General features: G+C 47.7%; 4 protein-coding genes and 1 non-coding gene across 6 annotated transcripts in view; 4 read left to right on the top strand and 1 right to left on the bottom strand.

The window, feature by feature from the left end:
• Positions 1 to 16,468, bottom strand: part of LMOD1 (leiomodin 1) — a 50,208-nt gene extending 33,740 nt beyond the window's left edge. Inside the window, exon 1 of the mRNA XM_054462166.2 lies at positions 15,962 to 16,468. Within this exon, the coding sequence (XP_054318141.1) occupies positions 15,962 to 16,222 (261 nt within the window). The 5' untranslated portion in view covers positions 16,223 to 16,468. The remainder of the gene's footprint in view (positions 1 to 15,961) is intronic.
• Positions 16,469 to 25,114: 8,646 nt separating this feature from the next.
• On the top strand, positions 25,115 to 40,100 carry TIMM17A (translocase of inner mitochondrial membrane 17A). Its single transcript, XM_054462444.2, has 6 exons — positions 25,115 to 25,380; positions 27,124 to 27,223; positions 27,354 to 27,417; positions 33,469 to 33,597; positions 35,281 to 35,391; positions 39,218 to 40,100. Exons 1-6 carry the CDS (start codon positions 25,355 to 25,357, stop codon positions 39,301 to 39,303), a joined length of 516 nt encoding a protein of 171 aa, XP_054318419.1. The 5' UTR covers positions 25,115 to 25,354; the 3' UTR covers positions 39,304 to 40,100.
• Positions 40,101 to 50,387: 10,287 nt separating this feature from the next.
• LOC129023619 (small nucleolar RNA SNORA70) lies at positions 50,388 to 50,522 on the top strand. The gene has a single exon (XR_008496865.1). It is a non-coding gene; the product is annotated as a small nucleolar RNA SNORA70 (small nucleolar RNA).
• A 4,008-nt stretch (positions 50,523 to 54,530) lies between these two features.
• On the top strand, positions 54,531 to 76,987 carry RNPEP (arginyl aminopeptidase). Of its 2 annotated transcripts, XM_054462146.2 has the most exons (11): positions 54,531 to 55,043; positions 60,877 to 61,017; positions 61,356 to 61,504; positions 67,102 to 67,218; positions 68,237 to 68,472; positions 70,785 to 70,898; positions 72,264 to 72,376; positions 72,547 to 72,655; positions 74,148 to 74,372; positions 75,195 to 75,337; positions 76,399 to 76,987. In XM_054462146.2, exons 1-11 carry the CDS (start codon positions 54,597 to 54,599, stop codon positions 76,555 to 76,557), a joined length of 1,953 nt encoding a protein of 650 aa, XP_054318121.1. In that variant the 5' UTR covers positions 54,531 to 54,596; the 3' UTR covers positions 76,558 to 76,987. The 2 variants fall into 2 exon arrangements, with proteins under 2 accessions (XP_054318121.1, XP_054318129.1); XM_054462154.2 differs by lacking the exons at positions 54,531 to 55,043; positions 60,877 to 61,017; positions 61,356 to 61,504 and adding an exon at positions 63,806 to 63,829.
• Positions 76,988 to 81,412: 4,425 nt separating this feature from the next.
• On the top strand, positions 81,413 to 87,391 carry ELF3 (E74 like ETS transcription factor 3). The gene is made up of 9 exons (XM_054462320.2): positions 81,413 to 81,567; positions 81,990 to 82,160; positions 82,812 to 83,033; positions 83,199 to 83,291; positions 83,495 to 83,614; positions 83,798 to 83,887; positions 84,032 to 84,148; positions 84,680 to 84,875; positions 86,016 to 87,391. The coding sequence occupies exons 2-9, from the start codon at positions 81,998 to 82,000 to the stop codon at positions 86,128 to 86,130; spliced, it is 1,116 nt and encodes a 371-aa protein (XP_054318295.1). The 5' UTR covers positions 81,413 to 81,567; positions 81,990 to 81,997; the 3' UTR covers positions 86,131 to 87,391.
• The last annotated feature ends 54,411 nt before the right edge of the window (positions 87,392 to 141,802 follow it).

Below are 141,802 nucleotides of genomic sequence, written 5' to 3'. Positions count from 1 at the left end.
TGAGTAATTGAAAGCTTTTACACAGGGAAGGTCAACTGTGGGGAGGATGGATTCCAATGGCACGAGAAGAGAGGTTGGGAGATTAGTTAGGAGGCTGTGACGTTCTTCTAGTTGATAAGTGATATGCGTGGGAGTAATAGAAGTTTTTTGTTTTGTTTTTTTTTTCCTCTGGTAGAAAACGTGGTTTTATTCTGGGGGAGGCCAATGTTCCCACCCCAGCCTTCTTCCCTGGAGGAAGGCCCCAGCCCAGGTCTCCAGCCTCCCTCCCTCTGACCTGCCCTTCGGGACCTTGGGGCTGGTGATCCCCCAGCCTTCTTCTCTGGGCCACATCCACTCCAGGAAGCAGGGCTGGGCCCTGCCTAGGTGCTCCTCTGCCAGGAGGGCCTTGTCCTGGCTCCTGCCAAGGCACCCCACCCAGCCCATGGCCCCACTGGATCCCTCCTCTCCTTGCACCTCCCCAGCCCTGGGCTGGCCTCTGCAGGTTCCACCCCAACCAGTACACTCCTCTGCGAGGAGGGGCACAGTCCAGAGAGATCATAGAGGCAGAAACAACAGGATCCTATCACTAGGAAAGTCTGGAGACACTGGGAGAGGGATTGGAGCAGGACAGCCCAGGGTTATGATGTAGGTGTCTGATTAAATGGTACTTCCATTTACCAAAGTGCGGAATACAGGAGGAAAAGCAGGTTTAGGGGTGGGGTGGGGTGACGATGATTAATTTATTTGCAGACCAGTTGAATTTGAGACACTTGAGGTGTCCAAGAGGCAACTGAATGATCTAGAACTCAAAATAGAGATCTAGGCCAGAGATAGAAAGAGAGCATATGGGGATAGCTGAATCCATGAGGTTGGATGAAGGTAGCTATGAAGACTGCATAGGAAGGGCAGAGCCCTAAACAATATTTAGGCAATAGAGTATGAGCTGCTCACAGAGGAGATTAAGAAGGAACAGCTAGAGAAATGAAAGGAAAACAAGGAGAATGTGCTGTATTGACACCGAGGGAAATGAGTGTTTTAAAGAATGACAGAGTGGTTAAATTCCACAAAGTAAACAAATAGAATAAAGACTAAAAAGTGTGCTCAGATAAAGCAACAAGGAGGTCCCCAGATACCTCATCAAGGCTGATGTCTGTGCAGTGGGGGGGCAGAGACGTCCAGGGTGATAGTGAGCATAGATGCCATTTCCTACAGCTTAGCTAAGAAGGAAAGGAGAGAATGTGGGAACTGGGGAGAAAGAGCCAGTAAAAGGGAATGTTGAAGAGAGAGAGAGAGAGATGTTTAAAGGAGCAAAGGTCCTGTGGAGGCAGGAGAGAAAAGATTCTAAAAAGTGGGTTTGGGTAATAGTCTGGGACAGAAGAGGGATATCCTTTCCATGGGATAAAAGAGAAAGGGAAGGCCGGGTTCGGTGACTCACGCCTGTAATTCCAACACTTGGGGAGGCCAAGACAGATGGCTCACTTGAGGGCAAGAGTTCGAGACCGGCCTGGCCAACATGGCGAAACCTCATCTCTACTAAAAATACAAAAATTAGCTGGGCGTGGCGGTGCATGCCTGTAATCCCAGCTACTCAGGAGGCTGAGGCATGAGAATCGCTTGACCCCTGGAAGCAGAGGAGGTTGCAGTGAGCTGAGATTGTGCCACTGCACTCCAGCCTGGGCAACATAATGAGACTCTGTCCAAAAAAAAAAAAAAAGAAAAAAAAAGGGAGAGAAAGCTTGCATATAAAAAGGGAGAGAAAGGCGAAAGCTTGCATACATGGATGCTTACAAGTTTTCAGGTGACAGAAGAGGAATTTGAAGACATTTTCATCTGATGGCTTCAAGTGTCTCCACGAAATATGAGGCTAGATCATCTGTTGAGGGTGAAAAGAGAGATGGGACAAGAGAGTTTGTAAAGAAAGGCTGGCTGGGCACGGTGGGACACACCTGTAATCCCAGCATTTTGGGAGGCTGAGGTGGGATGATCACTTGAGCTCAGGAGGCAGGGTTGCAGTGAGCCATAATCATGCCACTGCACTCCAACCCAGGTGACAGGGCCAGACCCTGTATCAAAAAAAAAAACTAATTTTTAGAATAGTGTCCCAGAGGAGTGAGAAGAAGGAGTCTAGATGTTTTCTGGGCAGCTTTGAGGGCTTGGCTGAGGTTATAGGGTTTTAATCCACAGAGGCACCAATATAGTGCTATTTGAGGCTGCTGGGTATGTTCAGTAGCTTGGATGCACAATAGAACTGCTAAATGGTTACTTTCACTCAGGCTAGGGGTGATGGAAGGTTGGGGAGGACTGAGCATGAGAATTGAGGATAATGTTCAGAATAACCATAGTAACATATAAGTTAAAGAGGAAAATTACAAGTAAAGCCTGAAAATTGAGTGGAAGAGAAGTCAGTCCATACTGAGAGTAGGTAAGGCTAGGAATGAGAAGAGGCCATGAAGTGGGATATGCCTCTAAGTCATCATCTTTAGAACAGATGAATCCTGAGGTAGAGGGATCTGACCTGGGCTTTAGTGAAGTGTCCAAATCTCGATAGAGAGGGTCAGGAGGACAGGAGGCAGAACATGCTGAAAAGGTTATACAGCATCTAGTTGCTCTCAAAGATGTACTCCATTAGAAATGATGTGCCGGGAGTGGTGGTTCAGGCCTGTAATCCCAGCACTTTGGGAGGTTGAGGCTGGTGAATCGCTTGAGCCCAGGAATTCAAGACCAGCCTGGGCAACATGGCAAAACCCTGTCTCTACTCAAAATAAAAAAATTAGCCAGGTATGGTGGTACACACCTGTAGTCGGGAGGCTGAGGTGGAAGGATCACTTGAGCCCAGGAGGCAGAGGTTGCAGTGAGCCAAGATTGCACCACTGCACTTTGGCCTGGGCGACAAAGACCTTGTCTCAAAAAGAAAAAGCAAAAAGAAATGATGTTGATGACTGTCACTTAACTTAGTGCCTACTGTTTGGAAAGCACTACCTTAAACCTTCTTCAAATTTTTGTATCTTTTCCTTATGGAGATCTTCAAATTAGGTGGTATCGTCCTTATTGACAGAAGAAGAAATTAAAGTTCACTATGCATTCTCTATGACCCAGAAATTCCACTCTTAGGTACATACCCAACAGAAATGAAGTCAGAAGTGCACTAAAAATGTCCAAAAATGTTCATAACAGCATTGTTTGTAATAGCCCCAGACTGGAAACAACCCAAATGTCCATTAACAGTGAAATGAATAAATAAACTGTGATATATTCACATAGTAAAATGCTGCATAGCAATGAAGGTTTAAAAATGCTACAGATGGTGTGGTGGCTCATGCTTGTAATCCCAGCACTTTGGGAGGCTGAGGCGAGTGGATCACCTGAGGTCGGGAGTTCGGGACCAGCCTGGCCAACATGGTGAAACCCCATCTCTACTAAAAATACAAAAATTAGCCAGGCTTGGTGGTGGGTGCCTGTAATCACAGCTACTTTGGAGGCTAAGGCAGGAGAATCGCTTGAACCCGGAAGGCAGAGGTTGCAGTGAGCCAAGATCGCGCCATTGCACTCCAGCCTGGGCAACAGGAGCAAAACTCTGTCTCAAAAAAAAAAATGCTACAGACAACAACATGGTTGCATGTCGCAAACATAAAGTTGAGTGAAAGAAGCCAGATACAAAAAATACATACTCCATGAGCCTTTCTCTCTATATATATATGTATCATACATATAACATATATATTATATGTGTATATATGTTATATATCATATAATATATATGATATATAATATATATATACAACATATATATAAAAATATATGTATATATATGGCAAGACTAACCTAGGGGATTAGAAATCAGGATAGGGGCTATCTTTGGAGAGGAAGCTTGGGCAGGGACAGTACTGTGGTGCTGACAACGTTCAGTTTCTTGTTCATTTTGTGATAATTCATGAAACTCCACACTTTTGTTTTGTGCACATTTCTGTAAATATTTTATATTCCAATAAAAATGTTATAAAAACATTGTTGTCAAGTAAAAATGAAATATAGACAAGGCATTAAAGAATAAAAATAAAATAAAGTGAAGCTTAGAAATATTAAATGCTTGTCTGAGACCACCCAGCTGATAAATAGTCAAGTTGGGAATTAGCCCCAGGTCCCCCTGGTTTGGCTTGCAAGTCCAGTTCTTGTCCCAACACGCCAGCTGTCAGTCATATGCTGGGAAGGGACCAGTGTGCTCCCTCCTTCTCCTTGGGCATGGGTGACTTAAGGGACAGAAGATCGATGCACTGGAGGTGAAAATCTACTGGATTTTCAAGCAGCTCTGGCAGCTGGCTGTTGTCTGCTGACTATTCTCATGCCAGATTTCATATCCGGAAGTACTTTCATGTTTTCTCTGCCCTCATCCAGGGAGCACTGAGCATTTTTCTTGTGACCTGAGGCTTAACCTCTGACTATTGTCATAGCCTCCTTGGTTTCTCCTCCCTTCAGACCAGTCTATGGCCGCCAGTGCTGTCCTTCCAGAGCAGCACATTGCACGTATGAGGCAAACCTCATCCTCCCGTCACCACACTTATCAACCTGGCTGCATCTTGGCCCATCTCTGCTGCCTTCTCTCATAAGTGATTACCTGCTGCTGAGATGTGACCCCTCAACTGCATTCTATCCCTTTTTGCCCCCTTTACTGGTGTTATCAAAGTCTCCCTGTCTACTGAATTATCCCCATCAGCCATGCTATAATATTCCCTGTCTTTCAAAAATATCCTCCCTGATTCCACATTTATCTCCAGCTGCCACCCTACTATTCTGCTTCCCACTAGAACAAAACTGAGGAAAAACGAGACTTATCTAGATGCTCCATCTCCAATCCTTATCCATATTCTCTCTTTTGAGTCCACTATTCACCACAGTGAAATCATTCTTGCCAAGGTTCCAACAGCTTCCATCTTACCAATTACTGTGATTGATTCTCTGTCTCACCTTATTAAACCTCTCAGCAAGAATGGATGTGGTGCAGTACTCTTTCCTTCTGGAAGTCCTTTCTCACCTGATTTGGTGAAACCACTCTGAATTTCCTCTACCTCTCAGTCCCTTCACTGGCTCCTTCTCCTCTGCCAACACCTAAATGTGGGTATAACGAAGGGCTGGCGCCTCAGCCCTCTGCTCTCCTCCATTCACATTTATTCCCTAAGTGATCTCTTCTAGGCTCATGGCTTTCAGTATTATCCACAGACTGATGAATCCCAAATTTAATCTCCCATCCCCTCTTCCCACTGAGCCCCAGACTTATACAACCCCTGTCAACCCAACATTTCCCCTTGGGGGTCTACTAAGCACAACAAACTTAACTTGTTCAAATCAGAATTCTTCACCTCCCAAAACCACTCCTCCTCTGCTGTTTCCCATGGCAGTAAAGGACATCAAATTTGGCCAGTCATGGTAGTTCACACCTGTACACCTGTAATCCCAGCACTTTAGTTTTATTTATTTATTTATTTATTTTTGACTGTCTCGCTCTGTCACCCAGGCTGGAGTGCAGTGGCATGATCTTGGCTCACTGCAACCTCTGCCTCCTGGGTTCAAGCGATTCTCCTGTCTCAGCCTCCCGAGTACCTGGGATTACAGGCGCCTGCCACCACGCCCGGCTAATTTTTGTATTTTTAGTAGAGACTGGGTTTCGCCATGTTGGCCAGGCTGGTCTTGAACTCCTGACCTCAGGCGATCTGCCTGCCTCGGCCTCCCAAAGTGCTGGGATTACAGGCATGAGCCACCACACCTGGCCAATCCTAGGACTTTGGGAGGCCGAGTTGGGCAGATTGCCTGAGGTCAGGAGTGCAAGACCATCCTGGCCAACATGGTGAAACCCCTGTCGCTACTGAAAATACAAAAAATTAGCCGGGCGTGGTGGCGGCTGCCTGTAATCCCAGCTACTCAGGAGGCTGAGGCAGGAGAATCGCTTGAACCCAGGAGGCGGAGGCTGCAGTGAGCCGAGATCACACCATTGCACTCCAGACCTTGTCTGAAAAAAAAAAAAAGGACATCAAATTCACCCAATAGCTTAGGCAGTACTGATCACCCCGACTCTTCTCTCTCCCCTAATGCATCAGCCAGTTTCCATTTCTCATCAAACCATCTTTGAGCTCTCACCTGAGCAACAGAAACACCCTTCTAACTGGTCTCATTTCTGCACTCTTGCCCTCCTACAGTCTGTTTATCTGAAAGCTGGAAGAATGAGCCTTTTAAAGGCATAAATTAGATCACATCTCTCCCCGACTCAAAACACTCCAATGACTTCTCATGGCATTTAGAATAAAAAGTCAAACTCTGCTGCCCTAAAAGTCCCCACATGATCGGAACCCTGCTTACTTCCAAGGCCTCGTCTCCTCCAGCCTCCTTCCCCACTCCTCCTGCTCTAGTTTTGGGGCCTGGCTTTTCCTCTGACACGCTAACCCTGCCCCCACCACAGGGCCTGTGTCTTTGATGTTCCCTCTGCTTGGAAAACTTTTCCCCACATCTTCCCAAGGCTAGTTCGTTCGGTCCATTTAGAATCTGCTCAAATGGGCCAGTTGTGGTGGCTCACACCTGTAATCCCAACACTTTGGGAGACCGAGGCAGGTGGATCACTCAAAGTCAGGAGTTCGAGATCAGCCTGGCCAACATGGTGAAACCCCCTCTCTACTGAAAAATACAAAAAAATTAGCTGGGTGTGGTGGCAGGCACCTGTAATCCCAGCTACTCGGGAGGCTGAGGCAGGAGAATCGCTTAAATCTGAGAGGCAGAGGTTGCAGTGAGCCAAGATTGCGCCACTGCATTCCAGACTGGGCAACAGAGTGAGACTCCGTCTCAAAAAAAAAGAATCTGCTCACATGTCACCTCTTTTGGTGGTGAAGACCCTGACTACTTTGTCGGAAGTGGTCTCCCATTGATATGTCATATACTCTTCCCTTAAATGGCATTACTCTTTTTTAGAAGATATATGTCATATGTTACATGTTATGTGTACACATGCTACATATGATCTGCATATGGAAATATATATATTGTCTGTCTCACCCATTAGAATGCAACCTTGGCCAGGTGTGGTGGCTCATGCCTGTATCCCAGCACTTGGGAGGCCAAGGCAGGAGGATCACTTGAGCCCAGGAGTTCAAGACCAGCCTTGGCAACATAGGGAGACCCCAGTATCTACAAATAATTTAAAAATTATCTGGGCATGGTGGGACACACCTGTAGTCCTAACTACTTGGGAGGCTGAGGCAGGAGGATCCCTTGAGCTCAGGAGTTTGAAGCTGCAGTGAGCTGAGATTGCACCACTCTACTCTAGCCTGGGCAACAGAGTAAGATCCTGTCTCAAACAAACAAACAAACAAACAAACAAAAAAACACACACAGTGGCTCATGCCTGTAATTTCAGCACTTTGGGAGATCGAGGTGGGCAGATCATTTGAGCCCAGGAGTTCGAAACCAGCCTGGGCAACATGGTGAAACCCCATCTCTACTAAAAATACAAAAAAATTAGCTGGGAATGGTGGTGCACAACTGTAGTCCCAGCTACTCTGGAGGCTGAGGCAGGAGGATCGCTTGAGCCCATGAGATGGAAGTTGCAGTGAGCCAAGATCATGCTACTGCACTCCATCTTGGGGAACAGAGTGAGACCCTGTCTCAAAAACAAACAAACAAACATAGACTGTAACCTCTATGAGGGAAAGAACCTTGTCTCTCTTGTTCACTACTCGATCCTGGCATTTAGAAAGTACATAATAGGAACTCATTAAAGAGCTGGCAAATTAATGATTTAATGGAGTCCTCCTCCCTCCTTGTAAACATAAAGCATGATTCATGAATTCTGTGTATAAAAAGAATGAAGAGAATGGGAATGGGAGGAGCAGATAGGAGTGAAGAGAAGTGAGGAAACTAATGTTCATGGGCCTTTACTACTAGGTTTCCAACCCAGCACTCTGCTTAGTGCTTTATGTGGATTATTTTGCTGAAACCTCATAACTATCCTATGACTAAGCATTGTAATTTCTTTTTTTTTTTTTTTTTTCTTTTTGAGACGGAGTTTCGCTCTTGTTGCCGAGGCTGGAGTGCAATGGCGCCATCTCGGCTCACCACAACCTCTGCCTCCTGGGTTCAAGCAATTCTCCTGCCTCAGCCTCCCGAGTAGCTGGGATTACAGGCACGTGCCACCATGCCTGGCTAATTTTGTATTTTTAGTAGAGACGGGGTTTCTCTATGGTGGTCAGGCTGGTCTCAAACTCCCCACCTCAGGTGATCTGCCCGCCTCGGCCTCCCAAAGTGCTGGGATTACAGGCATGAGACACCGCGCCTGGCCATAATTTCCATTTTATAGGTGAGGAAACTCAGGCTCCAAGAGCTGAAGTCACTTGTTTGGGTCATACAGCCAGCAACCAGCAGAGCTGGATCTGCACCCAGGTCTAGCTGGCCCCTGACAAGACTATTCTAACCACTAGACTCATATAGTCTGCACTCAGAGCTTTGCTAGGAATTTCTGCCTGAGGATGTAGCACCTTTCACCTGCCAGTCTTGGGGACAGGGGTCCTGCCAGCCCTGCTGACTTCATCTCAAAGGAAGGCCTATTGAAGTAACAATCAGAAGGAGCCTGTGGGCTGTCCATGAAAGGGTGGTGGAGGGGTGTGGGAACAAGAGGTGCTTCTATTCCTAGCTGTTTGTAAACAGCATCCCGACAACCCGGCTTGTTCTTTCTGCAGTAGGCCCCAGGGACAGCTGAAGCCAAGTTCTCCCAAAGCAGCCTTGGCTTTTCTGAGCTTGTGCTGGGGTGGAAGCCTGCAGACAAGGAGAATCCACCTCAAAATCTTCTCCTAATCTCCTTTCACTCTGTCTTTTTCCAACCCAGCAACTCAGTTTGGGCCCCTGAGCCTGTGACATAAAATAAATTAGGCAGAGGCTCAAAGAAATCAGGCGACTGGGGCCAGGCAGCGAGTAATTACATAAGCCCTTCCTCCCTGCTTTCCTTCCTCCCCTTCCCCTCTCTCTTCATCATTCCTTCACACTCACTGATGGTTTTTTTTTTTTAATTTCTTGAGAGATAAAGTAATGTTGATTTGGCAGATATACAGGTACAAACTCTGAAGAATTTAGAGTGAGGAAAGAAGGTCTCTCATGATGTGCCAAACACTTTCAACGCCTCATCCTATTTAATCTTCACTATAACCCTTCAAGGGTGATTTTATCATCCCCACTTGACAGGTAAAGTAATTGGGCCTCAAGAAGTTATGTTAATGAGATAGCATCGATAAAGCCTTTGGCTCCAGAAGGCACTCAATCAAGTTAATGTTCTTTCTTCCTTGGGTAACTTATTCCAAGTCACTGGATCAGTAAGGGGCAGGAGCAGAATTCAAATCTGGACCTATCTGATTCCAGACACCCATGGGCTTTCTGTCTCACCACACTGCCCAGACACTAACAAGCCATTGGGAGAACTGATGAACCGAATGGAGACCACTGCTCTTTTGCTGGTTATACAAAAGTGGTCCAATAAATAAGGAAGGGCCTGATCTGGAAAGGCCTGCGTTCCACGGCTCAGGATATTCCTGTTTATCCAACTTGGCAGGCATGTAAATATCAGCGTCGCCTCTCCTGTCCCCCATGCATGGTGCTGTGTGTTGTTCCTCTGTTCCTGGTGTGTGTGCGTGTGTGTGTGTGTGTGTTTATACACATGTGTGTAGACTGCCTATCTCTTGGTGTGCTTCATTCAGGCTCTGCACACTCTGGGCCCAGCTGTAGATATGCTGACACAGTCTGACAAAGATACTCTAAAGTCTCCTGGGGGAGAGAAAGAGAGACTGAAGGAGGATAGACAGATAAGACCGGGGCTTTGTCCTCACCTTCTTGTCCCAGCCTGGGGACCATGAAGCTCCCAGAATCCCTGAAGCCTCCAGCCTTCTTTGATGCTGGGAGCAACCTCCCCTTGGTTAGTGGGACTCAGATCCCACTTCTTAACCATCTATATCCCGCTCTCACTGGTGAGCCATCTTATTTTACAAGTGCTCCTTGGTCCTGTCCATCTGTCTTGCCTCCCTCTTGCATTTTGCATCCAGCCAAGCTCTTTTTTTTTTTTTTTTTTTTTGAGATGGAGTCTTGCTCTGTTGCCAGGCTGGAGTACAGTGGCACAATCTCGGCTCACTGCAACCTCCACCTCCTGGGTTCAAGGGATTCTCCTGAATCAGCCTCCCGAGCAGCTGGGACTACAGGCATGCGCCACCACACCCAGTTAATTTTTGTATTTTTAGTAGAGATGGGGTTTTACCATGTTGGTCAGGCTGGTCTCGATCTCTTGATCTTGTGATCTGCCTGCCTCGGCCTCCCAAAGCACTGGGATTACAGGCGTGAGCCACCGTACCTGGCCCAGCCAAGCTCTTATAACTATTGTCCCAGTAAGGAGAAGGCAGGCACTCAGAGGGCAGCACTGAGGGTGGGAGCAGGCACTAATGCCTCACTTGCTCAAAATTCCTTTTTTTTTTTTTTTTTTTGAGACGGAGTCTTGCTCTGTCAGCCAGACTGGAGAGGAGTGGCTCGATCTCAGCTCACTGCAACCTCCTCCTCCCGGGTTCAAATGATTCTCCTGCCTCAGCCTCCCAAGTAGCTGGACTACAGGCATGCACCACCACGCCCGGCTTTTTTTTTTTTTTTTTTTTTTTTGAGACGGAGTTTTGCTCTTGTTGCTCAGGCTGGAGTGCAATGGCACGATCTCGGCGCACTGTAACCTCTGCCTCCCGGGTTCAAGCAATTCTCCTGCTGGGGAGAATTGTAGTAGCTGGGATTACAGACGTGCCGCTACGCCTGGCTAATTTTGTATTTTAATACAGAAGGGGTTTCTCCATGTTGGTCAGGCTGGTCTTGAACTCCCAGCCTCAGGTGATCCACCCACCTCGGCCTCCCAAAGCGCTGGGATTACAGGTGTGAGCCACCGTGCCCGGCTATTTTTTTTTTTTTTTTTTTTTTGTATTATTAGTAGAGATGGGGTTTTCCCATGTTGGCCAGGCTGGTAAAATTCTTTTTTTTAATTTAATTTTTAATTTTTTAGAGATGGGGTCTCGCTATGTTGCCCAGGCTGGTCTCGAGCTCCTGAGCTCAAGTGATCCTCCTGTCTCAGCCTCCCAAAGTGCTGAGATTACAGGTATTAGCCATCCCACCTACCCTAAAAATTCTTTAAATATTATATACATACAGAAGAAAACGTATAAGAACAATATTTAAAACAAACACCTGTGGATTGTACCACCTAGTTTAAGAAACAAGCAGTTGCTTTTTCAAACTCTGGATGGAGGCAGTTTCAAATTTCAGGGAGAGATTTTAACAGAGTCTAACCCTCTCTGGTGCCTGCTTTTCCCTCCCTGGGTCAACAGGCCCCCATCACCTCTTCTGCCCTCTCCACCCTAGCCTCCAGGGCTATTTTGGGTGTGTACCAGTTGGGGTTAATCTCCTTAAGCGTTGAGCCGTGCTGCTCAGTGCACTCCTGATAGGTCCCAGCCCTCTGCAAAGGGCATTCTGAGGGTTAGGCCGCCGGCCTCGGGCCTTCCCGGCCCTGCAGAGATACCATGGTCACTGAGCTGTGAACTAGAACCGATGGGGGAGGGGGCTGCTGAGGCTGTGCAGGCAGTGGGAGGGAAAGGTCAGGAGGGCTCAGGCCCAGCAGCCGCTATTAGTGGGGTGCTTCGGATTTGCTTCTCGAGTTTACCTCTAGGGAGAGCTTTCCTCCACCCCCGCCAGCTCAGCTGCCCCTGCCCCTGGCTGGGTACAGGCGCTAATCCCCAGCCCTTGGTAACACCAGGGAGAAGGGAGGGGGAGGCAGGCTGGAGATTTTCTTTCCCACTTGGGAAGGAAAGAGGACACACAAGTTGACCGGTTGGGATCCGGTTCCTGAAACCTGAGACAAGGACAAGAGTTTCACTGAGCCGTTGGCTACACGCTTGCCCAGGGGCTTTGTCTTCTACCTGGGCTGAAGGAGAGTTCCCGGATGATCAGGGCGGAGCTACACTGGCTGACAGGTCTGGCCCTTTAAAGGGAGGGAGAGAAGCTGGGGTCAATTCTTCCAAGTCCCACCTCTATCCTCCCCAACCCCCTGCTAACATTCACTCAACAAGCAGAGGCTGAAGGCCTGCTGTGTGCTGGGCCCTGCATTTGCATTTTGCCCTCCAAGTCCCACAAGCTGGTGAGCGAGACAGCCCAAGAAAACAGATGATTGTACAAAAGTCATGTCCCAAGGGCTTTGGTACAGACTGGTATTGGAGCGCTCAGACGAGGTGCCTGACCTTGCCTGGGGGTCCTGGAAGACTACCTGGAGGAAGTGGTACCTGAGACAGGCAGGACAAATAGGAGTTGACCTGGAAGAGGCATGGGTGGAATATTCATGAAAAAGATGGTAAACAATCAGGAGGATCTCTGGAATATCCCATCCCATGGAGGGAGCCCCTGGAGGGAGAAGCAGGCCAAGGGCCCTCTCGCAGCCTAGACTCACTTTGCACAATAGCCAGAGTATGCATCTTGGGGCTCTCCTTCTGCGGAAAAGACAGACCTTAAGACTGTCTTAAGGCCGACCTCCCGATGTTGGTTTCTTTCTTTCTTTTTTTTTTTTTTTTAATTTTATTATGAAAATTTTTAAACATACATACAAAAGTAGAAAAAATAATATAATGAACACCCATGTAGACCCATCACCCAGCTGCAACAATTGTCAACTGGTGGCCAATCTTGTTTCATCTATACCCCCACTCAGATTATTTTAAGGCTAATTCCCAAAGCCAAAAATTTTTCCCATAAATATTTATGTATTTATGTCTAAAAGAGAAGAATCCTTTAAAAAGTATATCTGCAACACCATTATCACACCTAAAAGAAATTAACAGAAATTCCTTAACAGCATCCAGTATCTAGTCAGGATTTACTTTCCCTAATCCACACTTAGTTTCAATAGGTATGTTCCTACTCATGGGGGTGGGGAGATGAACATTTGACAGAAGACTATTATATCAGCCAATATAAGAATTTGTGGTCTCTGCTCTGTAACACTCTCTGATGGTTCTATACATGTGTGTTTTTCATAGAATCTAATTAGATTACAAATTCTTCAGGGCAGGGACTGACATTACTGTCTTTTTTGCACCCTAGTATGGCAGAGAGGAAGAAGCACTGATCTCAACTAATTAGCTGTGTGACTTTGGGAAGGTTATTCAACCTCTCTAAGATAATAGGAATAAAAATATCCATCTCCCAAGAATCGTGAGGCTTAAAGAAAAGGTGAACGTGCTCGGCATGTAGAAGTTTCTTAGTAAATGCTCATCTTGCTTTATTCTGTGTTTCGACCACTTTTTAGTTCCTCACATGGAGTGAAGGCCACCGTCAGTGAGGGCTACAGCCAGGCCAGCAGGCTGGAGTCCACCTGCCCCCAGCACTGTGCTGTGCCTGTGGTGTTGGTGGTCCCCACCCTGAGCACCCAGGGGTTGCTTGTTTACTCGGGCCACTCATTAAACTGATAGGTGAGGCTTGCACAGCCCTCAGGAGACTGAGGGAAGAGAGGGGCTGGGCAGGAGTAGAAATTTGCTTTTGGCCCCCTTCACCAGTTTGTGGGTTCCTTGACTCAAATGAAGTAATAATTTCATAGCTGGCCTTGACTGAGTGTTTATGACACGCCAAGCTCTGTGCTAAGTGCTCTACCACAGCACCCCTTTTAGTGTTCACAACCCTGTGAGATGGGTACTACTATCCGTATTTTGTAGGTGATGAAACTGAGACTTAGATTAGGTAACTTGTGACTTACACAGAGACACCGTTACTCAAACCAGGTTTTTCTAATACTTAAATCCAAGTTCTTGGCCACACACTCACTATTTTGTTAATGGTGCCAAAGAAGCCACCTTCTAGGGTTCATTCTCACCCAGATTTACAGAGATGACTTCTGCCCAGGCTCAGCATGCACCCTGAACTCCAGCCAGCCATTATGCCAATGTACGTCCTCGGACAGGGTGAGGAAGAGTGAGGGGATCAGAACAGCCTACATCCACAAGGGAAAACCAGACCTAAAGTCATCTCCTTACATCAAGGATGTACACACAAACACACACACCACTTCTACTCCTTGACTCGGGCTCTGTCCGCAGAACCAAGTGTGGGCCTGGCAGGGGTGAGAGAGGTGAGGCAGGGGAGGAGACACTTGTCACAGTATTAACTGGCTGAAGAAAAAGTCTATGATAGTGAAATTTCCAGGAACAGGAGAATCCTTCACACTCTTGCTTGTGATTAGACTGCTTTGTTTGACTTCAGCCTCGGGAGTACCTTTCTGAGCACCGGAAACTACTGGACACAAGGTAGTCATGGGCCCAGAGCCTGCGACTGGGAGCAGGGAAGAGCAGAGTCAACGATTTCCAAGGGTGCCAAAGCCTTTGGCTGCATTTCATTTCTTTCTGTATGATTCCTGATAGCTGTGTTGGGGTACCGGGCCCTCACAGTAAGTGCTACCACTTTTTCTGTAAATGTTTTGGTTTTATTCATCATTATCATAGCTGCATCCGGGGCAACCACTGTGCATACAGGACAATACATTCCTGAGCCTCCTGGCTTCCCTCCCTCCTCTCTCCTTCTCCCTCTTCTTGGCAAAGGCTTAAACATAGGTGGTGAAGTGGGGGTGGTAGGGACAGAGACAGAGTTCCAGCTCCTCTTTGCCTCACCCCCTTCCCTCCTCCTCCCTTCTTTCCCATTGCTACACTAAAGGTCAGGCTGTGTCCACCAATATGCTCTGTGACTAGCAGTCAACACAATTTCATACCCATCCAGTCATTCTGCAGGCATTTTAGATGATAATGTTCCCATTCTCAGTTCCTCTGTGAGAATGTGCGTGTCATTTGAAGCTCTGTGCCTCAGTTTCCATAGAAGTAAAACAAAAAGCAAGAATTGAGACTGATCTTTTTCTTGCAAGAATTCACAAGTAATGGATAATGTACAAGAGATGTGGCTGAATAAGAGAACTAGAACAAAGACTTGAACAATTTTCCTATGCAACACTCTTTCCCATGGACAAAGGTATCCCACAAAGTCATACTCCATCAGAGGCTAGTTTGCCCAAAGAAAACTCACATACAAATGCAACAGTGACAAAAAAAAAAATTCCTCCATGCCAACTCAGGAAAACAGAAAGCAAGTTGTGCTTAAGCCCATTGTAGGTGTGGGCAGATGCTTCCAAAACCGTCACCCCTTTTCCCTCCTCTGTGAATATCTTCATCCCCTAGCAAAGCGGCCTCGCTAGCTGGTAAAAGGGTTAATTACCAAAAAGAGGGCATGCTCCCTCCAGAGGCTCCTCTGGAGAGTGCAAAAACAAAACCAAACCAAAAACCAACTAACCACAACAAAAAACATCTTCCCTGGGAATAAATTTGAAGCTATCAGGTCTTTAAGCCACATTTCCCAGCCCACAGACTCCTGGTCCCTGTCTCCCTTTGCTTTGGGAAACTCATTTACCCCCAAGCCTCCTGAAATGATCCATGTGCCGTGAGATGCCCACAGGGTTGGGAATTGAAAATGAGTTTTTCTCCCACAAAAAAATGGCTTAGCTTTTTCTTTTTGGGTGGCTGACAGGAGACATAAAGTATCATTCTATCTTTTTACCCCTCCTCACAATAGGATGGAATGAGTGTGGGGAAAAACAAAGGTAGTGGGACCAGGATAGAGTCAACTTGACAATGGACTCTTCAAGGACACCTTCCAGCTCCCATTCTGCTAGTAGCTCTATTTGATTTTGTGGGATGTTGTGTTCCTCCAACATATCCAACTTCTGCTTATAAAACAGAAATTAGGAGTAAGAGATTCGCACCGCTAGTTCAGTGGATAATCATCAGTTCTGAAGCATTAAAATCCTTTGCCAACAAGAACGTTTCTTCTAAGGAAGGAAGCATCCTAATCATGAAGCCAGGGTCTCCAGCCCTCCCCTGTCTCCCTCCTCCCCTCCAGGGCTGTGCTCACTCACATCCATGGACATCTCCCTCTGCATAAGTTTCTTGGTCTCCTTTTCACAGAAGTTGAGCATGGCCTCCCGGTTGTACACACCCGTGGACTGTTTCTCCGTCTGGTTTCTCTGCCGCAGCCCCACGGGAACACTCCCGTCTGGGTCCACCACGTCCAGCTCCTTCTCCAGCTCCTCCATCTCCTCGGGAGACAGGGTCTCCAGCAGGCTGTCTATGTCGGGGTCTTCACTCACCTGCCGGCGATATTTGGCTACCCTAGACATCTTGGCAAAATGGGCTGTGGCTGCCAGGGGCTATCAGAGTCCTGGTGGGCAGGGAAGGGAGAGGGGTGAGCTGATCTGGATGCAGCGAGTGGGCTGAGGAGCAAACCTCCTGCTGGTCGAGGACTGCAGCTCCTTGGCCCTTCTGTGCTACAGGTGCTGAAGTGTTCACTGGACGCAGCAGCCTCCCTGCAGCCCAGGGCTAGTGGACCCCGGCAGGTCTAATCAGCGGCCAATAAGACCCGACAACTGCCGGGCCCGGAGAGGAGAAGCCAATCCCCAAGCTGGGGGCGGGCCTACCTCGCTGTCAGAGCTGTTTGAAACTTGAGGACATTCCAGGGAATCTTGGAGCGCTGCGTGACCAAATTTAGTACAGAGCAGTTTAGCCTTTTAAAGACAAGGGGCCACGCAATGAGAAAAAGATACAAAAATGCGTAGGCTGGCAGAAGCAGATCACAGCCACGGAGAGCCAGACAAGCAGGGACGAGGCCATGAGGGCCGGTGAACTGGCCAGCCCGCGGCACGTTCAAGAGCGTATTTTACGACTCCATCACCGGGTGGACGGATCACTGTGGTCAATGTGTGGTTCATGGACTTCCTTCTACAGTATTTGGTAATGTGCTGGGGGGCTCCCAGGTGTGTATACAGCTCCAGGAAAGGCTAGATTCGAGATGAGGAGCTGTTGCTCCTAACCCCCTGCCTACCTATTTTCTTTCTACCCAGGTTCTGCCAAGGAGGACCTGAAGGCTGAGCATCAGAGGCTCCAGGCTCCTCTGGCCACTTCTTAAGAGAGAGACAGGAGCCAGAAAGACAAACTTAGAGATAGAGATAGCTAGGCAGGAGGGGGGTGGGGAGAGAGAGAGAGAATAAATCCTTACTGTATACCAAAACTGAAAACTGGCAGGCTGTTTGGGAAAGAGAGAAGGATCTGCAGAAGTCAGGAAACTCTTAAAGGGCTGTCACTTTCCATGAAGTTCCAAGGCTCTTGGGAAGAGGGTTCAAACCTCCCCCTGTTGTCATCTGTTTCTTCCTCTGCTGGGCATCTGTAGACAGACCTCCTTTGGGAGCACAGAGGCAGGTCACCACCCACATATAAATCCAGAGCACGATTTAGTATGTCTTCAGGGAAACATAATTCAGGGCCGTTGGGAGAGATACGATTGCAACAGGTCTGGCATGTTTCATAGAAGGGCTTTCCACTGCTCATCCATCATGCTGCCCTGCACAAGTCACAGAGACATTCAATCCCCTGCCCGCCTCCCTCCTGCCACAAAATCCCTTCTAGAAGCCCTGGTGTAACCCATCAGGGTAGATGCTTCGATCTTTCCTGGCGTCTTTCCATCCTAAGCCAGAGAGAGACAGTCACTTGATCAGCATTTGCTGAGTCCAGGGATCGTCTGGGACTAAAACTTGGCCGTGCCATTTAATGTCCACTAGTCCAACTTTAGGTTAAGGCTGAAGAGGGGAATGGTGTCCACTGGGGGGACTGAAGGACAGAAGGAAGTCTGGCAGACTTGATAGGAAGAGTGGAAGAAGACTTTAGGGAAACCTGGGGGTTGTCATTTTAAGAGTCAGTAGCCAATTTATTGGTCAGACCGTAGGTATATATTTATTGAGTGATTTATTGAGTGCCTATTATATATCAGGCATTGTTCTAAGAGCAAGAGATATCACTAAAGATACAAAATCAGGCCAGGTGCAGTGGCTCATGCCTGTAATCCCAGCACTTTGGGAGCCCAAGGCAGGAGGATTGCTTGAGTCCAGGAGTTCAAGAACAGGCTGGGCAACATAATGAGAGCCCCCCATCTCTCCAAAAAAAAAAAAAAAATTAGCCTGATGTGGTGGTGAGCATCTGTTGTCCCAGCTACTCAGGGTTGAGGTGGGAGGATTGCTTGAGGCCAGAAGGTTGAGGCTGCAGTGAGCTGTGATCATGCTACTGTACTCCAGCCTGGGCAACAGTGCAAGACCCTATCTCAAAAAAGAAAGAAAGAAAGAAAGAGCAAGCAAGCAAGCACAGGGGCTATGGGAAAACAGAACAAGAGGAGGCTGAATAGAAGTATGATTTAACAGTGAAGAGCTTGGGCCTTTGAGGCCAATAGACCTGTATTTGGTCCTGGTATTGCTACTTACAGGCCATGTGACTTGGGCAAGCTACCTTCTTTTCTGAGACTTGAGTTCATCATCTATAAAATAAGGACAACCATTATACTAACCTTGTACAATTGTTGTGAATATTAAATTAGGTCCTACACATGAAAACATTTCATTGATATACCCAGTACATGGTAAACACCATATTTATTATTAATTATTATAATTATTTATTTATTTTGAAACAGAGTTTCACTCTTATTGCCCAGGATGGAGTGCAATGGTGCCATCTCAGCTCACTGCAACCTCCGCCTCCCGGGTTCAAGCAATTCTCCTGCCTCAGCCTCCCAAGTAGCTGGGATTACAGGCATGCAGCACCATGCCTGGCTAATTTTATATTTTTAGTAGAGATGGGGTTTCTCCATGTTGGTCAGGCTGGTCTCGAACTCCCGACCTCAGGTGATCCACCTGTCTCGGTCTCCCAAAGTGCTGGGATTACAGGTGTGAGCCACCGCGCCTGGCTATAATTATTTATTTACTCTTGTCCTGGGTTCTTTTCTTCCCATCCCACCTTTTCTCTCATCTTTTTCTTTCTTTCTCTCAAGAGTAAACACCTTCTAAACACACACACACACACTTTCTCACCTGGTTCTCATTCATTCATTCATTCAAACATTTATTCAGATACTGCTATTTATATATAGCATCCTGCCAGGCACTGCAACATTGTCATTACAACATTGTTATTCTCTTAAACATGTATAATTCAATGGAGTAAAAAAAAAAATAACTACACTGTAAGGCAAAGTGAAGCAAGCTAGAGAGGTACAAGGAGTCTTGTAGAGAGGTACAACTGTTAAAAACCCAGTGGAAGACACATTAATTTTGTGGGGAGGAGTCAGGGTGGTCATCTCAGAGGGCAAAACAAAGGGTTTGAGCTGTGCTGAAGTGGGCTTTTAGTTAGGTATGCTGGGTGGACATGGCACTCCCTATGCCCATCCCCCCCCGTACCCCCTTTGGGTCAGCTGGACTTCACCCTCAGTGTTGTCCATAAACAAGCATCATCTTCTGGGGTCCCTGGCTCTAGGACCTCAGCCAACCTCTAGTCTCCCAGTCAGCTGAAAGCAATTCTCTTTCTGGTTTCCAAGGACTCTTTCTCAGGCTTTTTGCCAAAAATATTCACTGCTCCTTGAGGAGTAGTCAGGGCCTAAAAGCAAATCAGTACCTTTAGCCCCAGGGTTAGCCCTGTACCATCTGGTTTCAGTGGTTTTCTTTTTTGGGCCCAGTGGTCTCTGCTCCAGGAAGACACTCAAAAAAAATAAATCCATAGCTTTCAAATGTAAAGGGCAGGACTCATGCCTCCTAACCAAAGGTTTCTACACATTAACCCCAGTATCTTCTCTGTGTCAGGCCTCCCAATTCCAAATCGCTGGTTCTTCTGACATGACTCAGTCAGAAGCTTTTTACTCCCTGGAGCCCCAAGGGCTCCCTGACACTGCTCACAGACTCCAAAAGTCTTCCCTTTAAGGCATCACGGCTGGACTGGAGGATTTGGGAACCCAGAGGCCAGGGAGTACAGCCACCTCCAGCCCCTACAATGAGAGGCCACTGCCCAACCCACTCTGTAGGGAGCACTGGTTGTTCCAGCTCAGAATCGACTTCCACCTGAAACAAATCCATCCTGGGTATCAGGACCCTGGCGTCATCTATTCCCCAGAGGAAAACAAGCACTGTTGTCGCTAGAGGGATGAGGAGAGAAAAGGAAAACAGACTCAAAGCTCCAATCAAAATATGTGGTGCAGGGTAGGAGGGAAGAATGAGGATCTAGAACCAATTTAATTAATGCTTAGGTGGCTCTCAGTTGGGCTGAATGACCCCAGGAAAGTCACATTTTCAGGAATATAGGGTGGCAGTATAGTATAGCAGTTAAGACTACAGGCTCTGGAGTCAAATGACATGGGCTCAAATCTAGGATGTGTGACCTTAAGTAAGTTATTTAACCTCTCTGAGCCTTAGCCAATGGAAAATGAGGATATTAAGAGCATGAACAAGCTGGGTGCAGTGATGTGTGCCTGTAGTCCCAACTACTTAGGGTGCTGAGGCGGGAGGGTTGCTTAAGCCCAGGAGTTTGAGTCTAGCCTAGAGAAAATAGTGAGACTCGTCTCTTAAACAAAAAAAAAAAAAAAAAAAACCAGACTGGGCATGATGGCTTATGCTTGTAATCCCCACATTTTGGGAGGCCGAGGAGGTGGGATGAATGTTTGAGGCCAGGAGTCAAGATGAGCCCAGGCAACAGAGTGAGACCCCATCTCTTAAAAAAAAAACCTTGTCCAGGCACAGTGGCTCACGTCTGTAATCCCAACACTTTGGGAGGCCAAGGTGGGCTGATCACTTGAGGCCAGGATTTTGAAACCAGCCTGGCCGACATGGCAAAACCCCATCTCTAGTAAAAATACAAAAATTAGCCGGGCGTGGTGGCACACACCTGTAATTCCAGCTACTTGGGAGGCTGAGGCACAAGAATCACCTGAAGCTGGGAGGCAAAGGTTGCAGTGAACCAAGATCATGCCACTGCACTCCAGCTTGTGACACAGCGAAACTGTCTCAAAAAATAATAACAAAAATAAAATAATCTAAAAATTAAAAAAAAACCCTAATTCACAGAGTTATGGAATTATTCAGCATATTAAATAAGATAATGCATGCAAAGTACTTAACAGCATCAGACATATTTTAAGCACTCACTAATGCTTGCTATATAGTTAAATTATATAGCTATATGTATGTGTATATACATGCAAAGATCAATAGATATGCTGACATAGAATGACTATGGCAGGGTCCTGAAAGAGACCACAAAAGAGAGAAGTTTTCACACTGGTTCTTTCCTTTTGGGGGATGCTGACAGTTTCCCTAGAAGGCAGCAGACTTTGCCTCTGGAAGCAAGCCACTGGCCTGGCCCAACACTCCTGAGATGAGCAGAAACGGGCAGAGGAGAGCTCGAGACAGAACATAGGCCAGACTAATGTCTTCCTGAGAGGAGAGCAGTGGGAGGAAAAAGGGGGCAGCAAAGAGACAAGAGAGTGCCTCCTTCACTTCCACCAATGTTACCTAAGCTAAAACCCCTCTGTCTACCAAATCAGCCCTGGTCACAAACTAAAACCCCAAACCCAACAGGAGGCTTACTTATCCATGCCAATCTGAATTTCTCCATGACATGGACCAGGTGGGACTGTGGGTTTGGTGCCATGTACATGACCTATGACTTGGTGGATGGAGTTCCTTAGGCCACAGCAGCCTCTGGCTCAATGAAGCTTGATCTACTAAGTACCTGGACCACATGGGGCTCTAGCAGTAGTCCTATCTTGAGCCCAGAACAGTAACTTTCAATAGAATATACACTGGTATGTTGAATCAGAAGTTCGAACGTCCTTCACCTCTATGGTGAGTTTTCTCTCAAGGACCTCCACTGCTTTCTTCTATTATGCCTTCGTATCGTTGACCATTCCATCAGTGAGGGCCACCATAGTCCCTCAGAATTCTTTAAGACTAACTAGGGGGAGATTAGAGTACCAATCCTTCTAAACCTTTCAAAAGGTTTCTTTTGAACCCTTTTCAAAAGATTTCTTCACTTAGCACCCTGGAACCAAATGGAAGTGAATATTTTTGGGGAGACGTGACATCTTCCTCCTGGGCCTTGCCCAGCCAAAAATGTTCTGTTATCTGTTGCAATTAAAAGAGAGCAAAGAGTGAGAAGTCTCTTTGCTTAAAGTTTCTTTGGCCACTTGAGCGGGGCTTCCCAGAGCAGTAAACTCCTTTAGGATAGGGACTGTTGGAATTAAATGAGCTGGGGAACCACAACCTGGAAACTGGACTTCAGCTTTGTAAACTCGGAAACTCATTATCACTGTGATGGTTAATTTGATGTGTCAACTTGAGTAGGCCATAGGGTGCCCAGATTAAATGCTGTTCTGGATGTGTCCATGAGGATGTTTCCAGATGAGAATAGCATTTGAATTGGTAGACTCAGCAAAGTAGATTGCCCTCCTCAGTGTGGCTGGGCATTGAAAAGGCAGAGGAAAGAATTTGCCCCTCTTTTCCTGCCTCACTATTGAGCTGGGATATCTCATTTCACCTTCTCTTCAAACTGGGATTTACATCATCAGCTCCCCTGGCTCTCAGGCCTTTGGACTTGGACCGAACTGCATCACTGACTTTCCTCCATCTCCAGCTTGCAGACACAGATTATTGGACTTCTCAACCTCCATAATCATGTGAGCCAACTACTCATAATAAATAAATAAATAGGCTGGGTGTGGTGGCTCATGCCTGTAATCCCAGCACTTTGGGAGGCCCAGGCGGGCAGTTCACGAGGTCAGGAGTTTGAGACAAGCCTGGACAATATGGCGAAACCCCCGTCTCTACTAAAATATAAAAATTAGCCGGGCGTGGTGGTGCGCACCTGTAGTCCCAGCTACTCGGGAGGCTGAGGCAGAAGAATCACTTGAACCTGGGAGGTGGAGGTTGCAGTGAGCCGAGATCATGTCACTGCACTCCAGCCTGGCCAACAGTGAGACTCCATCTCAAAAATAAATAAATAAATGTTAATTTTATGTATGTATGTATATATATATATATAGAGAGAGAGAGAGAGAGAGAGAGAAAGAGATAGAAACAGAACCAGAAGGATATATACATATTTGCACACAATAAGATATATATGTGTGTATATCTATATCCTCTTGGTTCTGTTTCTCTGGAGACTATTCCTGGTGATTTAGTCAAAATAACTGATCTTACAAGAGGCAGATACATAAGCCAGTATTAACTACCAAGTGGAGAAAAACAGTTATAAACATAGGCCAGGGTATTCTCTTCTATATCGAAATCTATTCAGAAGCCAAATAATAAGAAGAAGATTGCATAATAAATATGGAATAAGAACAAACAGAGGTAGCTAGAGCTAAGAGATATTTTATCTGGGTCCTGGTGAAACCAGAAAAAATATCCTTGCCCCATGAGAGTGCAAATCTCTAGTTACTAAAATATTTATACCCACCAGGTCTTCAGTGCTGACTAAACATCAGATTCCTGCCCTCTGAATTCCTCCATGTCCCCTCTCCCACATTCTCTCTTTGGCCTGTACAATTAAATAGAGTTAACTATTCTTAATTACAGTCACATTCCAAACACGTCTTCTCCAACTTACACACCCAAATCAGATAACTAGTATGAACCATTCTCACACGCCAAGACACATTTATTGATAATCTTTAGTTCCATGGAGGGTTCGATTCATCTGCTCACTTTATTTCCAAGCTTTTGGAGAGACCCTCACTCCTCTTTGCGGTCTTTATTTATTTATTTATTTGAGATGGAGTTTCGCTCTGTCACCCAGGCACAATCTCAGCTCACTGCAACCTCCACCTCCCACCTTCAAGTGATTCTCCTGCCTCAGCCTCCTGAGTAGCTGGGATTACAGGGAACACGCCGGGCTAAATTTTGTATTTTTAGTAGAGACGGGGTTTCACCATGTTGGTCAGGCTGGTCTCAAACTCCTGACCTCGTGATCCGCCCGCCTTGGCCTCCCAAAGTGCTGGGATTACAGGCATATGCCACTGCACCCAGCCTCTTCCATTATTTATGACATTGACTTTTCCGTAAAATAAATATATACATATTTTAAAGTTAATTACAAACGTACAGAATGGAGAGGAGCACTTTAACAGCCATCACATGATTGGGATTTTGTTAACAGTAAACTAAAAGCTCCATGGGTCCCCGCCTTTTTTTTTTTTTTTTGACAGTGTCTCACTGTGTCAGTAGAGTGCAGTGGCATGATCACAGCTCCCTGCGGGCTAGATCTCCTGGGCTCAAGCTATCTTCCCGCCTCAGTCTCCCGAATAGTCAGGGCTACAGGCGCGTGCCACCACGTCCGGCCTGGTCCCCATAAGTCGCCTCTTCTCCAAGCCAAACATCTTCACACCTTCTGGTGATCATTAGTGGAGAGGCCTGTGAGAGGCTCTGGTGTCAATGTCCCTGAAATCGAGGGCTCCAAATTGGTCATGGCTCTCCAGATGGCCCAAACAGTTCCATTTCACAAACATTTATTGAGCATCTACTACATTCCAGGCACTGTGGTTATTATAAATCACTGAGACATTGTTTGCCCTAAAGGAGCTACGTGTATTTGGTACCAGCTTCACAATAAGTGACGAATAAGATAGCATTAATCCACATTTGACAGCAAAAGTACCAAAAAAGAAAGAAAGAAAAAGAAGAGAGAGAAAGGAAAGAAAAGAAAAGAGAAAGAAAGAGGCCGGGTGCGGTGGCTCACGCCTGTAATTCTAGCACTCTGGGAGGCCGAGGTGGGCGGATCACGAGGTCAGGAGTTCGAGTCCAGCCTGATCAACATGGCGAAACCTCGTCTCTACTAAAAAAATACAAAAATTAGCCGGACCTGGTGGCGCCCCCCTGTAATCCCAGCTACTCAGGAGGCTAAGGCAGGAGAATCGCTTGAACTCGGGAGGCGGAGGTCGCAGTGAGCCGAGATCTCGCCGCTGCACTCCAGCCTGGGCGACAGAGCCAAACTCCGTCTCAAAAAAAAAAAAAAGAAAAGAAAAAGAAAGAAAGAAAGAAAGAAAAAGGAAGGAAGGAAGGAGAGAAGAAAAGGAAAGGGGGAAGGGAAGGGGGAAGGGAAGGCGGAACGGAAGGGAAAGAAAGAAGCGTATTTAAGAAGTATCGCGTTGATCTCAGTCCACGGAACCTCTGGTAACCGCGTAGTGTGACTCCGTCATTGGCAGCTCCCCACCCACACAGCCGGGACTCGCGGCCTTTGAGGACGTGGGCAGGGCCAGTCTCGCCTCGCCGGGGCCAATGCCCCAACCACACGCTGTCCACAGGAGTCCTGGCTCCCATTGGCTGTAGCGAGAAACGGTGAACCAATGCTTATAGACCTTAACGCCCTCCTCTCGGGATCACTTCCGCCTCTGGGGTCAGGCTCCGCCCAGCTTGCCCGGCATCACTCGCGGCGTTGGAGTCAAGATGGAAGAGTACGCGCGAGAGCCTTGGTGAGCCTCACCGCTGTCTTTGCATTTTTCTTACCCCCCTGCCCACTGCCCTCCTTCTCCCTTGTCCAGGCTCCCAAGGTGCAAGCCAGACTCAACCGCAGCCTCGTCGACTTGGGCCTGGTAACTGTGGGCAGTGCGGTCTTTCGCGGCCAGTCGGCTTCTTAGCTCTGTATTCAGTACCTCCCCGGCCGCGTGAGCCTCCCTCTCCCAACCCAGCACCCATGTGACCTTGTGATGGATGGTAAAGAGGTCCAGACTTGAGTTTGATAGAACCTCGGAACCTCCTCCCAACGCAGGGCGTAATCGACTTTATGCGGGGCCAGTTATAATCCCCTCTGTTCGCCGAGGTGACCTTGGGCGCGTCCCTCTTTCTCGCCTTGCTCAGTTCCTGCGTTGAGGAACTGAAGAATAGGCATTTGAGGGAGTGTCATTCTTGAGGTTTTACTTGGATCATGATATGTGTCCACAGAGTGAAGCATTTTAAATGAATGGAACATAGATTTTAGCCAAGGGGTCTAGATAAACTTCTTTATTGCGTGGGGCCTTGTTTTTCTCCTTGGAATTCTTTCTTGAGGGTAGAGGGGGACAAAAATTACCTGGGAAATAGGAAGAGGTAATAGCATGTGTTCTCTGAAAAGCCATGGACAGAAATTCATTCTTTCATCCAGCGTTTATTGAGTATGAATAAACCAGACACATAGATAATTATAAAATGATGTAATTGCTGTCGGAAGTCTCAGGTTGCCAGAGTTTAAAGTTTCTAGGGTCATAGGTAAAAAATCAAATCTTGATATTTCGGTTAATCATTTGTTTTATTGTGTAAGAGCAACAACCAAGATGTCCTCAATTTGTGAAAGTGCCCAGGACCTTGAATTATTACTCTGCTATCCTAGCCTTGTTGCATGTTTTGTGTTCCCCTCTCCCACAGATAGCATACAAAATATAAGTTTTAGGGTCTCCTGGCTCTTCAAACTTATTTTCTTCAAAGCAGTTATCCTCCATTCTGGATTGTGCTCAGATACGTAGGACTCAGCACACTGTAAATAGCTGTTTGATGTACTATAATGACACAGGTTAGCAGAGGGTTAAAATATTTAACTATGTTAAGTTAAATATCTTAGTAAAATAAGGCCGGGCTTGGTGGTTCACGCCTGTAATCCCAGCACTTTGGAAGGCTGAGGCAGATCACGAGGTCAGGAGTTCAAGATCAGCCTGGCCAATATGGTGAAACCCCGTCTCTACTAAAAATACAAGTATTTGCCAGGCGTGGTGGCACGCGCCTGTAGTCCCAGCTACTTGGGAGGCTGAGGCAGGAGAACCACTTGAACCCAGGAGACGGAGGTTGCAGTGAGCCAAGATTGCGCCATTGCACTCCAGCCTGGGTGACAGAGTGAGACTCCATCTCAAAAAAACAAAAAAACAAACAAAAAAAAACTTAGAAAAATAATGGGTTTTCATTTACCAAATCATTAGGTAGCCCCTTTGCTTTCTCTTAGTACATATGCCCTGAAACAATATAATCAGTTACCTGGTTATCTTTGTAGTCAAAACTGCTTTGATTTTTTTGACTGCCCTGTTTGATTACAGCATTTCCTCAAGTCATTTTATAGGCCAAATATTTATTGGTTGCAGTGGGTCCTGCAGTATAATCTGTTCCATTATAATCCTTACTATATTGGCAAAGAAGGTTTTATGGTTTGTGAATGAGAAATATGGTCATCTTTTTTTCCCCCCTGTTCTTAGCCCATGGCGAATTGTGGATGACTGTGGTGGGGCCTTTACGATGGGTACCATTGGTGGTGGTATCTTTCAAGCAATCAAAGGTTTTCGCAATTCTCCAGTGGTAAGTGGGTGAATGGTCTTATTTTATCATCACTTGCAACTTGGGTTTGATGATATTACTGGTGGTCCCATCAGTGGCTTAGAAATGTACTTCTAATATATTTTTTGTTGCTTCCTTTTTTTTGTTATAGGGAGTAAACCACAGACTACGAGGGAGTTTGACAGCTATTAAAACCAGGGCTCCACAGTTAGGAGGTAAGCAGAATTTTCATTTTAACTGACCTATTTTTTTCTGTTTATTTGAAGATAGAGCTATTTTTATATTTAGATTACAACAATTAGTGACTTTAGTTTGGTCTAACAGTTTGTCATAAACATATATCCCTATAGTTTCTTCTTGATTTGTAGTTTGTTTGAAAAATTAACCTGAATTATGATACCCATTTGAAAATCTTGTCTCTGTCCTTCAGATACTCAGTGATTTTTTTTTTTCCTTCTCCAAAAGAAAGACAGTTATTTAAAGCTCAGGTTTGAGGCCGGGCGTGGGGCTCACGCCTGTAATCCCAGCACTTTGGGAGGCCAAGGTGGGCAGATCACCTGAAGTCGGGAGTTTGAGACCAGCCTGGCCAACATGGAGAAACCCCATCTCTACTAAAAATACAAAATTAACCCAGCATGGTGGCGCATGCCTGTAATCCCAGCTACTCAGGAGGCTGAGGCAGGAGAATCACTTGAACCCGGGAGGCGGAGGTTGCAGTGAGCCAAGATCACGCCATTGCACTCCAGCCTGGGCAACAAGAGCAAAACTCAGTCTCAAAAAAAAAAAAAACCTCAGGTTTGTGAGTCAGGACCGATAGCTTCTGAGGTAACATAAAGCTGAAGAGAACGTGATCTGAAGGATTGGAGTTTCATGCAGGAGAAACCCATCAAGCCAATTGGGCTCTTCTCCAAGGTTAGCTTTGGGACATTGTGCAGAGGTCATTGCAAAATTTGAAAAGATTCTATTCATTGTACTTTGTAAACTTGGTTATTCAGAAGCTGGGAAAAGGGAGGTGACAAAAAATGTTTGTAGGTTATATTCACTTACAAAGGTATAGTCAGGGTTGGGCGCAATGGCTCACGCCAATAATCCCAGCAGTTTGGGAGGCTGAGTTAGGCAGATAGCTTGAGCTCAGGAGTTCGAGACCAGCCTGGGCAGCACGGCTGCCCATTTCCCCAGAAAAATGCAAAAATTAGCCAGGTGTTGGGGTATGTGCCTGTGGTCCCAGCTACTAGGGAGGCTGACGTGGACGGATCACTTGAACCCATGAGGTTGAGGCTGCAGTGAGATTGCACCACTGCACTCCAGCCTGGGTGACAGAGACCCTGTCTCAAACAGCAACAAAAACAAACAACACAAGGGTATAGTTAGATTGGAGAGACCGTATATAAGACATGAAAAAATCTTAATACTTCAGTCGTTCCTTAGAAGTTTTGGGTATCAAAATAATCTTCTCTTTGCTTTTCTTAACTCTCACAGTAATGAAGAAGTTAGTACTATTATTATCTCCCATTTTCCAGATGAGGAAATTTAGGCCCTGAGGGTTGAGGTAATGTTGTATCTTTTTCCTTTTTTCCCTGTGTAATAATTATCTGCCCTGGAAAGTAATTAGTAACTAATTTCTCTTTGTTTTGGTGTTGGTGATTATTGTGTTATTCAAGAATGTTGAGTGGTATTAAAAAGTTCACACCAAACCCAGAACCTCTAGTATATGCAGAAGCCATATAGGATTTTGCTTGTTTTTTGAGAGGCTGCTTCTATCACCTTATGCATTTTCAGTGAGTTAAAATACCATCAGATAACTGTCACTGCCAAAAGAAGCCTGTGAAGACATAGCAACTAAATTATTAGCTGGACCTGGTGGTGCATGCCTGTAGTCCCACCTACTCGGGAGGCTGACGCAGGAGAATCTCTTGAACCCAGGAGGTGGAGATTGCAGTGAGCCGAGATTGCGCCACTACACTCCAGCCGGGGTGACAGAGCAAGACTCTGTCTCTAAAAAATAAAATAAAAGGGCTGGGCGCAGTGGCTCACGCCTGTAATCCCAACACTTTGAGAGGCCAAGGCGGGTGGATCACGAGGTCAGGAGTTTGAGACCAGCCTGGCCAACATGGTGAAACCCCATGTCTACTAAAAATACAAAAATTAGCTGGGCATGGTGGCACGTGCCTGTAATCCCAGCTACTCAGGAGGCTGAGGCAGGAGAATCGCTTGAACCCAGGAGGTGGAGGTTGCAGTGAGCCAAGATTGTGCCATTGGACTCCAGCCTGGGTGACAGAGTGAGACTCTGTCTCAATAAATAAATAAATAAATAAATAAAATTAAAAACTAAATGTAGGCCGGGCGCGGTGGCTCACAACTGTAGTCCCAGCACTTTTGGAGGCCGAGGCAGGTGGATCACAAGGTGAGGAGAGCGAGACCATCCTGGCTAACATGGTGAAACCCCATCTCTACTAAAAATACTAAAAATACAAAAAAAATTAGCTGGACATGGTGACGGGCGCCTGTAGTCCCAGCTCCTCGGGAGGCTGAGGCACGAGAATGGCTGAACCCGGGAGGCGGAACTTGCAGTGAGCCCAGATCGCGCCACTGTACTCCAGCCAGGGTGACAGCGAGACTCTGTCTCAAAATAAATAAATAAATAAAAATAAATGTAATGTGGTACTGTGGAACAGAAAAAGGACATTAACAAACTAAGGAAATCTGAATTAAGTATGGACTTCAGTTAATAGTAATGTGTCGGCCGGGCACAGTGGCTCACACCTGTAATCCCAGCACTTTGGGAGGCTGAGGCAGTAGATTACCTAAGGTCGGGAGTTTGAGACCATCCTGGCCAACGTGGTGAAACCCGCATCTGTACTAAAAATACACCAATTAGCCGGGTGTGGTGGCAGGCACCTGTAATCCTAGCTACTCGGGAGACTGAGGGAGAAGAATTGCTTGAGCCTGGGAGGCAGAGTTTGTAGTGAGCCGAGATTGTGCCATTGCACTCTAGCCTGGGCAACAGAGCAAGACTCTGTCTCAAAAAAAAAAAAAAAATGATAGTAATGTGTCAATATTGGGTCATTAGTTGTGACAGATGCTCCATGCTAATGTAGATGTTGGTAATAGGGAAAAACTGGAAGAGTTTATTTTTTCTTACAAAGCACGGTGAAATAGAGGAAGAGCGAGTGGTGATATGAGTGAATTGGAATTATCCATTTCAAATCCTTGAGGTTAGCCTTTTTTAGGAAGCTATTGAGAAGTTTTTATGGTATTTTAAATTCTAAAAATACTAGGATGATGATTTTATTCATTTGGTGAGCATTTACTAAGGTATTCAGATCAAGTTGCAGGGAGGGACAGGCAGTATGGGAAAATCATAGTTGTGTTCTGAAAGGTGTTATATTTTCTTTATTTTTTTTTTTTTTGAGATAGGGTCACCCAGGCTGGAGTGTGGTGGCACAATCTTGGCTCACTGCAACCTCCGCCTCCCAGGTTCAAGTGATTCTCCCGCCTCAGCCTCCTGAGTAGCTGGGATTATAGGCATGCGCCACCATAGCCGGGATAACTTTTGTATTTTTAGTAAAGACGAGGTTTTACCATATTGGTCAGGCAGGTCTTGAACTCCCTACCTCAGGTGATCTGCCTACCTCAGCATCCCAAAGTGCTGAGATTACAGGCATGAGCCACCACGCCCGGACTTAGGTCTTATATTTTCTTTTCTTTTTTTTTTTTTTTTTTTGAAACGGAATTTCACTCTTGTTGCCCAGGCTAGAATGCAATGGCGCAGTCTTGGCTCACGTCAACTTCCGCCTCTCCGGTTCAAGCGATTCTCTATCCTCAGCCTCCCAAGTAGCTGGGATTACAGGCGCATGCCGCTGCTCCTGGCTAAGGTTTTTGTATTTTAGTGGAGGTGGGGTTTCACCATGTTGCCCAGGCTGGTCTCGAACTCTTGAGCTCAGGCAGTCCACCCGTCTTGGTCTCCCGAAGTGCTAGGATTACAGGTGTGAGCCATCCTGCCCAGCCCAGGTCTTATATTTTCATAGAAAAAATAAGATAGGATTTTGACATGTCCCTTTTATTCTTTGACCACTTTCTTGCATTTTGGAAGAAGACATTTCAGGCTCATCTTGTACTTTTCATGCCCTAGCTGTGGGCAGGGCAGCTTTTCCTGTTGTAGCCATTTCTCCAAAGAGCCCCAGTTCCTTTTAGTTGAGAATGGTATTTAGGGCCAGAAGTGGTAGCTCACACCTGTAATCCCAGCACTTTGGGAGGCCAAGGCAGGAGAATGGCTTGAGCCCAGGAGTTCAACACCCTTGACAACTTAAGAGAGAATGCCTCTCTACAAAAAAATTTTTTAAAAGAAAAGAAAAATCAAGAATGGTATACAATCTATATTTCTGTTTATCTATACATATTGAAAATCACAACTTTATATTGATATCTCATATTTCCAATTCAGCCCCACAGCATTCATTGTTTTCTTCCTTTTCATATGTATACCTGCCTTCTTAACCTGCTTGGGCTATGGTACCCCACAACAGGCTGCCCTTTGTCAGGGTATACTCTGACACTCCATGCCAGGCTGCCTTCCTTGAGAATCTCTCTCTTGTTTAGGCTCTAAAACCTTGTTCTAGGGTGTCCAGGTGTATAGACATTCGCCTCATCTGGCTCTGGATCCTCACACCAGGCTACCCTTTATGGATCTCCTCATCCTGCTTAGACTCAAACTCTCCATTTCATCAGTAGCCAAAACTTATTCTGGCAGTGATTCTCAGGGGAAGGGTCTCCTGAGATTTTAGGCTCTCATGAGGAAATGGGAGGGTCTTGTCAGAAAATTTTAGTGAGGTAATTCTAATATAACTAGATGTCATAGCTCTCTCCCAAGGCATAGAATTACTGAGTTAGAAGAAATAACTGGTTTATTTTTACATAGGATGTGATGTCTAATATTGGACTAAAAATGAGGATGCTTATGCTATACTCCATTGGTACTATCCACTGGATTTATTTATTTATTTTTTGAGACGGAGTCTCGCTCTGTCACCCAGGCTGGAGCGCAGTGGTGCGAACTTGGCTCACTGCAAGTTCTGCCTCCTGGGTTCACACTATTCTCCTGCCTCAGCCTCCAGAGTAGCTGGGACTACAGGTGCCCGCCATCACACCTGGCTAATTTTTTTTGTATTTTTTAGTAGAGACGGGGGTTTCATCGTGTTGGCCAGGATGGTCTCGATCTTCTGACCTCATGATCTGCCTGCCTCGGCCTCCCAAAGTGCTGGGGGATTGTAGGCGTGAGCTACCACACCTGGCTGTTTTTGTATTTAGATAGAGTTTAAGTGCAAAATAATCTGCTGATTTAAGACTGTTTTAAATTCATATCTGAGGAATAAAGGATGGACAGGCAATTTCCATCCCTTTGATGTTCCATAATTCTAGCTATTTATATCATTCATTTGCCCCTTCAGCATGTATTGGCTTACACCTGTAATACATTCCAGAATAGCTGGATTTCTTTTGTTTTCCCATCGGTGATTTTCATAGAGTAGATGCTCAATGACATATAATGAAGAAAGGCCAAAAATAGAGGTAAGTAAAGCTATGAAAGAAAAGGAGAACGAAAGAGGAAGCAGAGTAGTTTGATTTTGTTTATTGCTGCTTAAACCAGAGAGATATGTTGTTCTGGAAGGATGATTTGCTTGTTTTTACACACATGCAGCCTGACTCTTTTAGGCTTGGCTTATTTCTTTTTTGTTTGTTTGAGATAGAGTGTCGCTCTTGTTGTCCAGGCTGGAGTGCAGTGGCACGATCTCAGCTCACTGCAACCTCTGTCTCCTGGGTTCAAGTGATTCTCCTGCCTCAGCCTCACCAGTAGCTGGGATTACAGGTGCTCGCCACCACACCCGGCTAATTTTTACATTTTTAGTAGAGGCGGGGTTTCGCCATGTTAGCCAGGCTGGTCTTGAACTCCTGGCCTCAGGTGATCCACCCACTGCAGCCTCCCAAAGTGCTGGGATTACAGGTGTGAGCCATGGTACCCGGCTGGCTTATTTCTCTTAGGCTTTGGGCCATTGCTAATTTTCCAGCTGATATATGATACAATCCAGCTTTATTCAAAAGATAAGTATTCTAACTCTTGTTCAGTGTTTATTCAAATTTGTGTTTGCATGTATTTGTTTGGACTATAAGTTTTGAGACTGTAGTGAGTGTTGTTTTTGACTATAATATTTTAAATAGAATATGAAATTTAAATTAGTGTTTGCTTGTTTCTTTTTACAATAAAATAGGTAGCTTTGCAGTTTGGGGAGGGCTGTTTTCCATGATTGACTGTAGTATGGTTCAAGTCAGAGGAAAGGAAGATCCCTGGAACTCCATCACAAGTGGTGCCTTAACGGGAGCCATATTGGCAGCAAGAAGTAAGTAGTCATTATAGACACACTAGTAGAAGCCACACTTTTAGGAAAATCTCATCTGCCTTAATTGAATGACATCAGTAATATATATAACAGATTATTGACCAGGCACATTGGCTCATGACTATAATTCCATCACTTGGGAGGCTGAGGCAGGTAGATTGCATGAGCCCAGGAGCTCTTAAGATCAGATATAGGGAGACCTGGTTTCTACAAAAAAAAGTTTTAATTAGCTGGGTGTGTGGGTGCATGCCTATAGTCCCAGCTACTCATGAGGCAGAGGCAGGAGGATCACTTGAGCCACCGCACTCTGGCCTGGGCAACAGAGTGAGACCTTGCTTCAAAAATGATAATAATTATAAAACTAAGCATTGTTTAATTTGGCGTAGCACAAATATACAAATATACAGTATATGGTGATTTGAAAAAAAAGTAAGGGGATCTATTTATTTGGAATATTTGAGAATGAAAGAGCATGGAATTCTAACCCATATATTACAGTGGTTGAGAGCACTTCAGGTCCCAGTTCTGCCATTAGCTGTATGACTGGTCAGTTTACCAAACTTTTTATGCTATAATTTCTTCACCAATAATCTGGAGTTAATTAATAATTATACCTGCCATATAGAGTTGTTATGAATAAGGAACTTAGAACCATCTTCTGGATCCTCAGGACAGAGAGCAAACCAGAATTCCATTGAGCTTACTGGTTTAGACCAAGGGATTTGCAAACTATTTCTGTAAAGGCCAGATAGTGAATATTTTAGGCTTTGTGGGCTGTGTGGTCTTTGTCATAGCTACCTAAATCTGCTGTCATAGCATGAAAGCAGCCATGGATAATACATAAACGAAACAGTATGGCTGTGTTTCAGTAAAACTTTATTTATTTATTTATTTTATTTCATTTTATTTATTTTTTTGAGACGGAGTCTTACTCTGTCACCCAAGCTGGAATGCAGTGGTGCGATCTCCGCTCACTGCAAGCTCTGCCTCCCGGGTTCAAGCAATTCTCCTGCCTCAGCCTCCTGAGTAGCTGGGACTACAGGTGTGTACCACCATGCCTGGCTAATTTTTTGTATTTTTAGTGGAGACGGGGTTTCACCGTGTTAGCCAGGATGGTCTCGATCTCCTGATCTCATGATCCACCCACCTCGGCCTCCCAAAGTGCTGGGATTACGGGCGTGAGCCACTGCACCCGGCCCTGTTTATTTATTTATTTTCTTGAGACGGAGTCTTACTCTGTCACCCAGGCTAGAGTGCAGTGGCACAATCTCGGCTCACTGCAACCTCTGCTTCCTGGGTTCAAGCAATTCTCCTGCCTCAGCCTCCTGAGAAACTGGGACTACAGGTGCCCACCACCACGTCAGGCTAATTTTTGTATTTTTGGTAGAGACGGGGTTTCACCATGTTGGCCAGGCTGGTCTCGAACTCCTGACCTCGTGATCTGCCCGCCTCAGCCTCCCAAAGTGCTGGGATTTACGGCCTTTCAGTAAAACTTTATTTACAAAAATAGGCAGTGGGTGGCCTGTGGGCGGCTGTAGTTTACTGACTCTGGGTCTTAGGCAATAAGAAAGAGTTTGGGAGTTGGGGGAGCATGTCGCCATATGGACAGTTCTCTTCTTTACTATCTCTTACAGTAAACTCGATTTCTGTAAAAAATAATCTCTTTGTTATTAATGTCTTCAGATGGACCAGTGGCCATGGTTGGGTCAGCCGCAATGGGTGGCATTCTCCTAGCTTTAATTGAAGGAGCTGGTATCTTGTTGACAAGATTTGCCTCTGCACAGTTTCCCAATGGTGAGTGTTTTTGCTTGAAACTATAGCTCAAACATTTTGGAATGGTTTTCTGATGTTAAGAAAGAACATACTTTGTCTGATAAAATGTATGGTATGTATTAACATGCTGTGGTTCATGAGGACTGTGATAATAGGTAAAAAATGAACATGTTATATTTAGCCACAATAACAAAAATTTTTTGTATAAATTTGCTGTTGATCTTTATCGTACTTAGGGTTTATCAGTGCTCATGTATTGCAAGAAATGTCTGATCATTTTAAAGGGACTTGAAGAATGGTTCTGCAGATGTGTAACAATCATGATGGTCAATTGACAATTTAGTATTGTACATCTACATGCCAGACACTGTTTCAGGTAGTGAACAGGACAGTCCCTGCCCTCAAGGAGTTACATTCTAGTAGGGGGAGACAGACTAACACATTAACAGATAAATTAGCTTATTTTAGATAATGTTGCTTGTTTTGAAGAAGAGAGTAGTGGAAAGTGACTCATATTTGGGAAGGTCACTTTAGGGTTCACAGTAGAAGTATCTTAGGAAATGTGTTAGCCCGGCTAATTTTTATATTGGTTTAATTTGTTGCCTGTTGTTCCTCCTATCTGATACATAGGGTAATAATTAAATTGTGGGCTGAATGATGATTACATGGTTATAAAATGTGCTCTCAGCTGATTAGCCAGGCATAATGGCTCACACCTATAGTCCTAGCTACTCAGGAGGCACGAGAATCAGTTGAACCTGGGAGGTGGAGGTTGCAGTGAGCCAAGATCACACCACTGCACTCTAGGCTGGTCGATGGAGCGAGATTCTGTCTCAAAATGAAACAAACAGAAAACTTCTATCAAGATGGTGCATTCCTGTAGTTCCAGCTACTCAGGAGGCAACTCACTTGAACCCAGGAGTTTAAGGCCAGCCTGGGCAACAGAGCAAGATCCCATCTCTTAAAAAAAAATTTCAGTGTCTAAATGAAAATATCCCTTGACAGTGGAAGGATGCAGAAAGATATTGTGAGGTGGCCAGGCACGGTGGCTCATACCTGTAATCCCAGCATTTTGGGAGACTGAGGCAGGTGGATCACTTGAGGTCAGGAGTTTTGAGAGCAGCCTGGCCAACGTGGTGAAACCCCGTCTCTACTAAAAATACAAATTAGCAGGGCATGGTGGCACACGCCTGTAATCCCAGCTACTCGGGAGGCTGAGGTACAAGAGTCACTTGAACCTGGGAGGCGGAGATTGCAGTGAGCTGAGGTTACGCCTTTGCACTCCAGCCTGGGCAACAGAGCAAGACTTGGTCTCAAAATATATATATATATGTGTGTATATATATATATATATATGTGTGTGTGTGTATATATATATATATATGTATATATATATGTATATATATATAATATATACATATATATATACATATATATAGTGAGGATAATAGTAGTGAAAATTTGACCTGGCATTTGGGAAAGAAATACGTAGAATAGTGAGACATGTTGAAAATTATTTTTGGAGCTTGGAAAAGATTCAGCATAAAGTTAGGAATAGATCATACATCCCAATTTGCTTTGATTTCCCTGAGGCACCTAGCAAGAGATTCAGTATCTTTTTGGCACAATTTTCAAGTGCACTGCTCGTTAAATGGCAGTGAGTAATCTAGATGACCCTGCAGACCCTCTCACCTTCTGTTTGTTTTTCATTCCTTACTTCTGAGTTAGCACTCTGTTGTGATGGTCACTTTCCAATTTTGTTTTGACTGCTTCAGTGTGAAAGACTTTACATAAAACATCAAAACAGTTCCATATTCGCAGAAATTCAGAAGTGGATATAGCAAAAACTTAAATAGTTACATTGTCTCATAGAAATTAGCCTTGAGTACTTTGTTTTAGGCTTTTTTCCTCAGAGGGAATCTGCTTTTTATTTTATTTATTTATTTTAATTTTTTTTGAAACAGAATCTCTGTGACCCAGGCTGGAGTGTAGTGGTGCAATCTTAGCTCACTGCAGCCTTGACCTCCTGGGCTCAGGCGATCCTCCCACCTCAGCCTCTTGAGCAGCTGGGACTATAGGTGTGCACCGCCATGCCCGGCTAATTTTTATATTTTTTGTAGAGATGAGGTCTCTGCCCAGGCTGATCCTGAACTCCTGGGCTCAAGTGATCCTCCTGCCTCGGCCTCCCAAAGTGCTGGGATTACAGGGGTGAGCCACCGCGCCCAGCTGGAATCTCCTTTTGAGTAATTAAAACTCAGCATTTATATAGAAGCAGCCTAAAAGAGGTGCATTTATTTTTAGACAGGAGATGTGTTTCTGAAAAGCTGTGTAGAGGGGAAATCTTTGAAAACTTAATCATATTTTTCCAGTGAACTTACATGAAAAAGTTTGTCTTGTTTTGTTTTTGAGACAGAGTCTCGCTCTGTCGCCCAGGCTGGATTGCAGTGGCGCATTCTCAGCTTACTGCACCCTCCGCCTCCGGGGTGCAAGCAATTCTTCTGTCTCAGCCTCCTGAGTAGCTGGGACTACAGGTACGCAACATCACGCCTGGCTAATTTTTTTTTGCATTTTTTAGTAGAGACGCAGTTTCACCGTATTGGCCAGGCTGGTCTCGAATTCCTGACCTCGTGATCCGCCCGCCTTGACCTCCCAAAGTGCTGGGAATGTGAGCCATCGTGCCCAGTGAAAAAGTTTTTAAAACAGTGGAAAAAGATTAGACAGAACTGTATTTAAATGGCAACAGTGGTTTTCATTGGCTTATCTTTTTTTGTAGTTTTTTTTTTTTAAACAGAGTCTTGCTCTGTCTCGCAGGCTGGAGTGCAATGGCGCGATCTCTTCTCACTGCAACCTCCACCTCCCAGGTTCAAGTGATTCTCCTGCCTCAGCTCCTGAGTAATTGGGATTACAGACACTCACCACCATGCCTGGCTAATTTTCATATTTTCAGTAGAGACGGGGTTTCACCATGTTGTCCTGACCTCAGGTGATCTGCCCGCCTCAGCCTTCCAAAGTGCTGAGATTACAGGCGAGAGCCACTGCGCCCGGCCCCGGCTTATCTTTTTTACCTAGTATCTTCTCAAGTTTTCTGTAATTAACAGATAGTTGCATTTATAGTGAAGTAAAAATATATGAGTGAAACACTTTGAAAACTTCAGAGAATTCTACCACTGCCCTCTTTCTCTCTTCCTTCCAGATATTTGTTAGTCTACTTCAGTTTTTCTTAAAGGAGAAAAGATTGATTCATCCCCTAAAAGTCTTTTTTTTGTTGTTTTTTAAAGCCACTTTGTTTTTCTTAGTTCACAGGCTCTCCTATCCTTTGAAAATGAAAACTGCAAGACTTTGTTCTACAGCAAGCTAGGGGGTATCTTCCCATTTCAGAGCTCATTCCCTACTTAATTGGTTATATGAATTGGATTACCAAGTTCTCTTAAAACATGACTAAGCTACTTATACTTTGTGAAAATAATTTTAAATAGCTACTGAAAAATATGACAAGAAGTGGGAGAAACTCTTCTAATCTTGATATATGGCAGCTTGTTACAGCAATTGCTTTAAAAAGTTGAAGTTTGCTTCTTGCTATAATTAATCCGTCTGACTTTCCTAGCATAGTGTTTGAGAACTGTTCATTCTGGAGCATAGCAAGCCAGTCTGTCATATGTTATACCAAATTTGAAGGTTCTCTAGTACTTTTATGGGAATTAGGCAGATCTAGAAAGAAATTAGGGTTATAGCTTTAATTTAGCACATTTTTTTTTGTTGTTGATTGATCTACTCTCTATAGAGACTTGTTCTTTTTAATAATATAATATTCAGGTGATTTTTAATCCTTTTTATTTCTCACTTGCAGGACCTCAATTTGCAGATGACCCCTCCCAGTTGCCTTCAACTCAGTTACCTTCCTCACCTTTTGGAGACTATCGACAATATCAGTAGGACTTCTTTCCTAGGATTTCTTTAACAGAACGAGTTGTAGTTCGAGAAGGATTTCAGAAGATCAAGTTACAGTCTGTTTGTAAAACCATAGGTGGGACAGCTATGGCCAATAGGCTATAAAGAGACATTTAGCACTTTTTTCTATTTAAAGGAACAAGCGGGGAGGGGTGCTAAAAGATAATACATTTATTTATTCACACTTGAATTGCATTTGTGATCAAAATAAATGTTTAAATCGCTAAAGGAAAATACAGTAAGTGCTTGAAAGATGAAGGACCAAAGGGCCAAAAAACAGTGAAATATGATCATCATCTCCTTGGGGACTTCTCTGCCTGGTTTTCTGTGTTCTGTTATTCAAACAATAAAAAGCTGGTGGAACTTACTCTTTCTTTTAAGATAAGTTGTAGACTTCGACGTTTCATGCTTATGTACTTCAAATAATGCATGTTTTATAGTTAGTCCCTCATCACTTGAAGTGACTTCTGAGAATTATGCAGAGTCAACATGGATCATTTCACAGTGAGATGCTTTACGGATTGAAGGATATGGTAAAATATTTATACTTTTACTTTGAAAGTAAAATATACTATGTCTTGGTTTTGAGGATATTGGATACAAAACTCTCTTCCTTTAGGGCCACTGAGTCTTGATTCCTGATCATCAGAAATTTCACCAGAAACAACTTGCTTCCAATATACCCAATTCTATATGAAGAATTCATGGAGAGTGTACTGTCACTGGAAGAGTTTAGTGTTTCTTGTATGCTTGAAAATAAAGTATGTACTGTTTTGAATGTGTTCCAAGTCCTCTGCATAAACGATGTATTTTGGGGTCTGGAAAATGGATGAGCACTTCAGAACAGGTCATTTTCCTGATATTGGAAGTGACATGTGGCCCTATAGGAGGCATGATGTTAGTTAATTACACATTTGCCTACATCTGTGGGAAATGGAGAACAAAGCCATGTAGGTACTGTAAACACACGTTTATCTTTTGGCCCAATGGCATACATACGGTAGGCATTTAATTACTGATTGTGTTTGGATAATTTGGGAATTTTTTACTGTGGTAAAATATACATAAAATAATATGTATTAACCATTTGTAAGTATAATTCAGTGGCATTGAAATACAGTCACAATGGCTCCCTCTCCCTCTCCCCACTTCTTTCTTCGGTCTCCCTCTGTTGCCGAGGCTGGACTGTACTGCCGTGATCTCAGGTCGCTGCAACCTCCCTGCCTCGGGCTCCTGTGATTCTGCCTCGGCCTGCCGAGTGCCTGGGATTGCAGGCGCGTGCCGCCACGCCTGACTGGTTTTTGTATTTTTGGTGGAGATGGGGTTTCGCCGTGTTGACTGGGCTGGTCTCCAGCTCCTGGCCTCGAGTGATCTGCCCGCCTCGGCCTCCCGAGGTGCTGGGATTGCAGACGGAATCTCGCTCACTCGATGCTCAATGTTGCCCAGGCTGGAGTGCAGTGGCGTGATCTCGGCTCGCTACAACCTCCACCTCCCAGCCGCCTGCCTTGGCCTCCCAAAGTGCTGAGATTACAGCCTCTGCCCGGCTGCCACCCCGTCTAGGAAGTGAGGAGCGTCTCTGCCTGGCCGCCCATCGTCTGGGATGTGAGGAGCCCCTCTGCCGGGCCGCCCCGTCTGGGAAGTGAGGAGCGCCTCTGCACGGCTACCCCGTCTGGGAAGTGAGGAGCGCCTCTGCCCGGCCGCCCCGTCTGGGAGGTGAGGAGCGCCTCTGCCCGGCCGCCCATCGTCTGGGAAGTGAGGAGCGCCTCTGCCCGGCCGCCCACCGTCTGGGATGTGAGGAGCACCTCTACCCGGCCGCCCCGTCTGGGAGGTGAGGAGCGCCTCTGCCCCGCCACCCATCGTCTGGGAAGTGAGGAGCGTCTGGGAAGTGAGGAGCGCCTCTGCCCGGCCGCCCCGTCTGGGAAGTGAGGAGCGCCTCTGCCCGGCCGCCCCGTCTGGGAGGTGAGGAGCGCCTCTGCCCGGCCGCCCCGTCTGGGAGGTGAGGAGCGCCTCTGCCCGGCCGCCCCGTCTGGGAGGTGAGGAGCGCCTCTGCCCGGCCGCCCCGTCTGGGAGGTGAGGAGCGCCTCTGCCCGGCCGCCCCGTCTGGGAGGTGAGGAGCGCCTCTGCCCGGCCGCCCCGTCTGGGAGGTGAGGAGCGCCTCTGCCCGGCCGCCCCGTCTGGGAGGTGAGGGCCTCTGCCCGGCCGCCCCGTCTGGGAGGTGAGGAGCGCCTCTGCCCGGCCGCCCCGTCTGGGAGGTGAGGAGCGCCTCTGCCCGGCCGCCCCGTCTGGGAGGTGAGGAGCGCCTCTGCCCGGCCGCCCCGTCTGGGAGGTGAGGAGCGCCTCTGCCCGGCCGCCCCGTCTGGGAGGTGAGGAGCGCCTCTGCCCGGCCGCCCCGTCTGGGAGGTGAGGAGCGCCTCTGCCCGGCCGCCCCGTCTGGGAGGTGAGGAGCGCCTCTGCCCGGCCGCCCCGTCTGGGAGGTGAGGAGCGCCTCTGCCCGGCCGCCCCGTCTGGGAGGTGAGGAGCGCCTCTGCCCGGCCGCCCCGTCTGGGAGGTGAGGAGCGCCTCTGCCCGGCCGCCCCGTCTGGGAGGTGAGGAGCGCCTCTGCCCGGCCGCCCCGTCTGGGAGGTGAGGAGCGCCTCTGCCCGGCCGCCCCGTCTGGGAGGTGAGGAGCGCCTCTGCCCGGCCGCCCCGTCTGGGAGGTGAGGAGCGCCTCTGCCCGGCCGCCCCGTCTGGGAGGTGAGGAGCGCCTCTGCCCGGCCGCCCCGTCTGGGAGGTGAGGAGCGCCTCTGCCCGGCCGCCCCGTCTGGGAGGTGTACCCAACAGCTCCGAAGAGACAGCGACCATCGAAAACGGGCCATGATGACGATGGTGGTTTTGTTGAAAAGAAAAGGGGGAAATTTGGGGAAAAGATCAGATTGTTACTGTGTCTGTGTAGAAAGAAGTAGGCATAGGAGACTCCATTTTGTTCTGTACTAGGAGTAATTCTGCCTTGGGATGCTGTTGATTTATGGCCTTGCCCCCAGCCCCGTGCTCTCTGAAACATGTGCTGTGTCAACTCAGGGTTAAACAGATTAAGGGCGGTGCAAGATGGGCTTTGTTAAACAGATGCTTGAAGGCAGCATGCTCTTTAAGAGTCATCACCACTCCCTAATCTCAAGTACCCAGGGACACAAACACTGCAGAAGGCCGCAGGGACCTCTGCCTAGGAAAACCAGAGACCTTTGTTCATGTGTTTATCTGCTGACCTTCTCTCCACTATTATCCTATGACCCTGCCACATCCCCCTCTCTGAGGAACACCCAAGAATGATCAATAAATACTTAAAATAAAAATAAAATCTGAGGAGAATTGTAAAAAAAAAAAAATGGAATACAGTCACAATGTTGTATAACAGCCACCATTATGTATACCCAAAATGTTCTCGTTATCATCAACATAAACTCTTGTTTTTAGAGACAGGGTCTTACTCTGTCACCCAGGCTGGAATGCAGTGGCACAGTCATAGCTTACTGCAGCCTCGAACTCCTGGCCTTGAGCCATCCTCCTGCCTCAGCCTCCCACACCCCATGCTGGGATTACAGGCATGAGCCACCATGTCCAGCCTTTACCAACATAAACTCTGTACCTGTTAAATAATAACTTCCCATTCTTTCCTCGCCGCAATCACTAGTAACCACAATTCTGCTTTCTGTCTGTGAATTCGCCTTTTCTGGGTACCTTATATAAGTGGAATCATAAAATATTTGTTTTTGTGTGTCCATCTTAATGCACTTAGCATGTTTTAAAGTCCATGTAGTAGCATGTAGCAAAATTAATTTTTATGGCTGAATAATATTCCACAGTGTGCGTATACCACATTTTATTTAATGATCAGTTAGGTGGTTTCTACCTTTTGGCTATTGTGAATTATGCTGCTATGAACATTGGTGTACAACTATCTGTTTCAACTCCTATTTTTGGTTCTTTGGGATATATACATAAGAGTGAGATTACTGAGTCATATGGTAGTTCTAGGTTTAAATTTTTTTTTTTTTTTTTTTTTTTAAAGACACAAGAGTCTGGCCAGGTGCAGTGGCTCACGTCTGTAATCCCAGCACTTTGGGAGGCCGAGGCGGGCAGATCACAAGGTCAGGAGTTCGAGGCCATCCTGGCTAACACAGTGAAACCCCGTCTCTACTAAAAATACAAAAAATTAGCCGGGCATGGTGGCGGGCACCTGTGGTCCCAGCTACTTTGGAGGCTGAGGCAGGAGAATGGCGTGAACCCGGGAGGCGGAGCTTGCAGTGAGCCGAGATCGCGCCACTGCACTCCAGCCTGGGCGACAGAGCAAGACTCCGTCTCAAAAATAAAAAAATGCTGCGCGCAGTGGCACACACCTGTAATCCCAGCACTTTGGGAGGCCAAGGAGGGTGAATCACGAGGTCAGGAGTTCGAGACCAGCCTGGCCAACATGGTGAAACCCGGTGGGTACTAAAAATACAAAAAATTAGCTGGGCATGGTGCCGGGCACCTATAATCCCAGCTATTTGGGAGGATGAGGCAGGAGAATCACTTGAACCTGGGAGGCAGAGGTTGCAGTGAGCCAAAATCACACCACTACACTCCAGCCTGGGCAACAGTGCGAGACTGTCTCAAAACAAAAAGAAAAATAATCCACTATTGCATGCCAATTTGGCAGAAGGTGTCAGATACAAAGCAAAACAGATGGGGTACTTCTGATGGGCATTTCAACCTTAAAAGTGAGAAGCTATCTTCACTATTCCAGTAAAGACCTAGGGAAAACCTCCTTCCTAATCTGCTTGTTTCTCCAGTTATTTATTTCAGTTACTAAAACAATTTAGTTTTTTTACTTTTTATCTTGAGCTCTACTGTAGTATACCAAGTTTAGTTTTAGAATATTTATTAAACAATTCGGCTGGGGATGGTGGCTCATACCCATAATCCCAGCATTTTGGGAGGCTGAAGCAGGAAGATCGCTTGAGGTCAGGAGTTGGAGACTAGCCTGGGCACCATAGTGAGACGCTAGCTACAAAATGTAAATTTAGCCAGAGATAGGGTGCACATCTGTAGTACCGGCTGCTTGGGAGGCTGAGGTGGGAGGATCCCTTGAGTCTAGGTGGTCAAGCCTGTAGTGACCTATGATTACGCCACTGCACTTCAGCCTGGGCAACAGAACAAGACTCTTGTCTTTTTTTGTTTGTTTGAGATGGAGTGCTAGGATTACAGGCGTGAGCCACTGCACCCGGCCAGCACTTTCTTCTTTAAATAGAGACAGGGTTTTGCCACATTGTCCAGGCTGGTCTTGAACTCCTGGACTCAATCCTCCCACCTCAGCCTCCCAAAGTGCTGGGATTACAGGCGTGAGCCACTGTGCCTGGCCGAAATAGTGGATTTCTGAATCAGGATTTGGAAGACATGGGTACAGCTGCACCTGCTATTGAAAGTGCATCTGTTTTCACATAGGAAATGTCTGCAAATTATGAAAGCATGGTCATAGCTCCACCCTGTGGCATGTTACTTTTAGTTAAAATTAATTGTCCAAATTCTATTCAGGCTGGGTCCAGTGGCTCATGCCTGTAATGCCAGCACTTTGGGAGGCTAAGGCAGGCGAATCACTTGGGGTCGAGACTTGAGGTTTCACCATGTTGGTCGGGCTGATCTCGAACTCCTAACCTCAGTTGATCTGCCCACCTCAGCCTCCCAAAGTGCTAGGATTACAGGCATGAGCCACCGCATCTGGCCTCAAATAATAATAATAATAAATTCTATTCAATCTGTTAGATCATGGGTGAGACCTTGTCTCTACTAAAATTCAAAAAATTTAGCTGGGCATGGTGGCATATGTTTGTAGCCCCAGCTACTCAAGGGGCTGAGGCAGGAGGATTCCTTGATCCTGGGAAATGGAGGGGGCAGTAAGCCGAGATCGCACCACTGCACTCCGGCCTGGGCAACAGAGCAAGACCCTGTCTCAAAAACAAGAAAATTGAGGGCCGGGCACAGTGGCTCACACCTGTAATCCCAGCACTTTGGGAGGCCAAGCCGGGTGGATCACGAGGTCAGGAGATTGAGATCATCCTGGCTAACATGGTGAAACCCCATCTCTACTAAAAATACAAAAAATTAGCCGGGTGTGGTGGCGGGCGCCCGTAGTCCCAGCTACTTGGGAGGCTGAGGCAGGAGAATGGCGTGAACCTGGGAGGTGGAGCTTGCAGTGAGCTGAGATCGCGCCACTGCACTCCAGCTTGGGCGACAGAGCGAGAGACTCTGTCTCAAAAACAAAAACAAAACAAGAAAATTGACAATGGCTAACATCTTTAGCTAATAAGACAAATAATTATTGGATATTTTCCCTCCTTTTTCCCATGTTTTACATATTCTAGTCCTTTTCAGTGCATAAAGCTAGGAAATATGTAGTATGTATAATCCATGCACATAAACTCCTGTTTTATTTCTGTATCTGTCCTTGTGTTATAAAACAAACTAAGTCCCTCCAACTCCAATCTGGCACCACAGGATTCATTCTAGCTGTCTGTCTTAGTTGTAACAGCAAGAAACCTGGCTTCTCATAATAATTTGCTCATTTGTTCAATCCTGGTTACATATATTTTGGACTTAGTAAACCATAGCTCTGAGAAATGGATTTGCCAGCTAGAATAGTGTTTGTACACAGTTGTTTTCAGTCTTCAGTATCTATTCAAAACATGTTCCAAAGCTATTTAATTATACTCCTTTCTCCCCCACTCTCTTCAAGTGTGGTTATGCAATTCATTTGCAATGCAATTGTATTCATTTCCCCAGCCTTCATTCCATCTTTCTCTCCACATCTTGGTTGATTTTTAAATTACATTCAGCAAAATTCACTATGGGGTACAGTTCAGTTAATTTTGATAAATGCTTAGAGATGGCTACCCACCACCAAAGCTTCACACAGATAATCTTAAACTACAATCACGTCACTCCCAAAATGTCTTCATGCTGCCTTTTTCTTTTCTTTTCTTTCTGAGACAGGGTCTTGCTCTGTTGCCCAAGCTGGCATGCAGTGGTGTGATCAGGGCTCACTGTAGCCTTGACATCCCAGATTTGAGCAATCCTCCCGCCTCAGCCCCTTGAGTAGCTGGGACTACAAGTATGTGCCACCATGCCCAGCTAATTTTTTTTTTTTATTTTAGTAGAGACCAGGTCTCACTATATTGCCCAGACTGGTCTCGAACTCCTGAGCTCAAGCAATCCTCCTACCCTGGGCTCCCAAAGGGCTGGTATTACTGGTGTGAGCCACTGTTCCCGGCCCATGCTGCCTTTTTATAGCCAACCCCTCTCCCTACTCCTTCCAACCCGTGGCAACTACTGGTGTGTTTTTTGTCTGTAGTTTTATCTTTTCAGTAGATAAATGGAATCTTACAATATGTAGTATTTGGATCTAGTTTCTATCATTTAGCAAAGTACATTTAATTCATTCATGATGGTATGTGAATCAATCGTTTGTTCCTTTTTATTCCATTGTGCAGATGTACCCTTGTTCATTCATCTCTTCACCAGTTGAAGGACATTGGAGTTATTTCCAATTTTTCATGATTATTCATAAAGTTGCTATAAACATTTACTTACTGGTTTTTGTGTGAGCATGTTTTCATTTATCTTGGGTAAAATAAATAGGATCACTAGGTGGTAAGGCAAGTATATGTTTAATTTTATAAGAAAATGCCAAATTGTTTCCCAAATTGTATCATTTTACACTCTCACCAGCAACCGATGAGAGTTCTGGCTGCTGTGCATCCTTGGCGCTTGGTAGTGCCATTTTTTTTTTTTTATGTTAGCAATTCCGATAGGTGCATAGTGGTTATAATTTTCATTTCTCTAATGACTAATGATGTCCATCCTTTCATATATCTGCCATCTGTGTGTCTTTTTTAGTGATATATCTGTTCAAATCTTTCATGCTTTTGTTTTTGTTTTGTTTTGTTTTGAGACAGGGTCTGGCTCTATCACCCATGCTGGAGCATTGGTGCAGTGGTGTAATCTTGGCTCCTGCCTGCAACTTCCACCTCCTGGGCTCAAGCAATCCTTCCCACTCAGCCTCCTGAGTAGCTGGGACTACAGACACATGCCACCAAGCTTGGCTAATTTTTGTATTTTTTGTAGAGACAGGTTTTCACCATGTTGCCTAGGCTTGTCTCGAACTCCTAAACTCAAGCCGTCTGCCCACCTCAGCCTCCCAAAATGCTGGGATCACAGGCCGGGCATGGTGGCTCACACCTTTAATCCTAGCACTTTGGGAGGCCGAGATGGGCAGATCACTTGAGGTCAGGAGTTTGAAACCAGCCTGGCCAACATGGTGAAACACCGTCTCTACTAAAAATACAAAAAAATTAGCCAGGCGTGGTGGTGGGCACCTGTAATCCTAGCTACTTGGGAGGCTGAGGCAGGAGAATCACTTGAACCCGGGAGGCGGAGGTTGCAGTGAGCCAAGATGGCACCACTGCACTCCAGCCTGGGTGATAGAGTGAAACCCCATCTCAAAAAAAAAAAAAAAGTGCTGGGATTACAGGCATGAGCCACCACACCCAGCCACATTTTAAAATTGTTTTTCTTACTGTTTAGTTCTGGGAGTTCTTTATATATTGTGATATAAGTCCATTGTAAGACATGTGACCCACAATTATTTTTTGTACCTTTGTCAAAAGTCTGTTCCTTGAATCTCTATTCTGTCCCATTGATATATGTGTCTACCTTTCATCAGGGTCACACTAATGCTTTATAGGAAGTTTTGAAATGAGTATGAGTCTTCCAATTTTGTTTATTTTTTCAATGTTGTTTTGGCTATTCTAGTTTCTTTGCCTGTCCCTATAAATTTTATAATGAAATTGTTGTTATCTACAAAAAAGCCTGCTGGGGTTTTTATTGGGATTGAGTTTTATCTGTGTTTTGCAATTTTAGCATATAGTCCTGCATATAATTTGTTATATTTAAACCTCAATATTTCATTTTAGGAAATGCTTTGTAAATGGTATTGGGTTTTTTGGTGGTGTTTTTTTGTTGTTTTTGTGGGTTTTTTTTTTAATTTTTTTTTTTAGACCTAGTCTCGCTCTTCGCTCAGACTGGGGTGTGTAGTAGTGTGATCTTGGCTCACTGCAACCGCCACCTCCTGGGTTCAAGCAATTCTCCTGTCTCATGAATAGCTGAGATTACAGGCACCTGCTACTGCACCTGGGTAATTTTTGTAATTTAGTAAAGATGGGGGTTCACCATGTTGGCCAGGCTGGTCTCAAACTCCTGACCTCAGGTGATCCACCCACCTCGGCCTCCCAAAGTGCTGGGATTACAGGCATGAACCACTGTGCCCAGCCTGGTATTGGTTTTTAAATTTCAAATTTCATTGTTCATTACTAGTAAATAGAAATACAGGCTAGGTGCAGTGGCTCACGCCTGTAATCCTAACACTTTAGGAGGCTGAGATGGGTGGATCACTTGAGGCCAGGAGTTAGACATGCACCCAGCCTGGCCAACATGGTGAAACCCCATCTTTACTAAAAAATACAAAAATTAGCTAGGCATGGTGGCACATGCCTGTAGTCCCAGTTACTCTGAAGGCTGAGGCACAGGAATTGCTTGAACCCTGGAGGTGTAGATTGCAGTGAGCTGAGATCATGCCCCTGCACTCCAGCCTGGACAACAGAGCAAGACTCTGTCTCAAAAAAAAAAAAAAAAAAAAGGCCAGGTGCAGTGATTCACACCTGTAATCTCAGCACTTTGGGAGGCCAAGGAATGTGGATCACCTGAGGTCAGGAGTTTGAGACCAGCCTGGCCAACATGGTGAAACCCCATCTCTACTAAAAATACAAAAATTAGCTGGGCATGGTGGCACGCACCTGTAATCCCAGCTACTTGGGAGGCTGAGGCAGGAGAATGGCTTGAGGCAGGAGAATGGCTTGAACCTGGGAGGTAGAGGTTGCAGTGAGCCAAGATTGTGCCACTGTACTCCATCTTGGGTGACAGAGCAAGATTCCATCTCTAAAAAAAAAAAAAAAGGTATTCTCTGATCTGTTAATTACTTTAATTACTGGGAGAGGTGTGTAACATTTCTTACGCTGTTGGTGAATTTGTCCATTTTCCCTTGTATTCTGTTGATTTTTTTATTTTTTGATACACGGTCTTGCTCTGTTGCCCAGGCTGGAGTGCAGTGGCCCGATCTCGGCTCACTGCAGCCTTGACCTCCTGGGCTCAAGTGATCCTCCCACCTCAGCCTCCCAAGTAACTGGGACTACGTGTATGCACCACCATGCCCAGCTAATTTTTGTATTTTTCTTAGAGACAGGGTTTCACCACATTGGCCAGGCTGGTCTCAAAATCCTGAGTTTAAGCAATCCACCTGCCTCGGCCTCTCAAAGTGCTGGGATTACAGGCATGAGCCATTGCGCCCAGCCAATTTTTATTTTATTTGTTTTGAGACTGTATTATTAGACAGATAATACTGCAACATGTGAGCTAGAACACTAACAAGCAATTTATACCTAGGTATTTGTGAACTACTTACCATCCCAGTTTCTGCCTCCTCGATTTGAAGTAATAATATCCTGACTTACTCTTTCTTTTCCTTGTATTTTTTTTTTTTTTTTTTAAGACACAGTCTCACTCTGTTGCCCAGGCTGGAGTGCAGTGGCACAGTCTCAGCTCACTGCAACCTCCGCCTCCTGGGTTCATGTGATTCTCCTGCCTCAGCCTCCCGAGTAGCTGGGATTACCGCCACCACGCCGGGCTAATTTTTATATTTTTAGTAAAGATGGGTTTCACCATGTTGGCCAGGCTGGTCTCAAACTCCTGATCTCAGGTGATCTGCCCACATCAGCTTCCCAAAGTGCTGGGATTACAGGTGTGAGCCACTGTGCCTGGCCAAGTTTTTTGCTTTTTTTTTTAAACTACATATTTCCCCATTTATTGGCTTATGAGTTATATACTGTCTTCAATTTATACTACTTAAGTGGTTTCCTTTAAAACTTTAATACAGATACTTAAGATCTCACATTTATCCCTACTCTCCATCTAATAATACAAGGAGCTTAGAGTGCTTTAACTTCCTGCAGCCAATTAAGCCGACTGAGTTCCTTTCCTCATGGGGGCCCAGTGTGCAATGGCTGTAAACAGCAGCTTCCTTGGTAGTGTATGCAGCCTGTTTGTTGTATGGGTTGCTCTAAGGGACCTTGGAGACAGCCTTTCAGATGGATGTTCATGTTTCTGACCTTACACTACCCCAATGTAGGCTCCAAACTGGCATGCGACGTGCCTTTGGAAAGCCCCAGGGCACTGTGGCCAGGGTTCACATTGGCCAAGTTATGTCCATCCACACCAAGCTGCAGAACAAGGAGCATGTGATTGAGGCCCTGCACAGGGCCAAGTTCAAGTTTCCTGGCCGCCAGAACATCCACATCTCAAAGAAGTGGGGCTTCACCAAGTTCAATGCCAATTAATTTGAAGACATGGTGGCTGAGAAGCGGCTCATCCCAGATGGATCAAGTACATTCCCAATCATGGCCCTCCGGACAAGTGGCGGGTCCTGCACTCATGAGGACTTCCACTGTGCTGCCCCCTCTTAATACTCACCAATAAATTCTACTTCCTGTCCACCTAAAAAAAAAAAAAGAATGCTTTAACTTCAGTTACCCCTCTCTCTTACATACTTTTAGTCTGTTATTTTAGTTTTATCCTGATTCCCTCACATAAACATTATTAGTATATTATTAGCGTTGTTTTATACAGTTGTTTAAATTTATCTACTTTATTTGCTCACTGTTCCTTTTTGCATCTCATTCCTTCCTTCAGTGATTCCTTTCCTTCTTGAAATAATTCCTGGCCTGGCACAATGGCTCACGCCTGTAATCCCAGCACTTTGGGAGGTCGAGGCGGGCGGATCACCTGAGGTCAGGAATTCGAGACCAGCCTGGCCAACATGGTGAAACCCCGTCTCTACTTAAAATACAAAAATTAGCCAGGCATGGTGGCAGGTGCCTGTAATCCTAGCTACTCGGGAGGCTGAGGCAGGAGAATCGCTTGAACCCGGGAGGTGGAGGTTGCAGTGAGCCAAGATCGCACCACTGCACTCCAGCCTGGGGAACAAGAGGAAGACTTCATTTCAAAAAAAAAAAAGAAAAAAAGAATTCCTTTAGAATTTCTTTGTTAGGAGTCTATGGATGGTAAATACTCTCAATTTTTATCTAAAAATCTGTTTTCCCTTACTTTTTAATAGTAGTTCATTTTTAATTTTATTTATTTTTCTAAAGACAGGGTCTCCCTCTGTTGCCCAGGCTGGTCTGGAACTCCTTGGCTAAAGAGATCTTCCTGCCTCAGCCTCCTAAAGTGCTGGGATTACAGGCTTGAGTCACTGCACATGACCAAATAATAGTTTGGTTGGGTATACAATTCCAATTTGACAGTTGGCTTTTTTTTCTCAGTATTTTGAAGATAATGTCTCCAGCTTGTATGTTGCTAATGAGAGGTCTGCCCTTGGTCCAATTTCTTATGTTGAGATGGAGTTTTGCTCTTGTTGCCGAAGCTGGAGTACAATGGCGTGATCTCGGCTCACCACAACCTCCGCCTCCCAGGTTCAAGTGATTCTCCTGCCTCAGCTTCCGGAGTACCTGGGATTACAGGCATGCGCCACCATGCCTGGCTAATTTTGTATTTTTAGTAGAGACAGGGTTTCTCCATGTTGGTCAGGCTGGTCTCGAACTCCCAACCTCCAATCCGCCCGCCTCAGCCTCCCAAAGTGCTGGGATTATAGGTGTGAGCCACCACACCTGGCCCCTTGGTCCAATTTCTAATTGCCATTCTTTTGTAGATAATCTGTCTTTCTTTCACTGCTGTAAGATCTTTATGTCTTGGTTTTCTTCAATTTAACTAAAACATGTCTATAGGTAGCTTTATTTTCATTTTTGCTTATAATTTATTGTAACTTTTTACTGCTTTTTTTTTGAGACAGGGTCTCACTCTGTCATGCAGGCTGGAGTGCTGTGGCGTAATGTTGGCTCACTCCAACCTCTGCCTCCTAGGCTCAAGCAATTCTCCTGCCGCAGCCTCCCGAGTAGCTGAGATTACAGGCGTGTGCCACTACTGCCCGGCTAATTTTTTGTATTTTTAGTAGAGACGGTGTTTCACCATGTTGGCCAGGCTGATCTTGAACTCCTGAGTTCAAATGATTCACCAGCCTCAGCCTCCCAAAGTGTTGGGATTACAGGCGTAAGCCACTGCACTCGGCCCTGTAACTTTTAAATCTATAGAATCATGCCTTTCTATAGAATGGAAAATTTGTGGCCATTATTTTGAAATGTCCAACATATGTTACATTCTAAGCATTCACAAATAAATAATAAATAATGAAAATGAATTGGGGGAGAGGTAGGTTGTGCCCACAGTGTCCCCGTTCTACAATCCTGAATTCTCTGAATTCCTGAGTCTCTCCACTGTAAGTTATTACAGTACCATCTACAGGCCAGTTCTGAGGCAAATTAGACACTGTGGGAGCCATGCAGGGAAGCAGAAGTGGAAATGAGGTTCCTGGTATTCCCAGGAAGAAGTAAGGCTATAAAGGGAAATAATATAATTCCTAAAATCTTTTTTTTTTGAGACAGGGTCTTGCTCTGTTGCCCCAGCTGGAGTGCAGTGGTATGACCATGGTTCACTGCAGCCTTGACCTCCCAGGCCCAAGCAATACCCCTACCTCATCCTCTGAGTAGCCAGGACCACAGGTGTGCATCACCACACCCAGCTAATTTTTTAAAATTTTTTTGTAGGGGGGGGGTCTCCCTCTGTTGCCTAGCCTCATCTTGAACTCCTGGGCTCAAGCGATCCTCCCGCCTCAGCTTCCCAAAGTGTTGGGATTACAGGCGTGAGCCACCACACCCAGCCTAAAATCTTTTACCCTTTAGCTAAGGATGACATCCTCTTCCCTCTGTCAATATTTAACTAGAAGGATCAGGCTAGGCATCTCTCCGTTGTGCTCCCCAGCATCCTTTTCTTCCAATATCAAGCACAGCACGTGGAAGTGTCGTGACCTGTTTTCTTGTGCGTGTGCTAAAATGTGAGTTAGGCTATAAACACCACAGGAAGAAGAATTGTGCCTGACTTATTCAAACTGTACCCCAGGCACTTACCTTAACAACTGGTGTCTAGTAGATACTCAACAAAAGTGCACTACATCGAAAACTGAATAATTTCAAGGTAGGAGTATTCAATGTCTAATATGTACCAAGCGCTGTTCTCAATGCTACAGAAAAGCAGGTTTCTAAGGTTTCTGGAGTTAAACAAACAAAAAACCCTGGCATTGAATTTACATGGAATATTAAAATAATTATCTACCATAAGCATTATTTCATGAAATAAAATAATTTCAACTCTATAAAACTAGGAAGCACAGAACAGAATACTATTTCCCTTAATGAAAAACTCCCTACGTTGTTCTTTTTAAAAATCTCATTTCCTAACTGAACGGTAAACACATCATCGTTGATTAGCTCCTATTCATAGAAGGCCCATTGCAACCCACTGGTACAGAAGAGAAACAAAGTATTCAGTGGAGAATACCCTAGCTCAATAAGCGGTACAATACAGTAAGGGAAATAGAAGTGACATGCGATGGACAGCCAGGCCTTAAATTGCGCGGTGCTGATTCCTGTCCCTTAACCCAAGAATAGAAAGATAGGCGTGCCTGGAGTTGCTGGGGGACGAGGCTCTATCCAGTGTGAATTCCGTGAAGTTGTGCAGGGTTTTACTGTTCGCCGAGTGTGTTAGACAGGTTACCTGGTAGAGTTCTCACATTACCTCGTGAGATACACAGATATTATGACTCTATTTTACTGGTGCAGAAAGCGGTTCGGGAAGATTCATGTTTCTTGCGCGACTTGCCCAAGGTGACACACAGTCCTAACAACTGGCCCATCGCAGGGTGTGAGATCTGGAACTCAGACCTTCCCAGCCAGGGCTCAGTCCTCGCCGCTGCCTAGATGAGGAAGCAGGAAGGGTCAGCAGAAAAGCGTGCCCCACCCGAACGACTGGAACACCTCAGTAGGATACGGGTGGGCAAACGTGGGCCACACGATCCCACCGGCCTCTTTTGTCCCAAGTCCCGAGGCACCGGTGCAGCTAGAAGAGTGGGCGGTAGAGCGCAGGGAGGGGATGCGGTCGGGAGCAGATTTCGGGGGCGGGGCCCGCGCGGCGGGGGCGGGCCCGCGGCACTCGGGGCGGGGCTCCCCTCGGGTTCGCGGCCCGGCCGGTGAGCAACGGCGCTGCGGACCATGGCGAGCGGCGAGCCTTCCCCCGGCAGCGGCGCGGCCCGGCGGCCGCTGCACTCGGCGCAGGCGGTGGACGTGGCCTCGGCCTCCAACTTCCGGGCCTTTGAGCTGCTGCACTTGCATCTGGACCTGCGGGCTGAGTTCGGGCCTCCAGGGCCCGGCGCAGGGAGCCGGGGGCTGAGCGGCACCGCGGTCCTGGACCTGCGCTGCCTGGAGCCCGAGGGCGCCGCCGAGCTGCGGCTGGACTCGCACCAGTGCCTGGAGGTGACGGCGGCGGCGCTGCGGCGGGAGCGGCCCGGCTCGGAGGAGCCGCCCGCGGAGCCCGTGAGCTTCTACACGCAGCCCTTCTCGCACTATGGCCAGGCCCTGTGCGTGTCCTTCCCGCAGCCCTGCCGCGCCGCCGAGCGCCTCCAGGTGCTGCTCACCTACCGCGTCGGGGAGGGACCCGGGGTGAGTGCGCCCCGGACTGCGCCCGCCGCTGCCTGCCCGCCCCTCCGGCCCCAAGCCGCCCTGCACCCGCACCTACCCCACCCGGGAGGAGGGACAGGGAGGATCTTCCAGAGCGTCCCCCTAGAGGGGCCTACTCCGCGCGCGCCGCCTCTAGGCCTCCTCCCCTTGCTTTCTCTTTTCCTCCCCGGCTGCCTGGTTTCCTTCTTCTGGACTCCTCCAGCCACTCGGCGGCGCATCATTCGCCCTTTCCGTCCTTCCGCGTCTCCTCCCTGGCCCTGGAGGCTTGTCTAGATTGCGCCGCATTCCCGCTCATCGCACACTGCCGTTTCTAACATTTTCCGTGGCTTTCTAGATGACCTATTGTTCATGCACTTCACTTAGTGTTGTCTTGGACTTTTGGGCCGAGGTCCCTGATTATCAGCCACCTTATCTCTGCTTTATGGTGGCTCTGGAATTAGCCAGATGCTGATCTAGCTCTTTGTTCTGTGTTGCCTTGTAGTTCCACGGCTAAAGCTCATATCTTTGTTTTTGTTCCTCCTGTGAAGTCCTGGATTTGATTAACGAAAGAATTTGAGTAAAAGTGAGAACTGGAATTAGGGTGCTATAAGCATTATAATCATTTGGCCTTCTCACTGTTGGTTTACTCTTTAATTTTTTTTCGGGACGGGGCAAATATTGGAAATAAGAGGATGGAGTTACGTGGTTTATGTCTGTAAGAGTCAGAAAATCCTTCCTGGAGAGTCCTTAGGCTGTGGCTGCCAGTTATCTCTCAGGTAGAGTTGGTTGCAAGTTTCATAGTAAACTACGTGCTTACAGTTTAGTCTTTCTTTTATTCATTTATTTGAGGCAGAGTCTCACTCTTGTCCAGGCTGGGGTGCAGTGGCAAGATCTCGGCTCACTGCAGCCTCTGCCTCCTGGGTTCAAGCGATTCTCGTACCTCACTCTCCCTAGTAGCTGGGACTACAGGCGTGCGCCACCATACCCGGCTAATTTTTGTATTGTTTAGTAGAGACAAAATTTCACCATGTTGGTCAGGCTGGTCTCGAACTCCTGACCTCGTGATCCGCCTGCCTCGGCGGCCTCCCAAAGTGCTGGGATGACAGGCGTGAGCCACCGCGCCCCACCCACAGCTTGGTTTTATACATTAGGGAGACATGATATATCAATCAGTATATGTAAGAAGTACATTGGTTGGGTCTGAAAAGGCGAGACAACTTGAAGCAAAGGCAGGAAGACTTGAAGCAAAGGCAGGAAGACTTGAAGCGGCTTCCGGGTCACAGATAGGTGATACACAAATGGTTACATTCTTTTGAGTTTCTGATGAGCCTTTCCAAAGGAAGCAAATCAGATATGCATCCATCTCAGTGAGCAGAGTAGTGGCTTTGAATAGAATGGGAGGCAGGTGTGCCCTAAGTGGTTCCCAGCTTGAGTTTTCCTTAGTGATTTTGGGGGCCCAAGAGATTTTCCTTTCACAGCCTGATAACACCACTACATTCCAGTCTGAGCAACAGAGTGCGACCCTGTTTTAACAAAAAAAAAAGCAAAGGTGATGAGTAAGCAATTTTGGTGGAGGGGGAATGATGGCTAATATTTAATAAGATGAACCAGGCACTAGTCTAAAGTGCTTGACATATGTTAAATGAGTTGTCTTTCCATAAGTGGCTAATATGTTGGGTGGTACATGGTAAGTAAGCTGTGTTAGCTCTTACTTCTAACTTTTGTGTTTCTTTTTTTTTTTTTTTTTTTTTGAGAAGGGGTCAAAAAGCTCCCTACATTGTTCTTTTTAAAAATCTCATTTCCAGGCTGGGTGCGGTGGCTCACATCTGTAATCCCAGCACTTTGGGAGGCCAGGGCTGGCAGATCACCTGAGGTCAGGAGTTTGAGACCAGCCTGGCCAACATGGTGAAACCCCATCTCCACTAAAAATACAAAAATTAGCTGGTTGTGGTAGCTCACACCTGTAAACCCAGCTACTTGGGAGGCTGAGGCAGGAGGATCGCTTGAATCTGGGACACAGAGGTTGCAGTGAGCTGAGATCATGCCATTGCATTCCAGCCTGGGTGACAGAGTGAGGCGCCTTCTTAAAAAAAAAAAAAAAATTCTCATTTCCTAGCTGATCAGTAAAAACATCACTGACTGATGGCATTCAATGATCAGTCAATTGATCAGTTCTTATTGACTGGTATAGTGGCACCATCTCAGCTCACTGCAGCCTTGACCTCCCTGGCTCAAGTGATCCTTCCACCTTAGCCTCCTGAGTAGCTGGGACCGACCACAGACCTGCCACCTCCACACTTGGCTAATTTTTGTTATTTTTTGTAGAGATGGGGTTTTGCCATGTTGCCCACGCTGGTCTTGAACTCCTGGGTTCAGTCTGCCCACTTTGGTGTCCCAAAGTGCTGGGACTACAAGCATGAGCCAACATGCCTGGCTTAATTTTTTTTTTAATAGACTTTATATTTTAAAACATTAAAGCAGAATTGAGCGGCTAGTTCAGAGAGTTCCCGTATACAGTTCAGTACTCCCTACATACACATATACACACAGATTCCCCTCTTGCTACCATTTTGCATTAGTATGACACATTTGTTACAATTAACCAATGCTGATATATTATTAACCAAGATTGAATCATTTTACATTAGTATAATAATATATTTGTTATAATTAATAAACCAGTACTGATACTGGAGTCCACAGTTTTTTCAGATTCCCTTAGTTTTTACTTAATGTCTTTTTCTGTTCCAGGAAGCCATCCAGAATTCCACATTATATTTAGCTGTCATGTATCCTCTTGGGACTGTGACAGTTTCTCAAACTTTCCTTGTTTTTGATATAACTTTGACAGTCTGTTTGTTTTTTGAGACAGGGTCTTGCTCTGTCACCCAGGCCATAGTGTAGTGAGTGGCACAATCATGGCTCACTGCAGCCTTGATCCCCCTGGTTCGAGTGATCCTCCTGCCTCAGCCTAAGTAGCTGGGACTACAGGTGCATACAACTGCGCCCAGCTAATTTTTTGAATTTATTATTTGTAGAGATGAGGTCTCACTGTGTTATCCAGGCTTGTCTCAAACGCTTGGGCTCAAACAAACAATCCTCCCACCTTGGCCTCCCAAAGAAAGTGCTAGAATTACAGGCATGAGCCACTGCTCCCAGCCAGTTTTTTGTTTTTTATTTTTTTTATTTTTATTATTTCTGTAGAGACAGGGTCCCCCTGTGTTGCCCAGGCTGGTCTCAAACTCCTGGCCTCAAGCGATCCTCCTGCCTTGACCTCCCAAAGTGCTGGCATTACAGATGTGAGCCACTGAGCCCAGCCAACCTTGACAGTTGTGAGGAGCGTTGGCCAGGTATAGTGTAGGATGCCCCTGTATTGGAACTTATCTGATGTTTTCTCATGATTAGATTGGGATTATGGGTTTTGAGGGGCAATTCACAGAGGTAAAGTGCCATTTTCTTTTCTTTTTTTTTTTTTTTTTTCTTGAAATGGAGTTTCACTCTCGTTACCCAGGCTGGACTGCAGTGGTGCGATCTTGGCTCACTGCAACCTCCACCTCCCTGGTTCAAGCGATTCTCCTCCCTCAGCCTCTGAAGTAGCTGGGACTACAGGCACATGCCACCACCCTGGTTAATTTTTGTATTTTTAGTAGACACAGGGTTTCACTGTGTTGGCTAGGCTGGTCTTGAACTCCTGCCCTCAGGTGATCCATCCACCTCGGCCTCCCAAAGTGCTGGGATTACAGGTATGAGCCACCACGCCTGGCCAAAGTGCCATTTTCATCAGGTATTGAGGGCGCATAGTATCCACATGATTTATGACTGTCAGCATTGACCTCAGTCCCCTGGCTGAAGTAGTGTTTATCAACTTTCTCCACTGTGACGTTATTCTCTCATCCCTTTCTATACTGCACTGTACCTGTCATAAGGAGACTAATTAAATTTTTCACGCACAAAAACTCAAAGAAAAACCCAGCATCCCAACGTAGCTTCCTTATGCCTCTTAAAATAGGTCTCAGACACCGCTGTGTTCAGAACCCTTCATTAGACTTGCCCAGGCCTGCCTCCCCCACTCTGCATCCGGAGCCTGCATCTGTTTATGCCTCTGCTCATGTTGCTGCTCATCTCCTTGTGAATGTCTCCTCCCTTCCTTTCCTTGCCAGCCATCTCAATCCTGCGTGTCTTTGAAGGTCCAGCCAGAGTTTTCTTCCCCTATGCAATCATCCTGGAGTAATTGAATCCATTTCTAAATTCTGAATGGTATTTGTTACTGACCTATGCTCCACCCTGCCCGGCTTCCAGGTAAATGAATGCCTGTTTGCTATAGGCAAAAACTGGGTTTTGTTATAAATCATTAAGATTTGACCTTTTTTTTTTGAGGCAGAGTCTTGCTCTGTCACCCAGGCTGGAGTGCAGTGGCATGATCTCAGCTCACTGCAGCCTCTGCCTCCTGGGTTCAAGCAATTCTCCTGCCTCAGCCTCCTGAGTAGCTGGAATTACAGGTGCATGCCATCACGCCCGGCTAATTTTTGTATTTTTAGTAGCAACGGAGTTTTACCATGTTAGCCAGGCTGATCACGAACCCCTGACCTCAAGTGATCCACCTGCATCGGACTCCCAAAGTGCTGGGATTACAGGCGTGAGCCACTGCACCCAACCCAGATTTGCCTTTTGTTTAAGAGCTAACAGAACACAGATAAAGAATCATATAACCAGTGCCTATCATATAAAATACAATTCTTATGAAAAGGTAAATTTTAGGAATAGAAAACACACATTAGGCCAGGTGCAGTGGCTCACACCTGTAATCCCAGCACTTTGGGAGGCTAAGGCGGGCAGATCACCTGAGGGCAAGAGTTCAAGACCAGCCTGACCAACGTGATGAAACCCCGTCTCTACTAAAAATACAAAATTAGCCAGGTGTGGTGGTGCATGCCTGTAATCCCAGCTACTTGGGAGAGTGAGGCAGGAGACTTGCTTGAACCCAGGAGGCGGAGATTGCAGTGAGCTGAGATCACACCATTGCACTCCAGCCTGAGCTACAAGAGTGAAACTCTGTCTAAAAAAAAAAAAAAAAAAAGAAAAGAAAAGAAAACATATATTAGGCTGACATGATGGCTTATGCCTGTAATCCCAGTGCTTTGGGAAACTGAGGTGGGCGGTTTGCTTGAGGCCAGGAGTTGGAGACCAGCCTGGCCAACATGGTGAAACCCTATCTCTACAATACAAAAATTAGCTGGGCTTGGTGGTGCACGCGCCTGTGGTCCCAGCTGTTTGGGAGGCTGAGGCATGAGAATTGCTTGAACCTGGGAGGTCGAGGTTGCAGTGAGCCGAGATTGCACCACTATACTCCATCCTGGGTAACAGGGCGATACTCTGTCTCAAACAAACAAACAAACAAACAAACAAACAAAAAATACATATTAATCACTGACTCCCAGTTGAGTTCTGCTTTTCTGTGTCTTACCACAAGTCCAAATGCAGTTGCTTCAGTAGTTTTTTGTTTGATGAGAAACTACTACAGTGAGAAGGACACAGATAGGGTACAGATGACAGTGTCAGAGGCTAGGTCCAGGGTCTCTGAGATGACCCATGGGATGCAGTGAGGAATGGACCCTTTCTGGTGGCTCTGCCCTGTGAAGTGGATGTCATACTTTGGCTTGGATTCCAGGGTGAACTAAATACACAGAGGAAAGAGCTTTCTAGTTCGAACCAGACTGGCTGGCAGAAAGGTTTTAAGGATTACCTAAAATTCTCTCATTCCAGCCAGCTCACTTCTCTGGCCAGACTGAGCTCGTGTGGGAGATGTCAGTTCTGGAATGTTCTTCTTTTCACTTAGGTTTGCTGGTTGGCTCCCGAGCAGACAGCAGGAAAGAAGAAGCCCTTTGTGTACACCCAGGGCCAGGCTGTCCTAAACCGGGCCTTCTTCCCTTGCTTCGACACACCTGCTGTTAAATACAAGTATTCAGCTCTTATTGAGGTAAGGAGACTAAGGTTAGGTGCACCTGCCCTTGGGATGAAGAAATGATTTCAGATCTATCAATCAGGTCACATTTCAGTGGTAAATTATTATATCCATTCAGTGGTACTTCTGAAAAATTGCTTACTTTTAAATTCTTCCACCTACTGAAGTTGTATGTAGCCTTCCTCTAAATCCCATCAGTTGAGCACAGATTTAGTTTCTTGAAACCTTTGTGTTCTCCAAGATAGATTCCGGGCCATTATCATCACACACAGGTGGCCGGTCATGCTCTTATTCAAACTAATCAAAAGGAGACTCTCTCCAGGTAAAATCTCCTAAGCTTTCTCTGTTGTCAGGTCCCAGATGGCTTCACAGCTGTGATGAGTGCTAGCACCTGGGAGAAGAGAGGTCCAAATAAGTTCTTCTTCCAGATGTGTCAGCCCATCCCCTCCTATCTGATAGCTTTGGCCATCGGAGAGCTGGTTTCGGCTGAAGTTGGACCCAGGTAGGAGACAAAGACCCCACAGGCAAGGTTGGATTGGCCTCAGAGGTGAGGAGGACTCTGACCAGTGGACCTGCTGGGGTGGTTCTTGGGCAGTCTTGGATCCTCTGTCTGAGTCCAGAGCCTTTCTGCATCTTATGCAGCATGAGCACAACTGGAGGAAGTGTTCTTTTTCTCCCTGCCTTTCTCACTCCCTCTCTCCAGTTCTAATCCTGCTGCCTGGAATGAGATCATCATCCCTGCTAGCAGTAGCGCTGTCCTGGGCTGCCTTACAGAAGGATGTTGGGATTTAGGCTGCAGTTTTGGGAAATGGATTTTTTTTTTTTTTTGAGATGGAGTCTTGCTGTGTTGCCCAGGCTGGACTGGAGTGCAGTGGTGCGATCTCGGCTCACTGCAACCTCTGCCTCCTGGGTTCAAGCGATTCTCCTGCCCCAGACTCCCACGTAACTGGGACTGCAGGCATGCCCCACCATGCTCGGCTAATTTTTGTATTTTTCATAGAGATGGGGTTTCACCATGTTGGCCAGGCTGCTCTCGAACTCCTGACCTCAGGTGATTCACCCGCCTTGGCCTCCCAAAGTGCTGGGATTACAGGCATGAGCCATCATGCCCAGCCTGGGAAATGGATCTTTATTAATATCTTTAAGTTCTAAATGCCCTTCTAGCAGCTATATCCACTTTCCTATCTTTGTACCAAATCTTCCCCATTTTCTTTTGCACGTAGTTCCTGGAAATAACAACTTTGGTATCATTTCCCTCTAAGAGGGAAGCGGACTCTCCTTCCTGTCTACAGCAGATGCATGAGTCTAAGCCTACGGTGACAGCAATGCCTCCGTGAAGTTACATGGATCTTGTGAAGATAAAAAGGGATTTTGTAAGGTTTCCTGAGAAAAGAGGTTTGACCAGGAGTATAGGTTTTTCCTGGCTCTCATGTTACCTGCCACCATAGCTTGGTCCCAATGTGGGAGCATCACAGGCTGGACGGTGAAGCCGTGACCTTTTCCTGGCACTGTTGCTGTTCTTTATCTCTGGCCCTGCTCCCAGTTCCTAGAGGCAGTGGTGTCCTTGACAAGATTAGTTATAAGCCTCAGACTTCATAACTGGGCTCAGTGGCACTGCTGGTATCATGAGTCTTAGTTTCTGGTTATCAGATGGAATAATAAAAGGGATTCCGTTGGCATCTGCTCCCAGTGCACACACTCAAAACAATACCAGTCTGGAAAGACAAAGTGCCCTCCTCTCACAAAGGGCTGTCTTCCTAATAGGCAGGGCGAGAAATAACAAAAAGGATATCATCTTTGCAATAGACAAGCAAGTAGATAAGTAAAGGAATGTCGTTTCCAAGAATACCCTTACTAAGATTCTATTTGTAAGAGTATGAACTATTAATGGGAAATGAGAGAACAATAGATTCTAAAGATACTGAGTGATAATGATTTCTTTTTATACTGCCTGTAATAAAATGACAACATGGTATATCGAACTAGGTGACAGTATCCACTTAACTGGTGGTAATGCCTTATTCCTTCCCTGATTAGATGGACAGTCCTTGCCTCCTGGGTCACATCGTAGGGTCTTGTGGGGGTTTATTTATTTATTTATTATTTTTGAGATGGAATCTTGCTCTGTTGCCCAGGCTGGGGTGCAGTGGCATGATCTTGGCTCACCACAACCTCCGCCTCCTGGGTTCAAGCGATTCTCCTGCCCCAGCCTCCCGAGTAGCTGGGCCTACAGGTGCGTGCCACCATTTCTGGCTAATTTTTATATTTTTAATAGAGACAGGGTTTCACTATGTTGGCCAGGCTGGTCTTGAACTCCTGACCTCGTGATCCACCCACCTCGGCCTCCCAAAGTGCTGGGATTACAGGCGTGAGCCACCGCGCCTGGCCGTGTGGGGGTTTATTAAATGGGAGGGTCTTCTGGCAAGGTATGCCACCTATCCCAGTCCCTGTTACTGCAAGAGGAAAATCCTGGGCAGAGGGGAATTATGAGTATATCCCAGTAGGCCCTTTTATGTATAATCTCTTCTAATCCTTACACAGACCCCATGAGGATGATACTTTCTACATTTTAAAAATAAGCAAACCAAGGCTGTGGTGAGTGGCTTGTGCAGGACCACTAGTTGGCAAAACTGGAATTAAAATTCAGGTATTTCCATTGCAAATCCAGTGCTCTTTGCAATATACTACAGGTAGTGAGACTGCAGCTTGACTGAGAGCATCCTCATTTATTTTGACAGAAATGTGTGTCCTGCTGGGGTTATCTTGGATGACTGACTTAAACCTTCTAGTTGTAGCAAGCTGGAGTCCACTGGGCTGAAGGACTATGGTAATTTCGATATCCAAGGTGGTGGGAGAACAGCTCACAAAGTAATTCCTTGAAGACGCTGACTGCCATCCCATGGTCTTTTTCTGTCTGGTGTTCTGTCACATCATCTTTGGTGACTTTTCTCTCCTAACACCCAGGGTTGAGGGTGGCTACAGGGTTTCTTGTGCCCTGCCCTGCCCTACCCTGCCCTTCTCTTTCTCCCTCCCTCCCTCCCTCTCTCCCTCTTTCTCTCTTTCTTTCTTTTCTTGCCTCGCTCTCTTGCCCAGGCTGGAATGCAGTGGCACAATAACAGCCCATTGAACCTCAAGCTACCAGGCTCAAGCAATCCTCCCACTTCAGTCTCCAGAGTAGCTGGGACCATGCCTCCCCCTCTAGACAGGCACCAGTTTCTCTTAGATCTACAGCAAAGCAAAAAAGAAACTCAAGGCTGGGCGTGGTGGCTCACGCTTATAATCCCAGCACTTTGGGAGGCCAAGGTGGGCGGATCACCTGAGGTCAAGAGTTTGAGACTAGCCTGGCCAACGTGGTGAAACCCCTTCTCTCCTAAAAACACAAAAATCAGCCGGACATGGTGGTGCATGCCTATAATCCCAGCTACTCAGGAGGCTAAGGCAGGAGAATCACCTGAACGCGGGAGGTGGAGGTTGCAGTGAGCCAAGATTGCACTACTGCACTCCAGCCTGGGTGACAAAGTGAGACTCCACCTCAAAAAAAAGGCCAAAAAAAAAAAAAAAAAAAACTCGGCCGGGTGCAATGGCTCACGCCTGTAGTCCCAGCTACTTGGGAGGCTGAGGCAGGAGAATGGCGTGAACCCGGGAGGTGGAGCTTGCAGTGAGCCGAGATCGTGCCACTGCACTCCAGCCTGGGCAACAGAGCAAGACTCCATTTCAAAAAACAAACAAAAAACAAAAAACCCTTAACTCCATATTCTCTTCTGGCACAACACCCTGTCCTTCCCTCTGTAGCCAGGTGACTTGAGTGGCATGTATACTCACTGGCTGCACTTCTTGAAACCCCCCCCACCCCACAATCATTTATTGCTACAACCCATTGGAATCCAGCCTCCCACCCTTGCCATGCTGTTGAAACTCTGTAGTAAGAGGGGCCATTCGCCTCAATACAGATAACCCATGTGATGCTTTTTAGCCCTTGCCTTCATGTTCTGCTGTTTTTCTTCTGCCCCCGTTGACCCTCCTCTGGCTTCTGTGATACCACCCATGCTGATTGTCAGGCCTCCTGGTTAGTCCTTTCTCATCTCCTTCCCTGACTCCTCTGCCCAGCTCCTTGTGTGTCGGTGTTGCCCAGGGCTCTGTCCTTGACCTGTTCTTTTCTTCTACATGCTTTCCTTGGAGAAGCTCACCCATTCTGGTAGTTTAACATATTTTCTGTGTCTTGCAGCCAGGATGATCTCTTAAAATTAAATCTGATAATGTCACTTGTTGGCTTAAAATGCTCCCATGGCTCTGAAGGTCCAATTCTGTAACAGTGCATCTGAGGCTCTTTATGACCCGGCCCTCTTGGGCCTCTCATGTCCCACCTCCTGCCACTGCCTCCCCCATTGCAGTCTGTTCCTGTCCTCGAGTAATCCCAGACTCTTGGTGCTTCGTCACATGCATATGCGGTGTTCCATGGCTAGGTCTTTGCTTTTGATATTTGAGAAGTACCTGATACTGGTTCCCCTGTATCTTTTCTTCCTGTTAGAATAGTTCCTATGCTTCAGCAAAGGCAGAGGAAGTTTTCCCTCATCCTGGCCTGGACCCATCCCACTTTGCCATCAGTCTCTTTTTTTTTTTTTTTTTTTTTTTGAAACAGAGTCTTACTCAGTTGCCCAGGCTGGAGTGCAATGGTGCGATCTTGGCTCCCCGCAACCTCTGCCGCCCAGGTTCAAGCGATTCTCCTGCCTCAGGCTCTCAAGTAGCTGGGATTACAGGCACACACCACCATGCCCTGCTAATTATTTTTTTTTTTTTGTATTTTTTTTTTTTTTAGTAGAAATGGTGTTTCACCATGTTGGCCAGGCTGGTCTCGTACTCTTGACCTCAGGTGAACCGCCCACTTTGGCCTCCCAAAGTACTGGAATTACAGACGTGAGCCACCAGGCCCAGCCAGTCTCATTCATATGTCCGTGTGGAAAAGCAGTTCTACAGCGCAGCCAGGGGCTCTTGGTCAAGCAGAGTCTTTGGCTGCAGGAGCCCTGAGTCCGTTGCATCTTTCCATTAGACTGGATCTTCTTGTTTTGTTTTTCTTTTTGTTTCCTCCAAGCCACCTTTGTTTCCCTATCTTTTTATTAGGAAAATTTCAAATATTTAGAAAATTGAAAGGATGATGCATTGAACACCTATGGAACCATCTACTTTGTCATATTAGTTTTATGAGTGGATTTGTTTTTATTTTTGCTAGACCATTTAAAAGCAAGTAAATCTGTGTGCCTCTCTGAAGAATAGAGGCGTTCTCCCTTATAACCACAATCCCATTATTTTACCTAAGGCAGTTAACAAATTTCTATTAACATTAGTAGGTTTGGGTCAGACACAGTGGCTCATGCCTGTAATCCCAGCACTTTGAGAGGCGGAGGCAGGTGAATCACTTGAGCCCAGGAGTTTGAGACCAGCCAGGGCAACATAGCGAAACCCTACCTCTACAAAAATAAAAAAAGTAGTCAGGCACGATGGCGTGCAACTGTAGTCCTAGCTACTGGGGTTGGGGAGCTGAGGTGGAAGGATCACTTGAGCCCCAGGAGGCAGAGGTTGGATCACACCACTGTACTCTAGCCTGGGCAACAGAGCAAGAACCTGTCTTTAAAAAAAAATAAAAAAGTTTGTCTCTTAAGGTTTTATTCAATTCCAGATTCTATTATTAGAACGCTTTCTTATCTCTCCTATAAGTAGGGAGAAGAAAACTAAAATTTACTGTATAAACTGCTGTTTCAAGGGCTTTTGTGTGTTGTCTTATTTAATCTTCACTCATTTTACAGATAAGGAAACTGAGGCTCAGAGAGGTTAAATCACTTTTGCAAGATCGCATTCAGTAGTGAAGCCATAACCGTGTAGCACGGTTCCACCTCCATGAGGCTGTCTTGGGTTCTTGTTTCTCAGGTGTGGTGAGCGGTCTCTTGGATCTGTGTGGTGATCTGATCTTGCACTCCGTCACTGTGGCTGACTGCATTGTGACATTCACTTGGTGGAGGCCAATTTCCTACAGGTGCTTTCAGGATCAGGTCACTGCGATGGTCTCTAAACACCATTCTGCTTTCTCTGCTCTCTTGTCTTTAGGAGCCGGGTGTGGGCTGAGCCCTGCCTGATTGATGCTGCCAAGGAGGAGTACAACGGGGTGATAGAAGAATTTTTGGCAACAGGAGAGAAGCTTTTTGGACCTTATGTTTGGGGAAGGTGTGGTATCACATTGACTCTAGTGTCTCCTGTTAAACTGAGTCCCTGGCTTCCATTCTTCCTCTTCGTGTGGCTTCTCCACCTCCTGCCCCCCAGAGCCAAGTTTCCCTGATCCCAGAAGTGAAGGAGAGGAGGAAAAGAGGAGGGTATGAGCCAGGCTCCTCACTTGCTGAGGAGAGGACCAGGAGATGAGGTTCTTTTTTTTTTTTTGAGATGGAGTCTTGCTCTGTCGCCCAGGCTGGAGGGCAGTGGCATGATCTCAGCTCACTGCAACCTCCACCTCCCGGGTTCAAGCGATTCTTCTGCCTCAGCCTCCAGAGTACTGGGATTACAGACGCCCTCCACCACACTCAGCTAATTTTTGTATATTTAGTAGAGACAGGGCTTCACCATGTTGGCCAGGCTGGTCTCGAACTCCTGACCTCAGGTGATCTGTCCACCTTGGCCTCCCAATGTGCTGGGATTACAGGTGTGAGCCACCAGGCCCAGCAGAGAAGAGGTTCTTGAGGTGTTCAAAATGTGACCTGCAGTTGCCAAGTTTGAGATGGGGCAGCACCGTCAGGGTCCTTTGTTGACCTGTGTTTTCCCATTGCTGGAAGTTTCCCCACACTCTGTTTTTAACTTTGACATCTTCAGACTTTAGGCTCCTTAGATAAAAGGCTCCACGTTGGTCTTTATGACCACAAGTTGGCCTCCAGGGAACTCCATGTGATGGAGCTGATAATACACTTACCACCTCCACACCTGCTTGGAAGGAGAGAGGGAAACAAATGCCTGGAGAGTGAGCTCCAGGAGAGCAGACACCACCTGGATGAGGGAAGTCCCAGCAACGCAGGGGAGCCACGTGGGAGAAGCATTGAGGAGCCTGGGCTTTATTATCTGCACTGGGCCCGAAATCGTACTCTGCCTGTTTAGTGACTGCATCTCTTAGGCCTTGGAAATAGGCTGGAAAGGGAAGCGAGGTAGGGTCTGCTCCGGGAAGCCAGGGCCTCTCGGTGACCTCCCCGCTTCTCGGCAGGTATGACTTGCTCTTCATGCCACCGTCCTTTCCATTTGGAGGAATGGAGAACCCTTGTCTGACCTTTGTCACCCCCTGCCTGCTAGCTGGGGACCGCTCCTTGGCAGATGTCATCATCCATGAGATCTCCCACAGTTGGTTTGGGAACCTGGTCACCAACGCCAACTGGGGTGAATTCTGGCTCAACGAAGGCTTCACCATGTACGCCCAGAGGAGGATCTCCACCATCCTCTTTGGTAAAGTGCCCACCCCTCTCCTAAGGACTCTGCCTCCCATTCTTAACCTGTGGGGCCAGTGTGATCTCCTTATGGGGTTTCAGAATACAAGTGGGTGTGAAGAGACAAGGCAGTAGTGTGTATCCAACATTTTTCTGTATGTATGAATTGTCAAACCATACATGGTTTGACAACTGACTTTTTTTAAAAAAAAAACATTTCCTCAGGTCATTAGATTTTTTTTTTTTTTTGAGACAGAGTTTTGCTCTTGTTGCCCAGGCTAGAGTGCAATGGCACGATCTCGGCTCACTTCAACCTCCGCCTCCCGGGTTCAAGCGATTCTCCTGCCTCAGCCTCCCAAGTAGCTGGGATTACAGGCATGCGCCACCACACCTGGCTAATTTTGTATTTTTAGAAGAGATGAGGTTTCTCCATGTTGGTCAGGCTGGTCTCGAACTCCTGACCTCAGGTGATCCAGCCGCCTCGGCCTCCCAAAGTGCCAGGATTACAGGCGTGAGCCACCGCGCCCAGCCCATTAGATTTTCTTCTATAGCTGCATATATGGATTTTTAAAATTTACTGGTTACAATTTCCTTACATATAAATGTCTATTCATATCAGATGATTTCAATAATAATAAATTCTTAGAAACATAATTTCTGGGTCTGAACTTTTTTTTTTTTTTGAGACAGAGTCTTGTTCTGTTGCCCAGGCTGGAGTGCAGTGTTGCAATCTCAGCTCATTGTAACCTCCACCTCCGTGGTTCAAGCAATTCTCCCACCTCAGCTCCCCCACATCCCACCCCCTGTAGCTGGGATTACAGGCATGCACCACCGTGCCCGGCTAGTTTTTATGTTTTTGTAGAGACAGGATTTCGGCATATTGGCCAGACTGGTCTTGAACTCCTGGCCTCAAGTGACCTGCCTGCCTAAGCCTCCCAAAGTGCTGAGACAACAGCTGTGAGCCACTGCACCCGGCCCTGAACATTTTAAATTACATAGTCTTTTTAGTACATATTGTCCATTATCTTCCAGAAAGTTTGTACAAATTCTATACTTTCATTCAGAATATATATAGCAAGAGCCTGTTTGTGAATATCTTAATCAGCCATTAGGAATCCTGCAAGCAAATATTTTTATCCCATTGTACAGTTGAAGAAACTGAGGCTGAGAGAGGCTAAGTCACTTACTCAGAGTCAAAACATCTAGGAAAGGGCAGAGCTGGCTGGTTCCAAAACCCTGTGCCCCACCCCTCCACTGTTCCTTCAGTCATTGTTTTTAATGCAGAAGGAGAGTTACAGATCCTTAAAAATTTGAGGTTGATCATTTCTTTTGTCTGACAGAAACAGTCAGATGAAAAATAATTCTAAGTTTTCACAGAAGATCAAGTCATTGCCAGGCACAGTGACTCATGCCTGAGGCGGGTGGATCACCTGAGGTCAGGAGTTTGAGACCAGCCTGACCAATATGGTGAAACTCCGTCTCTACTAAAAATACAAAAATTAGCCAGGCATCGTGGTGTGTGCCTGTAGTCCCAGCTACTTGGGAAGCTGAGATAGGAGAATTGCTTGAATCCAGGAGGTGGAGGATGCAGTGAGCCGAGATCGTGCCACCGCACTCCAGCCTGGGCAACAGAACAAGACTCTGTCTCAAAAAAAAAGATCAAATCATTTTCTAAAAATAAGGCCGGGGGCCGGGCGTGGTGGCTCATGCTTGTAATCCCAGCACTTTGGGAGGCCAAGGCGGGCAGATCACCTGAGGTCAGGAGTTTGAGCTTGGCCAACATGGTGAAGCCCCCTCTCTACTAAAAATACAAAAATTAGCTGGGCGTGATGGTGCACACCTGTAATCCCGGCTGCTCGGGAGGCTGATGCAGAAGAATCGCTTGAACCCGGGAGGAGACGGAGGTTGCAGTGAGCCAAGATCACGCCATTGCACTCCAGCCTGGGCGACAGAGTGAGGCTCTGTCTCAAAAAATAAAATAAAATAATAAAATAAATGAAATAAGATAAAATAAAAATACAGTACTTTGATAAGGAAAGGTAACTGTCAGAAAGGTGCGATTCCCCCAGTCCTCACTTAGGAGAGAGACCAACAGCCTGAGTTAACCAAGTTCTTTGTAGCCCACAGCAACAGGGAGCTAGGGACTGTGTCAGGCTCTCTGTAACTGTTCCTATTTGCCCTGGGTCCCCAGGAGGGTAATGTTATTAAGCTTCAGGTATCTGTCGCTGTTCTTCTTGAGGCCACAAGGAGGCAGCACAGTGTCTCTGTCAGGAAAATACACTTGGATGTGGTGACAGACTTTCCTGGGGCTTACGTTTGATTCTGCACCAGGTGCTGCGTACACCTGCTTGGAGGCTGCAACGGGGCGGGCTCTGCTGCGTCAGCACATGGACATCACTGGAGAGGAAAACCCACTCAACAAGCTCCGCGTGAAGATTGAACCAGGTCCAGGAGGCTCCTCTGTCTGACACCCACTCCCCTCAATTGAGCTTGGAGCCCCAAGTTAATGCGAACTTCATGTTGATCAGTGCACACTTAGAATACTTTATCTGGAGGGAGGGGCACTCCAGAGCTCTTTCTAGCCAATTCTCTGGCCCCTGGGCTGACTGAACCCAAGCCATTGCAGCCAGATAGGAGTTCTGTCCAGTCTGTGCGGTTCGTGATGACTTCACCATTGCTTTGCGTTTGTACAAGTCCATATCATTTTACCAGGCTCTTTCCCGTTCCTTCATGATCATCAGGGCAGATCTGTGGATTCTGTAGAGTAAAAGCATTAGCCTTATTTTACAGAGGACGGGACTGAGTGCCAGACAAGTTAAGTGTCTTGTCCAGGTCATGTACCTAATCAGTGCATGACTGCAACTGAGATCCGGGTCCTCTCTCCTAATTCAGATCTTTTTACTTCTTAACATTTTCCTTCATTCCATGTGTGACTAATCTGAAACCTTTTTATGCAATTGAAGCTCATGTTCCTTGATGCTGTTAAGTGTGCAGATGAATTTCTTAGAGACTGGTAATAGTTTTAGCCTGAAACAGCTGTAAAAACAACACATTAGCTGGGCATGGTGGCTCGCGCCTGTAATCCCAGGCCAAAGCGGGCGGATCATGAGGTCAAGAGTTCAAGACCAGCCTAGCCAATATGGAGAACCCCGTCTCTACTAAAAATACAAAAATTAGCTGGGTGTGGTGATGCACACCTGTAATCCCAGCTACTGGGGAGGCTGAGGCAGGAGAATCGCTCGACCCCAGGAGGCAGAGGTTGCAGTGAGCTGAGATTGCGCCACTGAACTCTAGCCTGGGTGATAGAGCAAGACTCCGTCTTAAACAAAACAAAACAAAAAAAAAACAACACATTGATCTGGGAGGGGAGGTTGAGGATTTAGGTGGTGACCAATAGGGATGGAAAAGACACAGCTTGGTGCTCAGTGGGAAGAGCTGATGGAACCTACCCATACAAAGTGTATCCTGGGAGTAAGGAAATGTGTCTGCTCCTCTGGAAGGCTGGTTTCTCTGTCTTCATATTAGATCCACAGTGAATGGCCCTCTGAGATCTTGGAAGTAACCTTCAGAGAGGCCAATATCTGGAGAGAGATCTTGGCCTTGAGAGAGAGATCTTAAGAGAGAGTCTTGGCCTTGAGAGAGGCCAGGATCTGGAGAGAGGCCAGGATCTAGACACCTTGGCCTTGCTGTCCCTGGGGAAGCTGAATTCTGATCTCTTCCATTGCTAGTCTTTGACTGTGGAGCTAGAGAAGAACGTTATGGGTGACAGGCTACAAAAGCTCAAATCTTGTCTGCTTTCTCCTCTGCCAGGCGTTGACCCGGACGACACCTATAATGAGACCCCCTATGAGAAAGGTTTCTGCTTTGTCTCATACCTGGCCCACTTGGTGGGTGATCAGGATCAGTTTGACAATTTTCTCAAGGTATAGTCACATGAGGGGAGAAGGAAGAGGAGAGGATAAAGCCACTGAGCCTGACCAAGGGTAGAGGCAGGGGGTGAAAGAGGTAAGGGGTTGGAGGAGCACCCAGGACACAGAGGGACACCACTCCCCACGGGGCCAGAGAGGGTCTAAAGAGCCTTGCCTCCTCACAGGCCTATGTGCATGAATTCAAATTCCAAAGCATCTTAGCCGATGACTTTCTGGACTTCTACTTGGAATATTTCCCTGAGCTTAAGAAAAAGAGAGTGGATATCATTCCAGGTAAGCAGAGGAACTGGACCACAGGCTTCTAAAAAATAGTAGAGAATGAGATCTCATTTACACTCGGAAAGGTGGTGGTGGATGGGAAAACACTGGGTCAGAGTCAGCTAGGTAGGGGCATTTTGGGAAGCAAACCCAGAATCCTGGGATTTATTCCACAAAAATGACCTCTTTTGACTCCTTTCTGCCTCATTTTCTCCCAGTCTGTTTCCTTACTCTCTCCTCTCCTCTTGTTTTCCTCAAACCTGGACACGCATAGTCAGACCCTTAACTTGCCCGGAGAGCTGCCACTGCTGCTGCTGCACCACTGCCCCAAGCTAAAACTCACAGGGCAGGAGCGGAGGCAGCACCCCATCCTACGGCCTTCTGAGTGAAGGCAACCCCAGTGGCCCTCCTTATTTCTTTCTTTTTTTTTTTTTTTTTTTTTTTTGAGATGGAGTTTCACTCTCGTTGCCCAGGCTGGAGTGCAATGGCACGATCTCGGCTCACCGCAACCTCCGCCTCCTGGGTTCAAGCGATTCTCCTGCCTCAACCTCCCGAGTAGCTAGGATTACAGGCACGCGCCACCACGCCCGGCTAATTTTGTATTTTTAGTAGAGACAGGGTTTCTCCATGTTGGTCAGGCTGGTCTCGAACTCCTGACCTCAGGTGATCCACCTGCCTTGGCCTCCCAAAGTGCTGGGATTACAGGCGTGAGCCACTGCGCCCAGCCCCCAATTTCTGCCTGGGAGGTACCGCTTCCAAAGAAAAAACGAAAAATGTCCTGTCATGGATGACACAGTCCATTAGACATACCCCCACTTCTTGCTGTGACCTGAACCTCGAGTCACACTATTGTTGGTTTGATGAAGTCCACATCCTCTGACAGTAGGATTGGTCAGGCCTTCAGCAGCACCTACTGTTCGGTTGGAGGCTTGCATTTTAATGTCATGGGACTCCAGAGCTAATGATAGTTAATAATTCCAGAGTACTTACTATGCATCAGGTGACACGCTAAGCTTTTAATGTTTATTTGCTCATGTAATCCTCATAACCGTCACTGAGGCAGGGCCTATCACCCCCACTTTATAGATAAAACTGAGGTGCAGAGAGGTGAAGTAACATGCCCGTGGCCTCCCAGCTGGTTAATGACAGAGCAGGGGTAGGAACCCAGGCAGCCTGGTCCTAGAGCCCGGGTGCTTAAGTACAGTGTGGTTGTGGTGATCGGTAGGAGAATGTGCACGTGAATAGAGCATCCACCAACTTGGCTCTGACAACACAGTGCTAATTTGGAGCGAAAAGCACTTTCACGGTCGAAACAGCACAGTCTCTAGATATCATTAAAACTAGGACCCTGCTGGAGCAAATAGTTACATGGTAAAGTAATGTTAAATGCTGGGGAAAGAGTTTGGGATGGAGAGAGGAGAAACTTGAGGTCTCTGGGAGTTGCTTGAACCAGTTGACCGTAACCTGGCCAGAGAATTCTGATAGTGTTTTCTGTCCTCCCAAACAGGTTTTGAGTTTGATCGATGGCTGAATAGCCCTGGCTGGCCCCCTTACCTCCCTGATCTCTCCCTTGGAGACTCACTCATGAAGCCTGCAGAAGAGCTAGCCCAGCTGTGGGCAGCCGACGAGCTGGACATGAAGGCCATTGAGGCTGTGGCCATCTCTCCCTGGAAGACCTACCAGCTGGTCTACTTCCTGGATAAGATCCTCCAGAAATCCCCTCTCCCTCCTGGTAAGAAAAAATGGTGAACCAGGGCTCCTTGTGTGCAGAGCTTTATGTCAGGGGCTAGAGGGAGGCTCACAAAAAGTAGTGATGCCTGCCCCTAGGGGACTGCCACGTACACTAGGGAGACTGGCACTCCACAAGGAATGTGCCATCGGGAGGTTATGGGTTCTACTTATAAGCATCACAAGGACAAAGTCACAAAGCCTGGCATTGCTCAAGTCCGAAGCTCCTGCAGGCGACTCTTGTAAGGCCTTTGTGTCTATTAAGTCATTTAATTCCCACAACTCCTCTGGGAAGTAGGTGGTGTGATGTTAATACCCAGGTGACAGAGAATGAACTTGAGGTACAAACAGGTTGCACAGAACCCAGTCATCCAAATCTCTCAACCACTAATGCTTTGTGGCTGCTCAGTCAACGTAATATTCACCAACGGGTTAAAAAAAAGTTAGAGCCAAGATGACTTTTAGCAGGTGAGTGGTAGAAAAAATGGGACAGATATTGGGGGAATATGTCTGCTTTAATCTTGCTCTGTCGACCAGGCTGGAGTGCCGTGGTGCTATTGGCTCACGGCAACCTCCGCCTTCTGAGTTCAAGTGATTCTTGATTCTAGCACCTCAGCCTCCAAGTAGCTGGGATTACAGGCGTGCGCCACCACACCCGGCCAATTTTGTTTGGTATTTTTAGTAGAGATAGGGTTTCGCCATGTTGGCCAGGCTGGTCTCACATTCCTGACCTCAAGTGATCCGCCCACCTCAGCCTCCCAAAGTTCTAGTGTTACAGGCGTGACCTACCGTGACCAGCCACAAACCATTTCTTTCTCTTCTCCAGGGAATGTGAGAAAACTTGGAGAGACATACCCAAGTATCTCAAATGCCCGGAATGCAGAGCTCCGGCTACGATGGGGCCAAATCGTCCTTAAGAATGACCACCAGGAAGATTTCTGGAAAGTGAAGGAGTTCCTGCATAACCAGGTGGGTGACCCCTGCCTCGCTGTTCCCGAAAGCACACCGGGACCCACTCAGCCACACTTGAAGTAATCATGTGGGCAGGGCTCATCGAGGACTCATCTGAGGCACAGAGGGAGGAGCAAATGACCTGAGGACACTACCACTCAGCCTCTTTACTAGTATGGCTTTGAAGGCATTGCCCTAGGGACAAGAGGAGGCCCGCAGGCTTGCAGAGCTTTCTGCAATTCAGCTGGTGAGACCCCAGGGGAAAAAGCTGTCCAGAGCCAACCCAGAGGCGGGAAAGAGGGTAACAGCGTCATATGGGAAACGCAAGAGGGAAAGGGGCCAGAGGTGGAGCAAGAGGAACAAAGGCTTGGAGGATAGGTGCCTGCTGCCCTGTGACTTGGGCATGATTGGGACAGCAGCCAGACCCTCTGTCACTATGTAAAAGTTGCCCTGTTGAGGAAAGGCCCCAGGCTCTCAGGATGAACTGAATGTCATCAGATTCCTGAGCAGGGAGGGGCTGGACTGGAGATGAAGCATTGCTCTGCATAAAGTCAGGGCTGCGTGCCTGTTTGGGGATATTCTGAGCCCTTTGACGGCTTCCTCAAGGCTCTGGATTTTAGGAACTTGTGATGTCGCTGGCTTATATTTGTGTGAATTTGACCTGTGGGTTGACCTGTGGGTTTTCCTTTGTTTGACTGCAGTTGGAGCGTATGCGGCTGTGAGCTTTATTTGCTGCAGCCGTTGATATCGGCTATACACTTGGTGACTCAGCACCTACGCCTTTCCAGAAGTCTGGAATCCCATTGTGTCAACCCAACTCATTCGTTTTGTTGACTGTAGACATCCCCATGTTAGTGTGGATTGGGATGCATATTGAGATCCATCTCCATGGATCTTTGGCCCCCATGAAGATGCCTGAATTAGAGCACTTCTGATGAGAAACTCCTCATTCCAGCTGTGATACCCACATCCCTTTTAGCACCTAGCCATGGCTGCTGTTAGACTGGCACTGGGGGCAGGAGGGCTGGACAGACCCACCAGGCAAGCTTCTTAGGCATGTGTATGTGTGTTTCTTGCAGGGGAAGCAGAAGTATACACTTCCGCTGTACCACGCAATGATGGGTGGCAGTGAGGTGGCCCAGACCCTCGCCAAGGAGACCTTTGCATCCACCGCCTCCCAGCTCCACAGCAATGTTGTCAACTATGTCCAGCAGATCGTGGCACCCAAGGGCAGTTAGAGGCTCGTGTGTATGGCCCCTGCCTCTTCAGGCTCTCCAGGCTTTCAGAATAATTGTTTGTTCCCAAATTCCTGTTCTCTGATCAACTTCCTGGAGTTTATATCCCCTCAGGATAATCTGTTCTCTAGCTTAGGTATCTGTGACTGTTGGGCCTCTGCTCTGGTGGGAACTTACTTCTCTATAGCCCACTGAGCCCTGAGACGGAGAACCTGCCCACAGCTCTCCCCGCTATAGGCTGCGGGCACTGCAGGGCAGCGGGTCTTCTCCTCCTCCCCGCCTAAGTCTCTGGGAAGAAGTGGGGAGGACTGATTCTCTTCTTTTTTCTCTTTCTGTCCTTTTTCTTGCTGATTTTATGCAAAGGGCTGGCATTCTGATTGTTCTTTTTTCAGGTTTAATCCTTATTTTAATAAAGTTTTCAAGCAAAAATTAAGTTACGGATTGAGTGACTATTAAATTTCTTCCACCAGAGGTCCTCACAGTGTTTGTTCAGGAAAGGTCACGGGGGGAGGCCCAGAGAATAACAGTGTTTTCCTGTCCTCAGGGAACGGCCAGGGTGAAGGAGGTGGGTGTCCTACACATGCATATGAAAAAAAATATGGCAAAATGGCACAGCTGGTGCAGGAAAATGAAAAAGGAATAGCATTCCAGTTCTCTGTGAAGCAGCTGAATTCTCTATCTGCAGCAGCATTCCTATTATCTTTTCCATCACTAAGAAAAAAAAAATGGGCTGGGCACGGTGGCTCATGCCTGTAATCCCAGCACTTTGGGAGGCTGAGGCGAGAGGATCGCTTGAGCCCAGGAGTTTGAGACCACCCTGGCCAACAGAGCAGGACTTCGTCTCTACCAAAAAAAAAAAAAAAAGCCAGGCGTGGTGGCTCACGCCTGTGATCTCAACACTTTGGGAGGCTGAGGCAGGCAAATCACTTGAGGTCAGAAGTTTGAGACCAGCATGGCCAACATGGTGAAACCCCATCTCTACTGAAAAAAAAGATAGATACAAAAATTAGCCAGGCATGGTGGCTCACACCTGTAGTTCCAATTACTTGGGAGGCTGAGGCAGGAGAATCACTTGAACCTGGGAGGTGGAGGTTGCAGTAAACTGAGATCATGCCACTGCACTCCAGCCTGGATGACAGAGCAAGACTTCTCAAAAAAAAAAAAAAAAAAAAAAAAGCTGGGTGTGGTGGTGCATTCCTGTGGTTTCAGCTACTCAGGAGGCTGAGGCAGGAGGATCACTTGAGCCCAAGAGGTCAAGGCCACAGTGAGTCTTGATTGTGCCACTGAACTCCAGCCTGAGTGACAGAGTGAGACCCTGTCTCAAAAATAAAAATAAAAAAGTGCCTTATGACTTTTTATCTACCCTTCTGCCCATCCCCAAGGCTTCACTGGGCCTCACCTGTCTTTGCTCCTAGATAACTATTTGAATGGTAATCAGTAAAGTCTTTTAGAACTTAGCACTAAATTCTGATTTCCTGGCCTCAACATAGGGACCTAAACAGTTAGCAGTCTGGGTTTGGGAGTGGGATGAGGGGAGGGTTGGAAGAAATATTTAGTGTGTTTCAGTTGGCTTTCTTAAATACAGGGCACCCCTGAAACAGGCTTTGTTCGCAGCTCTGCTCTGTCCTCGGATTTAGGTTATCAAACAGGCTTCCTCCCTCCCCTGCACAAGGGTTGGGAATGAGTCGATTTGCTTTCACTCAGCAAGAGCAAGGGACTAGTGGTGACCAAGTGGTAGACTGGAGAGGCCTCTGCCCCATGGCACACTCAGCTCCACCATCAGAGAGGGTGATGTGGGTCAGGTGAGGGATCTGGAGGCCCGGTATCGGAAGAGCTTCCCCAGGCAGTGGCATTTTGACAGCAAACTGCTTATGTGGCTCTTTCAGGACTGTTCCTGGCAATATGTTATTGGCAAGGACTATTTTAGGGCTATCCAGGTGCCTCCCCTTCTCCTCAACCTTTTATCTAGCTGATCAGTAGCTATCTTTCCTTGCTCCATACAAAAACCTATAGCACCAGTAGGCCCAGTAATCATGAAGGGTCAGTGGAAGGAAAGGCTGGAAGCCCTTCCTCTAACAGCCATGCTGTGACTCCACTAACTTTGTGGGGCTCCCATTACATAGCATGGATATCCTGAACTGTGCAGCCTGCCTCACTCACCACCTTGGTACATGACAGGACTACTGGATATGCCTGTCCCTTTGTAGGACATTCTGCCATCCCAAAGATGAGGCTGTGCTGCCGTGTGGGCAAGCTCTGTGGGGAGAGGGGAGGCCAGTGGGTTGTTTTTGCCATCACAGAACACTGGGAAGCCCCTGGCATCCTGCTCCATAGCTCTCTTGACCACTATCCTGGAACCTTCTCCCCACCCCCATCCCCATGCCTCCAAGGCACTGACCTCAAATCCAAGTCTTTCCCACTTATCTCAAGCTGCCAGCCTGTAGGGATTCCTTATCTCAGCTCCATGTCACTGGTGAGGAAGCCCCAAGAAGGCAAGGGAGCTGACAGCCTTCTCATTTTTCTCGTACATCCTCCTCTTCACCCCGCCATCCCGGGAGCCCCAGCCAGATGCTCTTCAGGGCAGGGAGCACGTGAACAGCCCTGGGGCTAGAAGCCGGTTCTCCCACATTCCTGGGTGAGGGACTGGGTGGAGGGTGTGCCTGCCTCAGGCTCCTTGGGGGAGGCCCCCTGAAGGGCTGGGGAAAATCCTACTGAGCCCCAGGCTCTCCTGCTTGCACTGGCCCAGTGCGGGGGCGGGGGCGAGGGGGAGGGGGGATCCTGGACATTAACTCTCTCCTAGGCACCGGAGAGGAAGAAGGTAAGGGAAGAAGCAGATTCTCTGGGCAGGACTTTCTTAGTCCTCAGGCTACAGAGTTAAAGAAAGGAGTATCTGTGGAAGGTGGAGTCACCTTTTGTTTGAGTAACCATTTCACCCACCCTGGCTGAGGGTGGCCAGGAACTCCCCAAGTTGTGCATTAATGGAGGTGGGTCACACAGATCCTACATTTTTTTTTAAGGTTTTTTTTTTTTGAGATGGAGTGATTACAGGTGTGAGCCACCGGATCCTACATTTTAGATGCATAAAAATCTAGATATGGGCTGGGCGCGGTAGCTCATGCCTGTAATCCCAGCACTTTGGGAGGCTGAGGCAGGCAGATCATAAGGTCAGGAGATCGAGTCCATCCTGGCTAACATGGTGAAACCCTGTCTCTACTAAAAATAAAAAAAGCCGGGCGTGGCAGCAGGCGTCTGTAATCCCAGCTACTTGGGAAGCTGAGGCAGGAGAATCACTTGAACCCAGGAGGCAGAGGTTGCAGTGAGCAGAGATCGTGCCACTGCACTCCAACCTGGGCGACAGAGCGAGACTCCACCTCAAAACAAAATAAACAAAATACTAGATCTGGAAGAGATCTTAGGGATTATTACATTCAGACAACCTCATTTTTTATAGATGGGGAAACAAGCACAGACTCCAAGGATCTCACCCAAGATCACACAGTTGCAGATGCTGGCTACAAGTCTCCTGCCTCAACCACCTGTATTACCCCATTCAGGGTCTCAAGGAGGGTCTATAAGACACTGTCCATTGTGTTTCGGGCTGAGTCCATAGAGAAAACCACAGACATGGCGGACTCTGCCCACAGGGAAGGCAAGGGCTCTGGCCATGGAGCTGGGTGAGAAGACTCTGAAGCCCGAAGACATTGAGTCCTGTGCAGGCAAAGAGCAAGGGTTTCATGTACAACACACCTGCATACCTGGATGTGAATCTCAGCCCCACCCGTTCACCAACTCTGTGTGGCCTGGGCAAGCCATTCTAAGAGAACCCTCCACACTGCAACTTTCTTGTCTATAAAATGGGAATAACCATGCATTCCTTACAGGACTTTTTTGGTATGAGGATTAAATGAGAGAATATGTTGAAAAGTGCTTGGTAAATATATTAATACTATGCGTTCCCTCTTCTTTGAATGACATGACCCAGGTAGTCAGGCTTCTGACCACTAGAGGGCAGCAGAAGGTACTGGAAAACTGGGCCGAGTGAACCAGAGATTAGATGGGGTCCGGAGAGCGGGGATGAATTTACCCGTGTGGATTCTGGCAACTCCGGCAGGGAGGGCTCCAGCAGGCACTGAGGGAAGAACTTTCAAGCAGAGCCGGGTCTCTTCAGGAGTGACTGCAGCAACCCTGATGCTTGGATGGAGTCCAGGCAGGTGATGGTAGTGAAGACCTTGCCAACAGAGTGGGTGCTAGAGAAGGAGCCCTTTAGTGGGGACCCTGGGGCCAAGACTAGGCTGGCAGGCCTAGCCACCACCAATTAATCCATGAGTATTGCCCAGCATTGAGCCTGGAGCACCTCCCAGCCCCTGGCCAGAGTCCTGGGTGTTCTGGGAAAAACCCCTAAACCTAGTAACTCCTCTCCCTACTAGGCCTCTTTGTTGCTGAATCTCTGGAATTTAGGGGCCAGCAGCTTTCTGACCCAGGTCAGCCAGGGGTTCATGTTCCCTCACTTGCCCTCCCCCTGCCTGGCCCATCTCTGGCCTGGCCCCTGGGAGGAATTTCCTGCGCCAGAGGGCAGCTGAAAGCACAGATGCCCACCCCAGCAACGTTCCCGCCACCTGCCCAGACCAGTGCCCTGTGCCCAACCCCAGAGGGTACGGGATGACAGACTCTGACAATCATTAAACCAGCTGGGCCTGATTTCCCAGCACCGCCTGCTAAGATCCGGGCCAAGTGGCACTGAATATGCAAATCACCTGGGGCCAGGAGCCCAGTCTAAAGGCCAGGAAATCCCCTCCATCCAATGAGACACCAGCTCAGGTTACTGCAGGGGATGCACTATAAAGGCCTGAGCTCAGGGAGGAGCTCCCTCCAGGCTCTATTTAGAGCCGGGTAGGGGATCGCAGCGGCCAGACACCTCAGCGCTACCTGGCGGAACTGGATTTCTCTCCCACCTGCAGCTTAAGCCTGACTGCCGGCCTGCCCTGCCTGCCACGGCCGGACTCCGCCACTCCGGTAGGATTCCCCGCCTGTCATTCCCTAGCCCAGTTCTTGGGAAACTGCAGAGGGGTCCAGAGGATTTGCAGTTCTGAACCTGCGCACTCCAGTCTAGGATCTCCAAGCAAGAGCGTAGGTGTCTTGAGGGTCGAAGAACAGAGAGAGATTGTCTCTGGGAGGGCAGAATGGCCATGACGCCGCCAGTCTGGCTCCAGCGCCCCAGAGATCTGAGGAGGGAAGCCCAGCTGGAGGCTCCTATGGTCCTGCCCTGGTCTGAGATCTTGGAGCCCTTCTTGAAGAGAGGGTGTACGCAGAGTTGCTGATCTTCCTGCCCCTGGGGGCTACTCTTGCCCAGGGTTGGGCAAAGCAGAGTAGCTGGGAGTGTAAGGAGAGGACCCTCGTCCCCTCACCAACCTCATCCTCTCTCCCCCTACCCACAGGTAGCCTCATGGCTGCAACCTGTGAGATTAGCAACATTTTTAGCAACTACTTCAGTGCGATGTACAGCTCAGAGGACTCCACCCTGGCCTCTGTTCCCCCTGCTGCCACCTTTGGGGCCGATGACTTGGTACTGACCCTGAGCAACCCCCAGATGTCATTGGAGGGTACAGGTGGGTCTCAGCGGGGTGGGATGGGGCACGGAGTGGGAGACAGATCCACCTAAGGGCCTGTTAGACAAATGGGGGAATGGGCAGGGAGGAGGGTCTCTAGGCAAATTCCAGGGCTAGAGGCTGAGACTTAGTGACTGAGGTGCTGGGGGTTGTGGGGCTGTGACAGGCAGAGGGAGGTGTCAGATACCAGGACAAGGGTGTTGTGAATGCTACCTCCTGCCCCTACTCTTGGGATGGCTCCAAGGGCTGAGGTGTGAATCCCCAGTGTGCTCCAGGAATGGCGCTGTGTGGGCTGGGAGTGGTGGCTCACACCTGTAATCCCAGCACTTTGGGAGGCTGAGCTGGGCGGATCACCTGAGGTCAAGAGTTCGAGACCAGCCTAGCCAACATGGCGAAACCCCGTCTCTACTAAAATACAAAAAAATTTTATCCCAGTGTGGTGGTGGGCACCTGTAATCCCAGCTACTGGGGAGGCTGACGCAGGAGTATCACTTGAACCTGGGAGGTGGAGGTAGCTGTAAGCCGAGATCACGCCATTGCACCCCAGCCTAGGCAACAGGAGCGAGACTCCGCCTCAAAAAAAAAAAAATGGGGCTGTAAGGTCTGCTGGGCAGCCTGAGCTGAGCCTATTTTCCTGCCTGGCCCTTGCAGAGAAGGCCAGCTGGTTGGGGGAACAGCCCCAGTTCTGGTCGAAGACGCAGGTTCTGGACTGGATCAGCTACCAAGTGGAGAAGAACAAGTACGACGCTAGCGCCATTGACTTCTCACGGTGTGACATGGACGGGGCCACCCTTTGCAATTGTGCCCTTGAGGAGCTGCGTCTGGTCTTTGGGCCTCTGGGGGACCAACTCCATGCCCAGCTGCGAGACCTCAGTGAGTCCAGGCCCCTGGAGGCTGGGGAGCAGCTCCACATGTTGAGCTGAGTTGAGTTCAGTGTGGCCGTGGGCAGGCCCTGGAGCTCTGGGCCAGCGGCACAGCCAGAGAGAGCCCTTGAGGGAGGGATGAGGGGAGTGTGACCCTTCCTTCCTTCCTTGTCAGCTTCCAGCTCTTCTGATGAGCTCAGTTGGATCATTGAGCTGCTGGAGAAGGATGGCATGGCCTTCCAGGAGGCCCTAGACCCAGGGCCCTTTGGTGAGAACCCATTTTCTCCTTCCTTCCCTAGCCTGTCTTGTCCCATCTCTGCCCCTCCACAGAGTGCTGGAGATGACCCCCTCCCCAGACTTCTTCCTCCCTCAATTAGAAAAATTGCAGCAGGTCATCAGACCCATGGGCAGCCTCACCGGTCCTGGTCCGGTCCCCTGAGCCCTCTCTGAGTTCTCACCTCCTCTTCCCAGACCAGGGCAGCCCCTTTGCCCAGGAGCTGCTGGACGACGGTCAGCAAGCCAGCCCCTACCACCCTGGCAGCTGTGGTGCAGGAGCCCCCTCCCCCGGCAGCTCTGACGTCTCCACCGCAGGTGAGAGCTCTCTCTGGGCCACAACCTTCCCCGAAGTGTCCCTGGTTCCCTCTGGCTCCCAGCACCAGAACTCAGGCCTTCTGGCAGGAACAGGTACAGGCTGGGAAGTGTGTCCTGAGAGCCAGCAGCGTGGTTTAGCAGAGGGTGGGCCGGCAGGGGACTTACTCTGACCCCACCCCCCAGGGACTGGTGCTTCTCGGAGCTCCCACTCCTCAGACTCCGGTGGAAGTGACGTGGACCTGGATCCCACTGACGGCAAGCTCTTCCCCAGCGGTGAGTCGAGGGAGGTCCCCAAGAGAGCGTCCCATTTAGCAATGCACAGAGGGCCCGGCTTTTCCTGCAGCCTTTTCCTGTAGAGGGGCTGCTCTCCCTAACTCCCCCATTGCCCTCCTTGACCTTCCACCACCATCCCCACAGATGGTTTTCCTGACTGCAAGAAGGGGGATCCCAAGCACGGGAAGCGGAAACGAGGCCGGCCCCGAAAGCTGAGCAAAGAGTATTGGGACTGTCTCGAGGGCAAAAAGAGCAAGCACGGTGAGCTCCGGGGGCACCTGCGTCCTCCCTGCGCCGAGGTTGAGCGGCTTCCTGGGGCACTGCGGGTCATTGTGGGTATCCCTTCTCCCGTTTTCTCTGGCCTCCGCACGGCCTTTGGTAAGGCTGTGCACAAGCTGGGGGCTCTATGGTATCAGTCACCACCTAAATGCAGAGCCTGGCTTGGTGGTCCTGGAGAGGAGGAGGAAATAAGGCTCCCAGTGGGAGGCTCATGGCACCAGAGTCCTGTCCACTGACTCCAGTGTCCTGTCCACTGACTCCAGTTCTCTCTGCACTTGGCCACTGTCCTGCCCTCTGGGACACCCTCGGTGTGAGGAGGCAGCTGGTGGGTCTTAGGTGGGCTGAGGAGAAAAGCAGTCACTGCAGTACCCGCACAGAAGGCACTGCAGGGTCTCTGGAGAGGCTTGCTCCACGCTGTGGCCGAGTCAGCAGTGCGCTGGGGCAGGCAGGGCCGGCTGGCCTTGGGTGAGAGGGGACACCTGGATGGCAAACTGACGGAGGCTGGCCTTGCAGCGCCCAGAGGCACCCACCTGTGGGAGTTCATCCGGGACATCCTCATCCACCCGGAGCTCAACGAGGGTCTCATGAAGTGGGAGAATCGGCACGAAGGCGTCTTCAAGTTCCTGCGCTCCGAGGCTGTGGCCCAACTGTGGGGCCAAAAGAAAAAGAACAGCAACATGACCTACGAGAAGCTGAGCCGGGCCATGAGGTGAGCTGGCGGCCAGGACCCTCACGATACAGCCAGACACGGGGACAGGCGCTCACACTCCCACCGCCCTCGTCCTGGCTGCCACTTGGCTTCATGCAACAGGGCTGAGTCCTGTAGAGTGAGGACGACATCTGGGTTGGCCTACTTCGTGGATTAAATGACAACATGGCAGACACAGTGCGCTTGAGCTAATAGCAACATCTCTTGTATCGCCTGTGAGGCTCGTCCTCAGGAAGGCACCTGGAGAGTGGGAAAGGGAGCAGGAGCCGTGCCCACCCAGGGCCTGGCTTTCTCCTCATTGAAGCACTTAGGTTGCTTTTCTCTGGGCCTCAGTTTCCTCCTATGTCCAGGGGTAGACTAGATCATCTTAAGATCCCGTCCAGCCCTAAAATCATGTACTTACTTTTATTTCTTTTTCTTTTTTAAATAGAGACAAGGGTCTCTACGTTGGTCAGGCCGATCTCAAACTCCTGGTCTCAAATGACTCTCCTGCCTCGGCCTCCCAAAGTGCTGGGATTACAGGTGTGAGCCAGTATGCTTGGCCTTTTCTTTTTTCTTCTTCTTTTTTTTTTTTTTTGAGACGGGGTCTCACTCTGTCGCCCAGGCTAGAGTGCAGTGGCACAATCTTGGCTCGCTACAACCTCTGCCTCCCAGGTTCAAGTGATTCTTGTGCCTCAGCCTCCCAAGTAGCTGGGATTACAGGCACCTGCCACCATGCCCAGCTAATTTTTGTATTTTTAGTAGAGACGGGGGTTTCATCATGTTGGGTAGGCTGGTCTCAAACTCCTGACCTCAAGTGATCCGCCCGCCTCAGCCTCCCAAAATGCTGGAATTACAGGCATGAGCCACCGTGCCCAGCCGCCTGGCCTTAAAAATCATGTAATTTAATGATCGGACGCCAGTCATAGCCATAGGATACAAAGAAGCAAAGGCAAAGTTACAGGCCAGTGTAGGGAAAGAGCTTCTGCTTGCGAGTGGGAAGAACAGAGGAGTTCAGGAAGTGTGAGTCAGGCTCAGCTTAGTCAGGCAGAGACCAGTGGGCATGGGTTACCTGGGGGTAACACAGGCCAGGTGGGCAGGCTGGCAGCCTGGGGCCCGTTTCCTGCCAAAGCACCTCTGACCATCCTTCTCCTCACCCAGGTACTACTACAAACGGGAGATCCTGGAACGGGTGGATGGCCGGCGACTCGTCTACAAGTTTGGCAAAAACTCAAGCGGCTGGAAGGAGGAAGAGGTTCTCCAGAGTCGGAACTGAGGGTTGGAACTATACCCGGGACCAAACTCACGGACCACTCGAGGCCTGCAAACCTTCCTGGGAGGACAGGCAGGCCAGATGGCCCCTCCACTGGGGAATGCTCCCAGCTGTGCTGTGGAGAAAAGCTGACGTTTTGGTGTATTGTCAGCCATCGTCCTGGGACTCGGAGACTATGGCCTCACCTCCCCACCCTCCTCTTGGAATTACAAGCCCTGGGGTTTGAAGCTGACTCTAGCTGCAAGTGTGTCTCCTTTTATCTGGTGCCTCCTCAAACCCAGTCTCAGACACTAAATGCAGACAACACCTTCCTCCTGTAGACACCTGGACTGAGCCAAGGAGGCCTGGGGAGGCCCTAGAGGAGCACCGTGATGGAGACGACAGAGCAGGGGCTCCAGCACCTTCTTTCTGGACTGGCGTTCACCTCCCTGCTCAGTGCTTGGGCTCCACGGGCAGGGGTCAGAGCACTCCCTAATTTATGTGCTATAAATATGTCAGATGTACATAGAGATCTATTTTTTCTAAAACATTCCCCTCCCCACTCCTCTCCCACAGAGTGCTGGACTGTTCCAGGCCCTCCAGTGGGCTGATGCTGGGACCCTCAGGATGGGGCTCCCGGCTCCTTTCTCCTGTGAATGGAGGCAGAGACCTCCAGTAAAGTGCCTTCTGGGCTTTTTCTAACCTTTGTCTTAGCTACCTGTGTACTGAAATTTGGGCCTTTGGATCGAATATGGTCAAGAAGTTGGAGGGGAGGAGAATGAAGGTCTACCAGGCTGAGGGTGAGGGCAAAGGCTGACGAAGAGGGGAGTTACAGATTTCCTGTAGCAGGTGTGGGCTTACAGACACATGGACTGGGCTGAGAGGTGAGCAAAGGAAGCAGGTGAGACTGTTGGAGAACGCTTACAAGACTTCATGCAAGCAACGACATGAACTCAGAAAGCTGAGGTCAGAAGCATCCTGCTGTCATGACACCGCTCTAGTGACCTTAACCTTGACCAAGTCTGTCCTGTTTAGGACTGATTCTTCCTATAAGGCTAGGGTCTGGACCTGATGTTCTCAAGATGTCTAGAATTGCATGGCCGGCCTTGTGGAATAGATGGTTTTGCATTCCAGCCAAGTGTGCTGTAAACTGTATATCTGTAATATGAATCCCAGCTTTTGAGTCTGACAAAATCAGAGTTAGGATCTTGTAAAGGAAAAAAAACAAAACAAAACAAAATGGAGATGAGTACTTGCTGAGAAAGAATGAGAGAAGGAGTTGGCATTTGTTGAAAGTATAGTCTTTTTCTCTTTTTTTTTAATTGCAACTTTTACTTTAGATTTAGGAGGTACGTGTGCAGGTTTGTTACATGGGTATATTGTGTGATGCCGAGCTTGGGATGCGAATGATCCTGTCACCCAGGTAGTGAGTATAGCACCCAGTGAAAGTGTAGTCTCATGCCAGGCACTGTGCTAGCCCACTCTGGCTCATTTAATCCTCTCCTAAGAAGAGAGGAGATGCAGCGTCCCCATTTGACAGATGCAGAAAGAGTTTCCACAGGTGTGCCTTAATTCTGTCCTGAAACTGTTTCCCGGGAGCTCTTCCTGGTGTAGGCGCTCCTAACCTAATCCTCAATCAATTCCAGAACTATTATTCCGTTTCCATAGTGATACTGTGTCTAGGTTTTAGGGAGGACAGTTCATTGATGTTACTTAAGAATGCTTTCCAGGTGGAAAGTTCCTTAAGTTTGAGGCTTCAAATTCCATACAGCACATTAAAATCCCATTCGTGAGTTTGAAATACTGCTCTGTTGTCTTGGAAATACCAACCAGACTATTGGCTGAAGTGATGTGGGTAAAGAAGTGATCTTAGAAAAACTAAAGCTTGTGTGTGGATTTCTGGAAATGCAGCTTGCTCTGGAGAACAAGGAATGGTGGAAAGGAGAGTGGGGAAGTTGATTGGAGAGAAAAGTGAGGTCATGAGAGAACCCAGAATCCTGGAGCAATTTGGAAAAAGGCTTTTACTTACATTTCCCTTCTGAAGTGTGAGCCAGTTAGATAAAGGGGATGTGGGCCAGGGCGTAGGTTTAGCCTCAGAAGCTGGGGAAGCTTTCACAGCTGCTTAGTCTAAAAATGACCCCATTTCTTGGAAATTATGCATTAGACTCTGGTCTAGTTTCCCTAGCCACAATATCTTGGGGTCCTTGCACCCTTAAGAGAGGTGACCCAGCTGGGTGCGGTGGTTCACGCCTGTAATCCTCGTACTTTGGGAAGCCAAGGCGGGAGGATCACGAAGTCAGAAGATCGAGGCCATCATGGCCAACACAGTGAAACCCCGTCTCTACTAAACATACAAAAATTAGCTGGGCATGCTGGCACGCGCCTGTAGTCCGAGCTACTCAGGAGGCTGAGGCAGGAGAATCACTTGAACCCAGGAGGTGGAGGTTGCAGTGAGCTAAGATCATGCCACTCTCCAGCCTGGTGACAGAGCGAGACTCTGTCTCAAAAAAAAGAGAGGTGACCCAGTGTGGCCTGAAGTCACCTAGCCAAGAAGTGTGGGAGGGGCCTCTGGAGCCAGGGACATGCTTGTTCAGCCTCCCTTGACTCCCAGCCTCTTCAGCTTCTAAAGGAGATCCTAGCAGGGAGGAGGGCTGGGAATATGGCGCTCAGCCCCTTCACCCTCTTCTGGAGGGCTGGGGGCAGGTGCTGCCCGCTGCGTGCTGACCTTTGTCCTGCCATTTGCAGTTTATGAGGCGCTTTCCTCATCCCATTATCTCATTTGATCTGCCCTACAGCTCGCTGAGGAGACCAGGTGTCCCCACTTTACTGACAAGGCTAGTGGTGGGCTGAAGTCACTGGTTGGGTGAGAGCGGGGCCAGCTCACAGCATGCCTGCCTCCACGCTGCAGCTCAGTGAGACCACCTGGGCAGGTGGCCTCTGCAGGGCAGCGCCTGGGACAGCCTGGAAGACGGCAGCTCTGGGAGGGACGTCTTTCTCCCCAACAGTTCTCTGCCCTCTCACCCCTCAGGATGCTGCAGAGTCCTGGCACGGGCCCCTGGGCTGGCCTCTGTGCTGCCCTCTCTGTCGGGCACCAGGCACCCTTACCCCAACTCTCACCAGCCCAGGGGCCTCCTAGCAGGAGACGGCCCCGTCTCTGGCCCACCAGAGTCTGCATCCCCTCAGGTGTGTCCTGGGCTGGGGAGTGGGGGTGGGGAGGAAGCCACAGGGCCGGGCTGTTTATATTCTGCCCTGCCTGAGCTGCTGGTCACCTCTTATCTGCTTCTGTGGGATTGGGTGTGTCGCTGAGCAGGTCAGAGGGAGGTCACCCCTCCCGTGGTGTTTGGGTGTGCCTGAGGAGGGGCTGGGGTTGGCCCCCTGGGACAGTTCCTGGCTTCTCCCACAGCCCCACCTGTCCCACCAATTCTGGGGAAGTCTGGCTTCTCCCGGGGGAAGTGGGTGAAGAGGTTGCATTTCTGAGGAGTCTGGTTTCAATCTGCTCTCTCTCTGCCATTGTCTGTTTACACATCTCTCTCTCTCGCCGGGCTGTGAGCACCTCTGGGCAAGTGCTGGGGCTTACCTCAGCACCTTGCACAGCGCCTGGCACAGAGGAGGTGCTCGATAAATATTTGCTAAATGGCCCCGTGACTCTCCCTGCCCTGGCCACCACCTCCCCCACACACCACACACATTCATACACACTCATGGGAACCAAAGTCACATACACTCACACTCACAAAGATAAATATTCACAAGCCCTCACTCACATGCCCCTGCACGCACTGCAGACACTGCCTGCTCTCACACACTCGCATGGACCGTATTCACAACCTCACACACTTGTACACACCGGCGCACGCAACACCCTCCCACCTCACAGTCTCACATAGCCACACCCAGGCCTGCCTGCACGACTCACCTCCTCCCTCGGGGTCCTTCTATGAAGCATTTCCTGACCTCCTATTCAGCCCTTTTCCCCCACCAGATGGGTTCAGCCCTTGCCTCCAGTCAGGACAGGCCTGGTAATTTGCAGAGCCCATTGCAAAGTGAAAGCCTGGGCCCTTGTTAAAGAATTATTAGGCCAGGCGCGGTGGCTCACGCCAGTAATCCCACACTTTGGGAGGCCGAGGCGGGTGGATCGCCTGAGGTCAGGAGTTTGAGACCAGCCTGACCAACATGGCGAAACCCCATCTCTACTAAAAATACAAAATTAGCTGGGCGTGGTGGCTTGCGCCTGTAATCCCAGCTACTCTGGAGGTTGAGGCAGAAGAATCGCTTGAACCTGGGAGGCGGAGGTTGCAGTGAACCAAGATCATGCCACTGCACTCCAGCCTGGGCAACAAGAGAGAAACTCCATCTCAAAAAAAAAAAAAAAGAATGATTAAAAATTTCAAAATGGCAACAGCAGAACAGAGCATAAACCATGCACGAGGTGCAGTCCTCCAAGTGCAGGGCCCTGTGGGACCACTGCATAGGAAGCCACCCCTGCCTCCATTTGCCACTGGCCTATAAGAGCTCCACTGAACTACCCATCATGCCTTCTACTACAGATATGTTTACCACAGTCACAAAAAAATCAACAAGTTGTCAAGTTTTTTGCTTTTTGTTTTTGAGACGGAGTCACGCTCTGTTCCCCAGGCTGGAGTGCAGTGGTGCCATCTCGGCTCACTGAAACCTCTGCCTCCCGGGTTCACGCCATTCTCCTGCCTCGGCCTCCCGAGTAGCTGGGACTACAGGCGCCCATGACCACGCCTGGCTAATTTTTTGCATTTTTAGTAGAGACGGGGTTTCACTGTGTTAGCCAGGATGGTCTCAATCTCCTGACCTCATGATCTGCCTGCCTTGGCCTCCCAAAGTGTTGGGATTACAGGTGTGAGCCACTGCGCCTGGCCCAAGTTGTCAAGTTTTTAAAAGTAGGAAAATTTTCACAGAAAAAAACCCTGAATTTGTGGCTTGTCTTTTTAAAAAATTGGCTGGACCAGGCGACTCACGCCTGAAATCCCAACAAGGGGAGGCCGAGGCAGGAGAAGTACTTGAGCCCAAGAGTTCAAGACCAGCCTGGGCAACACAGGGAGACCCTGTCTCTACAAATAATTTTTTAAAAATTAGCCAGGAGTGGTGGTGTGCACCTGTGGTCCCAGCTACTCAGGAGGCTGAGGCAGGAGGATCACCTGAGCCTGAGAGGTCAAGGCTGCAGTAACCTCTGATCGCACAATCCAGCCGGGGCATGATTTGTAACTTTGAGCAAGTTATCCTCCTTTTCTGAGCCTCAGTTTCCTCATCTACAAAATGAAGATTGTTCTACTTTGAGTGCTTTGTCCCACAAGTCACCAGAGTGAGACCTGGTCTCAAAAAAATTTAAAAATAAAAATAAATGTGAAAAAAAGAATCGGAAGATTTGGCCCAGCTGAGTCAGCTCTCCCTGGACCACAATCTGTCACAGTGGAGTCAGGCTGCTCCATACAGTCTTGAGTTGGCCACCATCACCACCATGCAGTACCTGTGTGGCCCCAGAAGCACTAAGTTTTCAACCCCTGGTTAAAAATATCTATGCTTCTCTCACCTACTGCTCCCAGACTAGGAGCATGTTTTGTACCCCCTCTACTTGGCAAAAGGATGGCTCGTTGGGCATGTCAACAAGTAAATTAATGAAGTGAGTTGGGGGGGATGGGAGGATGCTCATGAGTATGGAAGCCCAGCCAGATCCTTCTATTATGAGGGCCTGGGGTGGACACCAGAGCCTCTGATACTTACTGGGAAGTATTGAGTTTTCTTACTTCCAAAATCATTGACTTTTAACCCAATTCAGTGCATGGCATAGCATGGGCCCTCATGCACACTGGACTATCTCTGCGTGGTCTTCTGCGCTGTGAATGGCTGCTTAACCCAGAGTGCCCAAAGATGCCACCACTGCCCAGCAGTCTTGTCCCATCCCCTCTCTCTGCTGAGGGAGGAGAGTTGGCAGAACTTCATTTGTCCGTGTAATAGCTCTGCATATATTTCCCCCTCAACCCATCTTTTTTCAGGAAGAACAAGCACCTTAAATTAGTCCTTACATCAGCCGAGTGCAGTGGCTCACGCCTGTAATCCCAGCACTTTGGGAGACCGAAGCAGGCGGATCACCTGAGGTTGGGAGTTCGAGACCAGCCTGACCAACATGGAAAAACCCTGTCTCTACTAAAACACAAAATTAGCCAGGCGTCGTGGCGCATACCCGTAATCCCAGCTACTTGGGAGGCTGAGGCAGGATAATCGCTTGAACCTGGGAGGCAGATGTTGCAATGAGCCGAGATCACGCCATTGCACTCCACCTGGGCAACGAGAGCGAAATTCCGTCTCAAAAAAAAATTACTCCCTACATCATAACTACCAGTGATTTGTAAGACAGAGCACTCAATGTAGAACACTCTTCACTTTGCAGATGAGGAAACTGAAGCTCAGAAAAGAAAGGTAACTTGCTCAAAGTCACAAATCATGTTGAATGGAGCCTGAGCTTCATGTTGACAGCTGATCGCTTACTGAGTATCTACTAGGTGCCAGGCAATGTGTCAAGTTATTGCTTTACATACATCATTCATTCTCTCTGTGTTCATTAACTGTCTGCTGTGTGCATGGCTCCATGCTGGGTGCAGAAGACCTAGTAGGGAAGAGGTCACCCAGGGGGAGTAGGAAGCCTAGGCTATGGCCAGGCGCGGTGGCTTATACCTGTAATCCCAGCACTGTGGGAGGCTGAGGCGGGTAAATCACCTGAGGGCAGGAATTTGAGACCAGCCTGGCCAACATGGCGAAACCCCGTCTCTAGTAAAAATACAAAAATTAGCGAGGCGTGGTGGCGGGTGCCTGTAATCCCAGCTACTTTGGAGGCTGAGGCAGGAGAATCGCTTGAACCCGGGAGGAGGAGGTTGCGGTGAGCCGAGATCGCACCACTGCACTCCAGCCGGGTGACAGAGTGAGATTCCATCTCAAAAAAAAAAAAAAAAAGAAGTCCGGGCGCAGTGGCTCAGGCTTGTAATCCCAGCACTTTGGGAGGCCAAGGCGGATGAATCATGAGGTCAGGAGTTCAAAACCAGCCTGGCCAAGATGGTGAAACCCCATCTCTACTAAAAATACAAAAAAATTAGCCAGGTATGGTGGCAGGCGCCTGTAATCCCAGCTACTCGGAAGGCTGAGGCAGATAATTGCTTGAACCTGGGAGGCAGAGGTTGCAGTGAGCTGAGATCATGCCACTGCACTCCAGACTGGGTGGCAGAGCGAGACTCCATCTCAAAAAAAAAAAAAAAGAAAAGAAAGGAAAAGAAAGAAAGCCTAGGCTAGAGCCTAGGAAATTCCAAAGACATCTATATAAACCTCTCAACAAGGTAGAGGATAAGTGCCTCATTTCACAGATGAACAAACTGAGGCTTCAGAGAGGTTAAGAAACAGCTTAAGCTCTCAGAGATAGTAGTAAGTTTAGGAAACCGGAGCTTGAACCCTGGCTTCTTTCTTCAATTCCACAGCTGACTCTGCTTTGAGAGGTGCTGAACAACCCAAATGTCTCCACTGCATGGGTGCCTGAAACCCCACCATTAGATGTGCAGTTTGAGGAATGCCCTATGTATATACAAACATGCCTGGGGTGGAGGGTGGATTCAATGAGCATTGCTTTCCAGGGACCCTTGGATCCTGCAGGGTGGATGGAAAGTGAGTTTTCAGTTCTTGAGAACCTCACAGTGGCCATCCCTTGGGAGCATTGCCCTCTCATTCTTATCCTACGCTCCTCCTCCTCCTCCTCCTTCTCCTTCTGCTACGTGCAGGGCTGGGCTGGGGCACCAGCAGCAGCAATTAGCCCAGCTCAGCCGCCCGTTACTGGAACCTGCATGTCAACTCTGGAGCTGATCCAAGAAACCACACCCAGTGTCCTGCATGACTCAACCTCACCTGCCCCCTCCACACCTGCCAGCCTCAGTGACCCAGGCCACAGTGCCCAGGGGAAAGTCCCAGCATCCTTTGGTCAATCCTCATCTACTCCATGTGTTTGTAAGGCAAGCTGGGATTTAGAGTCTTTGTCTCACAGGCTTGATTCCGGGCTGATTCCTAGCCAGGAGAGAATGCTCCAGGCAGAGCAAATGCTGGGGTTTGGAAAACTAGACTCTCTATGGCAAATGCAGACAGATGGACCTCCTCTTCACTATCGTTGCTTGAAACACGAACAGCTTAAGGCCATGGGAGATACTACTTTTCATATGTCAAATTGGCAAAGAATTAAAGAATGCCCCTAATGTCTAGAGCTGGTGAGGCTGTGAAGAAACTCAAACTTGACACAAACCACTAGTCTAGGTGTGAATTGAGAGACACCTTTTTTTTTTGAGATGGAGTCTTGCTCTGTCGCCCACGCTGGAGTGTAGGGTGCGATCTCAGCTCACTGCAACCTCTGCCTTCCAGATTCAAGCAGTGCTCCTGCCTCAGCCTCCTGAGTAGCTGGGATTACAGGCACACCACCATGCCTAGCTAATTTTTATATTTTTAGTAGAGATAGGGGTTTCACCACGTTGGCCAGACTGGTCTTGAACTCCTGACCCCAGGTGATCCACTTGCCTTGGCCTCCCAAATTGCTGGGATTACAGGCGTGAGCCATGTGCCTGGCCAAGAGACATTTTCTTTCTTTTTAATTTTTTAATGTTTATTTTTATATACTTTTAAACTTTTTTTTTTTTTTTTTTTTTTTTTTTTTTAAGATAGGGTCTTACTCTATCACCCAGGCTGGAGTGCAGTGGCATGATCATGGCTCACTATAGCCTTGAGCCTCCCCCACCCCCTGGGCCCAAGTGATCCTCCCACCTCAGCCTCCCAAGTAGTTGGGACCACAGGCATGTGCCACCACACCCAGCTAATTTTTAAATTTTATTTTATTTTTGTAGAGACAGGAGTCTCACTGTGTTGCCCAGGCTGGTCTTGAACTCCTGAACTCAAGCTATCCTGCCTTAGCCTACCAAAGTTTGGGGACTACAGGTGTGAGCGGGATATGCTTTCTAAAGAACTATTTCACAGATTGTTTAAAAGCCTTAAAAAACATGCGTATGTCTTTACACAGCAATTTCATGTCTAAGAATTTTTCCAAGAAAAATAATTGGAAAAGTGCACAAAGATAAATGTACAAGGATGCTCGTTGTCGTGGTGTTATAACTGAAGACAAAAGCTAGCAACCCATGTCAACCAAAAGAGGACTGGCGGCTGCTGTGTCTATGGAGTAGCCATTCTTTTATTTCTTTACTTTTTTTTTTTTTTTTGAGATGGAGTCTCGCTCTGTCACCCAGGCTAGAGTGCAGTGGTGTGATCTCGGCTCACTGCAAGCTCCGCCTCCCGGGTTGACTCCATTCTCCTGCCTCAGCCTCCAGAGTAGCTGGGACTACAGGCGCCCGCCACCACACCCGGCTAATTTTTGTATTTTTAGTAGAGATGAGGTTTCACCGTGTTAGCCAGGATATTTCTTTACTTTCTTAATAAATTTCCTTTCACTTAAAAAAAAAAAAAAAGAGGATTGGTGACAGAGTCTCTCTGAACCTATTCTGGTTCAGGGCATGCTAAAAAAAAAATTTATAAATAGGGCTGGGCATTGTGGCTCAAGCTCTTTGGGAGGCTGAGGCAGGAGGATCACTTGAGCCCAGTTCCTGACTAGCCTGGGCACATAGCAAGACACCATTTCTAAAAATATAAATACATAAAAATTTATAAGTAAATTTTTAAAGAAAGGATTGGTGAAACAAACTACAATAGAGATATTTATTCAAATATTAGGAAGTCATTAAAGTGATGCTATGGAGCTATATTTACTGACATGTAGCATTGTCCATGATATATTATTAAGTGAAAAAAAGTAGGTTTGTACTCATTTTGTATATAATGATTCTACCTTGTAAAATGTTAGTGGTTATCTCTGGGTGGTATGAAACATATATTTTCTGAAAAAGTTAAATAGAGCATATGTTATCATAAAAAAGTAAGTTTTTTCCATTTTGGGAAAGAAAAAAAAAAGCATCAATGGGACTGAAGAAAAGCTTCCAAAGGCTGTTATTTACATCTCTACAACACTTTAAAAGTGTCTCTAGGCTGAGCGCGGTGGCTCACACCTGTAATCCTAGCACTTTGGGAGGCCGACGTGGGCAGATCACAAGGGCAGGAGTTCAAGACCATCCTGGCTAACACGGTGAAACCCCGTCTCTACTAAAAATACAAAAAAATTAGCCAGGCGTGGTGGTGGTGGGGGGTGACGCCTGTAGTCCCAGCTACTTGGGAGGCTGAGGAAGGAGAATGGCATGAACCCAGGAGGTGGAGCTTGCAGTGAGCCAAGATGGCACCACTGCACTCCAGCCTGGGCGACAGAGTGAGACTCTGTCCCAAAAAAAAAAAAAAAAAAAGTGTCTCTAGGGCCAGGCTTCATACCTGTCATCTCAACACTGAGAGGCCAAGGTGAGAGCAAGGAGTTCAAGTCCAGCCTAGGCAACAAAGTGAGACCCCATCTCTGCAGAATCAGAATAATTTTAGGCTGGGCACAGTGGCTCACGCCTATAATCTCAGCACTTTGGGAGGCCAAGGCGGGCGGATCACCTGAGGTCAAGAGTTCCAGTCTAGCCTGACCAACATGGAGAAACCTCGTCTCTACTAAAAATACAAAATTAGCCGGGCATGGTGGCGCATGCCTGTGATCCCAGGTACTCAGGAGGCTGAGGCAAGAGAATCGCTTGAACCCGGGAGGCAGAAGTTGCAAAAAAAAAAAAAAAAAAAAATTAGCGGGGTCTGGTGGCATGCACCTGTAATCCCAGCTACTCGGGATGGTGAGACAGGAGGCAAAGGTTGCAGTGAGCCAAGATTGTGCCATTGTACTCCAGCTTGAGAAACCAGAGCAAAACTCCGTCTCAAAAAAAAAAATTAATGTCTCCAGAGGCATTTCTTTCTCTTAGGTACTCAGTGACAAGAATTGTTCTTTTCAATTTGGCAAGAAACCTCTGACTCCGAAAGATTAAAACTTTGTCCAAAGATTCACAGCAAACTGTAGTGTTTTTAAAATTTATTCTTCTGGGCCGGACGTGGTGGCTCATGCCTGTAATCCCAGAACTTTGGGAGGCTGAAGCAGGCAGATCACGAGGTCAAGAGTTTGAGACCAGCCTGGCCAACATAGTGAAACCCCATCTCTGCTAAGAATACAAAAATTAGCCGGGCGTAGTGGCGCATGCCTGTAATCCCAGCCACTTGCGAGGCTGATGCAGGAGAATTGCTTGAGCCCGGGAGGCTGAGGTTGCAGTGAGCAGAGATCATGCCGCTGCACTCCAGCCTGGGCAAAAGAGTAAGACTCTGTCTCGAAAAAAAAAAAAATTTTCGTTCTTTCCTCAGCTGTTTTGAGTCTACTGAAGCCCATTGAAGCCCATTGAAGATAGGCTTTATCTCTATTTCCATTTTTTTGTTGCTGTTTTTTATTTTTAATTTTTGACAGGGTCTCACTCTGTTGCCTAGGCTGGAGTGCAGTGGCACCATCTTGGCTCACTGCAACCTCTGCCTCCTGGGTTCAAACAATTCTCGTGTCTCAGCTTCCTGAGTAGCTGAGATTATAGGCACCCACCACCACGCCCAGCTAATTTTTGTATTTTTATTTTTATTTATTTTATTTTATTTTGAGACAGAGTCTCACTGTGTCACCCAGGCTGGCGTGCAGTGGCACAATCTCGGCTCACTGCAACCTCCGCCTCCCAGGTTCAAGCAATTCTCCTGCTTCAGCCTCCCGAGTAGCTGAGATGACAGGCACACACCACCATGCCCAGCTAATTTTTCTATTTTTTAGTGGAGATGGGGTTTCACCATGTTGGCCAGGCTTGTTTCGAACTCCTCACCTCAAGTGATCTGCCTGCCTTGGCCTCCCAAAGTGCTGGGATTACAGACGTGAGCCACCATACTCAGCCATGTTTGAATTTTTGTGTGCATCTCATAATTTTTTATTAAGTGTTAGACATCTTTTTTTTTTTTTTTTTTTAAGACAGTGTCTCACTCTGTTGCCCAGGCAGGAGTGCAGTAGTATGCAATCTTGGCTCACTGCAACCTCTGCCTCCCAGGTTCAAGCAATCTTCCCACCTCAGCCTCAGTAGAGGAGATCACAGGCATGCACCGCCATGCCCAGCTAATTTATTGTATTTTTGGTAGAGATAGGGTTTTGCCACGTTGTCCAGGCTGGTCTTAAACTCCTAAGCTCAGGCAATCCACTTGCCTTGGCTTCCCAAAGTGCTGAGATTACAGTCATGTGCCACCATGCCTGGCCAGATGCTGGACATCTTATGCAGAACAGAAACTATTTAATTTCTGGTGACTTGTTCTCCAGATATACTTTCATATTGGTACAAGGATAGTCATTGCAGAATTTTTTGGAAAATAATTATTTGTATTTGGAGACAAATAAAAAATAAGTCATTTGCCCAGGTGTGGGGGGCTCATGCCTGTAATCCCAGCACTTTGGGAGGCCAAGGCCAGAGGATCACTTGAGCCCAGGAGTTTGAGACCAGCCTGGTCAACATGGCAAAACCCTGCCTCTACAAAAAATACAAAAAATTAGCCGGGCATGGTGGCATGAGCCTGTAGTCCCAGCTACTGGGGAGACTGAGTGGGAGGATCACTTGAGCCCAGGAGGCAGAGGTTGCTGTGAGCCAAGATCACACTACTGCACTCCAGCTTGGGTGACAGAGCCAGACCCTGTTTCCAAAAAAAAAAAAAGAGAGAGAAGAAGTCATTCTATTAAGTAGTCCGATGTATCAGATCTTGTTAGTGTTTTACAGATGCAAACTCTGAATCCTCACAACCACATTTTGAGGTGGGTCTATGTCATTTCCATTTTATTGATGAGAAAACCAAGGCACAAGGAATGTCAGTCAGTTGCTCAAGATTTTACAGCTAGTAAATTGTGGAGCCAGTACTCAAATTCAAGCAGTCTGATTTCAGAGCTTATGCGTGAATCTTAAGCATGATGCCTAAATCTCTGCTAATAGAGGAGTAGTTTTAAAAATTACAGTGCACTGAAAAAAAAAAATGAGGTGATTCTGCATGAATTTATGTGGACCAATCTCCAAAACAGATTAAGTGAAAAAAGCAGATGTAGAACAGTGTATATAGTTTACTGTGTGTATGTGTGAGTGACAAAGAAAAGAGAGAATCTCTGGAAGGACACAAAAGAAACTGATAAACTGTTCCTTCTGGAATAGGAATGGAAGTCAGAGTAGGTGAGGAGACTTTTTATAATATAACCTATGGGACCATTTGAATTTTTTGCCATAGAAAAGTATTTTTAATGCTTTTAGCATTTTTTTTTTTTTTTGAGATGGAATTTTGCTCTTGTTGCCCAGGCTGGAGTGCAGTGTTTCCCAGTACTTTGGGAGGCCAAGGTGAAAGGATTGCTTGAGCCCAGGAGTCTGAGATCAACCTGGACAACATAGTGTGACCCCATCTCTATTTTTAAAAAGTCCAAAGATAGGTGATCTGTTAAATAAATTGTCATACCCATAAAATGAAACACTATGCAATCATTATAAACAATGATCTGTGAGTATTTAATGACATGGAATATTGTTCATTACATACTGTTAAGTGAAAAAGGCTGATTGCAAAACCCTATGCACAGTATTTCTCAATTCTGGTTTTAAAATGTAGAAATAACTATCATATATGTATGCATAGAAAACAGTCTGGAGCTAGGCGAGGTGGCTCATGCCTGTAATTATAACACTTTGGGAGGGCAAGGAAGGCAATCAAGAGTTCGAGACCAGCCTGGCCAACAAGGTGAAACCTCGTCTCTACTAAAAATACAAAAATTAGCTGGGTGTGGTGATGCACACCTGTAATCCCAGCTACTCTGGAGGCTGAGGCAGAATTGCTTGAACCTGGGAGGCAGAGTGGACCGAGATCGGGCCACTGCACTCCAGCCTGGACAACAGAGTGAGACTCCAAAAAAAAAAAAAAAGAAAGAAAGAAAAGAAAGGAAAGAAAGAGAGAGAAAGAAAGAAAGAAGGAAGGAAGGGAGAGAAAGAAAGAAGGAAGGGAGAGAAAGAAAGAAGGAAGGGAGAGAAGGAAGGAAGGAAGGAAGAAAGAAAAGGAAGAAAGAGAAAGAAAGAAAGAAAGAGAAAGAAAAAGAAAGAAAGAAAGAAAGAAAGAAAAGAAAAAAAGAAAACAGTCTGGGAGGCCAGGCATGGTGGCTCACACTTGTAAATCCCACACTTTGGGAGGTGGAGGCGGGCGGATCACCTGAGGTCAGGAGTTCGAGACAAACCTGGCTAACATGGTGAAACCCCCTCTCTACTGAAAATAACAAAAATTAGCCGGGCGTAGTGGCGGGCGCCTGTAATCCCAGCTACTCGGGAGGCTGAGGTAGGAGAATTGCTTGAACCCGGAAGGTGGAGGTTGCAGTGAGCCTAGATCGTGCCATTGCACTCCAGCCTGGGGGAAAAGAGCGAGACTTCGTCTCAAAAAAAAAAGAAAAGAAAAGAAAACAGTCTGGGAGGAAGATATCAGCTTAATAACAACAACTGTCTTTGGATAATGATATGATGCATAATTTTTACTTTTGTCTTAATGCCTTTCCATATTGCCTGAATTTTCCTTTACAACAAGCCTGTATTTCTGTTAAAATAAAAAAGAAGACATCGTGTAGGATGTAGTTGGAAGGGGGAAGAAAAAAAGAAGTAAATGAGGCGGAAAAGGGCGCAGGGTTTGAAACACGGCGGACGACGCAGACCAGCAACAAACTACCAACACTGTAGAGGAGCCCCTGGATCTTATCAGGCTAGGCCTAGATGAGCGAATTATTTTATTTTATTTTATTTTATTTTATTTATTTATTTATTTATTATTATTATTATTTTTTTGAGACGGAGTCTCGCTCTGTCGCCCAGGCTGGAGTGCGGTGGCGCGATCTCGGCTCACTGCAAGCTCTGCCTCCCGGGTTCACGCCATTCTCCTGCCTCAGCCTACAGGTGCCCGCCATCACGCCTGGCTAATTTTTTATATTTTTAGTAGAGATGGGGTTTCACCATGTTTGCCAGGATGGTCTCGATTTTCTGACCTCGTGATCTGCCCGTCTTGGCCTCCCAAAGTGCTGGGATTACAGGTGTGAGCCACCACGCCCGGCCTAACTCACAACTTCTTAAGCTAAATGGTATTTTCAGTTTTCTCAAGCTCTTCCAATAAACATGACCAAGATGCAGAACTCTTTTTCAGGACTTGTTTTGCTCCATTACTCTCACAGATATTTTTCTTATTTTTTTTTCTTTAAATTAAAATTGGTGTTTCCTTGGGAAAAAAGAAAAAAGAAGAAAATTCTTCCTTCGTTTTGAAAAATAAACATTAGTAATTCAAAAAAAGTAAAATAAACAACATGTCTATATTTGGAATGAGTTAACCAAAGTATGACTCATCTATTTCTACTATGGAATACTATGCCTTCATTAAAAATGATGATTCATTGAAGAATCTGCTTTGTGCCAGGCATTGATGATATAAAAGAAACCAAGATGAGGACTCTCCCCTCTTGAGGTTATATGAGTAAACAGATGCTTAACACATAATAGGAATAATTGTATGACAAAAGTATCTATAGTGACACTGAAACCACAGAGAGCACACAGACTCTGGAACCAGGTGCGTGGGGGTTCTGGGAAGATAAGTAGGAACTCACCAGGGCACAGAGATGGGGGTCACCCAGGCAGAAAGAACATCACGTGCAAAGGTCAAGATGCATGAAATGGTATGATTTAAACAGAGGACAGGAAGAAATTGAATAGGATAGGAGCCTAGCATTTCAGGCAGGAGTGGCCAAAAATGAGGCTGAGAGATCTGTAGATCGTGAAATGTAAGGTAACAGAGTCAAAATAGCTTTCTGGTAACGTCTCACTGATGGCAATGTGGAGGGTAGCATGATAGGATAGTATTAAAGAAAGGACACCCCCCAGAAAGCTGTTACAGTTCCCATGAAAAGGGGATGAGGGCCTGAGTGGCAGCGATGACAGCGGAGATGAGGACTGGAGTGGAGCAAGGGGTCAGGAGACATCACAGAGGTCTAAAGGGCAGGACTTGGTGAGAGGTGAAGGGGAGGGCAGAGTCAAGATAACACAGAGAGTCTGACATGTGGCTGGGTAGGCCGGGCTCTGGTCTTCAAGAGGAAGAGCAGATTGGGGGCTGGATCTGATTACTGCACTTTGAGGGGCCTGAGATATTCTGTAGGCAGATGTTCAGGAGGGAGGCTTGGGTCAAAAAGTAGCTTTTAGGGTCTTGAAGCATTTAAATGATAGTTGAAGCTAAGGGTTTTAACACTAATCAGGGAAAATGGGCAGAAAAATACAGGGGAAAACAGTCCAGAGATAGCGTTTCTGTATGTTTAGGGGCTAAATGGAGAAAGAAGGGCTGGTAGATTGAGAAGGTGAGATCAGCTAGGTAGGAAGAAAACAAAAACCAGGAAGGATGGTGTCAGAGAGACCCAAGAAGTAGAAAACCTCAAGGTAGAAGTGGTCAATAGTATCAAATGTCAAAAGATGCTCATAGGCCAGGCACAGTGGCTCACACCTGTAATCCCAGCACTTTGGGAGGCCGAGGCGGGCAGATCATGAGGTCAGAAGTTTGAGACCAGCCTGACCAACATGGTGAAACCCCATCTCTACTAAAAATACAAAAATCAGCCGGGCATGGTGGCATGCGCCTGTAATCTCAGCTACTCAGGAGGCTGAGGCAGGAGGATCGCTTGAACCCGGGAGGCAGAGGTTGCAGTGAGCTGAGATTGCACCACTGCACTCCAGCCTGGGTGACAGAGCAAGACTCTGTCTCAAAAAAAAAATGTGCTATGATGGGCACATTGTCTCACACCTGTAATCCTAGCCTTTGGGAGGCTGAGGCAGGAGGATCAACTGAGCCCAGGAAGTCAAGGCTGCAATGAGACATGATCCCACCACTGCATTCCAGCATGGGTGACAGAGCAACACCTTTTCTCTCTCTCTCTTTCTCTCTCTCTATATATATGTATATATATGTATGTATGTGTGTATATATATATATATAGTCCTGCTGGGCACGGTGGCTCACTCCTGTAATTCCAGCACTTTGGGAGACTGAGGCGGGTGGATCACCTGAGGTCAGGAGTTCAAGACCAGGCTGGCCAACATGGCGAACTCCCATCTCTACTAAAAATACACACAAAAAAAAAAATTAGCTGGGCATGGTGGCACATGCCTGCAATCCTAGCTACTTGGGAGGCTGAGGCAGGAGAATCACTTGAACCTGGGAGGCAGAGGTTGCAGCGAGCTGAGATCGTGCCATTGCACTCCAGCCTGGATGACAAAGCGAGACTCTGTCTCAAAAAAAAAAAAAAAATTGCCCTATGGACTTAAAAGAAATCGTTTCCAGGCAAAGAGAAGATCCAGGGCACTGTCAGGAAACATTGTCTAAAGATGAATCAAGGATGTGACTGAAAAACCCTTTGTTAAGTCTTCAAGGGGCTTGTCCTCCACATTAATTAAACTGTAGACTCCCTTGGTCATCTCTTAATCCTTGTCATTACCAGACACTGAACACCTTAATATTCTCAATTTCACTCTGGCCACTGCCTCTCGTTTTTATAGCTCACCTCTGTGGAATTATAACTCCAGCACCCCTTCAGTTTCACAGGGATATCTAATCCACTGACCATTTTGTCTTTTCTCTGTCCCTCATCCCTTCATGTTTTCTCTCCCCTCTTTACCCAGATTACATTTTATGATCGGTCATTACAATCACTTTCTTTCAGAAACCCTGAACTCTCTTGGCCCCTTTTGCTTTGTGCTTCTCACTTGGCAGAACCACAATCTTGATAAAATCCAACCCTCTGTCCGTTCTGAGTATGCACCTGTGCTGATTAACAGACACATCGACTGTTCTTAGTCTAAATTGGTGGTTCTCTGTAGGCAGCAGCTTTGTACCTGGCACCCCCCCACCCCGCCGCCACCGCCCCTGTCAGGGACATCAGTGTTTGGAGACATTTTTATTATCACACCTGAGGGTAGGTGCTACAGGTATTTAGTGGGTAGAGAGCCCAGCCATGTTAAGCATCCTGTAGCTCACAGGCCAGCTCCCCACAACAAAGACTTAACTGGCCTAAAATGTCAGCAATGCTGAGATTGAGAAACGCTTCTCTAAATTATTGATCATGAATTTCATGTGGGCCCTAGTGTTACCTGACAATCATACTAGCTTTCCCAAGTTGACTCACCCTCTTGTTTTCTCAGAGGAATATTTTATACCTTCTCTCTCATCAAACCTTCATCTGCTTTCCACTTCTCACTTGGTGGAGGATCTTGCCTCTTAGTTCACTGAGAAAATGGAAGCGACCAGATGAGGACTCCCTCCAATGTCTCACCCCTGCACCCACCCGCCTACCAGCCTCCACACCTAAACCCTCTGCCTTCTCTCCCGTTACTGCAGATGACCGGCTGAGCTCCTGGCTGAGGCTAACCCCTCCACTTGTGCACTAAATCCCCTCCCATCTTGCCTACCCAAGGACAGTGCTCCAGCAACTCTCTCCCTTCTCAAAAATTTCCTTTTTACTTGATTATTTACATTGGCATATAAACGTATTATAATTTCTCCCATCTTAAAAATAGGCTGGGCACAGTGGCTCACACCTGTAATCCTAGCACTTCAGGAGGCCTAGGGAGGATCGCTTGAGGCCGAGAGTTTGAGACCAGCCTGGTCAACACAGGGAGACTCCGGTCTCTACAAAAAATTTTTAAAAGTTAGCAAGGGCTGGGCACAGTGGCTCATGCCTGTAATCCCAGCACTTTTGGGAGGCCGAGGCAAGCAGATCACTTGAGGCCAGGAGTTCAAGACCAGTCTAGCCAACATGGTGAAACCCTGTCTCTACTAAAAATACAAAAATTAGCTGGGTGTGGTGGTGCACACCTGTAGTCCCAGCTACTCAGGAGGCTGAGGCAAGAGAATCGCTTGAACCAGGAGGCAGAGGCTGCAGTGAACCAAAACTGTGCCACTGCACTCCAGCCTGGGCAACAGAGCGAGACTCCGTCTCAAAAAACAAAACAAAACAAACTTAAGGCATGGTGGCACATGCTTGTACTCCTCGCTACTCAAGAGGCTGAGGCGGGAGGATGGCTTGAGCCCAGGAGAGAAAGGCTGTAGTATGCTATGATTGCACCACTACACTCCAGCCTGGGCAACAGAGCGAGACCCAGTCTCTCTCTTTTTTTTTTTTTGAGATGGAGTTTCACTCTTGTTGCCCAGGCTGGCGTGCAATGGTGCGATCTCAGCTCACTGCAACCTCCACCTCCCAGGTTCAAGCAATTCTCCTGTCTCAGCCTCCCAAGTAGCTGGGATTATAGGCACCCACCACCATGCCTAGCTAATTGTTGTATTTTTAGTAGAGATGAGGTTTCACCATGTTGGCCAGGATGGTCTCGATCTCTTGACCTCATGATCCACCCGCCTCAGCCTCCCAAAGTGCTGGGATTACAGGCATGAGCCACCACGCCCAGAGAGACCCAGTCTCTTAAAAAAAAAAAAACCAACAACAAAAGTGGAGTGGGAGGCTGGGGGAGGGATAGCATTAGGAGAAATACCTAATGTAAATGACGAGTTGATGGGTGCAGCAAACCAACATGGCACATGTATACTTGTGAAACAAACCTGCATGTTGTGCACATGTACCCTATAACTTAAAGTATAATAATAATAAAAAAAAACCACAAAAAAATAATTGTAACCCATTGCCCACCCTAGCCCTGCCCGCCTCCCTATCTTCTTTCTTGATTTTATTTTTCTCCATAGCATTTATCATGCTCAGACACACAAAATATTTATCTATTTTTGCTGTTTGTAATTCTTTCTCCCCCCACTAAAATGAACACTCCGTGAGGGCACAGCATTTTGCCCGCTTTGCTCACAATGTCTATCCCACTGAAGACATCCAATAAACAATTTATCGAATAAATGAATGCATCTACCTGATACCTCATCAAGAAATTGATGGCCACTAATTATCATCTTTGAACCTCTGATTGGTGACCTCTGGCTGAGGACCTTTAGCTCTAATCAATGCGCAAAAGGTTGACCTCTTTGCTACTGATTGGCTTTTCCTCTTCATTATACCCTTGGGCTGGATGGGGAAGCTGTGTGAATCAACGCTTCATAAGCCTTCCTCTCTGAGAACTAGGGCTTCCAAGGAATTGGATATGAAAAGGCAGAGAGGAAGGAGGAGGATATGAGATGCCAGACGGGGGAGAGTGGGGGGACAGGTCCCAGAAGAGGTCAGCTGGGACCCAGGCAGGATGGCATTGTGGCTGCGGGTGCCAGAGCCAGCCTGCCTGGGTTAAGGTCCTCAGTCAGCCTTGACTGCTGGGTAATCCATGGTAAGTACCCACTGCTCCTGCCTCAGCTTCCCCACCTCTCACATGTGGTCGATCCTCACAGCCATCTTTTGGGGTTGTTCTGAAGATGAAATGAGATCATCTATGTAAGAAGCTGGCACTTAAAAGCACAGAGAGGGCGCCAAGGAACGTATGGTCTGTCCTTATTTGGGGAATGGGGGTGGAAGTCGCCCAGAAGGGCGTGGGGCGTGGTATGGCAGAGCCAGGACTAAGGGTCTGTAGCCTCGTAAATCAGGGCTTTCTCCGCAGGATTTCCTGTGTTCTCACCATCTACAGAGTCACTCCCCTCCACCCTGCTGCCCAGTTCCCACCAAGTGACCCTCACACTAGGTGGAGGGGCTCTCACAAATCTCTTTCCTTCAGCCTGCGGTTCTTTCTGCAGCACCAGGGCCCTGGGACGAGCTGGTGGTTTCCACCAGAGCAGCCTAGGGGTGAATTTAGTCAGGAATGTGCCCTCAGCTCAAGAGAACCCTCCCCCACCTTCCACTCCTCATACCCACCCCCGACCGCAAGTTCCCCACCCACCCGTGGCCTGGCCAGCAGCAACCTCCACTAGCTCGCTAGCTCAGTGACGGTGACGTCAGCCCTGCAGTGCAGGCTGGGCTGGTTTACCCGCAAGTTTCGCCTCTCCCTGGGGAGACTGGATTACCTCACCCTGGGAGCAGAGTGAATGATTAACCAGCCTCATCCTGGAGGGCCTCAAAGGCCCGTCCTGGGGTGTAGGCCTACAGGGCAAGGGGCTCCATGGTCACATACCCTAGTATGCGGGGTCACATACCCTAGCCAGGGCTGGGGTGTGTGACTGCCCCATCCTTGGCCACTGCCCTCTTATCTGCATCACTGCTCACAAGTGTCATAAAAATTTGTCTACAGCATATATAAATATACATATGACATGGAAGGCTTCCGATGGCAAATAACATTTTCCATTTTGCATAAGCTTGGGTGGCTTTTTATTCATCTATTGTTGTTTTAAGTACATATTTCCATCTAAACTTAGATGTATGTTTGGGCTGGCCGCGGTGGCTCATGCCTGTAATCCCGGTACCTTTTAGGGGGTTGAGGTGGGTGGATCATTTGAGGCCAGCAGTTCAAGACCAGCCTGGCCAACATGATGCAACCTCGTCTCTACTAAAAAATACAAAAATTAGCTGGGCGTGGTGGCAGGTGTCTGTAATCCCAGCTACTCAGGAGGCTGAGGCAGGAGAATCACTTGAACCCGGGAGGCGGAGGTTGCAGTGAGCTGAGATTGCACCATTGCACTCCAGCCTGGGCGACAGAGTGACATTCTGTCTCAAAAACAAAAACAAAACAAAACAAAAAACTTAGATGTATATTTAAAAATTGCTTTTTACCCCTGAAGATCTCAGCATCCTACCTGCTCTATTCATTAGTATTTAGATTACCCATGACACCAAAAGTACTTCCCAACCCAGAAATAGATCCAGGAGTTGATATAAAATATAGAACTACTATAATATTAGCAACTTGGAGCAGCAAGTTCTTGACTTGGGAATATAGGAATTCCTCTCATTAAGAGATGTTTGCCCACAGGGAATGCTGCATAGAAAAGAATTTGGCTGGAACTCTTTTTTTCCATTATGACTCCATTCATACTTGACTTGTTTCCTTTTACTTTTCTTTTTCTTTCTTTTTTTTTTTTTTTTTTTTTTTTTTTGAGACGGAGTCTTGCTCTGTCACCCAGGCTGGAGTGCGGTGGCATGATCTCAGCTCACTGCAACCTCCGCCTCTTGGGTTTAAGCAATTCTTCTGCCTCAGCCTCCACAGTAGCTGGGATTACAGGTGCGCACCACAATGCCCGGCTAATTTTCACATTTTTAGCAGAGATGGGGTTTTGCCATGTTGGCCAGGCTGGTTTTGAACTCCTGACCTCAACTGATCCACTTGTCTGGGTCTCCCAAAGTGCTGGGATTACAGGCATGAACCCGGCATGTTTCCATTTTCAAAATAAGATTTGTCTTGATTGCTGTGAATTTTTAAAAGGGAATTATTTTCCATGACACATTCTGTTTTCAGATATACTGACTTTAGGAGTTGGTAAATAGTCCTCTAGCAATGCAAATGCAAATTATATATTAAAATATGAATTTTTTTTTCTCCAGAAACATCACAAGATTCTGGATTTTTAAAATCATAAAGCTAACAAATTATACAAATATATATGTAAAGATGTGCATATTACACATGTGTATAGGTATAAACCTTGAAAGAACACTATGGGGGCCAGGCATGGTGGCTCACACTTGTAGTCCCAACATTTTGGGAGGCTGAGGCGGGCAGATCACTTCAGCCCAGGAGTTTGAGACCAGCCTGGGCAACATAGTGAGATCCTGTCTCTAAACAAAACGGAACAAAAGGAAAGCCTGGCATGGTGGTGCGTGCCTGTTGTCCCAGCCACTCAGGAGGCTGAGGTGCAAGGATTGCTTGAATCTGGGAGGTTGAGGCTGCAGGGAGCCATGATTGCGCCACTATACTGTAATCTGGGTGAGAGAGGGAGATCCTGTCTCAAAAAAAAAAAAAAAACTATAAAAGAAAGACATTCAATAAAACACATCAGTATTGAGGATCATGTATACGTTGATTTATTCACAAATATTTAATGAGCTACTATTATCTATGGAGTACTGTGCTAGATACTGAAGGTACAAAGGGGGAAGAGAACAGAGTGATCCCTTCTCTCAAGGCTTTATAGCGTGTGAGATTAGCAGAGATTAGCAGAGACAGCAAACCGCACCATTGAGTGAGGCCTGGCTGCTAGTTAGAGATCACCTGAATCAGGAAGGATCATCAATTGGTTTGCAGGACTGGGCTGCATGGAGGTGTCCAAAGCACAGATGGAGCAGTAGCACCTTCCACAGGCCTGGGGCACACAGGGCCACTCAGCACGAGGGCCCATCCCTGGCAATGAATGTGCACCTTGGAGAGAAACCTCACATCCCAGTATTTCTGGATCATTGTACCTAGAGACCATAGTGGTAGGAGTGATATGATTTGGCTGTGTCCCCACCCAAATCTGAACTTGAATTGTATCTCCCAGAATTCCCATGTGTTGTGGGAGGGACCTAGGGGGAGGTAATTGAATCATAGGGGCCCATCTTTCCTGTGCTATTTTCGGGATAGTGAATAAGTCTCACGAGATCTGATGGGTTTATCAGGGTTTCTGCTTTTGCGTCTTTCCCATATTCCCTTGCTGCTGCCACGTAAGAAGTGCCTTTCATCTCCCACCATGATTCTGAGGCCTCCCCAGCCATATGGAACTGTAAGTCCAATTGAACCTTTTTCTTCCCGGTCTCGGGTATATCTTTATCAGCAGGGCGAAAACGGACTAATACGAGGAATCTGCCTACTGCAACCTTGAGTGAGGATTCTCTGCAAGGACCTCAGTCCTCCAGGGAGTTTGGCTCCCTCTCCGTTCTGGAAATGGCTTTGTTTTCAGCCCAAGTCCCTGGGGATTTCCCAATCTCAGTCTTCTCACTGCACAGATCCTGCCTTAAGTATTATCTCTGCTGCTGACTCAGAACCTTCAGATATGGGACATCTAGTCATTGAGGTCTACTTGGTTTCTGGGATGTATATGGATCCACAACAGTATGAAGTCCCTTGGATGGCTTTGTTTGGGCACATTCCAAGCCTGCTGGTGCCATTTACTCACACGAGTCAGACAAGTGTGAGAAAATGGCACCAGCAAGCTTCGAATGCAGCCCACAGATGAGCCACCTATCAGCTGTTTGTCAGGTGCATACAGAGCGGGTGGCTAGCCCTGTGTCAAAGGCCTGGGAGCACTAAGGCTCCCAGGAGAGCTCAGTGGCACCTGCTTGGTTCTTTGGATGGGGAGCTTGCATTTGATCCCTTTTCCACCTCCTCTTTCTCCTGTTCCCAACGTGTGTCCTGAATTTCCCAGGTTAGCAGATCTAGTTATCCCCACAGACAGGGATGAGGGAGAAGTCCTCTGTTCTCACAGCCTGTTGAATTTCCATCTTTAGTCACCCTGTACCATTGCCACATCTGCAGACATCCTAAATTCTAATATATTTTAATGTTTTCTATTTATTTATTTGTATTTTTTGAGATGGAGTCTTGCTCTGTTGCCCAGGCTGGAGTGCAGTGGCACAATCTCGGCTCACTGCAAACTCCTCCTCCTGGGTTCAAGTGATTCTCCTGTCTCAGCCTCCCAAGTAGCTGGGATTACAGGTGTGCGCCACCACACTTAGCTAGTTTTTGTATTTTTAGTAGAGACAGGGTTTTGCCATGTTGGCCAGGCTGGTCTTGAACTCCTGACCTCAAGTGATCCACCCAGCTTGGCCTCCCAAAGTGTTGGGATTACAGGCATGACCCACTGCAGCACTAGCCTGATGTTTTCTCTTTAAATAGACTCCCCTTTACATCATAAGTGAAACAAGTCAGACATGAAAGAACAAGTATTCTATGTGATACCTAGAATAGGCAAATTTACAGACAGAAAGTAGAACAGTGATTGGTAGGAGCTGTCAGGAGGGGATGTGGTGAGGCAAGAATGGGGAGCTAGTGTTTAATGGGTACAGAGTTGCAGTTAGGGAAGATGAAAACGTTCTGAAGATGGGTGGTGGAAATGGCTGCACCACAATGTGGCTGTCCTTTTTTTATTATTATTATTAAGATGCAGTGTCTTGACCAGGCTGGAGTGCAGTGGTGCGGCTCATCCCGCCCTCAATCTCCTGGGCTCAAGTGACCTTTGACCTCAGCCTCCCAAGTAGTTGGGACTACAGGCATGCACCACCACACCCAGATAATTTTTAGCTTTTGTATAGTGACGAGATCTCCCTATGTTGCCCAGGCTGGTCTGAAACTCCTGGGTTCAAGTGATTCTCAGCCCTGCAAAGTGCTGGGATTACAGGTGTGAGTCACCATGCTCAGCCTCCACAATGCGAATATACTTTAATGCCACAGAACTGTTTTTTTTAAATAGGACCTACAGCCAGGCGTGGTGGCTCACGCCTGTAATCCCAGCACTTTGGGAGGCCGAGGCAGGCAGATCACGAGGTCAGGAGATCGACACCATCCTGGCTAACACGGTGAAACCCTGTCTCTACTAAAAATACAAAAAATCAGCCGGGCATGGTGGTGGGTGCCTGTAGTCCCAGCTACATGGGAGGCTGAGGCAGAAGAATGGCGTGAACCCGGGAGGTGGAGCTTGAAGTGAGCCAAGACCGCGCCACTGCACTCCAGCCTGGGTGACAGAGCGAGACTCTGTCTCAAAATAAATAAATAAATAAATAAATACATAAAATGGGACCTTCCAGACAGCGGAATACATGGAGGTTCCCAGAGGGTGGTGTGCCCAGGGAGGGTGTAGAAGCTCCATGCCCCTTCCCACATGCCTTGCCCAACACATCTCTCTGTCTGTATCCTTTGTAATATCCTTTATCATAAAGCAGTAAACTTGGCCAATTGCAATTCTGGCAACTCTGGCCCAACTCAGCCCTCTCTTTGGACCACAGCTGAGAAATGAAACCATCTGGTATCTGACGCATCATTGACCTTAAGGATGAAGACTGCATTTGAGTATCTTATTCAACAATGCAGTGTTTCTTCTTTTTTTTTTTTTTTTTTTTTTTTTTTTTTGAGACGGAGTCTTGCTCTGTCACCCAGGCTGTAGTACAGTGGCGCGATCTCGGCTCACTGCAAGCTCCGCCTCCCGGGTTCATGCCATTCTCCTGCCTCAGCCTCCCCAGCAGCTGGGACTGCAGGCACCCGCCACCACGCCCGGCTAATTTTTTGTATTTTTAGTAGAGACAGGGTTTCACCGTGTTAGCCAGGATGGTCTCGATCTCCTGACCTTGTGAGCCGCCTGCCTCGGCCTCCCAAAGTGCTGGGATTACAGGCGTAAGCCACCGTGCCCAGCTACAATGCAGTATTCCTTCTTTCACTTTTTTTTTTTTTTTTTTTTTTTTGAGATGGAGTCTCCCACTGTCACCCCAAGCTGGAGTGCAATGGTGTGATCTCGGCTAACTGCGACCTCTGCCTCCCGGGTTCAAGTGATTCTCCTGCCTCAGCCTCCTGAGTAGCAGGGATTACAGGCGCCCACTACCACGCCCGGCTACTTTTTTGTATTTTTAGTAGAGACGAGGTTTCCCTATGTTGACCAGGCTGGTCTCAAACTCCTGACCTCATGATCCGCCCACTTCAGTCTCCCAAAGTGCTGGGATTACAGGCGTGAGCCACCGCACCCAGCTAACACACTCTTTTGAGGTAGAAGATGTTGTTCTTCTGATAAGTATGTTAGTCCCTCCTTGAAATCTGTGGTTTTGAAGATGGCTCCTACCTTCTCACAACATGGAAATCAACCAAGTGTTTAAAAACGGCTGCAAGGCCGCCACACCGTCTGGGAAGTGAGGAGCGCCTCTGCCTGGTCGCCCCGTCTAGGAGGTGAGGAGCGCCTCTGCCCGGCCGCCCTGTCTGGGAGGTGAGGAGCGCCTCTGCCTGGCCGCCACCCCATCTGGGAGGAAGTGAGGAGCGTCTCTGCCCGGCCGCCCCGTCTGGGAAGTGAGGAGCGCCTCTGCCCGGCCGCCCCCTCTGGGAAGTGAGGAGCGCCTCTGCTCGGCCGCCCCCTCTGGGAAGTGAGGAGCGCCTCTGCTCGGCCGCCCCGTCGGGGAAGGGAGGAGCGCCTCTGCCCGGCCGCCCCGTCTGGGAGGTGAGGAGCGCCTCTGCCCGGCTGCCACCCAGTCTGGGAGGAACTGAGGAGCGCCTCTGCCCGGGCGGCCCCGTCTGGGAAGCGAGGAGCGCCTCTGCCCGGGCGGCCCCGTCGGGGAAGTGAGGAGCGCCTCTGCCCGGGCGGCCCCGTCGGGGAAGTGAGGAGCGCCTCTGCCCGGGCGGCCCTGTCTGGGAAGTGAGGAGCGCCTCTGCCCGGCTGCCCTGTCTGGGAGGTGTACCCAACAGCTCCGAAGAGACAGCGACCATCGGGAGCCGGCCATGAGGACGATGGCGGTTTTGTTGAAGAGAAGGGGAGGAAGTGTGGGGAAAGGAAGGAGAGATCAGATTGTTGCTGTGTCTGTGTAGAAAGGGGTGGGCATAGGAGACTCCATTTTGTTCTGACTAGGAGAAATTCTTCTGCCTTGGGATACTGTTGATCTATGTATGGCCTTTCCCCCAGCCCCCTGCTCTCTGAAACATGTGCTGTGTCAACTCAGGGTTAAATGGATTAAGGGTGGTGCAAGATGTGCTTTGTTAAACAGATGCTTGAAGGCAGCATGCTCTTTAAGAGTCATCACCACTCCCTAATCTCAAGTACTCAGGGGCACAAACACTGCAGAAGGCCGCAGGGTCCTCTGCCTAGGAAAACCAGAGACCTTTGTTCATGTGTTTATCTCCTGACCTTCTCTCCACTATTATCCTATGACCCTGCCATATCCCCCTCTCCGAGAAACACCCAAGAATCATCAATAAATACTTCAGAAATTTAAAAAAAAAAAAAAAAAAAAAAAAAAAAAAAACACTTAATGGTTCCAAAGTTAAAACTATATAACAAAGTAATCAGAGAACTCTAGCTTTTTATCAACAACATTTTCTCTCTCCCTAAGGTAACCATCTCTATTAATTTTTAGTTTTACCTTTCAGTTGCTTCTTTTTGGGTATGTGAGCAAATGCACATGTACATGTTTTTCTTTTTCTCTCTCTTGCAGTCTAAACATTGCTCTGCACTTTGTTTTTTATGGTTTGTTCACTTTTTACTAATATTCCCTGAAGCTCATTCTATAGCATTATATAAAAATTATTCATCTTTTTTAAAAAAAAAAAAAAAAAAAAAAAAAAAACGGCTGCAAGACAGACAAGATACCAGCTGGGGGTCAACAGGAGAGCACGTTCAGAGGGAAGATCTGTCCCATCGGAATTACACCAAACCATCTTTTGGAATAAATTATTTTTCTGATTTCTATGGACAAAATGGTTAAAAGGGTACTGTTATGTCTGTCTTACCACAGTTCAGCCCTTCCAGTTGATAAACATAACATTTTGCTGTGATACCTGGAAGAATTTAGAAGTGAATTGAGAACTTTTTAAAAAGTCAGCCCATTTTACTTAAATGTAATTCCAAAGGAAACTTTATATCTCTCTGTCTCACCAAAAGTTTGATGTACTAGTTACCACTTTCCTAGCATACATTAAAGTCAATTAACACCTATTAAATGTTTAGAAATGTTTGGCCATGTGCCACCTAAGCTCATCTTAGGAACTACCAGTAGTGCCCTTGGCCACACCTTGGGCAGCCCTGTCTTTCAGAAGGAGCCTGCAGCGTAACAGAGTGCAGGCCGGGCACAGTGGCTCACGCCTGTAGTCCCAGCACTTTGGGAGGCCTAGGGAGGTGGGTCACCTGAGGTCAAGAATTCGAGACCAGCCTGGCCAACATGGTGAAACTCCGTCTCTACTAAAAATACAAAAATTAGCTGGGCGTGGTGGTAGGCGCCTGTAATCCCAGCTACTCGGAGGCTGAGGCGGGAGAATCATTTGAACCTGGGAGACGGAGGTTGCAGTGAGCTGAGATCGTGCCATTGCACTCCAGCCTGGGGGACAAGATTGAGACTTCTCAAAAACAAAAAAACAAACAAACAGAGTGCAGACTGCAGAGACCAGCAGATCTCAGACTTCATTCTGGCATGGCCACCTAGAGCTGTATGACCTTGAGCAAGTGGCTGAACCTCTCTGAGCCTCAGTTTCCTTAGCTGTAAAGTGGGGGTGCTCAGTCCCTGCCTTGTGGGATTAGTGAGATTAACTGATGTGATGCATGTAAAGCTTGCTGTGCAGCACATGCCACCTCTCCTTCCGCTGCTCTACTATTGTTATCACTGAGAAGAGGGCAAAGCAATATTTGGTCACCTCCTCCAGGAAACCTTCACTGAGCCCCTCCTGCACTGGCTCCTCAAATTCCCAGGGAATATCTCTAAGATAACATTCGTATCCAATAGCAATTGAGGTAAGAGACTGTGACAGTTGCTGTCGGGGATGTCTACCCTGGGTTGGCACTAGGGTGGTCAGTAGCTTTAGGGAAATGTGTAGTGGGCAGCTCTGCCACTCCGCAGTGTGGCAGGGGTATACGGTGAGCAACACACATTCAACCGGTGAGGGACGCTTGGCATCAGGTGGCTGTAGGAGGAGTTGGCTTCCCTGCCTCTCATTAGAGTCAGCACCCCAGGCCCCCATCCCAGCCAAGGCAGGCCGTTTCCAACAAGCCCCAAAATGTTGCCCCAGAGATAGCAGTCATTCACTTGCCCGGCACTTGGTGACCCCCTACTGTCCCTTTAATGTCTGGAAGGAGGCTCAGAAATCCCCCCAATGCCGCATGTCCTACCTCACCGCCAGCTGGGCAGCTCTGCCTGGGCAGAATAATGACCATGGCAATCATCCTAACATTTTGATTGGGTTTCACCATTTACAAAACACCTTCACGTTCGTCACCTCCTTGGGTCTTCGCATGACAATTCTGAGGTAGTCAAAGCAACTATTATTCTTCCTATTTTATAATGAAAGAATAAAAAGCTAGGCCAGGTGCGGTGGCTCTTGCCTGTAATCCCAGCACTTTGGGAGGCTGAGGTGGGTGGATCACCTGAGGTTGGGAGTTCCAGACCAGCGTCACCAACATAGAGAAACCCGTCTCTACTAAAAATACAAAATTAGCCAGGCATGGTGGCACATGCCTGTAATCCCAGCTACTCGGGAGGCTGAGGCAGGAGAACCACTTGAACCCAGGTGGCGGAGGTTGCAGTGAGCTGAGATTGCACCATTGCACTCCAGCCTGGGTGACAGAGCGAGACTCCGTCTCAAAAAAAAAAAAAAAAAAAAAAAAAGAATAAAAAACTAATAGCTAAGTGAAATAAGCCAGACACAAAAGGACAAAGGCTGCATCATTACACTTACTGGAGGTACCTACAGCAGTCACATTAATGGAAATAGAAAGCGAATGGTGGTTGCCGCGTGGTGGGAGGGAGCATGGGGAGTTACTGTTTAACAGGTAGAGTTTCAGTTTGGGAGGATGAAAGAGTTCTAGAGATGGATGGTGATGATGATTGCACAATAATGTGACTGTACTTAATGCCACAGAACTATACATTTAAAAATTGTTATAGCCAGCCAGGCATGGTGGCTCATGCCTGTAATCCCAGCACTTTGGGAGGCTGAGGCAGGTGGATCACCTGAGGTAGAGAGTTCAAGACCAGCCTGACCAACATGGAGAAACCCCCGTCTCTACTAAAAATACAAAAAAATTAGCCGGGCGTGGTGGTGCATGCCTGTAATCCCAGCTACTTGGGAGGCTGAGGCAGGAGAATCGCTTGAACCCAGGAGGCGGAGGTTGCAGTGAGACAAGATTACGCCATTGCACTCCAGCCTGGGCAACAGGAGCGAAACTCTGTCCCTGCCCCCCTACAAAAAAAGGTTATGGCTGGGGGGGTGGCTCACACATGTAATCCCAGCACTTTGGAAGGCTGAGGCGGGTGAATCACGAGTTCAGGAGTTCGACACCAGCCTGGCCAACATGGTGAAACCCTGTCTCTACTAAAAATACAAAAATTAGCTGGGCATGGTAGTGCATGCCTGTAATCCCAGCTACTCAGGAGGCTGACACAAGAGAATTGCTTGAATCCAGGAGGTGGAGGTTGCAGTGAGCCAAGATCGTGCCACTGCACTCCAGCCTGGGGGACAGAGGAAGACTCCGTCTCGGGGAAAAAAAAAGGTTAAAATGATCAATTTTAGGATATGTATATTTTACCCCAATTTTTAAAAAATTTCAAAACTGATAGCCAACATTTGGTCAGGGGTGGTGGCTCGTGCCTGTAATCCCAGTACTTTGGGAGGCCGAGGTGGTCTGATAACCTGAGGTCAGGAGTTCAAGAACAGCCTGGGCAATATGGTGAAACCCCGTCTCTACCAAAAATACAAAATAATTGGCCGGGCATGGTGGCGCACGCCTGTAGTCCCAGCTACTCGGGAGGCTGAGGCAGGAGGATCGCTTGAGCTGGGAAGACAGAGGTTGCAGTGAGCCGAGATCGCACTATTGAACTCTAGTCTGAGTGACAGAGCAAGACTCCGTCTCAAAAAAAAAAAAAAGGCAACATTTACTAATAATGTATTATTATCTAACCCAGCAGCCAGAGTGATCCAGCTATCATGAGCGAGCCATGACTCTCCTCTGCTCAGAGCCCTCCAAGGTGCCCCTCTCACTAGAGCATACACTGAGCCCCTACATGGTCCTGGGGTAACTGGTACGAGGGTCCGTGTTGGACATCCTCCTCCCTGCCCTCTCCCTTTCTCCCTACAGCAGCACTGGCCTCTTCACTGTCCTCCTAATGTGCCACACATGGCCCCACCTCAACGCCTTGCACTGCTCTTTGCTTGCCCCAGTCCTCCCCTCCACGTTCACCAGGATCTGTTCCTCAATGGCTTCAGGTCTTTATTCAAATAACCCCTTAGCAGGATGACCTCCCTGGCAACCCCTCCACACACTTCCTGTACTTCCTCTTCCTCCCCAGCATTCATCATTATCTAATGTGTGAGATATTTGTGTATTTATCTTGTTTCACGTCTATGCCCCACTAGAATGGAGGCTAATGTGGGCAGGCAGTGGTCTGTTTTGTTCACTGATTTATCCCAGCCCCTAGAAGGGTACCTGGAACCTGGTGGATGGTCAAGGAATATGTGTTAACCAGGAGTGGCGACTCACACCTATAATCCTAGCTATTTGGGAGGCTGAGGCAGAAGGATCACTTGAGCCCAAGAATTTGAGACCAGCCAGAGCAATATAGTGAGACAAAAAATAAATAAATATTTGTTCTAAAAAAAGAAAGAAAGATTCGTTGACTGCATGGAGTTTTGTTTGTTTGTTTGTTTGTTTTGAGACAGAGTCTAGCCCTGTTGCCAGGCTGGAGTGCAGTGGCGCAATCTCGGCTCACTGCAACCTCCGCCTCCCGGGTTCAAGCGATTCTCCTGCCTCAGCCTCCTGAGTAGCTGGGATTACAGGCACACGCAGCCACGCCCAGCTAATTTTTATGTTTTTACTAGAGAGGGGGTTTCACCACGTTGGCCAGGATGGTCTCGATCTCCTGAACCTCATGATCTGCCCAATTCGGCTTCCCAAAGTGCTGGGATTACAGGCTTGAGCCACTGAGCCTGGCCAACTGCATGGAGTTTTTAAGATTTCCTATGGCCCAAGTACTCATAAGCATCCTGCATGGATTAACCCTGAGAGGCAGGTGGTATTATTATTCTCACTGTACCTGGGTTCCCACCTGATAATTGGTGAGGCCCTTTCAAATGTCCTTTGGCCTTCTATCCCCTGCCTTCTCTTGACTCCTTGAAGTGGGAAAACGAAACCCAAAGTGCCTCCCTCCCCAGAGTGGGCCATGTGGTGAAGTCTATCCAATGTCTCAGCACCTGCCGCTCTCTAGTTGCATCCTGGCCATAGGCTGAATGGGTAGAGAGTTGTCTGAGGCTGAGACCATGCTGTGAGGGAGGACAGGCCGGCCAGGGACAGTGCCAGCAACACGGACCAGGGGGTGGTGGGAAGGTAAAATAAAGGCAGAGGAAACTTCTCCCAATTGAGGCACACCTACCCAAGGCCTCTGCCTCTACCCAGACTCCTGATTTTGACCTGCCTAAAATAAATCCGGGGTCTGCAAATGGCCTGGAGGCTGCAAATGGCCTGAAGGCTGATGGTTGGAGGGCAGATAAAGGCAACTCATGGCACTGCATGCTGCCCCTTGGTGGGCAGGTCCCAGGTCCCAGGGTACCAGCCCCCCTGGGGTGTGATGTGGGCAGCCTCTGAGCTAAGTGAGGTGTAAACAAGAAACCTGGGTTGCCTTTGCCCTCTGTCCGCCCCTTGTCCTCTGTTTACATCCTCCCTTCCCGTAAATGAGTTGGGTGCTGGGCCCCACTGGCCCTGATCCAGACACACCTGTAGGACAGGTTGGGCAGAGCTCTTGGGGGTGGAGAGCGGGTGGCAGTACTGGCAGGTGTTTCAGGCCCTTGGGGAGCAAGCTCTGTTCCTTTCCATGGCAGTGCTGCTGCCAGGCTCTTGCTGCCTTGGGCCAGGAATTCTTGGCCAACTCCAAAACGATGGGATGGCTCTAGGGGGGGCTACCTTGCCCAAGGAGTGCCAGGAGTTGTGTTCAAGCCCTCAGAGGCAAGAGGACCAAAGGCTCTTTATCTTCAGTGGGCATTTCCCAGCAGAAATCTGAGGTCTAGAGCGAGACAGAGTAGAATTGACAATAAGAGCCACACTTGAGCTGCTAGCTGCCTTGATGGGAGACCCCACTGTAACATGGTGTCCAGGAGGAGGTGGCGGTACTGGGCACCCTGAGTGGCTCTGCCTCTCTCTGGACTTTGTTCTGCAGTCAGGTCAGTTGAGGAAGCAAGAGTGAACCTGGAGTTTGGGTTTCTGGAAGGAGCAAGGGGGAAAGGCAGACTTGGGCAAGGGACATAGGTGTCAGATTAGGCAAGTCTGAGTCAGGAGGCAGAGCCTGTGTCCCAGAGGAAGAAAAACACCAGTGTCCAGCCTCCAGGCCACTTGCAGCCCCCAGATTTATTTTAGGCAGGTCAGAGTCAGGAGTCTGGGTAGGGACAGAGGCCTTGGGTGGGTGTGTCTCAACTCAGAGAAGTTTCCTCTGCCACCAGAGGATTAACTGACCAAGTTTACCTAAGATGTGTTTTCCACCTGATCTCTTCTGTCCCTCTCAACAACAATGATGACTGTGCACTCAGTCAACAAATATGTAGTAACTACTTACTATGTGCCCAGCCCTTTGCTGGGTGCTTAGATCACAGCTGTGTTCGTTGGTGACTTTACCAATCCATGGCATCTTCTCGGTGGGGCACTGTCCTGGTCAGCTCCTTCTCCCATTCCCTCCATCGTTCCTCCACCCTCACCTGTCCCATTCCCTCCATCGTTCCTCCACCCTCACCTGCAGCTCCTGCGTCTCTTGACTCTCATCAAATGATCTTGCTGTCTTCTTCACCGGAAGGCCATGACCTCAAACAGGAAATCCTTCAGTTTCCCACCCTGCTGAATCTGTACCACCTTCCCTCCAGAGGAGTAGAAGAGGTGTCAACCCTGCCCCCGTGCTGGCGGTCCCAGTCCTGCTCAGCTTCTCTGGACGGCAGATTAGCACACAGAGGCTCAGCTCTAAGACCACCTAGGGGCCTGCTTTAGGGGGTCCTGCTGAGTAAGGCAGAGGCTCAGGGTGGCCACAGTGGAGAACTGCTGGCTTAGCCTGCTTCCTGCATTGTGCCTGAGATGCCTGTGGCAAGGCTTTGCAGTCCCCACACCTGATTCTGTACGTCCTGGGACACAATGACTTGGATTTCATCTTTTTTTTTTTTTTCAAGCCAAAAATTAGGATTCAGTTTATTCCAACATTGAATGTATCAGGAAAACCAAAGATAAAGTGACAGAGGTACATTAGGCACATTGTATACGGATTTCATCTTTACTTGTCCTTTGCCAAAGAACTATGCATATTCTGGTGATGGTGGTTTTCTTCAACAGATCTTTACGGGAAGGCCCTCTCATTTCCTCCACACCTTTCCTCTAGTGAAAGGGTTCTCAACCTCCAAGGAGTGTTGGGATTGTCTCCCCAGGTTATATCATCTGTCATGCATATGGACTGTTAGCTCTGTGATTTTTGCTCTCAGCCCCCAGGCTGTCTCTCAGCTCTAGAAGGAATTGTTCAAGGTCCTCCAGGTCCATGGCTCACTGCCTACTGCCTTTTCCTTTTAGGGTGGTAAACTATGGTAAAGTAAATATATGGGGAAACTAACGATAGATAAGGATTATTTAGGTTTTTTTTTTTTGAAACACGGTTTCACCTGTCACCCAGGCTGGAGTGTAGTGGTACAATCTCGGCTCACTGTAATCTCTACCTCCCAGGTTCAAGAGATTCTTGTGCCTCAACCTCCTGAATAGGTTGGATTACAGGTTCCCACCACCACACCGGATAATTTTTTTTTTTTTTTTGAGACGGAGTTTCGCTCTTGTTGCCCAGGCTGGAGTACAATGGTGCGATCTTGGCTCACTACAACCTCTGCCTCCTGGGTTCAAGCGATTCTTCTGCCTCAGCCTCCTGAGTAGCTGGGATTACAGGCATGCACCACCACACACAGCTAATTTGGTATTTTTAGGAGAGACGGGGTTTCTGTCCATGTTGGTCAGGCTGGTCTCGAACTCCCAACCTCAGGTGATCCATCTGCCTCAGCCTCCCAAAGTGCTGGGATTACAGGTGTGAGCCATTGTGCCTGGCCTTAATTTTTGTATTTTTTAGCAGAGATGAGGTTTCACCCTGTTGGCCAGGCTGGTCTTGAACTCCTGGCCTCAAGTGATCCACACACCTCAGCCTCCCAAATTGCTGGGATTGCAGACATGAGCCACCACTTCTGGCCCCAATATGTCACTTTTACAATGGGAAATTTATGCCCTGCTTTTAGGCAGAGAGAGAGAGGGCGGAGAGCTAGCTTCTCCTGTGTCAGCTATATCTCAGTTGCCTTCAGCCCAAAATAATTATTTTGCCATAGTCTGATGCCCTTCACAGGTTAGTCCTATTCCTAACACAGGCACCCTGGAAGGCTGAAGTCCTCTGTACAGCTCTTGCTCCCTCTAGAAGAGATTTTCTAGCTCTCCTTGCTGTTCCCCAACTCTTTAGAGCCATGACTCTGCCTGTGTCCAGCACTTATTGCCCCATCATTCTTTCTTAAGCTGGGTTTCCCCTGATCTCTCAGAATATATCATTCTAGAGTCACTAGAAAGAATGGGAGCGGACTGGAAAGGGTGGGGAGAACTACCACCTATTACGTAGGCAAGTGTTTTGCATATGTTATCTAAGTCTTTCAACAACCCTGTGGAGTAGGTACTATTATCCCTTTCTACTTATAAGGAAATGTAAGAGTCGTATAGGTTGGGCCGCTCACCCAAGGTCAAGTTGCTACCTTGCAGTGGTGGAGCCTGGACACCAGCCCAGGTCTTGTAGATCAGAGCTTCTCAAACTATTTGTGAAGGACCAATTCTGAAAAAAAAAAAAAAAGAAGGACCACTTTTGTTTTTGCTTTGGTTTGAGTTGTTTTTAATTTCCAGTCTAAAATTATTGCAAAGCATAATAAAAATGAATTGCTGGAAAAATGAAAAGAAGGAAAGGATATACAAATTATAAGTCCATTTGGTTGTTGCTGTTGTTGTTGTTATTGGGTTGAACAGATGTAACATTTTTCTGTCAAATTACTTCAATAGTTTCTAAGCATGGACTGGCACCAACCAGTCTGCAGACCACATCACAGGCTGCATGAAGAGAATCTCTCTAGGGATGGGCTGTGTGGCTCATGCCTGAAATCCCATCACTTTGGGAGGCTGAGGCAGGCAGGTTGCTTGAGCCTAGCACTTTGAGACCAGGCTTGGAAGCACATTGAGACCTCATCTCTATGAATAATTGAAAAATTAGGTCGGAGCTGGGCGCGGTGGCTCATGCCTGTAATCCCAGCACTTTGGAATGACAAGGAGGGCAGATCACTTGAGGTCAGGAGTTCGAGACCAGCCTGGCCAGCATGGTGAAACTCTAGTCAAACTACAGAAATTAGCAGGGCGTGGTGGCTGCACACCTGTAATCCCAGCTACTCTGGAAGCTGAGGCAGGAGAATCACATGAATCTGGGAAGCGGAAGTTGCAGTGAACCAAGATCTCCCCACTGCACTCCAGCCTGGGCTACAAAGTGAGACTCCACTTCAAAAAAAAAAAAAAAAAAGAAAGAAAAAGAAAAGAAAAGAAAAATTAGGTCAGGTGCAGTGGCTCACGCCCGTAATCCCAACACTTTGGGAAGCTGAGACAGGCGGATCACTTGAGGTCAGGAGTTCCAGACCAGCCTGGCCAACATGGTAAAACCCCGTCTCTACTAAAAATACAAAAATTAGGCTGGGCGCGGTGGCTCATGCCTATAATCCCAGCACTTTGGGAGGTCGAGGTAGGTGGATCACAAGGTCAGGAGATCGAGACCATCCTGGCTAACACAGTGAAACACTGTCTGTACTAAAAATACAAAAAATTGCCAGGTGCGGTGGCTCACGCCTGTAATCCCAGCACTTTGGGAGGCCAAGACAGGTGGATCACGAGGTCAGGAGATCGAGACCATCCTGGCTAACACGGTGAAACCCTGTCTCTACTAAAAATACAAAAAAATTAGCCGGGCGTGGTGGCAGGCCCTGTAGTCCCAGCTACTCGGGAGGTGGAGGCAGGAGAATGGCATGAACCCGGGAGGCGGAGCTTGCAGTGAGCCGAGATCGCGCCACTGCACTCCAGCCTGGGCGACAGAGCGAGACTCCGTCTCAAAAAACAAAACAAAACAAAACAAAACAAAAAATTAGCCGGGCGTGGTTGCAGACGGCTGTAATCCCAGCTACTTGAGAGGCTGAGGCAGGAGAATGGCATGAACCCAGGAGGCGGAGCTTGCAGTGAGCCGAGATCCTGCCACTGCACTCCAGCCTGGGCAACTGAGCGAGACTCTGTTTCAAAAAAATAATAAAAATAAATAAATGTTTTTGTTGTTGTTGAGACGGAATCTCGCTCTTGTTGCCCAGGCTGGAGTGCAATGGCACGATCTTGGCTCACTGCAACCTCTGCCTCCCGAGTTCAAGTGATTCTCCTGCCTCAGCCTCCTGAGTAGCTGGGATTACAGGTGCCCGCCACTGTGCCTGGCTACTTTTTGTAGTTTTAGTAGAGACAGTGTTTCACCATGTTAGTCAGGCTGGTCTTGAACTCCTGACCTCAGATGATCCGCCTGCCTCGGCCTCCCAAAGTGCTGGGATTACAGGCGTGAGCCACCGCGCCTGGCGAGACTCACTCTTGAGGTTGGCCCAGGTTACCGAGGAGTATGTCATGGTCTTCAGGTTTTTTGATCTTAGAAAAGATTGAGAGTAACTCTGTCTATCTGTAAGAGTGTACATTGCCAGCAAAATGTCTGGAAGGACACTCACTAATAGGCTCTCAGTTGCTATCTCTGGGGGTAGAATTTAATATGATTTTTCATTTCTTCTTTCTACCCATTGGGCACTGATTGAATCATATAATAGCCATGTAGTTTTTAAAAATAGCTTCGCTGAGATTTAATTCACAATACCATAAAATTCATCCTTTAAACGTATACACTTCAGAGGTTTCTAATATATTCACAGAATTGTGCATGTATCACCACTAGCTCGTTTCAGAACATTTTCATCACTCCAGAAAGAAACCCTGTGCCCATTAGCAGCCACTCCCCATTTCTCTCTCCCCTCAGTCTCTGGCAACCACTAGTCGACTTTCTGTCTCTATAGATTTGGATATTCTGGACATTTCACATAAACGGAATCATACAACTTACGGTCTTATGGGATTGGCTCTTGCATTTGGCATATCCTTTTCAAGGTTCCACCATGTTGTTGGATGTACTTCACTACTTTTTATTGCTGAATAGTATTCCAACCAAGTTCTACTGTTACAAATATTTTGCAAAAAGCTGGTGGGGGCCAGGCGTGGTGGCTCACGCCTGTAATCCCAGCACTTTGGGAGGCCAAGGAGAGAGGATCACTTGAGGTCAGAAGTTTGAGACCAGCCTGGCCAATACCATCTCTATTAAAAATACAAAAATTAGCTGGGTGTGGTCGTGGGCACCTATAATCCCAGCTACTCGGGAGGCTGAGGCAGAGAATGGCTTGAACTTGGGAGGTGGAGGTTGCAGTGAGCTGAGATAAGGCCACTGCACTCCAGCCTGGGCAACAGAGGGAAACTCAGTCTCAAAAAATAAAAAATAATAAAAAATAATTATAATAAATTTTTTATTTTTTATTGGTTTTTTTTTTTTTTGAGACAGAGTCTTGCCCTGTCGCCCAGGCTGGAGTGCAGTGGTGCAATCTTAGCTCACTGCAACCTCCACCTCCCAGGTTCAAGCGATTCTCTTGCCTCAGCCTCCTGAGTAGCTAGGATTACAGACATGTGCCACCACGCCTGGCTAATTTTTGTATTTTTAGTAGAAAAACGTTGGTCAGGCTGGTCTCGAACTCCTGACCTCAAGTGATCCACCTGCCTCAGCCTCCCAAAGTGCTGGGATTACAGGCGTGAGCCACTGCACCCGGCCATAAAATAATTTTTTAAAAAAGCTGGTGGGGGCTGGGCATGGAGCTTCATGCCTGTAATCCCAGCATTTTTTTTTTTTTTTTTTGAGACTGAGTTTCTCTCTTGTTGCCCAAGCTGGAGTGCAATGGTGTAATCTTGGCTCACTGCAACCTCCGCCTCCCAGGTCAGGTCCAAGCGATTCTTCTGCCTCAGCCTCCCAAGTAGCTGGGATTACAGGCATGCACCACCACGCCTGGCTAATTTTTGTATTTTTAGTATAGACAGGGTTTCTCCATATTGGTCAGGCTGGTCTCGAACTCCTGACCTCAGGTGATCCACCCACCTCGGCCTTCCAAAGTGCTGGGGTTACAGGCGTGAGCCACCTTGCCCAGCCTCATCCCAGCATTTTGAGAAGCCAAGGCAGGAGGGTGCCTTGACCCCAGAAGTTCGAGACCAGCCTGAGCAACATAGTGAGACCTCCTCTCTACAAAAAATTTAAAAATGGGCTGGGCGCGGTGGCTCACACCTATAATCCCAGCACTTTGGGAGGCCAAGGCAGGTGGATCACATGAGGTCAGGAGTTCGAGACCAGCCTGATCAACAAGGCAAAACCCTGTCTCTACTAAAAATACAAAAATTAGCCAGGTGTGGTAGCACATGCCTGTAATCCCAACTACTCGGGAGGCTGAGGTAGGAGAATTGCTTGAACCCGGGAGGCGGAGGTTGCAGTGAGCTGAGATCATGCCACTGTACTCGAGCCTGGAAGACAGAGCAAGATTCTGTCTCGAAAAAAAAAAAAATTTTAAATGCGGGAAGATTGCTTGAGCCTAGGAGGTCAAGACTGCAATGAGCTGTGATCATGCCTCTGCACTTCAGCCTGGGTGACAGGGAGAGACACTGACTCAGAAAAAAAAAAACAACTGGTGGGCTTTGAGTTTCATGTACAAGTAGAGAATGTATCTAAATTATTAGCATCATTATCACTCAAAAATGTTTCTATTGAGCAGCTTTTGGAAGAGCTGCTGGGGACACTCATGTGGACATGACAGAAAATAGATCTGCCTCAAAAAGTAAAAAAAATAACAGATGCGGCCGGGCACGGTGGCTCAAGCCTGTAATACCGGCACTTTGGGAACCCAAGGCGGGCAGATCACGAGGTCAGGAGATTGAGACCATCCCGGCTAACATGGTGAAACTCTGTCTCTACTAAAAATACAAAAAATTAGCCGGGCACGGTGGCAGGCGCCTGTAGTCCCAGCTACTTGGGAGGCTGAGGCAGAAGAATGGCATGAACCCGGGAGGTGGAGGTTGCAGCGAGCTGAGATTGCGCCACTGCACTCCAGCCCGGGTGACAAAGCGAGACTCCGTCTCGAAAAAAAAAATAATAATAATAACAGATGCTGGTAAGATTTCTAGATAAAGGGGAACGCTGATACACTGTTGGTGGGAATGTAAATTAGTTCAACCATGGTAGAAAGCAGTGTGGGAATTCCCCAAAGAGTTAGAAACAGAAATACCATTCGACCCAGCAGTCTCATTACTGGGTATATACCCAAAAGAATAGATAGCATTCTACATAAAGACACATGCATGCGTATGTTCCTCGCAGCACTATTCACAATAGCAAAGACAAGGAATCAACCTAAATGCTCATTGATGATAGACTGAATAAAGAAAATGTGGTACATATACACCATGGAATACTACGCAGCCAAAAAAAATAATGAGATCACGTCTTGCGCAGGAACATGGATGGAGCTGGAGGCCATTATCCTAAACAAACTAATGCAGGAACAGAAAACCAAATACCGCAAGTTCTCACTTACAAGTGGGAGCTAAATGATGGGAACACATGGACACAAACAGGGGAACAACAGACACTGGGGCCTCCTTGAGGGTGGAGGCTGGGAGGAGGGAGAGGATCAGAAAAAGTCACTATTGAGTACTAGGCTTAATACCTGGGTGATGAAATAATCTGTACAACAAACCCCTGTGACAGAAGTTTACCTAATAACTAAACTGCACATGTACCCCTGAACCTAAAATAAAAGTTATTTTAAAAAATAGATCTGGGCCGGGTGTGATAGCTCATGCCTGTGATCCTAGCACTTTGAGAGGCCGAGGTGGGTGGATCACCTGAGGTCAGGAGTTCAAGACCAACCTGGCCAACATGGTGAAACCCATCTCTACTAAAAACACAAAAATCAACCGGGTATGGTGGCATACACCTGTAATCCCAACTACTCGGGAGGCTGAGGCAGGAGAATCGCTTGAACCCAGAAGGCAGAGGTTGCAGTGGGCTGAGATCTCACCACTGCACTCCAGCCTGGGCAACAGAGCAAGACACCATCTCCAGAAAAAAAGATCTGCCTTTGAGTAGCTTACATTGGGGCTGGTGAGGGACAGATAGTAAATAAGTACAGAAAGACACTAGATAATCTCAGGTGCATAAGGGCTCTGAAGACAAGATGGCTGGGTGAAGTGCTGGAAGGTGGGGTGGGGTTGGGAAGGGGATCTATTTTAGATAGGGTGCTGGGCAGAGGCTCTCTGAATAGGTGAGATTTGAACTGAGACCTGTCTGGTGAGAAGCAGAGGAAAGAGGAAACAGCAGGTGGGCCTTGAGACAGGAGCAAGCTGGGTGTTTTGGGGAAACAGGGAAGCTGTGTGCCAAGGCCAGTGAATACGTGGTGGCACCCGACGAGACTGAGGAGGTAGCCACAGGGGACCAGAATGCATAGGCTCTTGCAGGCCAGAGCAAAGAGTCGGGGTGTTATTCTGTGGGAGATGAGAAGCCACAATTTTAAAACAGGGAGTCATCCAATCTATTTTTTTTCTTTTTTCTTTTTGAGACGAAGTTTCACTCTTGTCACCCAGGCTGAAGTGCAATGGTATGATATCGGCTCACCGCAACCTCTGCCTCCCGGGTTCAAGTGATTCTCCTGCCTTAGCCTTCCAAGTAGCTGGGATTACAGGCGTGTGCCACCACACCTGGCTAATTTTTTTGTATTATGAGTAGAGATGGGGTTTCACCATGTTGACCAGGCTTGTCTTGAACTCCTGACCTCAGGTGACCACCCGCTTTGGCCTCCCAAAGTGCCAGGATTACAGGAGTGAGCCATCGTGCCCGGCCTTTTTCTTTTTGAGATGGATTCTAACTCTGTCACCCAAGTTGGAATGTGGCGACACAATCTCGGCTCACTGCAGTCTCCACCTCCTGAGTTCAAGCTGTTCTTCTGCCTCAGCCTCCTGAATAACTGGGATTACAGGTGTGTGCCACCATACCTGGCTACATTTTGTATTTTTAGTAGAGTCAGGGTTTTACCATGTTGGCCAGGCTGGTCTTGATTCCTGACCTCAACTGATCCTCCCGCCTCGACCTACCAAAGCGCTGGGATTACAGGTGTGAGCCACTTCACTTGGCCTGATTTCCATGTTTAAAAGTTCACTCTGGTGGCCCTGTGAAGATAGACAGGAGCAAGAATGTAGGTGGGACAGCCGTAAAGAGGCTACTGCAGGCCTCCAGGGTGGAGACAATGGTGACTTGGACCAGGATGGAGCAGGGGAGATGGTGAGAAATGGACAGGCTAGGATTATATTTTGGTGGTGGAGCTGAAAGAATTTGCTGATGAATGAGCTGTGAGGCATAAGAAATACAGGCGGCAACAATGGAGTCCAGGCGTTTGCTGAGAGGATGGTAATGCAACAGTGAGCACAGGAGGCCAAAACATCACACTCACAGAAGACCAGTGGTCACTGAGGTTGCTATTTTTTTTTTTTTTTTTTTTTTTTTGAGAAAGAGTCTCACTCCATCGCCCAGGCTGGAGTGCAGTGGTGCAATCTCAGCTCACCGCAACCTCCACCTCCTGGATTCAAGTGATTCTCCTGCCTCAGCCTCCCAAGTAGCTGGGATTACAGGTGTGCCCCCACCATACCTGGCTAATGTTGGTATTTTTAGTAGAGACAGGGTTTCACCATTTTGGCCAGGCTGGTCTTAAACTCCTGACCTCAGGTGATCTGCCCACCTCTGCCTCTCAAAGTGCTGGGATTACAGGCGTGAGCCACCGCGCCTTGCTGCAGTTGCTATTTAGATCTGGAATGCTTTTCCCAGTTTAGTGTGGTCAAGATAGGGATGGGCCGAGGCTGGCACTGACGCTAGACTTCGGTGCACAGGGCAAGTGTGGACAAGCCCCAAGTGGCTTTGTGAGGCCCACACAGTAAAGCTTGGGAAATGGGAAGTGGGGCTGCCCCCAGATTCTGGTATCTATGACAACTAAGGCTGCTGCACATCCTCATGGCTCTCCCAGAGACCTCAGGTGAGGCCGTTCTGTGTTACTCAAGCACCCATGCCACCTGCGGGGTGGGGCAGGACCCTCCTACCCAGCCCTGGGCCTCCCACGGGTGCACAGGGATAACCTGAGCCAGCCTCGCTGGGGCATGGGCGGGCGTGGTGGCGTGGGCCTGGCGCCAGAGAGTGGAGCAGAATGTCAGCTCTGTGAGCCGCACCGGGTGCCAGCACTCTGCAAACAGACTCTAGTCACCAGAGAGACTGGAGTCACGAACCTAACAAAGCGCTCAGCTGGGCAACTGTAACAGCAGAGGGCGGGGCCGCACAGTGCTGCCTAGCGCCTCCTGCCTTGATCTGGTCAGGGTTATCGGAGGAGACAGGTTCCCCAGGAGGGCCCATTAACAAGATTAATTGGGGTGGCCTGGGGGACTCTGGGATGCTCACTGGAAACATATCCTGGGGGAATGAGGTAGGTGGGGAGCCAGGAAAACTGCCCCGTCTTGTTTCCTTCCCTACAGCCCTTTATCTGGAGAGACAAGCTCTACTATACTACAAGGGGTTAATTTAAGAAGGGGTTGCTGGGCATGGTGGTTCATGCCTGTAATCTCAGTGCTTTGGGAGGCCGAGGTGGGTGGATCAGTTGAGGTTAGGAGTTTAAAACCAGCCTGGCCAACATGGCGAAACCCCATCTCTACTAAAAAAACAAAAATTGCCAGGCGCAGTGGCTCATGCCTGTAATCCCAGCACCTTGGGAGGCCGAGGCGGGTGGATCACCTGAGTTCAGGAGTTCGAGGCCAGCCTGGCCAACATGGTGAAACCCCATCTCTACTAAAAATACAAAAATTAGCCAGGTATGGTGGTGCACGTCTGTAATCCCAGCTACTCGGGAGGCTGAGGCCTGAGAATCACTTGAACCTGGGAGGCAGAGCTTGCAGTGAGCTGAGATCACGCCACTGCACTCCAGCCTGGACAACAGAATGAGACTCCATCTCAAACAAACAAAACAACATCATATTAAAAAGAAAACCCGGGCCCGTTTTTTTTTAAAGACCCACTGCAGAAATGACCCTTCTCATTGGTGGCTGGTGAAATTGTTCTTGCCAAGGTTTGGTATGACCAGGCAAAAAGCTTTCAATGCTCAAAGTGAGGAAGCATAGAAGTCATGTACTCTGCATTGTAGTTGACCAGAAGGTAAATCAAGAACCACTGAGCATGGCTGGGTGCTGTGGCTCATGTCTGAAACCCTTGCACTTTGGGAGGCTGAGGCAGGAGGATCGCTTGAGCCCAGGAATTCAAGACCAGCCTAGCAACATAGCGAAACCCTGTCTGTACAAAAAAAAATTAAAAAATTAGCTGGGTGTGGTGGTACATGCCTGTGATCCCAGCTACTCAGGAGGCTGAGGTGGGACGATCACTTGAGCCTGGGAGGTTGAGGTTGCAGTGAGTCATGCTCACACCACTGCACTCCAGGCTGGGCCACCCTGTCTCAAAAAACAAACAAAAAACAAGAACCACTGAGCACAGGTCACTGGAAGGGAGATTTTGTCTTAATAGAAGAATTCCAACAAGGGTATGGGCAATTTTCTGAGACGGGGACATGGGTGTTCGTTCATGTAAAGCCTGGATGTCAAAGGAACAAAGTCTGGGGAACCAACCAATCTCATTGCCAGCTACCAATGTGGACCATGCCTGCTGCAGTTACACCCACAGTGCTGTGATTCTCAGTCCCTCTGGTCGTCTGTCCTCCTGCAAGCCCAAGCCTACTATGATGGCGTTTCCTCTCCCTTGCTCTACCCTCCTACCGTCTCCCCACCCTCCACCAAACCCTCTTCACTTTCTGGCCTCAGTTAAATTTAGCCCAGCCCTGAGGGTGCTGCTTCCCTTGGAGCCTGTGTAGCCTGTGAAATCCAGTCATGCCCTCAGGGGCTAGAGGTGAGGCAGACTGTCTTCCCTGTCATCTCAGTAACTGTGACTTCCATCTACTAGGTTTCTGTAACCAAAAATCAAGATGTCATCCTTGATTCTTCTGTATCCCTCATTCCTCCTTTTTTTTTTTTAGATGGAGTCTCACTCTATCACCCAGGCTGGAGTGCAGTGACATGATCAGAGCTCACCACAATCTCCACCTCCCAGGTTCAAATGATTCTCCTGCCTCAGCCTCCCAAGTAGCTGGGACAACAGGTGCGTGCCATCACGCCCAGCTAATTTTTGTATTTTTAGTAGAGACAGGGTTTCACCGTGTTGACCAGGCTGATCTCGAACTCCTGACCTCAAGTGATCAGCCTGCCTCAGCCTCCCAAAGTGCTGGGATTACAGGTGTGAGCCACCATGCCTGGCCGCCTTAGTGTACTTCTATCTTCAAACATCGTTCTGGGCATTTACTATGCCCTTTCAACCTGAAAACTGAAGGATATTTCAGTTCAGTTTTTGGAAATTTGCGTGGATTGTTTCAGTGATTTTTTGTTTTTGTTTTTTTTTGAGACGGACAGTCTCTCACACTGTCACCTAGGCTGGAGCGCAGTGGCGCGATCTCAGCTCACTGCAAGCTCTGCCTCCCGGGTTCATGCCATTCTCCTGCCTAAGCCTCCCGAGTAGCTGGGACTACAGGCGCCTGCCACCATGCCCGGCTAATTTTTTGTATTTTTAGTAGAGACGGGGTTTCACCGTGTTAGCCAGGATGGTCTCGATCTCCCGACCTCGTGATCCGCCCGCCTCAGTCCCCCAAAGTGCTGGGATTACAGGTATGTGCCACCGCGCCCAGCTAATTTTTGTATACTCTTTGCTCTTTCAAGAACCCCTATTTATCAGAAGTTGGGCTCTTCACAGCGAATTGTCTAATTCTCTTTTCTTTCCTCTTTGCATCTTGTTGTCTTTCAGCTCTAATTTCTGGAAGATTTCCTCAACTTTTTTTCTAACCCTTTATTGAGTTTATATTTTCTGTTTTCATGTATCTAATTTCCAAGAGCTCTTTTTATGTTTTTGGTTATTGTGGGGTCTTTTTTGAGGCAGGGTCTCACCCTGTCACCCAGACTGGAGTGCAGTGGCGCGATCACGGCTGACTGCAGCCTCCAGCTCCCAGGCTCAGGCAATCTTTCTACCTCGGCTGCCCAAGTAGCTGGGACTACAGGGACATGCCATTACGTCCAGCTAATTATTTTTGCTTTTTTATAGAGATGGGGTCTTACTTTATTGGCCAGGCGGACCATGTCCTATACATGTTATTTTTTTATAGCATCTACTCTTGTGCCTTTGTTTTCTATTGTTGCATAACAAATTACTCCAAAAGATAGAGGCTTAAAAAAAAATGAACATTCATTGTTTTACAGTTTCTTTTCTTTTCTTTTCTTTTTTTGAGGCAGAGTCTTGCTGTTTCACCCAGGCTAGCTAGAGTGCAGTGGCGTGATCTTAGCTCACTGCAAACTCCGCCTCCCAGGTTCAAGCAATTCTCCTGCTTCAGCCTCCCGAGTAGCTGGGATTACAGGCGCCCGCCACCACGCCCAGCTAATTTTTGTATTTTTTAGTAGAGACGGTGTTTCACTATCTTGGCCAGGTTGGTCTTGAACTTCTTTTTTTTTTTTTGAGACGGAGTCTCACTCTGTCACCCAGGCTGGAGTGCAGTGGCGCAATCTCGGCTCACTGCAAGCTCCGCCTCCCGGGTTCACGCCATTCTCCTGCCTCAGCCTCCCAAGTAGCTGGGACTACAGGTGCCCGCCATCATGCCCGGCTAATATTTTTTTGTATTTTTTAGTAGAGACGGGGTTTCACCGTGTTAGCCAGGATGGTCTCGATCTCCTGACCTCGTGATCCGCCCGCCTCAGCCTCCCAAAGTGCTGGGATTACAGGCTTGAGCCACCGCGCCCAGCCGGTCTCGAATTTCTGACCTCATGATCCACCCGCCTCGGCCTCCCAAAGTGCTGGGATTACAGGCATGAGCCACCGTGCCCAGCCTTTTTAATTTTTTTGAGAGGGAGTCTCACTCTGCTGCCCAGGCTGAAGTGCAGTGGCGCATTCTTGGCTCACTGCAACCTCTGCTTCGTGGGGTCAAATGATTCTCCTGCCTCAGCCTCCCGAGTAGCTGGGATTACCAGCATGCCCCACCACACCTGGCTAATTTTGTATGTTTAGTAGAGATGGGGTTTCACTATGTTGGCCAGGCAGGTCTTGTACTGACCTCAAGTGATCCACCTGCCTCAGCCTCCCAAAGTGCTGGGATTACAGGTGTGAGCCACCGTTTCTTTTTGTCAGGAATTCTGGTGGGGTCTACCTCAGTGGGCTTAGGCTTGGGGGTCCCTCCTAAGGCTGCAGTCATCTGAAGGCTTGACTGCGGCTGGAGGATCCACTTCTAAGGAGGCCCAGAAACACATCTGGAGAGCTGACAGTGATTCTTGGCCACAGTTCCTCCCAGTGGAGGCCTCTCCAGAGATTGCTTAAGCGTCCTTCTGACACAGCCACTGGCTTTCCACAAAGTGAGCAGCCTCAGAGGGTACAGGCTGAAAGTGGCAATGTCTTTTATGACTTAGCCTTGGAAGCCATATGTTGTCACTTTACCCACATTCTATTGTAAATTGGGTTGCTTCTGGCTTTGCCCCTGCTGTCTTAAGATGTAGTGTGTCAGAGGGACACAGGAAGCAACTGAAAGAGCTCCCACTGGTTAAAGCCTAAACAATCTGAACAACAAAATCAAGTAGTGTTGGATGACAACGCAGAATATGACACAGACATCCACAAGTCCACACTGATGTAAGTAAATGACAAGTCCACACTGATGTAAGTAAATGACAAGTCCACACTGATGTAAGTAAATGACTGCACTATTGGATGATGCCCACACCCAGCCCTGCCTCTCCAACCCCATTTCTAATCATGAGAGGAACAGCAGACAAATCCCAACTCCGGGGCATTCTCCAAAACGAATCTCCAGGAATCGTCAAAACTGCCAAGGTCATTAAAAACTAGGAAAGTCTGCTGGGTGTGGTGGCTCATGCTTGTAATCCCAGCACTTTTGGAGGCTGAGGTGGGCAGATCACCTGAGGTCAGGAGTTTGAGACCACCCTGACCAACATGGTGAAACCCCGTCTCTACTAAAAATACAAAATTAACCGGGCATGGGTGGTGCATGCTCGTAATCCCAGCTACTTGGGAGGCTTTAACCTGGGAGGCTTTAACCTTGGGAGGCAGGAGAATTGCTTGAACCTGGGATGTGGAGGTTGCAGTGAGCCGAGATCGCGCCATTGCACTCCAGCCTGGGCAACAAGAGTGAAACTCCGTCTCAAAAAAACAAAACAAAACAAAACGTCTGGGTGCGGTGGCTCATGCCTGTAATCCCAGCACTTTGGGAGGCTGAGGTGGGAATATCACCTGAGGTCGGGAGTTGGAGACCAGCCTGACCAACATGGAGAAACCCTGTCTCTACTAAAAATAAAAAAATTAGCCAGGTGTGGTCACACATGCCTGTAATCCCAGCTACTCAGGAGGCTGAGGCAGGATAATCACTTGAACCCGGGAGGTGGAGGTTGTGGTGAGCTGAGATCGTGCCACTGCACTCCAGCCTGGGCAACAAGAGTGAAACTCCATCTCAAAAAAAAAAAAAAAAGACATAACCAAACAAAACAAAACAAAAATCAAGGAAAGTATGAGAAACTGTCACAGCCAAGAGAAGCCTGAGGAGACATGATGACTAAATGTAATGTGGTATCCTGGATGGGGTACTGGAACAAAAAAATACACATTAAGGAAAAACTCAGAAAATCTGAATAGTTGGGCATGGTGGCACACACCTGTAGTCCCAGCTACTTGAGAGGCTGAAGCAGGAGGATCCCTTGAGCCCAAGATTTCAAATCCACCCTGGGTAACATAACAAGACCATCTCAACAAATAAATAAATTTGAATAAAATATGGACTTTAGTTAATAGTAATGTATCAATATTGGCTCACTAATTGTGACAAATGTAGTATACTAATGTGGGATGTTACTAATAGGAGACACTGGTTATGGGGTATATGGGAACTGTTGGTATTCCTTTTTCAATTTTTCTGTAAATCTAAAATTATTATTATTATTATTTTGAGATGGAGTCTTGCTCTGTCTCCAGGCTGGAGTACAGTGGTGTGGTCTTGGCTCATTACAACCTCTGCCTCCCGGGTTCAAGCAATTCTTCTGCCTCAGCCTCCCGAGTAGCTAGAGTACAGGCGCATGCCACCAGGCCTGGCTAATTTTTTGTATTTTTAGTAGAGATGGGGTTTCATTGTGTTAGCCAGGATGGTCTCAATCTCCTGACCTCGTGATCTGCCAGCCTCTGCCTCCCAAAGTGCTGGGATTAGAGGCATGAGCCACAGCACCTGGCTGTAAATCTAAGATTGTTACAGGCTGAGTACAGTGGTCACACCTGTGGTCCCAGCACTTTGGGAGGCCAAGGCAGGAGGATTGCTTGAGCCTAGGAGTTCCAGGTGAGCCTGAGCAATATAGCAAGACCTTGTCTCTAATAAATGAATAAAATCATCAAAGATGTTTATTATAAAAAAAAAGAAAGATAAATCAGTTATGTCACTTTCTTGCTTAACACCTCAATAACTTTCCGTCATAGTTAGAATAAAATCTAAACCCTCTAGCCTGGCTCAGAGAGGCCAACAAAACCTGGCTATTAGCAGCTCTTCCAGTCTCATTTTGACTTCTCCCCGGCCATTCTGCTCCACCTCCTTGAAGCTGTGTGAGCAGATCATGCTGGGTCTCACCCTAGAGCTTTGTCTGTCTGTTTCTTCAGCTTTCTAGTTAAAATGTCACTTTCCAGAGGGGAGGGGGCGGAAGTAGAGGGTAGGGTCTCTGACCTCCTAAAGTAGTCATCAGATCCATGGAGATAGCTGAGTCACTGCAAAGCCTTATTGACCGTCTGATGTTTTTCTTGTTTATTCATTTGTCTGTGGTCTGCCTCCATTCATTGGAATGTAAACCTCAGGGTGGGGGCATGTCTGTTTACTGCTTTAATCCCTAGAACCTGGAAAATCTGGCATATGAAAAGTTCTCAGTTAATATTTGTTGACTAAAGCCCAGCACACGGCGGCTCACACCTGTAATCCCAGCACTTTGGGAGGTCGAAGTGGGTGGATCACCTGAAGTCAGGAGTTTGAGACCAGCCTGGCCAACACGGTGAAACCCTGTCTCTACTAAAATTACAAAAAAAAAAAAAATTAGCCAGGCATGGTGGTGTGCACCTGTAGTCCCAGCTACTCAGGAGGCTGAGACAGGAGAATCTCTTGAACCTGGGAGGTGGAGGTTGCGGTGAGCCAAGATCACACCACTGCACTACAGCCTGGGCAACAGTGTGAGAACCTGTCTCAAAAAAAAAAAAAAAAATTGCAGAATAAAGACAGGATTTTCGAAAAACTTTCAGGTTCAAATATTCTGTTGTCAGATTCTGTAGCTCTGTTTTTTGTTATTTCTTCCCTCCTATTTACTGTTCTGTCTTGCTTTTCATTATCTTGTGATGTTGCCCCAGTTGGTGGTTTTCTTTCTTTTTTCTTTTTTTTTTTTTTTTGAGAGTTTACTCTGTTTCCCAGGTTGGAGTGCAGTGGCGCAGTCTCGTCTCACTGCAACCTCCGCCTCCTGGGTTCAAGCGATTCTCCTGCCTCAGCCTCCCAAGTAGCTGGGATTACAGGGATGCGCCGCCATGCCCGGCTAATTTTTGTATTTTTAGTAGAGTCGGGGTTTCACCGTGTTGGCCAGGCTGGGGGTGATCTACCCGCCTCAGCCTCCCAAAGTGCTGGGATTACAGGCATGAGCCACTGCGCCTGGCCAATTGGTGGTGTTCAAACCGTGCTTTACAAAGTTTTGAGTTTCAGAGGCTATTGCTGTTAAGGGTAGGCCCTGGGGAAGACACTGAGCAGAGTGGCCTGAGCCTTGCTTCCTTCTTACCCTGATCCCTGACTCTGGGTTTGTTTGTTAGACTTCCCTGTAAACTGGCATCTGGAGAAAGAATTCTAAGGCTCAACAAGTGTGAAAACTCCTGAAGTGGATCTTTTGAAATTCCAGGCTAAAGTTATTGAGGCTGCCAATAAACACATGAAAAGATACTAATGTCATTAGCCACTAAGGAAAAGCAAATCAAAACCACAATGAAATACCACTTTACACCTGTTAGGATGACTATAATCAAAAAGACAGATAATAACAAGTGTTGTCAAGGATGTGGAGAAATTGGAACTCTATATATTGCTAGGAGGAATGTAAAATGGTGCAGTCACTTTGGAAATCTGGCAGTTCCTTAAAATGTCAAACATAGAGTTACTACGTGACCCAGCACTTCTAGTCTTAGGTGTATTCCCAAGACAAAACAAAACATATGTCCGGCCGGACGCGGTGGCTCACGCCTGTAATCCCAGCACTTTGGGAGGCCGAGGTGGGCAGATCACCTGAGGTCAGGAGTTCGAGACCAGCCTCAACATGGAGAAACCCCATCTCTACTAAAAATACAAAATTAGCCAGGCGTGGTGGTGCATGCCTGTAATCCCAGCTACTCAGGAGGCTGAGGTAGGAGAATTGCTTGAACCTGGGAGGCGGAGGTTGCGGTGAGCCAAGATCGCGCCATTGTACTCCAGCCTGGGCAACAAGAGTGAAACTCCATCTCAAAAAAAAAAAAAAGAAATATGTCCACAGAGAAACTTACACACAAATGTTCAGAGCAGCATTATTCATAATAGGCAAAAAATGAAAACCCAAAAGTCCTTCAACTGACAGATAAAGAACATGCATATACCTCTAAAACAGGAGATAATTCAGCTATAAAAATCAAGGAAGTGGCCGGGTGCAGTGGCTCAAGCCTGTAATCCCAGCATTTTGGGAGGCTGAGGCAGGTGGATCACTTGAGGTCAGGAGTTTGAGACCAGCCTGGCCAACATGGTGAAACCCTGACTCTACTAAAAAATACAAAAATTAGCCGGGCGTGGTGGCGGGCGCCTATAATCCCAGCTACTCCAGAGGCTGAGGCAGGAGAATCACTTGAACCTGGGAGGCAGAGGGTGCAGTGAGCCGAGATCACGTCACTGCACTCCAGCCTGGGCAATAGAGCAAGACTCAATCTCAAAAAAAAAAAAAAAAAAAAGAAGAAGAAGTATGGATGAACCTTGGAAGCATTATGCTAAGTGAAAGAAGCCAGTCACAGAAGACCATACATTACACGGTTCCATTTATATAAGATGTCCAGAATAGGCAAATCTATAGAGACACAAAGTACATTACTGGCTACCTAAAGCTGGGAGGAGAGGAGAATGGGGAGTGACTGCCAATGGGTACAGGTTTTCCTTCTGGAGTGATAAAAATGTGCATGGGTTTCATTGTGGGGTGATGAAAATGTTCCAAAATTAATTGTGGTGATGGTTGTATAACTCTATGAATACAATAATTGAATTGTAAACTCTATTACTTATTTATATATTTATTTGAGATGGAGTTTTTGCTCCGTTGCCCAAGCTGGAGTGCAGTGGCACAATCTGAGCTCACTGCAACCTCCGCCTCCTGGGTTTAAGCAATTCTCCTGCCTCAGCCTCCTGAGTAGCTGGGATTACAGGCGCCTACCACCACGCCCGGCTAATTTTTGTATTTTTAGTAGAGAAGAGGTTTCACCATGTTGGCCAGGCTGTGGTCTCAAACTCCTGACCTCAGGTGATCTGCCCGCCTTGACCTCCCAAAGTGCTGGGATTATAGGTGTGAGCCACTGTGCCCAGCCTGCAAAATTAAATAGATAAGTTTTATGTGAGTGATATCTCAGTAAAGCTATTTTTAAAAATAATTATCAAAGCCATGTTACATGGAGAGTAACTCTGGGGCTTCAATTCCTTATTCTTTTTTTTTTTTTCTTTTTCTTTTGAGACAGGGTCTCTCTGTGTCGCCCAGGCTGGAATGCGATGGTACGGTCACGGCTCACTGCTGCCTTGACCTCCCAGGCCCAGGCAATCCTCCCACCTCGGCCTCCCGAGTAGCTGGGACTATTGGTGCATACCACCATGCCCAGCTAATTTTTTGTAGAGATGGAGTCCCCCTACGTTGCCCAGGCTATTCTCGATCTCCTGGTCTCAAGACATCCTCCTGACTTGGCCTCCCAGAGAGCTGGGATTACAGGTGTGAGTCACCTCGCCCAGCCATTTCTTTATTCTTTTACACATTAAAGCAGACCCATAAGAGACGATATTAGAATAACATTGTCCCTCTTCCCCTCTGAGTGAATGGTCTTCTGTCTGGTATTGTTATTAGAATCCTCAAGGTTTTTTTTTTTTTTTTCTTGAGATGGGTCTTGCTCTGTTGCCCGGTTTGGAGTGCAGTGACACGATTTTGGTACACTGCAACCTCTGCCTCCTGGGTTCAAGTGATTCTCTTGCCTCAGCCTCCCCACTAGCTGGGGCTACAGGCATGCACCACCACGTCTAGTTAATTTTTGTATTTTTAGTAGAGATGGGGGTTCAACCATGTTGGCCAGGCTAGTCTCAAACTCCTGACCTCAGGTTATCCACCCGCCTCAACCTCCCAAAGTGTTGGGATTACAGGCATGAGCCACCGTCCCTGGCCAGAATCCTCAAGTTTTATAAGGTGATGTCAACCTGATCTCTAGGTGAATAGTCTGTTAAGTCATACAGTGCCATATGAGAGCATGTGCTTGTCTCCTACGTGGCTGCATCTGCAGCACCTAGAATAGTGCTTAGCAGATAATAATAGGAAGTAATGTTTGTTGACTGAATGAATGTTAAATTGCTTTTTTGTAGACTCAAAGACGTGCTGCGTAGATCCTCCCTCAAGGAAGGACTCGCTGCTTAGGTGTGGGGAGTGAGGCCACCAGATAGCTCCCAGCTGTCAGCTCTGTCACAGTCTGCCTCAGTTTGAGAGAGCCTGAGGTCATGCCCTCCCCAGGGCAGCCTGGATCTAGTGACTAAGATAAGGCTAGAAACACCTGGCCATCACAGCCCACGGTGGGATGACTCTGATAGGCAATACTTACTGCAGAGATCTCCGCTGATTGGTCCAGTCTTCACAGGCCTGCATGGCAGCTCAGCTTCTCCCTCAGCCCAGTCCTGTCTCCTGTCTTACTTTTAGAAGTGTTGATCCCTAACAAATGTCTTCTATTCCAGCTCTGTCTCGGTGTCTGCTTCCAGAGAACCCATTCAGGAATGGCTCAAGAAAGCAGGTAATAAGATGGGTTTTGGGAGCTGCATGCCTCACTGCCTAGCTGGCAATGAGGACCTCATCCCTGGTGGGAAGTGGGGTACAGAGGGCTATTGGCACAAGGTGGCAGCATTAAAACTTTCACTGGCGGTAAATCCAGAAGGCATACCAGAGGGAGAGAATGCACTGGAGGGTGTGCGGTCCCAGGAGTCTGACCGGTGTGGAGGAACTGGTATCAATTAGGAGAGGGCTCCTGAATGGCGATTGCTAAACCTCCTACTTCTGTAGAAAGATAAAAAACAGCTGAGGGGACTAACAAGCAACTGAAAATCAGGTGTGAAAGTCAGAAGGTCTTGGCCCAGTGCGGTGGCTCACACCTGTAATCCCAGCACTTTGGGAGGCCAAGGTAGGCAGATCACTTGGGGTCAGGGGTTCGAGACCAGCCTAGGTAAAATGGTGAAATCCTGGCTCTACAAAAATTAGCTGGGTGTGTAGGCGTGGTGGTTCATGCCTGTAATCCCAGCTACTTAGGAGGCTGAGGCCTGAGAATTGCTTGAGCCCAAGAGGCGGAGGTTGTAATGAGCTGAGATCGAGCCACTGTTGCCTGGGCAACAGAGTTAGACTCTGGCTCAAATAATAATAATAATTAGCCAAGCATGGTGGTGGCACGTGCCTATGGTCCCAGCTACTTGGGAGGCTGAGGTGGGAGGATTGCTTGAGCCTGGGAGGTGGAGGTTGCAGTGAGCCG

Source organism: Pongo pygmaeus, chromosome 1, assembly GCF_028885625.2.
Source record: "Pongo pygmaeus isolate AG05252 chromosome 1, NHGRI_mPonPyg2-v2.0_pri, whole genome shotgun sequence".
NCBI lineage: Eukaryota > Metazoa > Chordata > Mammalia > Primates > Hominidae > Pongo > Pongo pygmaeus.
The sequence above is the reverse complement of the archived record's forward strand: the minus strand, read 5'-3'. Positions and strand labels throughout refer to the sequence as shown.

Bases quoted from the DNA above. Each gene is read 5' to 3' on its own strand.
- TIMM17A (XM_054462444.2), top strand. From the start codon at position 25,355: ATGGAAGAGTACGCGCGAGAGCCTTG. The intron at 25,381-27,123 runs GTGAGCCTCACC...CCCTGTTCTTAG, and splicing joins GAGTACGCGCGAGAGCCTTG to CCCATGGCGAATTGTGGATG. The intron at 35,392-39,217 runs GTGAGTGTTTTT...TCTCACTTGCAG, and splicing joins CTCTGCACAGTTTCCCAATG to GACCTCAATTTGCAGATGAC.
- ELF3 (XM_054462320.2), top strand. From the start codon at position 81,998: ATGGCTGCAACCTGTGAGATTAGCAACATTTTTAGCAACTACTTCAGT. The intron at 83,615-83,797 runs GTGAGAGCTCTC...CCCACCCCCCAG, and splicing joins CTCTGACGTCTCCACCGCAG to GGACTGGTGCTTCTCGGAGC. The intron at 84,876-86,015 runs GTGAGCTGGCGG...CTCCTCACCCAG, and splicing joins AAGCTGAGCCGGGCCATGAG to GTACTACTACAAACGGGAGA.
- RNPEP (XM_054462146.2), top strand. From the start codon at position 54,597: ATGGCGAGCGGCGAGCCTTCCCCCGGCAGCGGCGCGGCCCGGCGGCCG. The intron at 61,018-61,355 runs GTAAGGAGACTA...CTCTGTTGTCAG, and splicing joins AGTATTCAGCTCTTATTGAG to GTCCCAGATGGCTTCACAGC. The intron at 72,656-74,147 runs GTAAGCAGAGGA...CCTCCCAAACAG, and splicing joins GAGAGTGGATATCATTCCAG to GTTTTGAGTTTGATCGATGG.